Source organism: Macaca fascicularis, chromosome 13 (assembly GCF_037993035.2).
Source record: "Macaca fascicularis isolate 582-1 chromosome 13, T2T-MFA8v1.1".
Classification (NCBI taxonomy): domain Eukaryota; kingdom Metazoa; phylum Chordata; class Mammalia; order Primates; family Cercopithecidae; genus Macaca; species Macaca fascicularis.
In genome coordinates, this window is record NC_088387.1 from 20,098,398 (window position 1) to 20,216,232 (window position 117,835).

The 117,835-nt window shown below is 46.9% G+C and overlaps 2 protein-coding genes across 19 annotated transcripts; both read left to right on the plus strand.

Annotated features, from left to right (window-relative positions):
- The first annotated feature begins 29,238 nt into the window (after positions 1-29,238).
- IL1RN (interleukin 1 receptor antagonist) lies at positions 29,239-44,884 on the plus strand. 3 transcript variants are annotated; one of them, XM_005575305.4, is made up of 5 exons: positions 29,239-29,306; positions 38,821-38,872; positions 40,710-40,798; positions 41,921-42,033; positions 43,540-44,884. In XM_005575305.4, the coding sequence occupies exons 1-5, from the start codon at positions 29,297-29,299 to the stop codon at positions 43,753-43,755; spliced, it is 480 nt and encodes a 159-aa protein (XP_005575362.1). In that variant the 5' UTR covers positions 29,239-29,296; the 3' UTR covers positions 43,756-44,884. The 3 variants fall into 3 exon arrangements, with proteins under 3 accessions (XP_005575362.1, XP_005575363.1, XP_045224837.1); XM_005575306.4 differs by lacking the exon at positions 29,239-29,306 and adding an exon at positions 38,650-38,682; XM_045368902.2 differs by lacking the exon at positions 29,239-29,306 and having other exon boundaries at positions 38,730-38,872.
- A 23,778-nt stretch (positions 44,885-68,662) lies between these two features.
- Positions 68,663-114,905, plus strand: PSD4 (pleckstrin and Sec7 domain containing 4). 16 transcript variants are annotated; one of them, XM_045368903.3, is made up of 17 exons: positions 68,663-68,958; positions 94,485-95,651; positions 97,091-97,216; positions 97,512-97,587; positions 98,026-98,401; positions 104,333-104,542; positions 105,020-105,100; positions 105,230-105,342; positions 105,564-105,622; positions 105,835-105,924; positions 107,748-107,791; positions 108,161-108,321; positions 109,544-109,614; positions 109,727-109,893; positions 110,712-110,856; positions 111,054-111,197; positions 113,138-114,905. In XM_045368903.3, exons 2-17 carry the CDS (start codon positions 94,596-94,598, stop codon positions 113,393-113,395), a joined length of 3,177 nt encoding a protein of 1,058 aa, XP_045224838.2. In that variant the 5' UTR covers positions 68,663-68,958; positions 94,485-94,595; the 3' UTR covers positions 113,396-114,905. The 16 variants fall into 16 exon arrangements, 14 of the variants coding, with proteins under 14 accessions (XP_045224838.2, XP_073867378.1, XP_073867381.1 ...); XM_074011277.1 differs by having other exon boundaries at positions 104,366-104,542; XM_074011280.1 differs by having other exon boundaries at positions 104,366-104,542; positions 109,730-109,893.
- Positions 114,906-117,835: the final 2,930 nt, after the last annotated feature.

The window sequence follows — 117,835 nt, forward strand, 5'->3', positions numbered from 1 at the left end:
AATTGGCTGGACTTGGTGTCTTGTTCTTGTAATCCCAGCTACTTGGGAGGCTGAGGCGTGATAATCACCTGAACCTGGGAGGCGAAGTTTGAGCCGAGATGGTGCCACTGCACTCCAACTGGGCAATAGGATGAGACTCCATCTCAAAAAAAAAAAAAAAAAAAAAAAAAAAAAAAAAAAAAAAGAAAGAAAAAAAGAAAAAGAAAAAGAAAAAGAAAAACAGAAAAGTTGGTGATAGCAATGGATATTTATACAGGTTTTTATAATGCACAGAAAGAAAAAGTGTTAGTCTCGCGTCTGTTCTCAGTTTAATGCCTCTCAGATGAATTCTTCGAACAAGTTTATGTTGCAGAACCACTGAAGCTGTGAAGGAGTGGGGTCACCTGTATCAGATACCTTTTTGCTTGTATGTTAATTCTGAAGACTAGAAGCACTATAAGTGATATTATTTGTATGATAAGCAACAACTCAGGCCTTTGGGCTCTTAAGATTTTCTCAGCTGAAATGAAATAAGAACTAAAGGCAGTTTCATTTAATAATAGTGGGATAAAGAACATAGAGCATTTTTCTTCCCCTTTATGTAAACATGGTTAAGTAAAGTGGGTGTAGAGTAATAAGAACCACCGCTTCACAGGCTTCTGGGGGGAAGACTGAGTTGGCTCATGCACTCCAAGCTCTTAGCACGAAGCCAGACACACCGAGGTACTGACTAAGTGACTGAGGATGACTGATGATGTGAGAGCCTTGAGGAGGCTGACTGGGACACAAAGCAAATGCAGAGAGACTGGCCTTGGGTAAGAGTGGGCTCCTGCTTCTATTGAATGAGAGAGAAGAGGGAAAGCATAAAGAGAGTTTCAACAGGTTTTAATGCGGGCTGATGGGGAACTGAGAAAGTGTCCTTCTACCAGCTTCTGTTACTTTGCTATAAGTGAGGAAAAGGGAGATGGACTAGGAGATTGAAGTCAATGAAGAAGATTGGAAATATTTTCTGTGGAGATGGGTCAGCCAGCTCATTATAGAAACATGAAAGGTTTGCTAAGCAACCATGAGGCCAGTTAGTTTTGGATATCATCAATGCGCAGGGTGAGGTTCTGTTATGTTCTCCTAAAGGGCTTAGTGGCTTTGGGTTAGAGTCTGGGAGGGTGGACCTTGGACAGATCCAGAGCTTTGCCCCACAGTGCAATGGGAGGGCAACAGAGCCAAGCAGTGGAGAATATTGATGAAAGAACGGTCCAAGTGAGCAACTGAAGGAAGTGAAGACCTCCAAGGAGGAGGTGGTAGAGCAAAGTTGAGCAGGTTAAAGGACTGAAGGTTTCTGTGTGGTTGAAATACCAGAGCAATGGGAATAATGGAGAGAGAGAACAAGACCGCTATCGGTTGTGGTCAGAGGGTGGTACAGTACTTTATACAGAGAGGTCATGGTGTTAGTCATCCAAATGGACATTAAGACTCCTTGGGGATTAGGACAAAGAAGAGAGCTTGGTTCCAGTGCCAAATATTTAATAAATACGGGAGAATGACTAGGCAGTCAGTAGCTGAAAGCCACAAAGAGAGACAGGATGGTAAAAAACGTTAAAGGACTGAGGCTTTTGTTTGTTTTTGTTTTTGTTTTTGTTTTACAAAGGCTGGAGAAGTCACAATCTGAAAACATCAGTAGAGAGATGACTTCATGCTGGCCCGGTGATATCCAGATGGTAGGGGCATGAGCTTCTTCTCCTTGAGAAAGATGCAGGGGAAACATGGTACCAGAGGATAGCCAGGTCTTAGCCAAGGCATGAATTAAGAAAACAGTTAGAAAAGAGAATGGAAAAAAATAGATAGGTTTTTTCATTTAAAAAGTAACTATCAAGGACCTGCTCTGTGCATGGTACCGTTTTGGGCATTGAAATGCATCTGTGAATAAGACATAGTAAGGAATTTGCATTCCAGTGGTAGGAGACAGACAATAAACGCCTGAGCAAATACATACTCAATATAATTTTGGATAGTGATGCAGCTGTGCAGAAAAAAATATGCTATTAGATGAAGAGTGAAGGTGTGCAGAGAAGTGGAGGTTTGCTGCAAATTATGTTCTCCAAAGGAAATGGAGAGTGCCGTGGGAGTTGTGTTGACAGTAAGCCTAGATAGATTTTATTGCATTAATGCTTGCTGGAATAAATAGCTCTGCTGAATAGCAGATGGAAGAAAGCACACTGGGCTTTGCAAATCATCACTGTGATGCATGTAATTTTGCAGAACTGCCAGGGTTTCTCACAGCAACTCATTTCCATTGTGGCTCCCTAGAGAGAGCTGTGGCCACTGCAAGATTTCTCCTACCTGCATGACCTCATGGCCAGCAACAGACAATTGCAACTTCTGCCTACGGACTTCATGGGTCAGGCAACCACTGGAAAGCAAAGCAGTCACTTGCTGTGTGGGGGTTGGAGGAACTGGAGGAAGCCTCTGGGGCCCCTTGCATGCAGCTCAGAGAGTAATAGCGTTCTCAGGTCGAGCAAAGGGAAGTGGCTAGCACTTTAGACATGACACTCATTGAGGCTTGGAGGAGACGTTTTTAGGGCAAAGAAAGGGAAGTTTTACTTCACTCGTAGTTAGTAAACATAAGACATGTACATTCTTAATAGATCTCCAAATAACATTAGAGGAAGGCCAGGAACAATTTTAAGGGGATAGAGCTATAACTGACTGGGGTGAGAACTGGGGACATTTGGGAAAGAGTCCTCATTCCAGGTGGCCTCAAGGTCAGTATCTGGGCTCCTGTGATTCTCTATGATGCTCTGATTGGCCAGTGCCACTCAGGCTTAGACTGGTGTCCCCCTTGTGTGGTTTTTCTTTATCACGTATCCTATAGTCCTCTTTCCTGATTCTCCCTTAACCTGTGCCTCTTCTTGAGATCATGAGGAAGATATTATTTTCTAGTTACAGTTAAAGTCTTTCCTTTTTAAAATGACCTAATTAATTCATTAATGCCTCATTTATTCCCACCTTTTGAGCTTTCATTATATTCAAGACACTATTGTAAAAAATAGAGACTTAAAGATAAAAATAATGTTATAACTCACCAAACAGGGAGAAGAGATAATTTTTTTGAATGACGCTACAAAATAATGTAAATGTTGGGTTTCCCTTTACTCCACATTATCTCCTTCAGGCATCCACAAGCTTCAACCAGAACTGACAGATCTTTATCTTTAGTGCATTTTTCTCTTCTAGCTTCCAGGTTTGTACATCCAGTTTCCAACTGGACACTCCATTTAGCATCCCATCTGCATCTCAAACACAACACAACTCAAATGGAATTAACCATCTCCCCGACTACCCTTAGAATCCATCTGTTCCTCCACCTCTTGTATCATCTTTCTCAATGAATGATGCTATTGCTACCCGCCAGTTATCTAAGCCTTTAAATAATAATACCCTTGATCCCTACTGCCCTTCTACATTCAATAGTCACTTCCCATATTCAGTAGTTACTAGGTCCTGTTGAGTCTACCTAATAAACATTTCTAGGGCTTTCTCTCCATCCTCATGGTCAGCACTGTGGCTTAGACCCTTGTCTCCTCATCCGTAGGTCACTGAGCAACCTCCCAGCTAGTCTCCTTACCACAAAGTCTTGCCTCCTTTTTTTTTTGTTGTTTGTTTGTTTGTTGTTGTTGTTGTTTAGGAGCAGAGATTTAATAGGAAAAAGAAAGAGAAAGGAGAATAGCTCTCTCTTGCGAGAGAGAGGGGCTCCCAAATGGGAATTCCCAGTCTTGCTTTGTTCTAAAGCAGGTCCACATTGCTACATAGGGATGGCACCCTGCCTTTTCCTCAATGGCTCCCCACATGTTTGTAGCGCAGACAAGGCCCCTTGGATTCTGGGCCCTGTCAATCTCTAGGCCATTTCTCCATTGCCCTTCTGGATCCTTATACATGCAGCAGGTTTAATAACAGCCATTATGATTATGAGGTTCTTAAAGACTCTCCAGGATGCTGTCGTCTCTCACAAGTTCTGTCTTTGCACAGAACTTGTATCTCAACTTCTGTTTAGAAAATCTTTCCTCTTCTACTTCCCTAGTTAATTTTATTCATACTTCAGAGCTCAACTGTAAACTCAACCCCTCTCGGAAACTATGTGTAGCCCTGCAGCTTTTTCTCGGCAGTCACGAGACCCTGGATCACCCCCAGCATAGCATTTGCCAAATGACATGTTAATTGTGAACCCCTTCCATGAATCTGTAGATAGTTCAAGGGCAGGACTGTGCCCTGTGTGTTTGTATCTCCAGTGACTGACTTGTAGTGGATACTTAATAAACATGTGTTAAATGAATAAATGAGAAAAAGGGAGAAAGAATGAAAGGAAGAAAGGGAAGAAAGAAGAAAGGAAAAGAATAGGAAGGGAAGAAGGAAGGGAGGAAGAGGGAGAGGAAGAGGGAGAGGGTGAAAAATGTAGACTATGGGAATGAAGAGAAGCAATAATTAACTTTAAATCCTACATTAAATAGGCAATACAGTCTTCAAAGAAGAGGAGATGTTTGGGCCAAGTGTTAAGGTAAAGGGAGGAGTTATCCAGGCAGAGTAAAGGCAAGGGGATTTTTGGACACAGCCAAGAATGCACACAAGCAGAGAGGTATGCAAAAGGGTGAAATGTTGGTTAATTTGTTGGGATTCAGTGAAAGACTATAGAAAGTACCCTAGCTAGTTTAATGGGAAAATGTTTCCATATAAAGAATTTGGTTTTTACAGAATCATCTGGAGGACCACAGGAATGGGCTTTCGACTGGACATCTAGGAATAATTCCCAGAGGGACACTCTAAAACTGGCTTGCTGGAGAGCCATCATCTCTGTCACAATCAGGAAGACGCTGCTACACTGCTGGCTCCAGCAACACAGCACTGGGGCCCAGTGCAGGGATCACACAGCTGTTGACTCCAGAAAAACATGGCTTTACCTATAATCCAGAAATCAGAAAGCTGCCTCCTGAAGCATGCTGTGCTTGCTAAAATATGCAGTAAGGAAATAGATGGCTCTAGGTTGGGTGTGATGGCTCATGCCTGTAATCCCAGCACCTTGGGAGGCTGAGCTGGGCGGATCACCCGAGGTCAGGAGTTCCAGACCAACCTGGTCAACATGGTGAAACCCTGTCTCTACTAAAAACACAAAAATTAGCCGGGCGTGGTGGCAGGTGCCTATAATCCCAGTTACTCAGAGGGGCCGAGGCAGGAGAATTCCTCCGAGAAAGGAGGCAGAGGTTGCAGTGAGCCGAGATCATGCTATTGCACGCCAGCATGGGGGACAAGAGCGAGACTTCATCTCAAAAATAAAAGAAAATAGATGGCTCTATTTAAATAATGTATTCCAAATTTAAGTCTGCCATGAATGCATCTGCCTAGCAGGATTGAAGTCACATCTGGAACTCTAGCTGTAAGAGAGTCTGAGAAATGTGGGTTTTAGCTTTCCAAGCACTGCAGGAATGAGTTGGATGGATGCTAAGAGAGACATTGAGTAGCCAAGCCACCATCTGTACTACCTCTTCCACATCTTCTGAGGTATAGGAACCAGAAATGGTCTGTATATGTCAGTAGGATAAGCCAGAGCTCTTTGTGGGACGGCTTCCCCTCCTGCTCCCCAGCCATGCTGGGGGACTGTGCAATTTGTGTACCTTTATGCCCATGGTGGAAAGTTGAGCCAACACTCTCACATTATTCTCAAGTGAAACCTGTGCTCCTTTTCTAGGTTTCCACTGTGCAGCTTAGAGCCCAGCTTAGCATCAGCATGTCTGGGGACAGCGCTCATGGGGTGGCTGACTCACAGAGACAAACCTGATATTCTTCTACAAGTGAATGTAGTACAGTGCATGCGGCTGGGAGGAGAGGTCCTGTCCCACCATGAGCCCTACTCTTCAATAGCTGTGTGACCCTTGACAGACTCCTGCAATGTTTTGGATCTTGTTTGGTGCTTTGTGATATCAAAATGCTCACTCATAAAGTGAGTGGTCAGGATAGCAGCCACTGCCACAGGTAACCCAGTGCTTTCTGTGTCTTGCTTCACTTCTTCAGATTCAAAGTCTTCAGTAACAGCATCCATGTGGCCTATAAGCCAAGACTCATGTGCCCACACTCTCCTCACCATCAGGGAGGAGGAAGGGAGTACTTGGTTCTTTCTGGTTATGAAATGGAAGGCAGAGCCCTGTCTCCCACCAAAATGAGACCAGTGTGGAATTTATTCCCAAATGGAACCATGTTTAGTTAATGGGTAGAAAATTTAAAAGCCACTACACTGAGAATGCTTGTATAATTGTACATATTTTTAAATAGAGATTGCTCACTTTTGCTTCCTCCCGGGCATGGCACTGATATCCATGAAATCATAAGTTTAATGGACTGTGTATTTCTATTACATCTTAAAATAAACACATAATAATACTATTAAAACACAGAAATACATCCTGAGATCTGAAATTGATCTTATGTACCACCAGTGATATACATCACATACTTTAGGAACCCAAATGCGAAGTGTTGACAACAATTAGTGTGGCAAATTAATCCTTGTGGGTGGATCCATGTGCATCAGTCAGGTCTCTGTGGAACAAGCAGTGGAAATAGACTTCAGACCAATTTAAACAGAAATTTATTGATTTTTTTAAAAAAAGTATTCAGAAAAATCAGATTAGTTCCCAGAATTAACAGGAAGGCTGGAGAACTGGTTTAGAAAATGGACAGAGATCAAGGGAGATTTTTATAGGGGGTGGGGAAAGTGCCAATGAAAGATAGAGACAGAGGGGCTATTCTGAGAGGAAGGAGCATTCTGCTGTAACATTCTCTTCTTCCTTTTTTTTTCTAAAAATTTTTGCGAGGGCTGTGAATGAAAATCATTTTATCTTCAGCATTACTTCTTTTTGTGTGTGATTACATTTTTTTCAATAGGTTTCTGGGAAACAAGTGTGTTTGGTTACATGAATAAGTTCTTCAGTGGGGATTTTTGAGATTTTAGTGCACCCATCACCCAGTGTACACTGTACCTGCCGTGTAGTCTTTTATCCCTCACTCCTCCTCTCACCCTTTCCCCCTGAGTCCCCAAAGTCCATTGTATCATTCTTATGCCTTTGGGTCCTTACAGCTTAGCACCCACATATATATATATATATATATATATATATATATATATATATATATATATATATATATATTTGTGCTGCTATAAATATGCGTGTGCAAGTATCTTTTTCATATAATGACTTATTTTCCTCTGGATAGATAGCCAAAAGTGGGATTGCTGGATCAAAGAGTAGATCTATTTTCAGTTCTTTAAGAAATCTCCACACTGTTTTCCATAGTGGTTACACTAGTTTACATTCCCACCAACAGTGTAAAAGTGTTCCCTTTTTTCTACACCCATGCCAACATCTTTTTTTTTTTTTTTATTATGGCCATTCTTGTGGGAATAACTTGGTATTGCATTGCTGTTTTGATTTGCATTTCCTTGTTATTTAGTGATATTGAACATTTTTCCATAAGTTTGTTGGCCATTCATATACCTTCTTTTGAGAATTGTCTATTCATGTCCTTAGCCCACTTTTTGATGGGATTTTTTGTTTTTTTTTCTTGCTGATTTGTTTGAGTTCCTTATAGATTCTGGATATTAGTCCTTTGTCGGATGTATAGATTGTGAGGATTTTCTCCCACTCTATGGGTTGTCAGTTTACTCTGTTGATTATTCCTTTTGTTGTGTAGAAGCTTTTTAGTTTAATTAAGTCCCATTTATTTGTCTTTATTTTTGTTGTGTTTGCTTTTGGGTTCTTGGTAATGAAGCCTTTGCCAAAGCCAACGTCTAGAAGGGTTTCCCAATGTCTGGAAGGGTTTTCTAGAATTTTTGTGGTTTTTGGTCTTAGATTTAAGTTCTTGATCCATCTTGAGTTGATTTTTGTATAAGATGAGAGATGATGATCCAGTTTCATTTTTCTACATGTGGCTTCCCAATTATCTTAGCACCATCTGTTGAATAGGGTGTCCTTTCCTCACTTTATGTTTTTGTTTGCTTTGTCAAAGATCAGTTGACTATAAGTATTTGGCTTTATTTCTGGGTTCTCTATTCTGTTTATTCTGTTCCATTGGTCTGTATGCTGGTTTTTATACCAGTACTATGCTGTTTTGGTGACTATGGCCTTACAGTTAGTTTGAAGTGGAGTAATGCAATGCTTCTAGATTTGCCTTTTTGCTTAGTTGTGCTTTGACTATATGGGCTCTTTTTGGGACTATATGGGACTATATGGGCTCTTTTTGGGACTATATGGGTTCCTTATGAATTTTAGGATTGTTTTTTCTAGTTCTGTGAAAATGATGGTGGTATTTTGATGGGAATTGCATTGAATTTGTAGATTGCTTTTGGCAGCATGATCATTTTCACAATACTGATTCTACCCATCCATGAGCATGAAATGTGTTTCCATTTGTTTGTGTCATCTATGATTTTTTTCAGCAGTGTTTTATAGTTTTCCTTGTAGAGGTCTTTCACCTCTTTGTTAAGTACATTCCTGAGTATTTATTTTTATTTTTACTTTTTTGCAGCTGTTGTAAAAGGGATTGAGTTCTTGATTTGATTCTCAGCTTGGTTGCTGTTGGTGTATAGCAGAGCTACTGATTAGTGTACACTAATTTTGTATCCTAAAACTTTGCCGAATTCATTTACCAGTTCTAGGAACTTTCTGGATGAGTCTTTAGGGTTTTCTAAGTATACAATCATGTCATCAGCAAACAGCGACAGTTTGACTTCCTTTTTGCTGGTTTGGATGTCCTTTATTTCTTTCTCTTCTCTGATTTTTCTGGCTAGGACTTCCAGTACTATGTTACATAGAAGTGGTGAAAGTGGGCATTCTTGTCTTGTTCCAGTTCTCAGGGGGAATACTTTCAACTTTTTCCAGTTCAGTATAATGTTGGCTGTGGGTTTGTCATATATAGCTTTTATTACCTTAAGGTATGTCCCTTCTATGCCAATTTTGCTGAGGTTTTTAATCATAAAAGGATGCTGGATTTTGTCACATGCTTTTTCTGCATCTATTGAGATGATCACATGATTTTTGTTTTTAATTCTCATTATGTAAAGAATCACATTTATTGACTTGTGAATGTTAAACTATCCCTGCATTCCTGGTGTGAAACCCACTTGATCATGGTGGATTATCTTTTTGATATGCTGCTGGATTCAATTAGCTAGTGTTTTGGTGAGGGTTTTTGTATCATGTTCATCAGGGATATTTGTAGTTTTCTTTTTTTGTTATGTCCTTTCTTGGTTTGGCATTATGATTTAGTGAGGATTCTCTCTTTCTCTATTTTTTGGAATAGTGTCAATAGTATTGATACCAATTCTTCTTTGAATGTCTGATAGAAGTCAGCGTGAATCCATCTGGTCCTGGACTTTTTTTTGTTACCATTTCCGTCACAATTACTTTTAATTGCCATTTCAATCTCACTGCTTGTTATTGTTCTGTTCAGAGTTTCTGTTTCTTCCTGGTTTAATCTAGGAGGGTTGTATATTTCCAGGAAATTATCCATCTCCTCTAGGTATTCTAGTTTATGCACATAAGGGTGTTCATAGTAGCCTTGAATGAACTTTTGTATTTCTGTAGCATTGAAATGTCTCCCATTTCATTTCTAATTGAGCTTATTTGGATCTTCTCTCTTCTTTTCTTGGTTAATCTCGCTGATGGTCTATCAGTTTTGTTTCTCTTTTTCAAAGAACCAGCTTTTTGTTTCATTTTTCTTTTGTATTTCTTTTTTGTTTCAATTTCATTTAGTTCTGCTCTGATCTTGTCATATTACCAGAATAGTCTTTCTGGTTCCTTCTCATTTGGGTAGACTATGTCAGAGGGAAGATCTGGGACTCAAGGGCTACTGTTCAGTTTCTTTTGTCCCTCGGGGTGCTCCCTTGATGTGCTGCTCTCCCTTCCCGTAGGGATGGGGCTTCCTTAGAGCTGAACTGCAGTGATTGTTATTTCTCTCCTGGACCTGGTCACCCAGTGAAGCTACTGGGCTCTGGGCTAGTACTAGGGAGTATCTGCAGAATCCTGTGATATGATCCATCTTCAGGTCTGTCAGCCATGGATTCCAGCACTTGCTTTGGTGGAGGTAGCAGGGGAGTGAAGTAGGCTCTGTGAGGGTCCTTGTATTTTTGTTAACTACACTGATTTTATGTTGGTTGGCCTCCAACTAGGAGTTGGTGATTTCAAGAGTGCATCAGTACGGGTAGGATCAGGCAGTGGGTGAGACCCACTCCTGGCCTTAAAGCTCCCAAGAGATTATGTCCTTTATATTTGGCTGTCAGGGCAGGTAGAGAAAGATCATCAGGTAGGGGCAGGATTAGGTGTGTCTGAGCTCATACTCTCCTTGGGCAGGGCTTGCTGTGGCAGTTATGGGGTCTGGGGGTATGGTTCACAGGCCAATCGAGTTACGTTCCTAGGTGGATTATGGCTGCCTGTGCTGTGTCACACAGATTGCTGGGGAAGTAGGAGAAAGCTGGCAGCCACAGGCCTCACCCAGTTTCCATGCAGTCCACAGCCCAGAAGTCCGGCTTCACTCCCACCATGCCCCACCAACAGCACTGAGTTTATTTCCAGGAAGCTGGTGAGCAAGGCTGAGGACTTGCCCCAAGCTACAAGCCTCCCAGCTGAGAAAACAAGCGAACTCACAGTTCCTCGACTGTCCCATGGAACCTGCAGTGGCAATCCACCTCCTTCAAAGGGTCTGTGGACTCTCTCGGCTTTCCTGGTATGTTTCTGTGGAAGTGCTTGGGGCCAAAGTTCACGATGTGGGTCTCCATGCACTGCTCTGTTTGTCTGAGGAGCTGCAAGTTAGTCCTGCCTCCTATCCGCCATGTTTCCTCAGCATCCTCTTCCTTCTTAAAACCTGGACCACGCCTGCAATCCCAGCTCTTTGTGAGGCCGAGGTCAGGAGATGGAGACCATCCTGGCTAACATGGTGAAACCCCGTCTCTACTAAGAAAATACAAAAAAAAAATTAGCCGGGCTTGGTGGTGGGCACCTGCAGTGCCAGCTACTCCGGAGACTGAGGCAGGAGAATGGCGTGAACCCGGGAGGCGGAGCTTGCAGTGAGCGAGATCGCACCACTGCACTCCAGCCTGGGCGACAGAGCGAGACTCCGTCTCAGAAAAAAAAAAAAAAAAAGCTGGAAAGCTGGAGATTATTTTGAGGCCAGGCGCATTCATGTTCAGGCCAACAGGTACTAGCTGAGCCTTGTGCTAGTCACAAGAGAAGCAGCAAATGACGAGGTGAGGACACGAGTCTGTCAGGCCAAGCACTGGCCCCTGAGGGAGACACAGAAGGATAAGCCGTGGTCCTCACAGCTATGAAGTTGGCTTAAAGGTTTCCCTTGGAGGCACTGTGCCACTTCACTTCCTATAGGGCCCACCTCAGAGGCACTTCTATCACCCTCTCACACAGATGAAGAAACTGAGGCTCAGAGAGGTTGAGAAACTTATCCCAGTTAGTAAGTGGTGCCGACAAGAATCAAATTTAGACCGTTCTGACAGAAAGCCATGTTTGTAATCACCATATATTCATGCTCCTTCTTAGCACAGGGTGGCTAACAAGCTCAAACAAGCCAAGATTTAAATGCCACAAAGAAGATCCAAAAGACCTGTGAGGAAGAGGAGACTGCCAGTGGCTGGGCGATCAGGAAGACTTTGTAGGAGAGGAAAACTATTTTTTTCTCAGTTCTCATAAGTTCTTAGTTGGAATGGGCAGATTAATAAGAGAAAAGCAAGCAGATGTTTATTAATATGTATATTTCATATATACATGGGAGACACCCAGGGAATAAGTAGCTTTCAAAGAGGTGGCTTTGAATTCCAGTTTATACAGTGTCTTCAACAAAGAACAGTAAAGTTTTAGAGACATGACAAGAGAATTAAAAAGGACTCTGAGTCTCTAAGAGTAGTGACTTGTGGAAAGGTGAAATGTCAGATAAAGGCTAGTTTGTAAAGCTTGCTAATGTAAATTCCTCTGGTGCCATCTCCAGACTGATAAGAGTCTTAAAGTTGTCTTCGCTGGTTGACCTTTGTCCTCCCTGGTGAATGCAGTGGGGATGGGGAGTAGGATTTGGGGTAGTGAGGGAGTTTCCTTCCACCTGTGGGAAGAGGCGTTCACATTTTAAGATTGGGAGCAGGAGGCCTGATGTGATTAGAGCTGTGATGTAAAACCGGCATTCACAGATATTTTAATATATCACACCAGTAATCTTTTTAAAAACTTGGGCAAACAACTTCAAATTTTTACAAGAACATTAATAAAAATAACAAGTTGCACCCACTATAACCACTATTTCATAGAAGAAAGGCCATTTTTACATTTCCTCTCCACTCGGTGAGCATGATCTCAGAAGAAAGGACTGCCCTTCTCAAGAGGGAAGAGTTAACAATAGCATCCCAATATATTGAAATATCAAGCCCTGGGCTCTCGATTTTCTATTTCATTTGGCTCATTATTAAAACTGGCACTGGTCTAAGGACCAACATGTGGAAACCACTGCTCTGAAAGATCTGGCAATAGTATAGAAGGCAGATTGGAGCTGGAGAAGAGAGACTTTTATTCTTAAGGAGCTTGTCTTAGTCACCTCAGACTACCATAACAAAATATCACAGGCTGGGCTGCTTAACCAACAGGAATGTATTTGCTGTCAGTTCTGGAGGCTGTGATCAAGTCTCAGATCATCCACTTGCTGGCTGGCAGACAGCAACCTTCTCCCTTCCTTGGTGTCTGTGCAGGCACAGGGACAGTGAGAGCTCTCTGGTGTCTCTACCTCTTCTTAAAAGGACACCAATTCTATTGTGTCAGGACCTCACCCTTATTTAATTTCAATTACTTTCTTATAGGCTCTATCTTCAAATGTAGCCACTTTGGGAGTTAGGACTTCGGTATGTGGATTGTGGAGGGATTCACTTCACACAGAGCTATTGCAATGGTTTGGACAAGGAGCTCTAACTGGGGAAGGGGGGAAGACTGTGGACTCGGGGAGAGGTCAGGTGGGTCATGTGCGTCCGTGTGAAGAGACCAGTAAATAGGCTTCATCTGAGCAACAAGGCTGTTTATTTCACCTGGGTGCAGGTGGGCTGAGTCCGAAAAGAGAGTCAGCGAAGGGAGATGGGGTTGGGCTGTTTTATAGGATTTGGGTGGGTAGTGGAAAATTACAGTCAAAGGGGGTTTTTCTCTCATGGACAGAGGCAGGGGTCACAAGGTGCTGAGTGGGGGAAGTTCTGAGCCAGGAGAAGGAATGTCACAAGGTTAATCGCTCAGTTAGGGTGGGGCAGGAACAAATCACAATGGTGGAATGTCATCAGTTAAGGCAGGAACTGGCCATTTTCACTTCTTTCGTGATTCTTCACTTGCTTCAGGCCATCTGGATGTATACGTGCAGGTCACAGGAGATATGATGGCTTAGCTTAGGCTCAGAGGCCTGACAAGGCACAGGGGGAGCTGGGATGGAGGTGCAAAGTACTCATGCTGACCTGACATCCCATGCCCACGGCAGACATGACTACTTGATCAGACAATACTTTCTTGGAATCAAAGACACAACCTCACAGTCCTCAGCATCATAGTTCAGGCAGCCTGTATCAGTAGATCAGAGTGGGCGCATGACCTGGTGCTATCACTGCATCCTGTGAGGGGAGATGGGATCGGAATGGAGGTGGAGGAGTCACAGGTGGTCCTGATGTCACAGGCCTGGGAGTCTGGGAGAGGTGCCGTAAGTAGTAGTATGGCCCTCAAAGACATCTGTCTCTTAATGTCTAGAATCAATCCAAGTGTTAATCTAACATAGACAAGAGGATTTTGCAGATGGGATTAAACTAAGGATCTCAAGATAGAAAGACTCTCCTGGATTATTCAGGTGTGTCCAATGTAACAGCAAGGGTTCTCAAAATAGGGACACAGGAGATTGAATTGTGAAGGAGATGTGCTGATAAAAGGAGAGATTGAAGTGATGCGGCCATGAGGCAAGGAATGTGGGTGTCCTCTAGCAGCTGGCAATGATGTGGAAATGGATTGTCCCCTAGAGTCCAGAAAGATCACAGCAGTGCTGACACCTTGATTTGAGCCTAGTGTCACCTCTGTCAGACTTGTGACCTGCAGAACTGTAAGAGGATAAATTTGTGTTTTAAGGCACTAGGTTTGTGGTAATTTGTTACAGCAGCAATGGGAAACTAATACAAGAAGGGTTGTGCCATCAACAGAAATACAGCAGTCAGAAGAAAGATGGTTGGGGAGAGCAGAGGATGGGGTGGGAAGGTGATGGATTCTGTTTGGGACATTCTGGGTGTCATATGCGTATTATTGGGGAGCTGTCCATCAAAAGCTGGAACTTCAAAGAGAGAAAGGAAGGAGCAACAATATTTTAAAAGGGACAGAAGTAGGTAATGTTCAATATGTGTTGAGTACCTACAAGGTTTTTGGTTCTTTCAACAAGTTATTTTATTTAATTTTTATGGCATCCAGGGGTGTTTTTTTGTTTGTTATGTTTTTGTTTTTGTTTTTTTTTCCTGAAACCAAATTTTCTCAGTTAAGTGTGCCATGTAAGTGGCCAGGGGTTAAGAGATGTGACTAAGACTAGACAGAGCGATTTTCATCATTACATGGTACTATGGTTCTACTGAAGCACTGAGGAAGGAAGTCAAGAGGGTTCCTGAGTAATGTCTGGAGTCTTCTCAGTAACACACAGAGTGAGGCAGAGGTATTGACAGTGTTGGCGGGTCACTTTGAAAGGTTAGAGGTAAATAAAGTTCAGGGCAATGCTACTTGGAGAGGAGTGAATCTTTGGTAACCTGGAGGAGATGCCTCTCAGAGGAAAATTTCCTCACAGCATGAAGTCACCAGCTGTAAGACTAGTGGGTGTTCTGGGGGGTGTTAGTAGTGACTCACTGTCTGTTGGTCCAGTGCAGGGAGGGATGAAAGGCTGGGAAGTGGGTAGAGAATCTGACTCCTCCTGCCCCCACATGTCTATTCCTGTGCTTTCTCACAGTGGGGGCAAAAGGTATGCAAAGGGATTTCCGCAGTGTCTGAGTGCTCCCAGGAGACAGAAGAGTAACTGATGACTTGGAGTTGGAGTCTTGGTGGCTCAATCAAGTAACTGGGGCGTTTTGGGATTTCAACACCTCCCTTTAGTTTCTATATATGATGCTGAGCGAGGAGTCAAAGACTTTGGTCTTGGTTTACCCCAGTAGCCCACAAGCCTGAGTGCATGGCTAACATTTATTGGGCACTTAGCATGTGTCAAAGAGCTTTATGAGGCAGGTTCTTTTTGAGTCCCATTATACTGATAAAGAAACAGAAGGTCAGAAAGGCCCAGTAACTTGGCCAAAGTCATGTAGCAAGTAAGTTGTCCAGCTGCAATTTAAAACCAGGTTTATCCAACTCCAAATTCCACATCTGATTTATTTTGCCATGAATTAAATGTAGTTCTGATTTGGAGAAACTCCCAGTCCCAGCGGGAAAACAGATGGAATCACAAATTACCATAACACAGTGTAGCCATGTAGATATGAAAACAAAGACATGGGAACCCTGAAAGGAAGTTGTAACACTAATAGAGGAATGCACAGAGGAGATCTTTCAGAGGAAGTGGCCTTGTAGCTGGGCTCAGGAATGGATGAGTTTCTGGCTAGAAGCACGTTGTGGGTAGAGGTAGAACATCCAGAAAGGCATGAAGATGGTGGCCACGTTTGGAAGGAGTGAGTACTAGGCTGATGAACACAATGAGTCAGGAGCTTATGACGTCAGGGGCTACTGCTGGCATAGCTGATGACTGAAGATTCTGTGAAAAGAAAACCTTAACATTTCCAGCTGAGTACTAGGGCTGTGGTGATTATATATCATCTCTCATGACAACACAAATGTTTGGGCTTACTTATCATCCTGCTTAGTAATCATTCTGTCACTCATTAAAGATGTATCAGGGTAAATTTTAGGTGAGAATTGATTAGAAATGTAAACTCTATTACGTAGTTACAGGCTTCACAGTTTGCCACTCAAACAATATGGTCATCCAATCATGAGGCACAATCATCTGCTCAGACCTTTTTTAAAATTGGGAAAAATTGACATCCGAGTTCCATCTCTTCTGAGAACTGTGCGGCTCAGAAATCTCCTTCCCTTTTTTGATTCCCCAGTTGGGTGAGATGACATTAACAGTGTATTATAAGCACTTTTCATGTTTACTACCCCATATTCAAAATTAAGCATTTCAAACAGCTGTATAATTGTCTGTAAATGTAACATTATTAGTTAATTTTCCCTTTTGCACATTGAGGTTACCTCTAATGTTTTGCTATTTTTAACTATGTTGAAATAATCATGTGGTTTTTATTCTTTGAATTATTTTATATTGTCCTGTTCCCTGAAATTAGATTAATTGATCAAAAGATTAGTAATGTTTTCATGACTTTTGATACATGTCACTCAATCACCTTCTGGAAGAGTTGAAACGAGAGCCTATTGCTGGCATCCCATTTCACGGCAATCTCACCAATGTTGGAAAATGGACTTTTCCTATTTTCTGCTAATTCATTAGTTGTTAATGGCTTATTTTAACTATAAATTCCTTGTTATTGATGAAATTTAAGCATTTTCAGTATTTTTATTTTCTGTCTAAATTCTACTTTTTGCACAATTGCTTTTGCTCACTTCTTTACTGGAATTTAGTATTTTTCTTTCCAATTTGTATGACTCCAAAATCATGTGATAAAATAAGAAAAGGGTCTTTCTTAGAGGCTAAGCAAGGGAATGAATAAGGAACAAGAACAGCAAAGGGATAGTGAATAAAGATACAAAATAATAACTTGTTTTTATTTTTGAAGTTTTTCCTGGGCAGTCATTCTTGACCTTTTTGGGGATTATAAATTATTTTGAGATATGCATTCTTATCCCCAAAATGAACCTGATTTAGTACATAAAATTTAAACAAGTTGATAGATCCCCTGAAGTATATCCACAAAACGCTCTCAGGTTAAGAAACATTGTTCTATAATAACTGCTTTAACCAAAATGTTTAATTATTGCTTATTTTTACCTGTCCTGGCAAAGAGCTAATTGTTAAATTTTGTGTTAGAGAGTCAATATTATAAACAGTTTAATGTGGTCTCCCTTTCCTTTCCTTTTTTTGAGAGTTTTGAAGTTATCACTAAGTGGACTGTAGAGTACCAGGTAGGAATCTGACCTCACTGCTCAAACTTTCAACTTCAGGCGTGAAGTAGTCCCAGTGATGTGGGAACCTCAGAGGCTAAAACAAAACTAGCAGACTGAGGCCCTCAGAAACCAGACTTATCAGATTCAGAATTTAATATAACTATGTTTGAAAGATTTAAAGAAAACAGATCAAATTAAAAAGTGAGCAAGAAGCAAGAATAGCAAATGAACTGGCATGTTTGAGAAAGAAATTGAGCTTTTAGAAATAATACATACAGTTGTTGAAGTAAAAACTCAAGTCAATAGGTTTAAACAGCAAAATGAATACAGTTAAATAAAACTATTGTGCTGAAAGATTTCGAAAAGTATTACACAGAATGCAAAATGATGACATAGGGCAATTCAATATATGATAGACGTTAAGACACTATGAGGATAGTATGAGAAGACCTGATAGACATCTGATCACAGCACCTTAAGGTGAAAATAGAGAGAGAGCACCAATATTGAGGAGTTAATGTCTGAGGTTATTCCAGAACTGATAAATAAATGAATCTACAGATCTCAGAAACACAGCTTTTACAAAGGATAAATGAAGAGAAATTCACTGGAGATACATTGTAATGAATCTATAAATCACCAAAGCTAAAGATATTATTTCACAAGTAGAATGACAGCTGACTTCTCAACAACAATGAAAGCAAGGAGACAGTTGAATGACATCTTGAAAGTGGTGAGAGAAAAACTAACTGTTAATATAAAATTGTGTACCTATCAAAAATATCTTTTGGCTGGGCATGGTGGCTCATGCCTGTAATCCTAGCACTTTGAGAGGCCAAGGAATGTGGATCACTTGAGGTCAGGAGTTTGAGACCATCCTGGCCAACATGGTGAAACCCCATCTCTACTAAAAACACACACACAAAAAAAAAAAGATTAGCCGTGTGTGGTGGTACGCACCTGTAATCCCAGCTACTTGGGAGGCTGAGGCAGGAGAATTGCTTGAACTCAGGAGGTAGAGGTTGCAGTGAGCTGAGATCGTGCCACTGCACTCCAGTCTGGGAGACAGAGTGAGACTCTGCCTCAAAACCAAACCAAACCAAACCAAACTGAAACAATCTTTCAAGAAGTACACCATAAAGACATTTCTGGATAAACAATGAATGAGATTACTTCCTAAACGAATATGTAAGGATGCCTCTTTTATAAATATTAAAAAAAAATTTTGGGGAGTATTCATCACCTCAAGCATTTATTCTTTTGTTATGTTACAACCGATAAGAATATCTAAGGATGTTTCAAAAGGAAGAAAAATGATCCCCAAAGGCTGGTATATTAGTTTCCTATTAGTTGCTATAAGAAATTACCACAAACTTAGTGGCTTTAAACAACACAAAATTATCCTTCAGTTCTCTAGGTCGGAAATTTAACCTCCTGATTTCTGGTCTGAAGTCTTACTGGGCTACAATCAGGGTATCAGCAGGGCCGCTGGAGGCTCTGGAGATGATGTTTCTCTAACTTCTAGAGGCATTTGCATTCCTTAGCTAGTGGCTTCTTTTCTTTTTTGCCATGTAACCTAACATAGTGACAGGCCCAAGGGAAAAACAGGATGTGGGCATTGTGGGTGGTGGAGTAGGGACATTATTCTGCTTACCACAGGGGACCTTGGATGTCAGTAAAAATGGTGAGGAAGAAATCAGTAAACATGTAGAATAATCTAAACAAATCTTCTCTGAAAAATAAGTCTAAATGTGGGGTTAGAAACAGGGCAGAACTAAAACGTTAAGACAAATTAAAATGTTAAGCCTATAAGTTGAGAGGGAGATGATCGAAGTTAAAAATACTCATAAATCATATTTTTTCGGTAGGGGGTTTAGATATTTATTAATTTTAGACCCTGAAAAGTAAAATAGTCATGATAAAAATTTGATAGTAACCACTAAAAGAAGAGACACAGAGTATATAACTTCTAAATCAATATAGGAAGGGGGATGGAATAAGAAAACAATAGCAACCACCAACATCCCCACCCAAAATAAAGAATAAGGTGAGAGAAAAAAAGGAAGCATTGAAAAGGGGCTAAAATAAAATTCAAAATTCAGTCACACCTGTAATCCCAGCACTTTGGGAGGCTGAGGTAGGTGGATCACCTGAGGTCGGGAGTTCAAGACCAGCCTGACCAACATGGAGAAATCCCGTCTCTACTAAAAATACAAAATTAGTCGGGTGTGGTTGCGCATGCCTGTAACCCCAGCTACTCAGGAGGTCGAGGCAGGAGAATCGCTTGAAGCCTGGAGGCGTAGGTTGTAGTGAGCTGAGATTGCACCATTGCATTCCAGCCTGGGCAACAAGAGTGAAACTCCATCTCAAAAAAAAAAAAAAAAAAAAATTAAGATAGTAAAACAAATCTAAATACATTAAAGATTACAAAAAATGAAAACGAACTAAACTTCCTAGTTGAAAGGCATATTGTCAGATTGGATTTTAAAATCTGGCAATGCTCTTTCCAGGACACAGTCCTAAAATATTAAACACCGAAAAGCTGAAAGTAAAGGGTTGGAAGAACACAGTCTTAACTAGAAGAGAGCTGGGTTCACCCTTTTGTATCAGAGCTGAATTTCACTAAGAAAACGCTAACGGGAAGGGGGAAAGGCACAACATAGTGATGATACATTAATTCTCAACAAATGTATGACACTTCTAAACTTTTATGACTGCAAAAAATAAATAACCTCAGCATATATAAAATTTTGGAAGAGCCATGGCTATCAGCCGACATGCACTTACCATATTTGCATTGTCCTACTACGAACTTTACCCAAGGTGCTGTCTTCATCCTCATTTTATAGATGGGGAAATTTACCCATAGAGAAAAAGGTTTGGGCCATGCCTTGGTTTCTTCTTGACTCTGCTTCCTGCTCATTGATCCTCACACCTCACCTGGAGACCTATTTCACATTATCCATCAGGATGAGAAGTGCTGAGCCTTTACCAAAGAACCACAGTCACCTTCAAAACCAGTTTAGATAGATCTGGATGGAGGCTTCTGTGGTTGCAGATGAAAAAAGAGGCCTCATGGTATATCTGACTCCATATCAATCACTGCATGAACACTCACACACATGCACACGTACACATGCAAGCACAGTCCTGTTCTGGTCCGGCAGTAGTGCCAACACTCAAATCCCAGGTCTTACTCTGAAGCCTTTGAGGAAACAATTGTCGGCCGGGCGCGGTGGCTCAAGCCTGTAATCCCAGCACTTTGGGAGGCCGAGGCGGGCGGATCACAAGGTCAGGAAATCGAGACCACAGTGAAACCCCGTCTCTACTAAAAATACAAAAAATTAGCCGGGCGCGGTGGCGGGCGCCTGTAGTCCCAGCTACTCAGGAGGCTGAGGCAGGAGAATGGCGGGAACCCGGGAGGCGGAGCTTGCAGTGAGCCGAGATCGCGCCACTGCACTCCAGCCTGGGCAACAGCGTGAGACTCCGTCTCAAAAAAAAAAAAAAACAAAAAAACAAAAAAAAAAAAACAATTGTCATTCTGGGGTTTATGGGAATGTTTCTTCTTGGTGCCCCTTGTTCCTCACAGAAGCTTTTTTTCTGTGCTGTGGGTTTGCTAACCTAGCTTTCCAAGCTATCCTAATTTTGCAACTTTCTCTAATCAACCACATCAGGTTCTTGGACTATCCCAAAATTAAAGAGGTAGGTTGTGCTGCAAGAGACAAAGACATTCGCCCCTCACACAGTTTGAACTCCTGGGTAGAAACAGATTCCAATGCTGGCCAGCCTCTGTAGCTCCCAGTGCCCCTTCAAACTCCTGAGGCATTGGAGCAGGGTCCTCACCTTGCATGAAGATAAATAGGTGTGCTGAAGAAAGCCAGACACTGCTCTTTCTTAGCTCTGCATCCTCAACAAGTTACCACCACTCCTTCTCTTTGAACCTCCAACTTGTCCATGGTAAAGTGCCTGTGATTCTTTTGTTTTGTTTTGTTTTTGTTTGTTTTCTTTTTTCTTTTTTTGAGATGGAGTCTCGCTCTGTTGCCCAGGCTGGAGTGCAGTGGCCGAATCTCAGCTCACTGCAAGCTCCGCCTCCCGGGTTTACACCATTCTCCTGCCTCAGCCTCCCGAGTAGCTGGGACTACAGGCGCCCGCCACCTCGCCCGGCTAGTTTTTTGTATTTTTTTTAGTAGAGACGGGGTTTCACCGTATTAGCCAGGATGGTCTCGATCTCCTGACCTCGTGATCCGCCCGTCTCGGCCTCCCAAAGTGCTGGGATTACAGGCTTGAGCCACCGCGCCCGGCCTGTGATTCGTAAAGAGATAAAAACACAACCTATATAAAGCACCTGGCATGGTGCCTGGCACAGGTGGGTGTTTCACAAATGTTAACTCCTTCCTATCCCACTATGGGAGTCCATATCCTCTTGGGTAGGCTGCCTCTGGTTTCCATTGTGTCATCAGAGCCATACTAAGTCCACGTGTTGGAAATGGATCCCAAGAACTAATTTCTGGGCTGAGTTACGCCTACCAACTTCCCTGATACTTCTGTCTCTCCATTTATCAAATGGAAGTGTTTGCATTTGGCCTCTGCCTGTTGGAGTAACCAAAATGCTTAGCATCCTGATTATCGATAGAGGTTTTGGAGAGGTCCTATGCTGCCATCTGTTTGACTACATACTGCCTTTTATGTGTAATAAGCATTCTTTCTTACATTTGTCTAGGAATTTGCAGTTCACAAAGTACACTCATATATAAAGGCTTGTTTAGAATTGATCTTGGCAGCAATTCTATGAGACAAGTAAAAGGTAGGTCAAGCATTATAATCCTCATTTTAAAGCTGGGAAAACTGAATCTCAAAAAGGTTGAAAGACTTGTCTAGGGGACAGTGTGTGGGTAAATGAGAAGTTAAGATTAGCTGAACTGGCATTTCCTGACTATATATCTAGTGTTTATTTATGGAGAAGGCACTATGGTGGCCAAGTGGCTCACAGTCACACAGCTCTGTGCCTCAGTTTATTCATCTGTAAAATGAAGATAATAATAATCTATTCTGAATACTGTTGTGGAAATTCAAGGAGATAGTTCACATAATGGCATGGATACTGTAGTACACTGCCTAGTTTCCGAACCCCACCCCTATCCATGAGAATGGCCCATAGCTCAAGAGGTCATTTTCTTTCCCCAGGTGAAGCCTGTATCCAATGACTGCTCAATGTGGGTATATAAAGGCCTGGCTCTCTTGCCAGGGCCACCCTACCTCCTGGTGAATGGACTGAGGCTCTCATTATGACTGCATTGCAGCTCAACTGTTCTTTCCCTTCAGTCCTTCCTTTACATTTACACAGGTGAGGATCCAGCCATTAAATGCTTCACATGATAACCTCTATTGCATGTTAGGCTTCGTATGCATACACAAAAACCATCCTCTATCATTCAGGCCCCTTATTGCAGGGGCAAAGAGGCCAGTCTGGGTTAGATGTGCACCCTGTTTTTACAACAGAACAAGACAAACAGGCCCTCCTGAGGTGTAAGTTCATGGCCTTAGCCCTAGCCCTGAAACTCAGCCATCTGAGACAGCTTTAGGTCTGAGGCAACCCCAGACTTTGGGTTGTTGGTTCCTGGGCACAGCCTTCTTTTGCCAATGTTGCAATCCGTTGTAAGAGACCACAGGTTGATCACCCGTTCCTGTTACTGAGCACAGAGAGGTTTGTAGGCCAGTCTCTCCAGGAATTCTGACGCACTGCAAAATCCCATGGTCTGAATGCTTCTACCTTCCCTGTGAAAGCCCCTGGCCTCAGAAAAGGAAGCTAGCTTAAGTGACCAACATTTGGGGCAGAGCTTCCGAGGGCCCAGCCACCATGTTACATGCAACAATCAACAGAGATATTCTTTGACTTGAGTTGTTTTTCTGGGTATAGGACCCTATAATTAAAATCAGCTCTCCAACTCCCCTTCCTCCAAACAAGTATACAATGTAAGGAGGAAAATGCAAATTGAACAGCTGCTAGCCCTTCCCCAGCTTCCAAAAAGATTGCCACCCCAAGTCTCCCCTGCTGGAAGTTCTCAAGTCCCCAACTATACCCCAATCCTGAGGCCCTTGAGAAGGTGAAGGAATGTGAGTGTGGAGGCCAGAGCCCCCCTTGCCCTGTAGGCTGCTCCCCTTGCTTTTCCCTTTGGACATTACAGTTTAGCTCTGTGACTTATAATTGCCTGCATTCCCCACCCATGCTTTCTCTTACTTTGGGGCTTCTCATCCTCCCTCTTCCTCCATCTTCCTCCTCTAACCCCACTCCCATGCTTGAGTGGGGTGTTCCTCTTCCGTTCTCCCACAAAACCCTGTGCCTCCTTCATCGTTGCGTATATTATGTGGTGATGTAGTTTTCTGGAGGTGTGAAGACTATGAATCCTATGAAGACACATACACACCTACCTTGTTGACCGTTGTATCCTCAGAATCTAATACTGCACCTGGCACACAGTGGTTGGGAGTAAATATTCATGAGGCAAACACACATTAGGAAGGACTCTTTTGTTACGGTTGTTGGTTGTTGTTGCAAGTGACATAACCCCACCTTGATGTAGCTGACTGACGGCTCTACCACCTTGTGTTTTGCAGCATGAGAGGAAGAGGAACTGCACCTCTTCCTTCAGTTTCAGCTTGAATAATATCAGGAAGATTCGTATCGGTCTGAGTTGGGTCATGTACCCGATGTACTGTAACTGAGGATGGGGTAAGCTGGTTGGAGTTTGCAACACTGTTCACGTAGCCAAGATATGAAAAGAACCTAAATGTTAACTGATGGATGAATGGATAAGGAAATTGTGGTGTATATATATATATATATATATATATATATATATATATATATATTCCAGTATATATATATATATATACTGGAATATTATTCAGCCTTAAAAAAGAAGAAAATCCTAACATTTGTGACAACATGGATGGATCTGGAGGGAATTATGCTGAGTGAAATAAGACAGACATAAAAAGACATTTCCTGCAAGAGCTTGCTTACATGTGGAACCTCAAATAGTCAAGTTTAAAGAAGAGAGAATACTGGTGTCAGGAGCAGGAGAAAAGTGGAAATGCAGCTGTGATAGTTAAAGGGTACAAAGTTTCAGTTATACAAGATAAATAAGTTCTGGAGGTTTACTATTAATATATCACATAGTACCTGTAAGTAACAATACCGTATTGTATACTTAAAATTGTATACTTAAAATTGCATGGGCCGTGGATGCACCATGTCAATGTAGTCAAGGATTCTTCAATGTGTACCTTACTAGATTAGTTCCCTCTGTTTTCATTTGTATTGACTCCTCAGTTCCCTTATGGGTTGCTTGTTGACTCTTGCGGAATTATTTAAGTAAGACTTTGGTTGCAGGAGGTGGACACGCTTGGGCTGGTTTTGGCGGTAATGGGGAATTTGTGAGACATGACACAGTGACAGGAAATGCAGCCAGATATTGTGAGAGGCAGTAACTAGGAGTAGGAAAGTTATATGTTCTTACCAACAATAGTAATAATTAAGGGGCAGGAGGACACTTCGGAAGGTGACGGATATGTTTATGGCCTTGATGGCAGTGATGGTTTCATGGGAGTATACTTATTCCCAAGCTAATTGAGATGTAAATATTAAATATGTACAGCTTTTTATATGTCAATTGTACCTCAATCAAGTAGTTTAAAAATGGTTGGACTGAGAAAAGGAGGAGCTGCTCAGCCACATGAGACTGGGTGCTGGGCAGACAAAGCCTCACACATAAATTACTGAACCAACGGACTCATGTCTGTGAGCTTTGTGGCCGTGGATGCACCATGTCAATGTAGTCAAGGATTCTTCAATGTGTACCTTACTAGATTAGTTCCCTCTGTTTTCATTTGTATTGACTCCTCAGTTCCCTTATGGGTTGCTTGTTGACTCTTGCGGAATTATTTAAGTAAGACTTTGGTTGCAGGAGGTGGACACGCTTGAGCTGGTTTTGGCGGTAATGGGGAATTTGTGAGACATGACACAGTGACAGGAAATGCAGCCAGATATTGTGAGAGGCAGTAACTAGGAGTAGGAAAGTTATGAGAAGTTAAGGCAGTAGTAATTGTCTCTCTATTAAAAGCCATAATGTTATCATTCCTGCCTCTATCTGTTTGCTTTGTTCTTCTCTCTCAGCAGAATGGTCTTCTCTGCTTCTCTGTGCACCTGCAGAAGGTGACCACCCTAAGGCTTATGGATTCAGGAGTGCTCAGTTTGAGAGCAGTTACCCGCTGCCTGGCCCCTGTGAACTCTAGTCCCAGTTTCTTATTCCTGGTGTTGGTTTAGTTTGAGGCAGCTGCCCACCATAAGTCCAGTGAGCCATGGCCTGGGGACAAGGTCAGGTACATGTGTAATCAGTTGGCTCTGTGAGTTGTGGTGGTGGTGTTGGAGGTAGCTCCCAGAAGAGTGGATTACAGGTTAACAAGAGTCTGTATATCTTGACCATAATTGATGTGAACTTGTAAGTTTCAATGTGTGACCATTTACAAAGTTATGATCGGGGGTCTCATTTATTTATGGTGATGTATGAGTCTGTGTGTGTGTGCGTGTGTGTGTGTGTGTGTGTGAGAGAGAGAGAGACAGAGAGAGAGAGAGAGAACAAGAATATGAGTGGTGGTTTCCCATTCATTTCTCTATGGACCAAATCCTGGGCTATGAGCTGGACATATAATAGTAAACAAAATAGACATGGTGCTTGCTGTGACCTGCCCTGGGAGACAGATATTATATGGAGGATCACATAAATGCAGAGTCTGAGCTGAAGTCTTAAGGGTGACTTCAGCTTCCTCCAGATCCATAATTCCCTCCAGATCCATCCATGTTGTCACAAATGTTAGGATTTCCTTCTTTTTCAAGGTTGAATAATATTCCATCGTATGTATATAGATACCACAATTTCCGTATCCATTCATAGGTAACTAGTCCGTGGAGCAGGGGAGGGAAGGGGGTTCCATGCCTGTGTCAAGGTCCTGAGGTGAGAGAAAGAGGTGAATTTGAGAAACCAAAAGGATGGTGTGGCTGTAGTTCAGAGAACAACGGGGGTTGTTTCACAAGCTGAGTCTGGAGCCAGGCTGAGCAGATTCTTAGGAACTCTGCAAAACCTTAAGGGTTTATCTACGACTGTGTATAAACAACTATGGTCGTAGATAAGCAAGTTGGAAAACAACTCAAGGGTTTACAGTCATCAGAATTGTAAAACTGATCCCACGTATTTTCAAACCTCAGATCCCTTGCTCTGACCTCGTGTGTCTAAGCTAGCAGGAAGCAGGATGCCCCTGTCCACTGGCTGGAATGAAGGGACCCACCCAAGCTCCCAGTCTTCCCAGCATCCAGGGCCCCCCTGCTAGTGTGTGGTCTAGATTTCCATTCCCATAGTAGGACTTTCTTTGGGAGCCTTGCAGTCTCTCCTGCCAGAGGGCTTCGCCTGGGACTGTCTCAATTCAAGAGAGGGGTTCTAATAACATTAAACCTCAATATCTTGCTCCTCCATTCCTGACACCTCCCTTTTCTTCTACCCTTCCCCTACCTCCTTCTTCCCTGTGCCTCAGGCTGGCAGGTTAGTGCTGAAGCAAGTGGCCAGTCACCATCATTGGGGTTGCAGATCCTCAGGGTTCTTCAGAAGCCCCCTCACCATGATCAAGAGTCCCCAGTCACTTGGAATTCCAAGGTTCCCAAATGCCAGCTCTCTCACTCCTCCCAGTGTTCTCCATCTCTGGGATGTTGGGCTCCAGGCTTCTCAGATGCACTGAGTTCCCTAGGCTAAGCCACTGATCCCTCAGAGCTTCATAGCCTTACAGTAGAGGGAGGCAGGCCTGCAAAGAAGAGTTCTGGGGTGGACCAGGCACTGGGTTGCTACAGATGCTCATAAATCGTCCCTTTACCCTGGATGTGCCCAGTGTTGGGACCACCAGGGAACCCCCAGCCTTGCATGCTAATCGACTTGTAGTCCCCTGGCCCTGACTGGAAGCCTAGTTTTCTCTCTTATGACTGACCCTGGACCAGCCAGGCCCCTAGCTCCCCAGGGAAGAAATCCAATCTATTTCCTCTGATGGTAATGACTAGTACTTAAATAATGCTGACCACATGCCAAGCATTTTACAGTTGTTAGCCCAGTCCTCACAAGCACTTTGTGAGGTGGACAAGAGTCTTACCCTCATTTTATAGATGTGGCCCAGGATTCCACAGCTATAGTTCATGAGGCTGGGATTTGAACCTCTGGCCACCAGAGCCCACCTTACTGTGTCCTCCTCCTGTTGTCATAACAGAAAAGTACAACACCATGATGACACAACAGGCTATCCTGGTAGGTTCCCAGGCTGCCCCACTACCCAACTTTCTAGGTTTACAAAGTTGACATTTACAAAGTTTCCAGGTTTACAGATCTAGTTTCTGATTCTTTAGGCCAGCAGGAATTTCTCTACAAAAGCTGCTTCAAAAATTTCCAGCCAAGCCTTACACACCTTGGCATTACATCTTGGTGAGCCAAGGCGGAAGAGAGCAGGAAGTGAAGGCCCCATGGGAAGTCCCTGTGGTTGGGAGCACCCAGGCGGGGTGGGGGGTGGGGGGTGGGGGCTTTCCTGTGGCCGACTCCCTGTACCTCCCAGACCCATTCAGGCCCTGTGAGTTGAATGAAGAGACCTTGGGAATGAGTCCAGGTCTGCAGGGTTAGAGGAAATTGAAGGCCCTTACCAGATCCCTGTTGAGAAGTTTATGAATTATGAACCCTTCTGCAAATGAGAGTGTTCTTCCCTGTCAGAAGGGACAGGTTGAAGGTGGTGGGATTGGTGGCAGCCAGTAGGTTGGTCTGTTTCTTCCTCCCTCTTTCATCTGCATATGAAGGCATTACCTGAAGCAAGGGCCTGTGTAAATGCATGTGATTTACAGAGCATTTTATAGTTTGTGTGTCATTCATCCTTCCGGTGAGCCCGAAGTCTAAGATAGGGCAGGGAGCATCAGGTCCATTTTGCAGCTGTCAAAATGAGGTCTGAAGGGCAGAAGTGGTGTTCCCCCCCAAAACACACCACTGGTTGGCTGCAGACCTGGGGACCAGACCCAGGACTGCATCCTGCCCAGGGGTCTCTTGCCACTGCTCCCCATCAACTTGGATGGCTTTAAGCATTTGTGAGTTGTCTGCTCCCTGACGGCAGAATGCAGAGACATGAAGCTACAGCAGGTTCATTCTCAATGGCAAAAAGGAGAAGTGTTCAGAACATCAGGTGCTTCTAGAGAAGGCGGGGAGAGTATCTGGCCTTGTGGACAATGTCATGGCAGAGGCCAGGTATAGGGCATGGGGGTAACTGGAAGCGGGGATGGACCCTGTTATTCCCTAAGACATGGCTTCCACGTGGTGCTCAAACAAGGCCTTTGCCCTTGCTGTTCCCTCCACCTGGAATATTCCTCCCCTTCCTTGACATTGCTCAGGTCTCTGCTCCTATGTCACCCTCTCAGAGAAGTCTTCCCTGACCACTTTCCCTAAAATAGCCACCCCTTCCTAGGTCCCTCAAAAGCATATCCTGCTTTTGATTTTTCCCTATGGCAATATGCCCTATGAAGTTATTTTATTTGTTAACTCGTTTCTTGTCTGTTTTCCTTCATTAGGGCGTTGGGGACCTTGTCTGGCTTGTTCCCAATGCCTGGAAGAGTGCCCGGCACACAGGATGAAGCCAACACGTGTGTTTTAAATGAATGTGTGCACACATGCATGAGCTGGCGGCAGTCGGGGTTGGGGTAAGCATGAAGGCCCAGCTCAGTTCTCTGCATGTGACCTCTCATCTTACGCAGATAAGAACCAGTTTGGTTTCTGCCTGCCTGAGTCACTCTGCTGGAAACGGGGCCTGCTTGGCATCACGTCAGCCATCAGCCGGCCCATGTCCTCATGCTGGCCAGCCCTCTGCAAGTATGTGGGAGGAGAGGCTGGGCTCCTCCTTGCACTCTCTGAGGTGTTCTGGAAGGAGGAGAAGCTCCACCCTGGGAGGGGCTGTGGCCCAGGTACTGCCTGGATGCTACTTACTTTATGGGCAGCAGCTCAGTCTAGAGTTAGAGTCTGGAAGACCTCGGAAGACCTCCTGTCCTATCAGGCCTCCCCATGGCTTTAGGTAAGCTCCTTCCACTCTTATTTTTCCACCTGAGAAATGAGAGAGGAAAATATCTACGATTGGTGTTTACCAAATGCTTTCAGGCTCTGGTGAACAAGCGTCCAGGAAAATGTCAAGCGCATGGGGCTGCAGGCCTGTCTGGGGGACCTGGGCACAGGGAGGCATCCGTGGGAGACCATGCAGGCACTCTGAGGCAGGGGCTGCAAGCCTAGTGCCTGCTGGAGCAGCAGGTGAACAGAGAGGGGTAACTGCTGTGACAAAAGTCATAGAGTCCTTGGAGTGTGGGGGTCATTTTCAACTGTTGATAGAATAGGGAAATTGGTGAAATAGCTCTGTTAAATGAGAGAAAGAACAGTGTGAACTCAATGAGAAATACTAACAGAATGTGGCACTGAGCCACAAGGTCTGAGGGTTGATTGACAGGGAAGGGTGGGGACTGTGGAGAATTAAGGACTTGGCACTAGTCAGTTCCACCAGATAGTTGTCACAAGAGAATGCAGGCCCAGGTGGCCAGAACTTCTCACTTTTCCAGAAGAGTCAGATATTCTGATTTCGTTGTGTATAGTATTCTGATTAAATAAGACAATAAAGCAAGCAGATAAAATATTTAAATTATAAGCTGCCAGTTTGCAACCTCTGGTTAGGATTTGTGTGGCACAAAGGAAAAAACACTCAGGATCATTGGTCTGTAGACTCTAATTTTAAGTTTCTAATTTAAAATAGGCCCCCGAGTCTGGGCGCAGTGGCTCATGTCTGTAATCCCAGCACTTTGGGAGGCCAAAGTGGGTGGATCACTTGAGGTCAAGAGTTTGAGACCTGCCTGGTCAATGTGGTGAAACCCCCATCTCTATTAAAAACACAAAAATTAGCTGGGCGTGGTGGTGCATACCTGCAATCTCAGCTACTTGGGTGGCTGAGGCAGGAGAATTGCTGGAACTCGGGAGGCGGAGGTTGCGGTGAACGGAGATCACACCACTCCACTCCAGTCTGGGCAACAGAGAGAAACACTCTGTCTTAAAAAAATAGATAAATAAAGATAAATAAAATAAAATAAAATTGGCCTCTAATGAGCAGGCCATTCTCCTTTCTGGGTCTTACTTTCCTTACTCTCCTTTCTGGGTATTAAGAGGAGGTCTAGAGGAAGCTGAACAACTCTTAGCTTGTAATAAGCACAATGGAAGTGTCAGCTCTTAATGTGTCATGGACACATTACAAGCTAGGCGCCGTGCTGAGCTCTTTACATGGGTTATCCCACTGAATCCTCTCAATAACCCTATGAGGAAGGACTATTATTGCTCACATTTTCAGAAGAGGAAATGGATATAGAGAGATTAGGTAATTTGCCCACGGCCAGACAGCTAGTATAAGAGGAGGAGGTGGGTTGACTGCAGACAGTCTGTCTTCAAACCACTACACTATGCTATGGGGGCACAGAGACTTAACGAAATCATGGAGAGGGGAATTGCTTTGTCAACCACAAGCAGTTATTCTGGGGGCAGCAGATCCTCCCCTGTCCCCCAGTGGGTACAATGGTCCCTGATGGGTTGTGCTACAATGTTAGCCCATGGTCTTTTGTGTTTTTCAAATATGTAAAGTAGGATGCTGGAACCATTCTTAGAACCAGATAGTGATACATTGTGAAGAAATAAATCTCTGTGCTTAAAACTGGTTCATCCCAAAATACTTTGAACTGACACACAATAGGTGCTAAATAAATGTGTGTGAACTTGAATTGGATTGAATTCGGGAAACAAGTGCAATAAGCTTAGTGAAGACGCCATGTTCTCTGGGCAGAGGAACCACATTCTCCATCTAAGTAAGGCCAGGAATATGGGAGGTATCAATGTTTGCCAAGCACAGAACAGGGTGCCAAGAAGAGAAAAGTTGAGGGGATTCATACTCTGACTGGAAACTGGAAGGGTGAGCACAGAGGGTAAAGGATAGAGATGGAACCATGTGCATACACTTTGTGTTACCTTGGACTAGTCATTCATTTCTCTGGACCTCTGCTTTCTCTCTACACAATGGGGTCCCACCACTTCTCTCACAGCTGACTTGTATGAAGAAGGAGGTGGAGGAAGAGGAGAAGGTGAAGACAGTGCTGACTAAAAGGGTAAATCCTTTTTAGGATCCAAGTCTGAAAACAATTTTAGGCTACTAGCGATGAACAATATCTTGATTATGTAGTTGAAGGAAATTAAAGATGAATGTTTTAATAAATAATTAATCAGAATGAAAATGATTGATTACTAATATATCTGCTATGGTTTATTTTCCCAAGTGGCAGACTCACTAATGTTTTTGAATACTCCTATGTGATTGCTCTGTGTATGTATGTATGTATGTATGTATCTATCTATCTATCTATCTATCTATCTATCTATCTATCTGTTGTCTAATAAAATGGATCACATCTCTGCTAATAAAAACAGACTACACTGGCAGGGTACAATTGCAATCATTAATTGTGCCTGCAATTTGCAGCAGCAGCCACCAGAGGTGCCAGTGCCCTTTAAGGGTTGATAATTTAGAATAACCCAATTATCTGAGTTTTTCAGGGACTGAGGGATTTGCCAAGGTGTAGAACTTTCAGTAATAAAGTCAAGAAAGTCCTAGACAAACCAAGATAATTGTCACTCTAGTCCACTTTACCAGGTAAAGCGCTTTCCCTGTAACCTGTGTAAGGTTTTAGAATCATTTCTATTACCAAAAATCCTCCCTGAATTTTCAAGCAATTATGAACTAAATAGTTACTCTATGAGATGGGAGTTCAGCCTAAAAGAAACACCATAGGAACAAATGTAATTCTTGCTTCTGTTAACCATGCAATGAAGCAGAGAGAAAAAACTCAGCAGCCTCTTTAGCAGGACTGCAGTGTAGGAAGAAATAACAAAACTGGGTTTCAATCCTGGCCTGTCCAGGATCTGGAGCAAGTGAGTTAATCTTTCTAAGCCTTGAGTTCTTCTTCTTTTTTTTTTTTTCAAAGTGAAAGCAAGTTTATTAAGAAAGTAAAGGAATAAAAGAATGGCCACTCCATAGACAGAGTAGCCTGAACCTTGAGTTCTTCTGTAAAGTGACAATGAATTTGTACTCATTTTAAAAGTGGGTGTCAGTATGTCTGTCCACGTTGCACAGCTGTTATGTAGACAAAAGGAGATCTGTGTGAAAGCGTAACACAGAGCCTAAACTACAACAACTAAGCAACACAGTTGTCCCCTTCCCCATGGTGTCTGTTCTTCTCCATTTCCTCCTGCCTGCAGGGGGATTATAAAACTAATCATCAAAGCCAAGAAGGCAAGAGCAAACGTGTACCTCTGAAAACACAAGATAACTACATAGGTAATGACTTTCAGGGCAGATCCATAGCTAACCCATAAACTGCTGGGGCAAAAATCATCTTGGAAGGTTCTGAACCTCAGAAAGGATTCACATGAAGTTAACCATCTAGATCCAAGAGGAGAGTAGCTTCTTGTAGATAACAGTTGGCTTATATACCATGTCCTGATCCCCTTCATCATCCAGGAGAGAAGAGGTGCTCACTCTGATAGCAGCAAGCCTGGGGGCTGCAGCTTGGAGAGTAGAGGTACTCAGGCGGACAGATGTCTCCAAACCTGTCCTGCTGCCTTAGGGAGCTTCTAATAAGTTGACGGATTTGGTTAAAATTAACTTGGTTACTTGGCAGGATTGGGTCAGTGGGGACTAACAAAAAGAAGACATCAGATTATACCCTGGGGGTTTGTATTTCTTGTGCTTCTTTCTCTTCTTTGTACTAAAGTTTTTACCCATGACTCAGAAAGAGCAACTGGAGTCTTTGCAGCATTATCTTAGCAAAAATTTACAAAGTTTGGAAAACAATATTGCTTATATTGTGTGGTGTGTCCTGTGACACTCAGGATTCAAGTGGTGGCTGAAACCACTAAATGTGAGACGAAGTCATTACAAGGCAGGGTGCACATCTGTCCACCCAAAGCTGGATGTCAACATTTCACAAATAGTGCTTGGGTGACACAAATGCAGCTCCAGGAGGTCCAGATGAAAATGTTTGTACTGAAATTTGTTAAAGCTTCCCGACAAACTGGATTTGTCAGTAAGGATTGTTTTCTGCAAGGGGGGGTGAAACTTGTGGGGTGAGCCATTTGGGCTGAGGAGGAGGGAAGTTGGAGCTAAGAAATGTGGAGACAATTTCCCTTTAGAAGGGCTGAATCTTCCTGCCTCTCTGGGGTGCTGCAGCCCACAGGATCCAATTGTGTATATGTCTCACCAGCTCCCCATTCAGTGATATCACGTCAGTAGCTTGAAATTATCCGTGGTAGGCGTATTATGTCATGGAAATTGGCAAATGGAAACTTTTCTTGGAGATTCAATTGTTAAACATTTACCAGCGCACCACTGCTCTGCCTTCGGGGTCAATGACCCCATCCAAGTTTAATCCATCTGTCCACTGTCTCCAACATGATCTTAATAAAATACACCTGACAACATTACCCTCTTATTAAGTTTTTTAAAAGGTAAGTTTCCAGCTCATTGGGGTGGCATTAAAGGCCATTCCTTCTCTGGACCTCACCCAACTTTTCAAATCACTTTTCCTACCCCTACCTCTAAATGCCATTCAAACTCCAGCCGTCCTGAATAATAAGATTTTTAAAAAGTAGATTATGGGTAGGGCACAGTGGCTCATGCCCGTAATCCCAGCACTTTGGGAGGCCAAGATGGGTGGATCACCTGAGGTCGGGAGTTCGAGACCAGCATGACCAACGTGGTGAATCCCTGTCTCCACTAAAAATACAAATTAGCGGGGGGATGGTGGCACATGTCTGTAATCCCAGCTATGTGGGAGGTTGAGGCAGGAGAATTGCTTGAACCCGGAGGCGGAGGTTGCAGGGAGCTGAGATTGCTCCATTGCACTCCAGCCTGGGCAACAAGAGCGAAACTCCATCTCAAAAAAAAAACAAAACAAAACAGTAGATTACATCAGATACCTCTGGCCTAGGTTGTTTATGACCACCTCTACTGCTATGAATAACTAGAAAAGCTAGACAAAACATATTTCCAAAAGATCTCTTTGGAGGCATCAGAGAATGGCCAAGGCTGTAAGGAACTGTCTGAGCCCAGTGAGGTGGAGCCTAGCACTGGTGCCCTTTACTCTTGGGCACATGTGCTGGTTTCAAAAACTTCAGCTGAGATTTTGAACATTCACGGAACTTGGTGGGGGAGATAAAATTTGTACCTTATATCCTACCTACAAGGAGGGTCCCTGATAATCCCCACCCAATTTGGAAATCTGGGTCAGCCTTCACAGGTACTGAAGCCCTCCTCTGAATGATCTCAAGTCCTGCTAGGGTAGAGGTTACCTGCTTTTGAAAGGCTCCTGGCCTACCTGACCTGTCCAGCGGCAGCAAAAGTGAACCATCTCAGGGTACAGATAACAATCATCCAGAGCCTTGAATGACCTCTACAGTGTTTAATATATCGTATTCAGCAGTCATTAAAAAGGAATGAGGCACATGCAAGAAGACCTGTGTATCAGGGAGAAACAGGCAATAAATGGAGATCCAGCAGGGATTCAAATCATGGATTTGAATCGGGGCAGACTTTGAAAGAACTATGGAGAATATACTCAAAGATTTAAAACACAAGATTGGAATTTTTGGCAGAGAACTAACAACTACACAAAAAAGGAACCAAATGGAAATCCTAGAACTGAAAGATGCAATTAACCAATGTTGAGAAATAGCCAACACCTATTGAACACTTCCCACGTGGGTGGCTGTGCTAAATGCTTTACAAGCATCAACACAAGATGTGTCTCCTTGCAGCAGTGCAGCGTCCCTCCTAAGACATGGAAAACCTGGTTTCCCTATCTCTCTGCTTCACCAAAACCCCTTTACATGGGCCTTAGACGCTCCTGTTGTCTCTAGCGTCTGGTAGCACAGGGCTCAGCACATAGAAGGCACTAGATACAATTGTGATGACCAGGAACTCCGGTGAAAGCTGTGGGTGCTGACTGGGAAGGCATAGTCCTTTATGTGCTGTGGTCTTAAAGCTTCATCTAGGAAGCAGAACTGGGGGGGTGCTGAGGACCCAGAACCGAGAATAAGATTAGTCAGAGATTTCCTGTGGGCAGAAATCATAAGGACGCCAACTGTTTGGGTGAGATAACATGAAACCAAGAGTGGACTTGTGGCCAGAAGCGTGAGGAAGAGGGAGAGAGCTTCCCCTGTCCCCTTTCTTCCTCTCCCTAAGCCACAGTGATTGACAGCCCCCTCCTTTGGAGTCAGAGCAGGCTGGAGACTGGACTGGGAAAGGAGGATGGGTCAGGATACAGAGCAGGAAGGCTGGGAGTGCACGGCAGGACCAAGGGGCTGGGGCGTTCACTGGGCCTGATCTCTCCCACTTTACCCGGGGTAAAGAAGCGTACACAAAAGCCACGGTGTGAGTATTCCCCAAGTGCCAGGGTCAAGGCATGATTCATCACGTGCAGCATTTCATTCAATCTGTATAGTAACTGATGACGTGGCTTCTATTATTAACTCTATCAGATAATGAAACTGAGACCAAGACAGTCTCTGTACATTGTGTGGGGGTGGCCCAGCTCGGAAATGACACAGGGGGATTCAGACCTAGACTCCATAACTCCTGCCCCAGGGACCACCCCCATCCTCACCCTCTGCATATCGAGAAAGGGCAGGCTGGGCCACTTCTCAGGACACAGTGGGGAAATGACACAGAGCAGGAGCCCCGAGCATCTTTTCTCCAGGAGAATACTCTTTCAATGCAGACTGGGGTCAGAGAAACATTTACCTAGGAGCCACACTGTGGGTGGGGCTTTTACTTGAAATGCCGTCTGAGGGCAGTGGCCAGGATGGAACTCTCCACCATACCTTGGCAAGCCACTTCTCTTCCGCAATCTGTAAGGACATTTTTTGAGAGAATTACGGCTTTCCAATTCCAGAGGACTGAAGACAGACAGATAGGAGAGAACCTATCCCAGTCAGGTGCTAGCTGCCTTCTCTTTCAGAGGGTGTGATGATAAAGTGATACACTTGATGATTGACAAATGCTTCGGAAATTTTCAACCCTAATATTCAACACACTCTGGAAGTGGCAAATAAGTAGACAGGTTCATGTACATCACCTCCTTCAGCTAGTCCTCACAAAAACAATCAGATGAACAAAACAAAATGCTTCTTTGGCCCTCAAAGGAAGACACTATTTCTCGAACATATGTCAAAAAGGATGGGTGACTCACTCAAGGTCACACAGCTTGTGAGGACCGTACAGGAATACAGACATGCCATTTTGCCTAAAAAACCCATCACCCAGGGAGTTGACACAATTTTGCAGAAATGTTCTATTTTCTCTGAAGGATGCATTCTTTAAACCTTTGGGAAATTCATTCATAGCCTTCCACCTTTGCAGGATTAACTCTTTGGACACAAAGTGTTTGATTCTGATTTATTGGTTGGAAGATTTGTTGGTTGAGAGAAAGATTCTGATTTGTTGGTTGAAAATAGTCAGACTCATCGAGATCAACTGCTGTAGTAGTAAACATTTTGACATTTTGTCTGTATTCTTGTACTGTCCTCACAAGCTGCATGACCTTGAGTGAGTCACTCATAGTTTTTGTTTTTGCTCTTGTTTTGGAGATGGAGTCTTACTCTGTTACCTAGGATCATGTTGTTGGAGTGCAATGACATGATCTTGGCTCACTGCAACCTCCACCTCCTGGGTTCAAGTGATTCTCTTGCCTCAGCCTCCCGAGTAGATGGGATTGCAGGTGCACGCCACCACCCCCTGCTAATTTTTGCATTTTTAGTAGAGATGGAGTTTCACCATGTTGGCCAGGTTGGTCTTGAACTCCTGACCTCAGGTGATCCACCCACCTCGTCCTTCCAAAGTGCTGGGATTACAGGCGTGAGCCACCGTGCCCAGCCCACCCATTCTTTTTGAAACATGTTTGAGAAATAGTGTCTTCCTTTGAGGGCCAAGGAGACATTTTGTTAGTTCATTTGTTTGTTTTTGTGAGGACTAGCTGAAGGAGGTGATGTATATTAACCTGCCTACTTATTTGCCACTTCCCAAAGTGTGTTAAGTATTAGAGTTTAAAGTTTCTGAAGCATTTGTTAATAATCAAGTGCCCGGGGCTGGAGGTCAGAAGACCTGGATTTCTCTGCACGCCTTTGCCATCAGCAAGCTGTGTGACCTTGGACAGATCGCTTTTTTGTCTGAGTCTTTTCTGAGTCTTCTTGAAAATAATGCCAGGTTGGGACAGGATGATTGCCAAGCTCCCGTCCAGCTCTAAAACATTGCAACCTATACTTCTGCGCCAGCACTGTCCATCCCGTAGATCATGCAGAAATTCTCTTCAACTTTTTCCTACCCATAAAATAGGAGCATGCTTACCTTTTTCCTGTCTAGAATATTGTAAGGAAGGAAGTTAATGTGCATCAGAACCCATTATGGGCCAGAAGTTCTCCTCTTCCTCCCTACACTTGCTTCCTCTCTCCCTCCCTCCCTCTTTCCCTTCCTTCCTTCCATCCATCTGTGAAAAAGACACGACCACCCTCATTCTGAGAGTGAAGAAACAGAGGCTCAACTAATGAAATGATTTGTTCGAGGTCACACGGGTGGCACATGGCAAGTGGCAGAGGTTGAATTTAGACCCATTCCTGTCCAAATGCTGAGTTTATGTCATCGTCCCAAGACCATAACTTTAAAGACGTAAGATAGTGGGAAAATAGTTGATTTTAAAGCACCTCTCAGAAGGACTCACTTTACATCAGGGGTCAGCAGATGCAGGCCAAATCCGGTCCATCCCCTGCTTTTGCAAATACAGTTGTATTGGAACACAGCTAGGCTTGTTGATTTATGGATTGCCAATGTCCTTTTGTGAAACAGACAACTGAGCTGAGTAATCGTGGCCCACAGAACCTAAAATATTTACTCTCTCGTCCTTTACAGAATGTTTGCCAATCTATGGTCTGGAGTCCAAGGCTGTCCATCCTTCAAAGAACACAAAGTGACATGAGACTGTCCCATGTGCAGGGAGCCCTTTCATTTTATTATGAAAAAAGGGCCTTTCTGCTCAAATCTGTTTTTTAAAAAGTCAACAAACAGACTCCGGGTACCTGTCAGGCACAGTAGGGAGTTTGGTTTCCATTGTGCTCTTCTTCCCAGGAACTCAATGAAGGGGAAATAGAAATCTCAATTTTGGGGAAATTGCACAGGGGAAAAAGGGGAGGGAATCAGTTACAACACTCCATTGCGACACTTAGCGGGGTTGAAAGTGACAACAGCAAGGGTTTCTCTTTTTGGAAATGTGAGGAGGGTATTTCCGCTTCTCAGAGTGGGGCAGGGTGGCAGACGCCTAGCTTGGGTGAGTGACTATTTCTTTATAAACCGCAACTCTGGGCCCACAATGGCAGTCCACTGTCTTGCTGCAGTCACAGAATGGAAATCTGCAGGGGCCTCGGCAGTCACCTAATCTGTCTCCTCCTCTTCCTGTTCCATTCAGAGACCGTCGGCCGGCCCTCTGGGAGAAAACCCAGCAAGATGCAAGCCTTCAGGTAAGCCTACCCCAAGGAGGAAGAGGTGAGGGTGGATTAGCTGGAGACTGGAAACATATCACAGCTGCTGGGGGCTGCCAGGCCCTACAGGGCCTGAGAACTGGGTTTGGGCTGGAGAGGATGTCCATTATTCAAGAAAGAGGCTGTTACGTGCATGGGCTTCAGGACTTGTATTTCAAAATATCGCAGATGTGGATGGTACGACCGGAGGGCTGTCTTACTTTCCCAGAGACTCAGCAACCCAGTGAGTAATAGATGCATGCCAAGGAGTGCGGCTGCGATTCAGGCCCAGCTGAATGTGCTGACAGAGAAGCAGAGAGGGGCACCAGGGCACAGCCTGAAGGCCCAGACTGATACGAGCAATGCCTGTCTGTGCTGACACGTCAGAGGGTCCCACTCTCCAGGGGCCTTGGTTTCCCCACCTGTGACATCTGTGACATGAGATTCACGATAATTCCTTGTGTGCCTTACCGGGTTGTTGTGAAAGTTAAATGCACAGATAATAGCATAACAGGATTCTGTGCATTGTAAAATGCCTGAAAATCACTGTGATTTGAAAATGGAATCAGGGCTTTGTGAGACCGTCCCTATTGTAAAGATGTGATGCTGACAGAAATGACAGGACTGCTTGTACATGCCCTCTGCTGCGTGACATTCCAGCAGTGAAATCATGTTCGGGTGACTTCTCCCCCAATCTGACCTTTATGTTTGTCTGGGTTGAGGCTGCAAGTCAGGTTCTGTGGGCATATGAGTGACAAGTCTCTCCCTTCCAGATATGGGGACTGTCTGCTTCCCCAGGTTGCCTCTGCCTGCTCTGATCAGCTAGAAGCTCCAGGAGATCCCCCTGGAGGCCCCAGCAGGCAATGTCTAATCCCTCCAGATTGAGGCTAAATCTAGAAACTAGGATAATCACAAACAGGCCAATGCTGCCATATGCAAAGCACTTTGGTTTGCCCGGCCACTCCTCGTTGAGCGTGTGGGCTCTTCAGAGCCACCTGATGAGGAGGGTAGAGTTAGCCACACTTCACAGGTGAGGATATGAGGCACAGGTCCCAGGACATGCTGGCTGGGGCTCTGTTTATTACATCTCACAGCTTTGAGTCCTGCTCTCAACCAGAGAGGCTCTTTACCAAGAAGAAAGGATTGGGACCCAGAAGCAAGCCACTGGCTGAGGTAGGGAGGAAGCCTGCTTGTTCCCAAGGGCAGCTGCTCCTGCAGGACTCTGAGCAGGTCACCAGCTAATGGAGGAAAGGCTCTAGGGACAGACCTTCCTGGTCTAAGGCTCAGAGTGAGTTAGCTGCAAGGTGTTCTGTCTCTTGAAACTTCTAACTAGGTGCTGTGGTAGCCACTAGTCTCAGGTGGCTATTTAAATGTATACTTAATTGAATGAAAAGAGAAGAAAATTTAAAATCGAGACCCTTGGTTACACTATCCACATTGCAAGAGCTCAACAGCCACACGTGGTTAGCAGCCACCCTATTGGGCAGTGCAGCTATAGAACATTTTTGCATCCCAGAAAGTTTGTTTGGATGTTGCTGCTCTGCAGTGTGCTTTGCTGAAACAGAAGTGCCTGCCCTGGGAATCTAAGATGGGAAGCAAGCGAGGAGGGGAGTCAAATGTGGGCTCACAGCTCACCAGCTGTGAGGGTTGGGCCTGCCTCTTAACCAGTGTCAGCCTCAGTCTTCTCATCCATGCATGCCATGGGTATACTAATATACCATACCCCGGGAAGAGCTGGATGCAAATTTAACAAGTTCTGGGGGACACGGGAAGGTGCTAAGCACAAGGCTGGGCCCATGGCAGCTGTGAACTACAGCTGAGTCCTTTTCCTTTTCAGAATCTGGGATGTTAACCAGAAGACCTTCTACCTGAGGAACAACCAACTAGTGGCTGGATACTTGCAAGGACCAAATGTCAATTTAGAAGGTGAGCACTTGCCAGGAAAGCCAATGTGTGTGGGCGCTGGGTCACCTTGCCCCTCTGTCTGCAGCAGCATGGCCTGCCTGCACAAACACTAGGTGCAACGTCCTAATCCTCATTGGGTGTTTGTACTCAAGTTTGAACCTGGGAGGGCCTGGCTACTAAAGGGCACATATGAGGGCAGCCTGAAGAGGGCATGGAGAGGTAGAGTCTAGGTCAGGGGTCAGTGACTATAGGCACAGTGATCCCAGGGCCACAGCTGGGAAGGGCAAATACCAGAAGGCAAGGTTGACAGTTCCCTTCCTCCAGTGCCTATTAAGCCTCCATGTTCCTATGTTGTTCAAACCCTAACTCAATCCCAAATTAATCCACCATGTATAAGGCTGGGCTATGTCTCTTATTCCTGGACACTATACTCAGCCATATTCTGGTCCATGTATTAAACAAGATGGATGAACTTGAAGAAGCTTCACCCACTCTGTTCCTCAGCTTTCCCTTCAGTGGGATGATGTCAGTTGGATGACGGGAAGTGCGATTCTTTTAGTTCCAACCTTCTAGGATGTTTTCACTCCCCTGTTTGGTGTTGTAGGATGGTATTACCTCCACCTTCCCACTTTCCCTATTCCCTCGTTCTGTCTCCCCTGCCTCACTCTGAAAGTGGATGAGACCCACCTTTCCTGTCCTGGTAGTTCTCCTAATGAACACACTGAAGCACAAGGAGGCTGAGATTTTTGTTGCTACATGACAGCATGGAGGCCTTTTAGGGAAAGAGGAGGTTCAGAGACCCCCAGGCTGCTGTGGAGCCCCACTCATGGCCTTGCGCCATTTTCCCTGCCCCTCAGCAACACACCTATTGACCTGGAGCACGGGTATCCTGCGGAAAGTGAGGAAAAGATGGAAACCATGTGGAACAACATCCAGGAGACTCAGGCCTCTAGGAGTAACTGGATAGTGTGCTTGGTTTAATCTTCTGTTTAGATGCAGACCAGGAAGATGAGACCTCTCTGCCCTTCTGACCTTGGGATTTTAGTTTTGTGGGACCAGGGGAGACAGAAAAATACCCAGGGTCTCTTCATTATTGCTGCCTCCTCTTCTATTAACCTGACCCTCCCCTCTGCTCTTCCCCAGAAAAGATAGATGTGGTACCCATTGAGCCTCATGCTCTGTTCTTGGGAATCCATGGAGGGAAGATGTGCCTGTCCTGTGTCAAGTCTGGTGATGAGACCAGACTCCAGCTGGAGGTAAAAACCTGTTTTGGATATCAAATCACCCCAAAATCCAGTGGCTTGAAAAACCAAAATTTATTCTTACGATTCTATGGCTTGAACAGGATTAGCTGGGTAGTTAGTTCTGTTCTACGTGGTGGAACACACTGGGCTCACTTTGGCAGTTGCATTCAGCAGAGTGCCTGGCTTGCGCTGGGCATCTGAGATGGTCCCTCATTCTCCAGGCTCTCTTTCCCTGTGATCTCTCAGTGTTTAAGAGTCAGCTTGAGCTTCCTTACAGCATGGCGGCTGACTTCAAAAGGGATTATTCCAAAAAGACAAGTCTCAACATGCAGGTGCTTATTATAACTTCTGCTTACATCATCCTATTGGCCAAAGCCACTCACGTGGCTAAGTCTAGCCCCTTGTGAGAGGGGACTGCATAGGAATCTGCGCCAGGAGGCACAGGCACTGGAGCCCACCACTCTAATGGTCTCCCACAGGACCCGAATCTCTGTGTGCTACTCCCTTGCTCAAAGGCCACCAACCCATTCGGATCTGCCCTCTTCTAGCAAAGCCCATCCTCAGGACCTTTCTCTTCCAATCCTTATCGACTCATATTGATTAGTTGGTGCCCCACCCAGAGCCCTGTGCTCCTTGATCTCATGTAATTTTAGTGGGTTTCCCAGCCCTGGGAAAACATGGCTTTGTCTCGGGGCTTGCTGGATGCAACCTTAACCTCAATGTGAGTGGCCATACTGTGGCACTATCACATCCCTTACCAGTAGACAGGGACACTGTTCTGGAGGGTGACTGCCTGTTCTGTGAGGAGTGGGGATGGCTAGGATATTGCATGGAACACACCACCACCTCATCTCCTCAGAACTCAAACCCTGACAGAACACCAGCTCTACAGGCCTTGGCTTCTGCTGATGGTGCTGTGTATTTATGAGACTTACTGGTCCGAGGCCAGAGTGGCCAGATTTCCCAAAATCAAGGTGTGACAGTGGGACAGCCTCTTTGTGTCTTTGCTGTCCTAAGAAACCTGGACCAGGCCAGGTGCGGTGGCTCACGCCTGTAATCCCAGCACTTTGAGAGGCCGAGGTGGGCAGATCACGAGGTCAGGAGTTTGAGACCAGCCTGGCCAACATGGTGAAACCCTGTCTCTACTAAAAATACAAAACATTAGATGAGTGTGGTGGTCCATGCCTGTAATCCCAGCTACTCGGGAGGCTGAGGCAGGAGAATCGAACCTAGGAGGTGGAGGTTGCAGTGAGCTGAGATTGCACTACTGCACTCCAGCCTGGGGGACAGAGCAAGACTCCATCTGGGGAAAATAAATAAATAAATAAATAAATAAACCTGGGTCCCAGAGTCCCACAGAGTGGCAGACAAGAGCCCCTGGGGGCTTTTACCGTACAGCATTTCCCCTGTACTAACTCTGGGCTGTCCAGAGGGCCATGTCATGGTGTGGAGTGGAGAGGGAGGCAGCACAGGACTTCCTAGGCCTCAGTTCTCACCTACCCATCTTTTGATTTCCAGGCAGTTAACATCACTGACCTGAGCAAGAACAGAAAACAGGACAAGCGCTTCGCCTTCGTCCGCTCAGACAGCGGCCCCACCACCAGTTTCGAGTCTGCCGCCTGCCCGGGCTGGTTCCTCTGCACAGCAATGGAAGCAGACCAGCCCGTCAGTCTCACCAATATGCCTGACAAGGGTGTCATGGTCACCAAATTCTACTTCCAGGAGGATGAGTAGTACTGCCCAGGCCTGCCTGTTCCCATTCTGGCATGGCAAGGACTGCAGGGACTGCCAGTCCCCCTGCCCCAGGGCTCCCGACTATGGGGGCACTGAGGACAAGCCATTGAGGGGTGGATCCTCAGAAGGAGTCACAAGAACCTGGTCACAGGACTCTGCCTCCTCTTCAACTGACCAGCCTCCATGCTGCCTCCAGAATGGTCTTTCTAATGTGTGAATCAGAGCACAGCAGCCCCTGCGCAAAGCCCTTCCGCGTCTCCTCTGCATTCGGGATCAAACCCCGACCACCTGCCCACCCTGCTCTCCTCTCCCCACTGCCTCCTCCATCCTCATTCCACGTTCCCATGCCCCAGATACATCAGGCCCCTTGATGACCCCCCACCAAGTGGCTCCCACACCCTGTTTTACAAACAAATGCCAGTCCGTGAGGAAGGTTTTTAAGAGTTTGTGGAGAATGAAAATTAAGGATTTCCTGATTTCTTTTTTAGTCCACGTGAAGGAGAGCACTTCATTTGGAGATTATGTTCTTTTGGGAGAGGCTGGGGGCTTAAAATAGTCCTGCATTTGTGAAATGATGGTGAAAGTAAATGGTAGCTTTCCCATTTTTTTCTTCTTTTTTGTGATGTCCCAATTTGTAAAAATTAAAAGTTATGGTACTATGTTGGTCCTATAATTTTTTTTTTCCTTTTAAAACACTTCCATAATCTGGACTGTTCCATAAGCAGTCCAGGCACTGCTGCCCAGGCTCCGAGCTCCATCTCCACTCCAGATTTTTTACAGCTACCTGCAGTACTTTACCTCCTATCAGAAGTTTCTCAGCTCCTAAGGCTCCGAGCAAATGTGGCTCCTGGGGGTTCCTTCCTCCTCTGCTGAAGGAAAGAATTGCTCCTTGACATTGTAGAGTTTCTGGCACTTGGAGACGTGTATGAAAGATGACTGTGCCTCGGCCTGTCTCCCCCACCAGGCTGGGAGCTCTTCAGAGCAGGAAAAAAGACTCGTATATGCAGGGCCGAGCACCTAGCCTGGCTCAGCAGGTGCTCAGCGAATGAGTGCTGTATATGTTGGCTGCAAAGATCCCTACTTCCTGTCACTTCAGCTCTGTTTTACAATAAAATATTGAAAATGCCTATATTGTTGACTATGTCCTTGGTCTTGACAGGCTTTGAGTATAGAGTGCTGGGGAAATTGAAAGACCAAGGTGTCTTTTGCACCCCAGAGGCTGGGGCCTGGCTGCCTCTTCTCTGAGAGTTCCTTTCTTCCTTCAGTCTTCCTCTCCCTGGATGATATGAGAGCAAATCTGTCTGCAAAAAAGATGCGGGGCAGCACTGTCCACAATAGCCTCTACTGGAAACAACCCAAGCACCCATCACAGAATGAATTCGTACATCATCTATCTGCACACAACACAATGCTCCTTGGCAAAGAAAATGAATGAATTACAACCAGCTGCACCTCACAAGACAGATGAACCTTACAAACATATTGTGGGTACAAGAATCACAAAAGCATGCATACAGTGTGATTCCATTTATACAAAGTTCAAAATGGGCAACATGGGGCTGTTGTGTGGAGGGCTGTGGGAACTGGTGATGCAGAGAGAAGCAAGGCCATGCTCTCTCTGAAGGCCCAGTGAAATTTGGGCCCTGGGAGACACAGTGGCGGGCAGCAGCACCTGGGGGCTTTTAGGGTTCAGATAGCATTCTATTTCTTGGCATGGATGTAGTTACACAGTTTTCTGCATGTATATTTTATTTCACAATACCTAGGAAATAAAAAGACTTGCCCCCCTACAACCAGGGTCTAAGGAAAGGAGCATCTGGGAGATTATGAGATTAGTGGATGGAGTATTGAATTTGGCCCCGTAGGTGGGAGTGCAAGACCATGAGTGACCACTTATCAAACACACCTCAGTAAACAGTCAGACGAGTGAGGAGTGTGGTCCTTTCACCTGCCCAGGTTGTTTCTGTTAGATTCTGGGCTTGGTCTCTCGAGTCTAAGAAGTCATGCACTTGCTGTCTGATTTTGGCCAAGTCACCTCCCTTTTTGGGGCCTGTTCCTCATTTATTTGAGGGGAGTGTTGACTTGGATGGGGATTTTCCAAACAGAGCTCCTTGGACCCTTCTCTCTGAGGTCTCTGGAAATGGGAAGCCCTGCAGAGGGAAGGATAAATGGGCCAGGATTCATCCATTGAACCCTGTTCCCAACAGAGCCCTCTTCTTTACAACTTGGACCTCCCATGGGACTTTGTTTGAAAGGGAGACTTCATTGCTAAAAGCAAACTAAACTAAGTAGGCTAAAAGGCAACAAACTGGAGAAAACATTCAAGGTCTTCTCTAGAGCTAGGATCCTATGACGTTAATGAGGTCACCCAACATCTCTGAATTTTCTCTTCCTTGTATGTACAACGGGAGTAGCTGGCAGGGTGCGGTGGCTCACGCCTGTAATCCCAGCACTTTGGAAGGCTGAGGTGGGTGGATCACCTGAGGTCAGGAGTTTGAGAACAGACTGACCAACATGCTGAAACCCCGTCTCTACTACAAATACAAAAATTAGCCAGGCGTGGTGGCAGGTGCCTGTAGTCCCAGATACTTGAGAGGCTGAGGTGGAAGAATCATGTGAACCCAGGAGGCAGAGGTTGCAGTGAGCTGAGATCGCACCCATGCACTCCAGCCTGGGTGACAGAACTAGACTGTCTCAAAAAAAAAAAAAAAAAAGTGAGTAGCCGCACCTGTACCACATGGACAATACAGGGATGGAATGTAATGACATGCGTGAAGTGCTGTGTGAGTGATAAAAGGGCATGTGTGGTTGATATATTTTTAATCCTGGTAGAAGGAGGAGGTTCAAGGCAGAAAACTCATCAAGGCTTAATGACAACAATAGCAGCTTATATTTGTGTGGGTCCATATGCAGCCTCCCTTCATGTTACAGAAGGTAAAGCCCAAGGCTAAGACTCTTCTTGCAAACTAGGTCAAGCAGCAAGCTACAGGTTAGAAACAGGCAAGGCAGCAAAAGAGTCACATGGGTGAACTCTGGGACTCTGCAGTCACACTCTGACTCTCCTGCTTGCAATGGGTGCTCATAAGCAAGCTAGCTAACACCTCAGAGCCTTGGTTTTCCCACCACTAAATGCAAATAATAGGCAATGCTGAGTTATTGCAAAGTTACTTCATCTTTGCAGTAGCCTTCTGTGGTGAGTAGCATATTATCATTATTATTAGTCCTGGAAGAGTCAGCTCAAAGGAATCTGCTTTAAAGTCTTATTGCTCCAAGTGTGGTTCATGTATCAGCACCATTAGCATGCTTGTGGAGTTAAAATGCAGATTCTCAGATCTCAGGTTTGACTTCCTGACTTAAAGTCATCATCTTAACCAGACCTCCCATGCACATTAAATTAGAGAAGCACTGTTTTAAAATGCATTGGCTAGGTGTGGTGGCTCATGCCTGTAATCCCAGCACTTTGGGAGGCCAAGGCAGGTGGTTCACCTGAGGTCAGGAGTTCGAGACCAGCCTGACCAACATGGTGAAACCCCGTCCCTATTAAAAATACAAAATTAACCGGGCATGGTGGTGCATACCTGTAATCCCAGCTACTCGGGAGGCTGAGGTAGGAGAATCACTTGAACCTGGGAGGTGGAGGTTGCAGTGAGCTGAGATCATGCCTTTGCACTCCAGCGTGGGCAAGAAGAGCAAAACTCTATCTCAAAATAAATAAAATAAAATAAAATAAAATAAAATAGAATACATCAATCATACAGTGCATAAGTTCTGGCATATGCACTAGCATAAAGGGATTCTCCTATTATAAACCTAGCCCATCTCTTTACTCTCTATCCCACTAGCCCACTGATGACAGCAAAAACTCCCCTCTTAACACTTAACACTTCCAACACTTCCTAGCCGGGCATGGTGGCTCACGCCTGTAATCCCAGCACTTTGGGAGGCTGGGGTGGGCAAAGCGCTTGAGGCCAGGAGTTGAAGACTAGCCTGACCAACATGGCAAAACCCTGTCTCTATTGAAAATGCAAAAAAAATTAGCTGGGCATGGTGGTACACGCCTCTAATCCCAGTTACTTGGGAGGCTGAGGCACGAGAATCGCTTGAACCTGGAAGGCGATGGTTGTGGTGAGCTGAGATCATGCCACTGCACCCCAACCTGGGTGATAGTGAGACCTTGTCTCAAACAAACAAACAAACAAACAAACAAATAAAAACACTTCCTTACTTTGGTTTAAAGTGTTCCATAAAATATTCCTAAGAGAAAAAACTTTAAGCCATCATCGTACTACTAGAATGTCGGCTCCATCCATGCAGGTATTTTTGTCTGTTTTGTTCTACAGTGTATCTCAAGTGCCAAGGCCATTGCTTGCGATATACTGGGTGCTCAGTGAATATTTGGCCAGTGAATAAATGAATTGGCCACTGATATAGCAATAGAGATTAATTTATTCGACTGGCCAGCAAATTTGAGAAGACTGGGGACTCGGATCAGGAATGTTGTAAAGGAAGCCTAGAAGAGGGGAAAGGCCCAGAGTGAAGGTTTTTTCAGAGATTTGGGGGTTGATTAAGGAAAAAGACATGACCACGAGGTGGCGGTAGCACACACATGCTTTCTGGGTGATGCTTTAACAGGTTTACACTGGGGAATGTCCTTTACAGCAGGAGTTGGTCAAGGAGGCTATAGTGTGGAGATGGGTTCCTACTCAGAAGAAAAGAAGGGAAGAGGACTCATAGGAAAGAAGAGAATTGGAAAGAGGGCTTACATGGCCAGGTGAAGTCACCCAGCAGCACAGCAGGGAATATCTAGGTCAGAGAGCTCCTATGGGCTACAGTGGCTTGGGGCCTTTATGGCTTGGAGCTTTTCCTTGGCCAGCAGATATTGGGCACAGTTTCATGGAGTATACAGAGCAGGCAGGTTCTAAATGGATTAACAGAGGCTTAGTGGGGCTATGTTCAAAGCAAATGGATATGCAAACATTTGACTTTGGTTGGTGGGGTTTTGCAGGTCTGGTCTCAGCCTACAGTGAAGAAATTAATAATCAAGGGGCCAGCATACAGAGACCATCTTTGGCTCATTTATACAGCACAAAGCAGGGGCCATGGATTAGGAAAGCCAGGACTGGGGTTCATGCTTAAGTGAGGCTTTTGTTCAACTGGGAGGCGGTGCACAGGTGACCGGGAGGTGGAGGGGCTGAGATGGGAAAGAAAAGCACAGAGAGGGAAGACAAGCAAGCCTCAAGACGAGTGTGGCTTCTTCTGTCACTTCTGAGCCTGACCTATTACAACACGACAGAATCAAGGACAACTATTTGAAAATTCAAGGCTGAATTCAAGTCTTTCATTGGTGAGTCACAGTTTTCCTACAAACTCACTGGGGGGCCCTTGGTCAAGCAACCTCCCCTCCCTAGGCCTCTCTTTCATAAAAGGAGGGAATTAAACTAGATATGTGTCCTCATCAGGCTGACCTGCAGGAGCTTTTTACCAAAAGTGCTCTATCTCCTCCATCCAGAGGTTCTGATTCCCTTGATCTGGGTGTGGGACAAGGACATCAGGATGCCAGGGTTGAGGCCCTCTGGACCACATAAGTGCTGAGTCAGGGACCCTGAGATCAAGTCTTCCCAACTCTCTTGCCTGGCCCTGGCAGTGTCTGCCAATACAAAGGAGGGAGATGGGCTTTAACTTCAAAGAAAAGCTCCCTACTGCATCAGCAGTACATTCTGACTACATGTTAATGTGGGTTGAAGGTAGATTTTCTATTTTCTCACTCACAGGCTGGCTAAAACACATTTCAAGCTTCATTTTTGGGGGAACATAAATTGGGCTTCAACAGGGGGTGTCAAATTGGGGTAAAATTCTTGCACATCTTGGGGAAACCAAATAATCTTGTGTTTTCTCTTCACATAACTATGAAATCCCTAAGCCACAACAGCAAATCTCAACATGCTTGATATTAAGCCCAGTTCTCTCATAAAAGTTTCTGGAGATAATGAAACTCATCTATTGGGTTCTTAGCTTTAAACCTGAGAAAGCTTAAAAAGAGGGAAGATTGGCTTTGACGTCTTGCCTCTGGGTCTCCCTCATGTGTAGCTAAAAGAGTAGTTCAGGAAATATCCACCAGGGGTCAGCATTTTATACACACCTGACTGCTCTGGAAATATTTATTTTATTTTATTTTTTTTTTTAAATAGAGACGGGATTTCACCATTTTGCCCAGGCTGGTGTCGGACTCCTAGACTCAAGCAATCCGCCCGCCTCAACCTCCCAAAGTGCTAGGATTACCGTGTGAGCCACCACACCCGGACTGGAAGGAATCTTGACAAGGCAAATAATCAGTTTGGTTCTTGCTCTCAAATTAGTGAAGGTCTGGTTTTTCAAGACTCTCTAGGTGTTTCACTCTAAGGAAAAATTTATTTTCCTTCACCTATCAATCAAGCTGAGGTGGAGTCTGACCCCTGACGGGTATCCAATAAATGTTGCCTATTGCCAATGTCTAATCTACAAGGGGTGAGACGGGAGAAGTTCTGCGTCTTCTGTGCCTGCTTTAAAGTCCACTTCCTGTCATCATGTTGTTTGTTGCGGACCTTTTACCTGTATGATTAACTGGTGTGTGGAATTAACACTTCCCTCCTTGCCTGGGGGAACACACACCACATACTGGAACTCAGCACAGGAATCCCAACGGCGTGCCTGCAAGGGAAATGTGTACTTTTGTGTGTTGGTGGGTAGTGGACAGAACTCGTAAAACAGATAGATAAAATACCCAGGCACTCACTACAGTAGGGAATGGATCTGTTCCATTCCCTACTGTATGGAATGCAGCTATGGCTGCATTCTTTCCCTGGGACAGTTGACACAGTCAGATGACTCAGGGAACTTGACTTGCTTGGAGTCAGAGCAGAGGAAAGATCTTAGTGACCAGTGACCTCAAGCTGCCCCACCTGAGCGCTCCACCTCCACTCCAAGGGACTTCCTGCCAAGAGATCAGTATGTCTGTGTCTGGAGTCAAGACACATCTTCCTTAGGCCCCAGTGGAGTCACACTGACATCTTCGCCTTCCCTCCTTGGCAGTGTTTATTATAAGTCACAGGAGTTTAGTTTTCTTTCAACACAGGCCTGTGGTTGTAGCACAGGGAGCTAGGCTAGGGCTAGAAATTGCTAACCTAGTAGGCAATGGTAAGGATTCTAGTCTGTCCTAAGGCATAAATAGGCCTTGGACACTCTGAAGTTTGTCCTTTCACCACCCCATGCTCCACTTCTAAGTCTCTCTCTCCCCATCTGCACCCCTTAGTTCCTACAAAAATCTCCTCAAAGCGAGGCTCTTGGACAATTTGTTCCATGAAGACATCAAGGACTGTCCATACCAGCCCTCAATAACCCTCTCTTCTAAACTCCATGAGGACCTGTAGCCCAGACCCCTGATCTGCATGACGCCTTGGGGGTCTTTCCAGAGGTGTATGTTTTAACCATCCCATGAGCACCTTAAAGTAAAGATTCAGTGTTTTGCTGTTTACGCTCCCTAGAGCACCTGGGCCCTTATCTGAAACTGATGAAAACTCACTGCCAACATATTCTGAAGTATATTCGTTTATTTATTTATTTTTTATTTTTCCACAGGTTAATGGGGTACAGATGGTGCTTAGTCACATGTGGTAAGTTCTTCAGTGGCGATCTGTGAGATCCTGGTGCACCCACCACCCAAGCCATATACCCTGCACCCTATTTGTAGTCTTTTATCTCTCATCCCTCACCCACCCTTCCCCCCAAGTCCCCAAAGTCCATTGTATCATTCTTATGCCTTTGTGTCCTCACAGCTTAGCTCCCACGTATCAGTGAGAACATAAGATGCTTGATTTTCCATTCCTGAGTCACTTCACTGAGAATAAGACTCTCCAATCTCATCCAGGTCACTGCAAATGCTGTTAATTAATTCCTTTTTATGGCTGAGTAGTATTCCACCATATATCTATATCTATCTATCTATCTATCTATCTATCTATCTATCTATCTATCTATCTATCTATCTATCATCACAGTTTCTTTATCCACTCATTGATTGATGGGCATTTGGGTTGCTTCCACGATTTTGGGATTGCAAATTGTGCTGCTATAAACATGCGTGTGCAAGTATCTTTTTCGTGTAATGACTTCTTTTCCCAGTAGTGGGATTGCTGAATCAAAGGGTAGTTCTACTTTTAGTTCTTTATGAAATATATTAGTTTAATATGCACTTCCCATTTATTCTTCTCCCTTAGAATACTCTACCCCAGAGATCCACTTGGCTTATTCCTTCTTCTGCGTTGAGGCCTCTGCACCCATGGTTCCCTATCCAAGAGGTCTTTTTTGACCACCTTATCTAAAATAGCATTTGCCTCCTGAAAGCTACCTGTATCTCCTTTGCTTACTGTTTCTGTACTTTGCTTTATTTTTCTTCCTAAAAATGATTACTGGGTGGTCATGGTGGCTCACGCCTGTAATCCCAGCACTTTGGGAGGACAAGACGGCCAGATCGCCTGAGGTCGGGAGTTTGAGACCAGCCTGACCAACATGGAGAAACCCCATCTCTACTAAAAATACAAAATTAGCTGGGCATGGTGATACATGCCTGTAATCCCAGCTACTCAGGAGGCTGAGGCAGAATTGCTTGAACCAGGGAGGCAGAGGTTTTGGTGAGCCGAGATGGCCCCAGGGTACAAACTGGGTGTCTCTATGTTCACCCATGGTGTGTGAAGAAAGCCTGTAAGTCCCCACACTCCTCCTTCTCTCTGTGAGAGCCACAAAACCTCAAAGAAGCAGGTGTGGTGGAATTAACTGGGAAGAAAGAATGACTTTCGAAATAGTGATTAAAGCACCATAGCAGAGCCACTGAACATGAGATGGCACTGTCAACACGCTCCAGCGTCACCACCCGATAGGGCAGGATCCCCAGGCCTGGCTTGCTGCTTATGATTGTTCTCTATCTGCCAGTCCCCAATGCCCACTGTTCTGTTGCTGTCTTCTGTGAAGGATTTCACTTCTCCTGACCTCCTGCCACTCCAAGTGCATCCAGGGTTCACCTTTGGCTCTCCAAACACAGATCAAAGTTCTCTGCTAAACATAGAGTCCATCCACTCCAGAAGGGCAGAACTTTAAAATTATAGTTATCTTTAACATCAAACTCTTCGACAGAACTTGTACCCCTTTCAGACCAGGGGGAACCTCCTGCTGAAAGTATGCCTCCCCCACGCCCCTTCTGAGAAACTCAATTCAGAACATTGTGCTACAGAGAGCAGGGGGGAAGGGGGCCAGCTCCAGACAGAGCCGATTTTCAGATAGGCCATTTGCAAGTGGAAAGGGACAAGAGTCTGTAGTTTGAAATCATAACTCTCAGGGATGAGGTCCAGCTACATCTTTTAATAGCCAAATGATTTTTGTACCAGCTCCTGAAGCTCATTTCATTCATTTAGAAAATCATGGCTGGGCACAGTGTCTCATGCCTATAATCCCAGCACTTTGGGAGGCTCAGGTGGAAGGATCACTTTAGGCCATGAGTTCAAGACAAACCTGGCCAACAGAGCAAGAGCCCTCATCTCTACAAAAATTTTTAAAAAATTAGCCAGGTGTGGAGGCTGAAGCAGGAGGATCACTTGAGCCCCAGAGGCCTGGCTGCAGTGAGCCATGATTGTGCCACTGCACTCCAGCCTGGGCGACAGAGCAAGACCTTGTCTCTAAAATAAACAAAAAAGAAAGAAAACCAAGATCATAATACTTCTCAGAGTTATTGTCACTATTAAATAACATGCAAAAGTGCTCTAGGTAAAAGCTCACTATAAGACTGCTTGAATAAGGTTATAACCCAAGTATCACCAGATGTCTCCAGCCCGTGGGTCACCTGAATGTCCTGGTCCTGACTCAGCTCACCCTTAAGCCCCTCACTACACCCTGACATGCCCCATGTACAGATTGTAAATGCTCAGTTGCATAAATTTTGACAAATATATACATTCATGTAGCCACCACCCCAATGAAAATGTAAAACATTTCCATAACTCCTGAAAATTCATTTATGTCCCTTTCTAACCAGTTCCTCCCACTCAAGAGGTATCCACTGTTCTGACTTTCATCCCATACGTTGGTTGTGTCCTGTTTCAAACTTCATATAAATGGAATCACATAGTATATACTCTTTTACTTGGCTTCTTCCTCTCAACATAATGTTTTTGAGGTTAATCCATGTTGTTGTGAGAAATCAACAGATTCTTCCTTTCTGTTGTTGAGTAGTATTTCAACTCATGAATAACAGGCTTTCCATGGACTTTTGAGATGTTTCCAGTTTTTGTCTATGATGCATAGAGCAGCTATTCTTTTATACCATTCTTCTTGTGGACATTTGTTTTCAACTCTCTTGCTTTGAGTAAATGCCTAGCAGTGAAAGGACTAGGTCAAAAGGTAGGTCAATTTACAAGAAGTTGGCAACTTGTTTTCCAAAATTGTTGCATGGTTTTAGGCTCCTGTCAGCAAAGTATAAGAGTATCAGTGGTGGCCAGGTGCAGTGTCTCATGCCTGTAATCCCAGCACTTTGGGAGGCCAAGGTGGGTGGATGTCAGGAGTTCCAGACGTCCAGGTACTCCTGATGTCAGGAGTTGCAGACCAGCCTGGCCAACATGGTGAATCACTGTCTCAACTTAAAATACAAAAATTAGCTGGGCGTGGTGGTAGTGGTAGCTGTAGTCCCAGCTACCTGGGAGGCTAAGGCAGGAGAATTGCTGAAACCCAGGAGGAGGAGGTTGCAGTCAGCTGAGATCACTCCATTGTACTCCAGCCTGGGCAACACAGTGAGACTTGGCCTCAAAAAAAAAAAAAAAAAAAAAAAAAAAAGAAAGAAAGAAAAAGAAAAAAGAAAAGGAGTACCTGTGGCTCCAACTCCTTGTCAACTCATCAATATTTCGTATGGTCAGTGTTTTAAATTCTAGCCTTTTTTTATGAGGATGAAGTAGTATATCTTTGAGGTCTGAATTTGTACTAAAAATATTGAGCATCTTTTAATGTGTTTATTGGTCATTTGTGATTTTTTTAAAATTGTAAAATGTCTGTTTAACTCTTTTGGCCATTATTTTGAGTAGTTTGTCATTTTCTTATTTATTTATAGTTTTTAAAAATTATTTTTAATTTTTGTGAGTACATAGTAGGTGTATATATTTATGGGGTACATGAGATCTTTTGATATGGGTATGCAATGCATAATAATCACATCAGGGTAAATAGGATATCCATCCCCTCAAGCATTTATTCTTTGTGTTACAATAATCCAATTATACTCTTTTAATTATTTAAAAATGTGCAATTAAATTATTATTGACTACAGTCACCCTGTTGTGTTATCAAATACTAGGTCTTATTTATTCTTCTATTTTTTGCACCCATTAACCATCCTACTTCTTCCTCACTCCCTCACTACCTTTTGCAACCTCTGGTAACCATCATTCTACTATCTCCACAAGTTCAATTGTTTTCATTTTTAGCTCCCACAAGTAAATGAAAACATGCAAGGTTCATCTATCTATCCCTGACTTATTTCACTTAACGTAATGACCTCTGGTTCCATTCATATTATTGCAAATGCCAGGACCTCATTCCTTTTTATGGTTGAATACTACTCCACTGTGTATATGTACCTCATTTTCTTTATTCAATCATCTGCTGATTGACACTTAAGTTGGTTCCAAATCTCGGTGACTGTGAAGAGTGCTATAATAAACATGGGAGTGCAGATATCTCTTCATTATACTGATTTCCTTTCTTTTGGGTATATACTTAGCAGTGGGATTGCTGGATCATGTGGTAGCTCTATGTTTAGTTTTTTGAGGAGTCTCCAAATTGTTCTCCATAGTGGTTATACTAATTTACATCCCCACCAAGAGTGTGTGAGGATTCCCTTTTCTCCACATCATCACCAGCATTTGTTATTGCCTGTCTTTTGGATAAAAATCATTTTAACTGGGGTGAGATGATAGCTCATTGTAGTTTTGATTTGCATTTCTCTGATGATGTTGAGCACCTTTTCACATATCTGTTTTCCATTTGTATGTCTTCTTTTGAGCAAAGTCTGTTCAGATCTTTTGCCCATTTTTAATAGGATTATTAGATTTTTTTCCTGTAGAGTTGTTTGAGTTCCTTATATATTCTGGTTATTAATCCAGAACGGATAGAGTGTCAGACGGATAGAGTGCAGTAAACATTTTCTTCCATTCTGTGGATTGTCTCTTCACTTTGTTGATTGTTTCCTTTGCAGTGCAGAAGCTTTTTAACTTAATGTGATCCCATTTGTCCATTTTCCTTTGGTTGCTTATGCTTATGGGATATTACTCAAGATATCTTTGCCTGATCCAATGTCCTGAAGAGTTTCCCCAATGTTTTCTTGTAGTTTCATAGTTTAAGGTCTTAGGTTTAAGTCTTTAATCCATTTTGGTTTGATTTTTGTAAATGGCAAGAGACAGGAGTGTAGTTTCATTCTTCTGCATATGGATATCCAGTTTTCCCAGCACCATTATTGAAGAGACTGTCCTTTCCCCAGTGTATGTACTTGGCACCTTTGTCAAAAATGAGTTCACTGTAGGTGTATGGATTTTTTTCTAAGTTTTTACACTGTTCCATTGGTCTTTGCGTCTGTTTTTATGCAAGTACCATGCTGCTTTGGTTACTGTAGCACTGTAGTATAATTTGAAGTCGGGTAATGTGATTCCTCCAGTTTTATTATTTTTGCACAGGATAACTTTGTCTATTCTGGGTCTTTTGTGTTTCCATATAAATTTTAGGATTACTTTTTCTGTTTTTGTGAAGAATGTTGTTGGTATTTTGATAGGGATTGTACTGAATCTAAAGGTGGCTTGGGGTAGTATGGACATTGTAACAATACTGATTCTTTCAGTGTATGAACATTTTAACAATATTGATTCTTCCAGTCCATGAACATAGAATATCTTTACGTGTGCTTGTATAGTTTTCAAAGTTCTTCCTTTTTTTTTTTTTTTTTTTTTTTTGAGACGGAGTCTCGCTGTGTCGCCCAGGCTGGAGTGCAGTGGCGCCATCTCGGCTCACTGCAAGCTCCGCCTCCCGGGTTCACGCCATACTCCCGCCTCAGCCTCTGAGTAGCTGGGACTACAGGCGCCCGCCACCACGCCCGGCTAGTTTTTTGTATTTTTAGTAGAGACGGGGTTTCACCATGTTAGCCAGGATGGTCTCGATCTCCTGACCTCATGATCCACCCGCCTCGGCCTCCCAAAGTGCTGGGATTACAGGCTTGAGCCACCGCGCCCGGCCTCAAAGTTCTTCTTGTTATTGATTTCTAGTTTTATTCCATTGTGGTCAGAGAAAATACTTGATATTATATTAGTTTTTAAAAATGTTTTAAGACTTATTTTGTGGCCTAACATGGTCTATCCTTGAGAATGATTCATGATTCATGTGCTGAGAAGAATGTGTATTCTGCAGCTGTTGGATGAAATGCTGTGTAAATATCTATTAGGTCCATTTGGTCTACAGAGTAGATTAAGTCTGATGTTTCTTTGTTGATTTTCTGTCTGGATGATCTGTCCAATGCTGAAAGTGGGGTATTGAAGTTTCCAGCTAGTACTGTATTGGGGTCTATCTTCCTCTTTAGCTCTAATATTTGCTTTATATATCTGGGTGCTCCAGTGTTGGGGATGTACATATTTACTCTTGTCACATCCTTTTGTTAAAGTAGCCCTTTTATTCTTATATAATGACCTCTTTTGTCTCTTCTTATAGTTTTTGTCTTGAAATCTATTTTGTCTTATGTAAGCAGAGCTACACCTGCTTCCTTTTTGTTTCCTTTGGCATGGAAACAAAAAAAAAGTCATTTCTTTATTTTCGGTTTATGTTTGTCTTTTTAGGTGGAATGTGTTTCTTGTAGGGAACAGATCATTGGGTCTTATATTTTTTAATCCATTCAGCCACTCTATGTCTTTTGATTGATGAGTTTCATCTATTTACATTCAATATTATTATTGATAAGTAAGGACTTACTCCTACCATTTTGTTATTTGTTTTCTGGTTGTTCTGTGGTCTTGTCTTCCTTCTTTCCTTCCTTTCTGTCTTCATTTTAGTGAAGGTGATTTTCTCTGGTGGTATGTTTTAATTTCTTGCTTTTTTATTATTCATGTATCCTTCAAAGGTTTTTTGATTTGAGGTTACCCTGAGGTTTGCAAATAATATTGTATAACTATTTATTTATTTATTTACTGAGACAGAGTCTCGCACTATCAGCCAGGCTGGAGTGCAGTGGCACAATCTTGGCTCACTGGAATAACTCATTATTTTAAACTGATGACAATTGTTTGCATGAACAAACTGATTGCATGAACAAACAAGCAAAAAGAAAATTAATAAAAACTCTGCACTGTAACTTTATCCCTCACTTTTTAACTTTTTGGTGTTTCTGTTTATATCTTATTATACTATCTATGTCTTGAAAAGTTGTTACAGGCCAGGTGCTGTGGCTCATGTCTGTAATCCCAGCACTTTGGGAGGCCGAGGAATGCAGATCACTTGAACCCAGGAGTTTCTGACCAGCTGGGCAACATGGCGAAACCCTATCTCTACACAAAATACAAAAATTAGCCAGGCATGGTGCTGTGCACCCATGGTCTCAGTTACTCAGGAGGCTGAGGTGGGAGGATCACCTAAGCCAGGGAGGCTGAGGCTGCAGTGAGCCATGATTGTACTACTGCACTCTAGCCTGGGTGACAGAGTGAGACCTTGTGTCAAAAAGAAAAAAGTTGGCATAGTTATTATTTTTGGACAGTTCTTTTCATCTTTCTACATAAGTTATGAGTAGTTTACACACCCCAATTACAGTGTTATAATATTTATTTTTTGTGTACTTACTATTACCAGTAATTATCTGAATTTTGTACCTTCAGATGATTTCTTATTGCTCATTAATGTCCTTTTCTTTCAGATTGAAGAACACCCTTTAGCATTTCTTGTAGGACAGTTCTTGTGTTGATGATGAAGTCTCTCATATTTTGTTTGTCTGGGAAAGTCTTTATTTCTCGTTCATGTTTCAAAGATATTTTTGCTGGATATAGTATTCTATGGTAAAAAATTTTTTCCTTCAGAACTTTAAATATGTCATACCACTCTCTCTTGGCCTGTAAAGTTTCTACTGAAAAGTCTGCTGCTAGATGTATTGGAGCTTATGTTACTTGTTTTTCTTATTTACTGCTATTAGGATTCTTTCCTTGACCTTCGAGAGTTTGATTATTAAATGCCTTCAGGTAGTCGTCTTCTTTGGGTTCAGGTAGTCTTCTTTGGGTTAACTCCACTTGGTGATCTATAGTCTTCTTGTACTTGAATATTGATTTGTTTGTCTAGATTTGGGAAGTTCTTGTTATGATCCCTTTGAGTAAACTTTCTACTCCTATCTCTCTCTCTACCTCCTCTTTAAGGCCAATAACCCTTACATTTGCCCTTTTGAGGCTATTTTCTAGATCCCGTAGGCATTCCTCTTTTTTTATTCATTTGTGTCCTGTATCTGTGCATTTTTAAATAGCTTGTCTTCAAGCTAAATAATTCTTCCTTCTGTTTGATCAAATCTGCTATTAAAAGACTCTGAGGCTGAATGCAGTGACTCATGCCTGTAATCCCAGCACTTTGGGAGGCTGAGGCAGGAGGATCACATGAGGCCAGGAGTTCAACACCAGCCTGGCCAATATGGCAAAACCCGGTCTCTACCAAAAACACAAAAATTAGCTGGGTGTGATGTTGCACATCTGTAATCCCAGCTACTCCGGAGGCTGAGGCATGAGATTAACTTAAGCCTGGGAGGCAGAGGTTTGCAGTGGGCTGAGATTGCACCACTGCACTCCAGCCTTGGTAACAGAGAGAGATTCTGTCTGCAAAATAAATAAATAAATAAATAAATAAATAAATAAGAGAGAGGGAGAGAGAAAGAGAGACTCTGATGCATTCTTTAGTATGTCAATTGCATTTTTCAACTGCAGAATTCCTGCTTGATTATCTTTAATTATTTCAATCTCTGTTAAATTTATCTGATAGGATTCTGAATTTCTCCTTTTGTTGTCATGGATTTCGTTGAGTTTCCTCAAACAGCTATTTTGAATTCTCTGTCTGAAAGGTCACATATCTCTGTCTCTGAGGATTGGTCCCTGATCCCTTATTTTGTCCCTTATTTGGTAAGGTCATGTTTTCCTTTATGGTCTTGATGGCTTGTGAATGTTCATCAGTGTATAAGCATTGAAGAGTCAGGTACATATTGTAGTCTTCGCAGTCTGGGCTTGTTTGTACCCATCCTTCTTGGGAAAATTTTCCAGGTATTTGAAAGGATTTGGGTGTTGTGGTCTAACTTTTTGGTCACTGCAGTCATATCTGCTTCAGGGGGCCATGTCAAGCTTAGTAACACTGTGGCTCTTGCAGACTCATAGAGGTATCACCTTCGTGGTCTTGAATAAGATCCAGAAGAATTCTCTAGATTGCCAGGCAGAGACTCTTATTCTTTTCCCTTACTTTCTCCCAAATAAACAAAATCTTTCTCTCTGTGCTAGGTGGCCTAAAGCTGAGGGTAGTGGGACACAAGCACCTCTGCTGCCACCACAGCTGGGAATGCACTAGGTCAGACCTGAAACCAGCATGGCACTGGGTCAAGGCCCACTGTAACCACTACCTGTCTACCATCTCTGTGGACTTAAGGCCGTAGGGCTCTACAATCAACAGGTGTTGCAGCCAGCCATGCTTGCATCCTTCCTTTCAGGGCGATGAGTTGTTGTCTGGAGGAAATGGCCTGATGTTGGAAACCTTAGAAATCTACCTTGTGCTGTAGTCTACTGCAGCTGAGCTGGCACACAAGCCACAAGACAATGTCCTTCCTACTTTTCCCTCCCCTTTCCATAAGCAGAGGAGTCTCTCCTTATGACCACCATTGCCACAGGGCCTTGGGGCATACTGTCAGGCTACAGCCAAGGCCAAAGGGCTCTTCAGTCAGCTTGTCATGAATGCTGCCAGGCCTGGGACTCACTCGCCTTCAAGACAGTGGGCTCCCATCTGGCCTAGGGCAGGTCCAGAAATGCCATCCAAGTGGCAAGGCCTGAAATCAGGGACCTCAAGAGTCTGCCTGGTACAAGCCTTAATGTCTCTGGGGTCCTAAATAAACTTGAAAGCTGCAAGACAAAGTCCCCTCCTTTATTTTTCCCTCTGCTTTTCTGAAGCTGAAGGAGTCTCTTCCCATAGCTACCACAGCTGGGAATGTGCTGGGTCACACCTGAAGCCAGCATGGCTCTGAGTCTCACTCAAGACCCACAGTGTATACTACCTGCCTACAGCTGCTGATTATTCAGGGCTCAAGGGCTCATTACTCAGCAGGTAATGAATCCTGCCAGGACTAGGTCCTTCCCTTCAAGGCAGTGATTTCCCTTCTGGTCCAGGGTATATCTAGAAATGTCATCTGAGAGCTAGGACTTGGAATGTGTGCCTGAGGACTCTGCTCAGTGCCCTATCCTACTGTGGCTGAGCTGGTATCCAAGTTACAAAACAATATCCTCTTTATTATACCTTCGTTTCTCCTCAAGCAGAAGGAAGGAGTATCTTTTGGATCTGTGAGCTGCACTTCCTGGGATTGGAGGAGGGGTAGTGCAGGCCCTCCCTTGGCCTCCCTAGCTGGTGTATCACTAGGTCATGTGACCCCCAAGTCCACTGACTCTGAGCCCAGAACAGCACCACGACTTGCCTAGGAGTTGCAGTCCTTGTGGCTTAGATTGCCTTTCAAGTTTATTTAGGACCCCAGAGACCTTTAGTTCATGACATTAAGGCTTGCCAAAACTTAAGCTCCTTCCTCCGGGATGGACGATTCCTCTCTGCCTAGGGCTGGTCTAAACGCTCCCTCTGTGTGCATCAGCTGAGTTCTGCTTGGTGTTGCTTTCTACTGTGTCAGGGCATCGCTAGTTCCAATGCAAAGTCTGGCCATCACTGCACTATCCCTCCTCCATGCTCATTGATTCTCTCCCTGTGCCACATGGCTGCTGCTGGGGGATGGGGGAAGGGTGACATAGGTAACTCAAAACCTTCTTTTCTACCCTATTCAATGCCTCCTTCAGTGCTGTGAAGTTACAACCAGGTACTGTGATGCTCACCTGATTTTTTTTTTTTTTGAGACAGAGTTTCGCACTTGGTGCCCAGGCTGGAGTGCAATGGCACGATCTCGGCTCACTGCAACCTTCACCTCCCAAGTTCAAGCAATTCTCCTGCCTCAGCCTCCTGAGTAGCTGGGATTACAGGCGTGCGCCACCACGTCCAGCTAATTTTGTATTTTTAGTAAAGACGGGTGTTCTCCATGTTGGTCAGGTTGGTCTCGCACTCCCGACCTCAGGTGATCCGCCCGCCTTGGCCTCCCAAAGTGCTGGTGAGCCACTGCACCCGGCCTTGATTTTTGGTTCTTATGAAGGTATTTTTTTGGCATAGATCGTTGTTAAACTTGGTGTTCCTGTGGGGAGAGTGATTGTCGAAGTCTTCTGTACAGCCATCCTCCTCTGCCTCCCAGGCCTAGGAGTGAAATTCTGGGTCATACGGAAACTCTATGTTTCATGTTTTGAAGAATTGCCAAACTGTTTTCCAAAGTAGCTGCACCATTTTACAAGCCTACCAAAAATATATGAGATTTTCAATTTTTTGCAACCTTGCCAATACTTGTTATTATCTGTACTTTTTATTATAGCCAATCTAGTAGTATCTTACTGTGATTCTGATTTGTGTTTCCCTGATTGCTAATGATGTTGAGCATCTTTTCATGCGTTTATTGGTAATTTATCTACCTCAGAGAAATGTCTATTCAGGTCCTTTGCCTACTTTAAAATTGAATTCTTCTTTTTATGATTGGGTTATAAGTATTATTTATATATTAGATACAAGTCCCAGGGTTCATTTTTTTTTAAGCATATAGATTTCTAGTTGCTCCAGCACTGTTTGTTGAAAAGGCTTTTCTTTCTTCATGAATTACCTTGACACCTTTGTCAAAAGATATGTAGATATATATTAGGACACTTTAATTCTGTTACTTTGATCTGTTTTTCTATATTTATGCCATTCTAATTTGAAGTATTCCCTCATATTTCCTGTGATTTCTTGTTTGACCTATGAGTTATTTGGAAGTGCATTGCTTTATTTCCAAACATTTGGATATTTTCTTAGATAGAATATTATTATGGATTGCTAATTTAATTCCATGGTAGTCAGGAAACATGATCTTATGATTTCTTCCATTGAAATGTAGAGATTCTTCTATAGTTCATGAATCATAAGTCTTGGTGAATATTCCATGAGCAGTTGAAAAGAATATGTATTTTGCCATTGGTGGTGTAATATTATATGATGTCGGTTTGGTCAGGTTAAACAATTATGTTGTTCAAATCTGTGTCCTTAATAATTGTTTGTATACTTGTTTTATTAATTATTGAGAAATGGGTTTTACAATGTCCAACTATGTGGGTTTTCTACTTCCATTTTTGCTTGACATATTTGGAAATTCTGTTGTGACATTCCTATACATTTAGGATTGTTATGTTTCTTCCTCTTTCTCCTCCTCCTCCTCCTCCTCCTCCCCCTTCTCTCTTTTGAGACAGAGTCTCACTCTGTTGCCCAAGCTGGAGTGTAATATCAGGATCTCGGCTCACTGTAACTTCCGCCTCCTCGGTTCAAGAAATTCTCCTGCCTCAGCCTCCTGAGTAGCTGTGATTACAGGCATGTGCCACCGCACCCAGCTGATTTTTGTATTTTTAGTAGAGACAGGATTTCACCATGTTGGTCAGGCTGGTCTCGAACTCCTGACCCCAGGTGATCCACTCGCTTATCTTTACCTCCCAAAATGCTGGAATTACAGGCATGAGCCACCACACCCGGCCTGTTATGTCTTCTTAATAAATTGATCCTTTTGTCATTTTAATATGACCATTTTTATTTCTGGTAATTTCCCTGTATTAAAACCTACTTTGTCTAAAATTCATATTACATAGTATATTTTCCCTGTACTTTTAGTTTCAACTAGCCTGGGTTTTTATATTTAACATGTGTATCTTGTAAACACAGTATAGTTGGGTCTTGTTTTCTTAGCCTATTTGACAGGTCTATCTTTTATTTGAGGTATTTATTGTATTAATGATACATTTTCTATCTTGCTATTTGTTTTATGTGTCCTCCCTCTTCTTAATTTTTTCTTACTTCCATGGCTTCTCTTGGGTTAACTATTTTTCAGCGATAATTTTTGTATCTTCTATCAGATTTTAGTCTGAATTAATATTATAAAACGTCATACGCAACATAAAAATCTTCCAATGTACACCCATTTTTCTTCCCCTTCTATGCTTTGTGCTTTTCTTGTTATACATCTTGCTTCTACAAATGTTACAAATCTCCCAAAATCTGACTATTTTTGCTTTAGTCAATGAACTTTTAAATAACTTAATACAAATGTGAAAAAGTATTTTGTATTTATCTGTATATTTATAATTCCCACTGCTCTTCATTGCTTCACTGTAGATTGTAATTTTTATTTAATATCATTCCCTTTATCTTGAATAATTTATTTACTTTTCATATAATACTGTCAGATTTTATTTATTTGAAGATGTCTTACTTCCTGTTTAAAAATTTTTTTGGGGACAAAGCACTATAAGTTGCTAGCTTTTTTACTTTTAGCACTTTAAAGATGATGTTCCATTTTGGCTCGGCCTGGTGGTTTATGCCTGTAATCCCAGCACTTTGGGAGGCCGAGGCTGGGGAATCACTCGAGGCCAGGAGTCTAAGAGCAGCCTAACAACATGGCGAAACCCTGCCTCTATCAAAAATATGAAAATTAGCCAGGCATGGTGACATGCGCCTATAATCATAGCTACTTGGGAGACTGAGGCAGGGGAATCGCTTGAACCTGGGAGGCAGAGGTTATAGTGAGCGGTGATTGCACTACTGTACTCCAGCCTGGGAGACACAGCAAGACTCCATCTCAAACAAACAAACAAACAAACAAAACAATATTTTGTCCTCTGGCCTACATGGTTTCTATATGATGAAATTATTCATCATTCCCGCATGCAATGTACATTTTTTTATTTGGTTGCTTTTAAGAGTTTTATCTTTATCTCTGTTAAGTCAGTAACTGTGAAAGGGTCTGAGTTTTTATTCTGCTTGCAAGCTAACTAGATAGCCCATCACAATTTTATAGATTCTAATAGACGATGGTGGAAGACAATTTATTACTCACAGCAGTAGCAGAGTAATACACAGACTCCTCGAGCCCCACTTGTTTTATTTTGAGACAGAGTCTGGCTGTGTCACCCAGGCTGGAGTGCAATGGCGCAATCTCAGCTCAATACAACCTCCACCTCCCGGGTTCAAATAATTCTCCTGCCTAAGCCTCCCGAGTAGCTGAGATTACGGGTGCCTGCCACCACACCCGGCCTCCGCCTGGCCTTGAGCCCCACTTTCTACAGGGAGTTGTGATGAGCTCCATATGTTTCCCGAACACATAGTGAAGTACATCATAAAAAGAGACCCTGGCCGGGCGCGGTGGCTCACGCCTGTAATCCAGCACTTTGGGAGGCCAAGGTGGGCGGATCACGAGGTCAGGAGATCAAGACTGTCCTGGCTAATATGGTGAAACCCCGTCTCTACTAAAAATACAAAATAGCTGGGCGTGGTGGCAGGCACCTGTAGTCTCAGCTACTTGGGAGGCTGAGGCAGGAGAATGGCGTGAACCCAGGAGGCAGACCTTGCAGTGAGCCAAGATCATGCCACTGCACTCCAGCCTGGGTGACAGAGCAAGACTCCATCTAAAAAAAAAAAAAAAGGCGGGGGGGACCTTAATATTGTAATGGAGGCCTTGAACTTACATAGGGGCTGTTGGCAAACCTGGCCAGGCTTCCCCCTGGGGTGTAAAAGTTGGGATGTCTCTGCATTCTGGGGTAATAAAGATACAGATATCACCTTCATCGATGTGGATTTATTTCTATTCCATTTGGTACTTCATTTAAAAGATGGTTATATTTCTCCTGAAATGCCTGATTTCTTTACCCATTATATCTATTTTTTTGCTGGAAGTTTTTTTAAACCATATTTATCATAGCATTTGTTTTTAATTCCTTATCTTTGGATCCCAATATCTTGGTCACCTGAGGGTCTATTTATTTTTTTCTCTTGACTATGGCTCACATTTTTCTGCTTTTCTGAATGTCTGATAATTTTTTTTGTCACATGGTGAACATTGTGAATGATATATGGTAGATGCTCTGCATTCTATTTTCCTTTGAAGAGTGTCAAGTTTTGTTGTAACAGGAAGTTAAATTATTGAAAACTCACCTTGGTTTTGTGGAGATTTGATTTTGCACTTTGTTTGGATGAATTTCTTTTGGTTTTGTCCCTAATTCTAGGGTATATCCCTTAATTCTGGGATGCAGTCCTTCCTGCTAAGGGGTGGTCATTCTAGGGTTACAATGGAAAGCCTGGTAGAATCAAGTCCCTCTTAGATGGTGGAACTTTCCCAGAGATGAAAACTAACTGCGCAGATCTCTGCTCACTATTGTTCTCCTTTGGGTTGTCTAGATTCTTGCTCCATGCATTGTTCGTTCAGGAATCTGCCAACAGTTTAAAGGAGTTTGCATGTAGTTGTTGGGCTTCTGTTCTTTGTGGCTCCCTCCTTTTCAGGATTTTCCCCCTCAAAGACACCCCACTCAGCCTCCCAAGTTTAGAATTTACTAGTGTACCTCACACTACTGCTTATATTCCCTGCTAGCTACAAGCTTTTGGAGTGCTCAGTTCATTGTTTTAACCAGTAGCTGGCATATATACAGTAGGTGAATACTGAAGTGAATATTTGCAGACTGAACAAATGAACTAATAAATTATAGGATTGTTAAACCCAGCATCAGAGCCCCATCTGAAAAGACTAAGCAGTAGTGTTGCACATTGATTTAGAGCAATCCCGTCCATGGCCTATTAAGACCATGCTGGGGGTGGGGGATTGCGAGCAAAGCTTCATCTGTATTTACAGGCACTCCCCATTGCTTGCATTACCACCTGAGCTCCACCTCCTGTCAGATCAGCTGCGGCATTAGATACTAATAAGAGTGCAAAAACTATCGTGAACTGTGTGCGCGAGCGATCTAGGTTGTGCGTTCCTTGTGAGAAGCTAGTGCTTGATGACGTGTCGCTGTCTCTTATCACCCCCAGATGGGACTGTCTAGTTTCAGGAAAACAAGCTTAGTGCTCCTACTGATTCTAAATTATGGTGAGTTATAAAATCATTTCATTATATATTACAATGTAATAATAACAGAAATAAAGTGCACACGACAAATGTAATGTGCTTGAATCATCCTGAAGCACCATCCACTCCCGCCTCCCACATCTGTGGAAAAATTGCCTTCCACAGAAAGCAGTCCTTCCCTGGTGCCAAAAAGGTTGCACACTGCTGATTTAGAGCATGGTCTTTGGGTCTTGCTTGACTGTGTGCCTGTGTGTCTTTGATCAGGTTACTTAGCCTCTCTGTGCCTCAGTTTCCTCATGACGTGAAAAGCTTCCTAACTCGTAGGGTTGCCATAAGGGTTAAATGTTTTAAGACAGTTTATTGCCCAGCACTCAATAAATATTAGGTGTTGTCAGGGTTGTTGCTGCTTGCAGAGAGCCTGGTCAGCTTCATTTTAGCAGCATCAAATCAAGAAATGTACCTCTCTAGGTTGCCAATTCCTAGGGGAGCTAAAATGTTCACTAGACATTGTGAATAAATGTGAACCTTAAACAGCCAATTCTTCCAGATGGATCCTGAGTGGTTAACTGGGCCTAGATCTGTTTTATTTTATTTTTCCGTTTTTACATGTCAAATGACTGGACCATATTGGCCTAAATTTAAAATAGAGCCAAGTGGTCGTTTGCTGACTAAAGGTCACATAGGCTGAGCTGTCTGGAAACCAGCAGCTTTTGTTTCTGGGAATTTCAGAGCTCACCTGAACCAACCAATCAGAGCTCACCTGCCTTGGCCAATCAGGGTTCAACTGTATCACGCAGTCAGGCTCAGATGTATTGATCAATCAGAAGTTAGCCTTGTCAAGCAGTCAGAACTAAGCAAATTTCAAGCCTTCATTTGCACAGGAAACCTGTGTGGGACCATTTGCTATAAAACCCGAGCCTTCCCTTTGTTCTTTGGAAGCGCACCTTTGTTTTACAATAAAGGTTGTGCCTCTCCAGTTTACAACCTGCTTACTGGAAGATTCCTTTTGGAGAACTTTTATTCACGACATACAGGAAATATGGAATCATTTAACTCAAAATGTCATTGTATGGTGCCTTACATAGTTACAGAAATAGAAACCAGATCGTGCCATCAAGGGTGACATTGAAAAATAATAGCTTCTCGCCAATGACAACCTATTCTGAGCATATGTTTGCTGAAATAGATTAAGTGTAAAATCATAGCTATTTGCTTCTATGCCACCAATCCCCAAACCAGCTAGTGAATGTTCACTGTAGGTCAACAGTTACGGACAGCTGAAATTCGGAAATCAAATAATGCAACTTTTTCTTGTGCCCAGTGAATAGTAAATGAATAAGGAGTTTGTAAGAACTCCAAACAATCCCTTTCGAGGCTTGCACGTATCTAGGGCAGGCCTCAGTTTCCGGTTTAGGTACTGGAAAAAGAGCCAGAGGGCTTTGGAGTGCCTGCAGCTCTGCAGCTAGCGCACAGGTCAGGCAGTGCAGTGCGGGGCGTGCAGGAGGTACCCGGCCTGCCTGGCGGCCCAGCCCGGCGTCACCGCGGTCAGACCAGTCCGACAGCTTCGCCCCCCCACACCCCAACCCTGGCCCGGTCTCAGCCCGCCCCTCCCCGCCCTGCGCCGCCACCAGCCCGCCAGCCTGCAGTCCCGGAAACCGAGTCCCTCCTGTGAGCGCCCGGAGCTGGACTGGCCCAGCCCCCCGCGCAGCCGAGGCCCCACAGCTCTCGCTGCCCACGGCTGGCGCCTGGGCGCGGGGCCATGGGGCGCCCGGGCCGGCGGGAGGCCGGAGCAGGAGCCCGGCGGGAAATGGGTAAGGGATCGTGGGGAGGCCTGGGCCGGGCGGGGGCACCCCCCGCCGTCGCCGCCCTCAACAGTGACTGTGTGCCACGCACCGGTCTCGCCAAGCCGGTGAGCACCTGCGGAGCGGCTGTCGCTGAGGGTAAGGGTCCCTGGAGCCGGAAAGAGGGTTGAGAGCGAGCAGGGGACCCTGAGAATCCAGCCTAACCAAGTGGCGGAGACTGGGACAGCAAGGGGACACTTTCTTCACTGAAAGAATCAGCCTGCGCTCTCTCGCTGTGGGCTACTCCGGCTGCGCTGCTGGATCCTGGCTCCAAGCCCCGCTGGCGAGCAGGAGGAGCCCTTAAAGACCCAAGTGTCAGAATCAGGCCACACTGAGGGCTTTGCTCCTAATCGCTCATGGCCCTGTGCCTCAGTGGTTTCTGGTGCTCATGACCAGGCCAGGCTGGCCCCTGCTGGCCCCTGCTTGGTGGGAGCTGCCCCCCTAGGAGTGCACTGGGCTAGAGGACCAGGCAGCTCTTCCCTATCCCCTTGGGTGCTGGCCCTTCTCCTAGGTGTGCCTAGCAAGAAAGTATCGGACATTTCTGGGAAGGTAAACAGTGTCTACTCAGCTGACAAACTCATATCCCTCTAGGATTTCTTTCTGGCTCTAGAATTGTCTAGCTCATCTTTTCGGTAGGATGATGGAGGTAAGAATGTGAGTTCTTTGCTGGATTTTTCCATGCTGCAGGATGGACTTCCTGCTCTGGTCAATGTGCTGGCCAGACCTCTGTGTCCACGGTCTGCATGTCTAGGTTGGGGGACAGTATCAAAGTAAGACTGGGCAAGGTAAGCCCCACCTGCCCTTGAATCTCAGGCTTGGCCCCTCCTGAGCCCAGAGCTGATTGAATGTAATTAGCAACTAATTGGATGTCCATGAGACTCTCCACATAAAGAACACACCAGGGTCAGGTTTAGACAGTGTGTAGCACCAAATGATTCATTCTTTTCTTCCAGACGTGATATTTCCTCTATGTGAGGCATATAAAGAAGATACATTCATTCATTCATTTGTCTAGCAGGTATTTACTGAATGCCAACTAGGAATCAGGCATGTAGGCACTGCAAATACTACTGCTCTTATTTACATATGGGTTGGAGAGAGAAAATAAGCAAGTAAGCAGTTGAATGACATCATTTCAGAGAGCAATAAATGCTGAAAAAACAACACTGAAAAATTTCCAATAAGAAGGATATGGGGCACAACAGTGAAACGTATAAGAGAATTTGGGCCTTAGCTAGAAAGTGTAGCAAACAGACTTTCCAAATTAGATGGGAAAATTGTCCCATGTTCAGGTCCTCAAAATGTAGGGACACAGGATGAGGTGCCCTCTGTTCCTATGAGCAGGGAGTTATAAGCTGCCTATAAGAGATCAGTGAGAAAGGGACTAGTGGTGAGTAGCCCCTCTCTAAGAGTATGTTTCTTATCGGGAAGCTTAAATCTAAGACAGAGATTGAGATTCTAATGGACTAGTGGTGAGTAGCTCCTCTCTAAGAGTACTTGTCTTATTGGGAAGCTTAAATCTAAGACAGAGATTAAGATTCCAGGCCGGGCGCGGTGGCTCAAGCCTGTAATCCCAGCACTTTGGGAGGCCGAGACGGGTGGATCACGAGGTCAGGAGATCGAGACCATCCTGGCTAACACGGTGAAACCCTGTCTCTACTAAAAATACAAAAAAAAACTAGCCGGGCGAGGTGGCGGGCGCCTGTAGTCCTAGCTACTCGGGAGGCTGAGGCAGGAGAATGGCGTGAACCCGGGAGGCGGAGCTTGCAGTGAGCTGAGATCCGGCCACTGCACTTCAGCCTGGGCGACAGAGCGAGACTCTGTCTCAAAAAAAAAAAAAAAAAAAAAAAAAGATTCCAATGGACTAGTGATGAGTAGCCCCTCTCTAAGAGTACGTTTCTTATTGGGAAGCTTAAATCTAAGACAGAGATTAAGATTCCCAGAAAACATGGTCTATTGACTCACTCACTCATTTGTATAGTTATTCAACAAATATTTATTGAGGGCCTGTATGTTCCAGGCACTATTCCAGGTTTTAAGGATACATCAGTGAACAAGACAATCCTTCATCTCATAGAGCTTATTTCTTGTGAGAAAAACAGACAATAAACAACACAGCAATTTTAATGTGGTGTCAGATGAAGGAAGTGAAGAAAAGCAAAGCAGCTTAAGGGGTTAAAGTTGATAGGGGCTGCTGTGTCCCACAGAGTAGTCAGGACAGGCTGTGCTGAGATGAAATTCGAGCAGAGACCTGAATGAATGTGGGACATAGCCGTGTGACTACCTGGGGGAAGAACATTCCAGGCAGAGGGAACAGCAAGTGCAAAGGCCCTGAAGCCAGAGCGAGGCGTGAAAATGCTGGGCATGCTGGATGAACAGGGAGGAGGTCAGTGTGCCTCTGGGGTGGGGAGCAGGCATCTCAGAGACTCGTCTTAAAGGAGACCGGGGTAGGGCTCAGCCTTGACCAAAGGCACCCAGGAAAGCAGGTGGTGCCCCGCATTGCTGTGGCAGGAAGATTTACAATCGCCAACTTGTGGACAGGACTGGTGGTTTATGCCAAGTAGGGCAAGAGGTGATCGACAGAGATGGAGAGCATGTCTTTTGGTGGGAGAGGTATCATTTGCTTTTCTTACTCACACCCTGTGTCCTTCGAAACATTACGGGCAGCCTGACTAACATGGTGAAATCCCATCTCTGCTAAAAATACAAATATTAGCCAGGAGTGGTGGTGCTTTCCTGTAATCCCAGCTACTCGGGAGACTGAGGCATGAGAATCGCTTGAACCCAGGAGGCAGAAGTTGCAGTGAGCAGAGATTATGCCACTGCACTCCTGCCTGGACAACAGAGTGAGACCCTGCCTCAAAAATAAAATAAAATAAAATAATAAAAATAACATTATGGGGCCACACAGCGAGAATTATAGTGGGCAGGAGACCCTGAGGTTTTCAGATTTGGTATTAGGTTGGTGCAAAAGCAACTGTGACGTTTGCCATTACTTTTAATGGCAAAAACCACAATAGCTTTTGCACCAACCTAATAAATGCCCAGGGAATGGAAGATGAGAAAAAACCTGCCTTCTGGGAAAATTCCAATAACCTATTTTTTTCCATCCTTAAAACTATTATATGATCTCATTAGCAGGTTTTTCTTAAAAAACAAACCAGCCCAAGAGCATATAAATCATTAGCATTTATTGAACACATACTATATGCCAGACCCTCCTTTGGGTAACTTGTGTGCAGTAACACAAATAATTCTCCCAGAAAGTCTATGCAGTTTATACTGTTTTGATCCCACTTCACAGATGAGAAAACTGAGGCCCAGAGAGAGTAAGAAAGTTGGCCAAGGGTACATGGGTAGTAAGTGAAGAATCAGAATTTGCCATCAGGCAGTGCCATTTTTGAGCCAAGCGCTCTCACACTATGCTGTAACAATGTCAGAGAGCCAACCTTGGGCCCAAATTTTGGAGAGATTCTGTCCACCAAATGGACTTCTGCCTGCCCTAACTTTTGGAGAAGCTCCTAGTTGGCAAATGAAATTGGTCCCTTTATAAAATAGTCGTGGTCGGCCGGGCGCAGTAGCTCCCGCCTGTAATCCCAGCACTTTGGGAGGCCAAGGTTGGCAGATGACTCAAGATTAGGAGTTCAAGACCAACCTGGCCAACATGGTGAAACCCCATCTCTACTTTAAAAAAAAAAAAGAAAAAGAAAAAGAAAAAGAAAAGAAAGAAAGAAAAATACAAAACTTAGCCAGGCGTGATGGCTTGCGCCTGTATTCCCAGCTACTTGGGAGGCTGAGGCATGAGAATCACTTGAACCCCGAAGGTGGAGGTTGCAGTGAGCCGAGATTGTGCCACTGTTTCCCAGCCTGGGCGACAGAGCGAGACTCTGTCTCAAAAAGAAACAATAAATAAAATAAAAATAAAATAAAATAGTTGTGGCCATGAGATATATTCCACAAATACTGGTCTCAGGTCATGGTGAGGATGCAGGTGCAGGGTGAGGACTACATAGGGTGCGGTAGGTCAGTGGGTCAGATCCAGTTAGCTGGGGCTCAGCCTTGTGCCCAGGATGCTAAAGCAGGAGGATGGCATAAGACCAGCAGGGCAGGTTTTGTCCACAGTGCGTGACAACAGATGGTTAGAGAGAAGACAGCTGCTGGGTTTGAGCACATTCTACTTCTCTCCTTCTTCTAAAAAGATGTTTTTAAGATAGTACTGGCCGCGTGCAGTGGCTCACACCTGTAATCCCAGCACTTTGGGAGGCCAAGGCAGGCGGATCACCTGAGGTCGAGAGTTCAAGACCAGCTTGACCAACATGGAGAAACCCTGTCTCTACCACAAATACAAAATTAGCTGGGTGTGGTGACACATGCCTGTAATCCCAGCTACTCGGGAGGCTGAGGCAGGAGAATTGCTTGAACCCGGGAGGCGGAGGTTGCAGTGAGCCAAGATTGCGCCTTTGCACTCCAGCCTAAGCAACAAGAGTGAAAGTCCGTCTCAAAAAAAAAAAAAAGATAGAACTTACACAGGTTAAATACTCTTTAAAAATATTTTTAAAGGCAATATTTGCATGTATTCAAAAATCTTTTAAAAATATTAATGCAAACAGCCGTTAAGGTACACAGTGAAAAATCTCTTTCCCTCTCCCGTCCTGTCATCCCCAATTCTCCTCGGAGGCGATTTCTTGAGGATACTTTCAGAGTGACGTATTTTATTTGTAAACAAGCATGTATGTATATATACCTTTCCTGTCTTCTTCTTTTTTAAAAACATAAATAGTAGGAAATAATACTTAGGTATGCACTTCTTTTACTTCATATACTTAACAATCATTCTGCTTCAAAACATATAGACAGGTTTCATTTTTCTTTTTTTTTTTTGAGATGGAGTCTCGCTCTGTCGCCAGGCTGGAGTGCAGTGGCATGATCTCGGCTCACTGCAACCTCTGCCTCCCGGGTCAAGTGATTCTTCCGCCTCAGCCTCCTGAGTAGCTGAGACTACAGGCGTGCACTACCACAACCAGCTAATTTTTGTAGTTTTAGTAGAGATGGGGTTTCACCATGTTGGCCATGATGGTCTCGATCTCTTGACTTCGTGATCCACCCGCCTCGGCCTTCCAAAGTGCTGGGATTACAGGCATGAGCCACCACGCCTGGCTTTTTCTTTTTTTGAAACAAGATCTCACTCTGTCACCCAGGCCAGAGTGCAGTGGTGTAGTCATGGCTCACTGCAGCCCAACCTCCTGGGCTCAAGCAATCCTCCAGCCTCAGTGCCCTGCCCTGCCCAACCCCTGCCCAGTAGCTGGGACCACAGGCAGGCGCCACCATGCCAGGCTAAATTTTGTAATTTTTGTAGAGATGGGAGTGTCACCATGTTGCCCAGGCTGGTCTCAAACTGCTAGCCTCAAGCAATCCTCCCACCTTGGCCAGCCTCCCAAAGTGCTGGGATTACAGTCGTGAGCCACCACACCCCGCCTTCATCCTTTTTAAGTACATGTATGATACTGTATCTCATTGAATGGGCTACCGTATTTATCTAGCCAGTGCACTGTGGGTTTACAAGCTGTTTCCCCCATTTCTGTTTGCCGTGATGGACAATAACACATTAAGCATACCTGTACCTATATAATCTCAGTTCTGTGACTGTTTCAGTAGGAGGAATTCATAAATGTGGTTTAAAAGTTTTCAGCAGGAGGAATTCATAAATGTGGTTTAAAAGTTACTGGCAGCCTGCCTTCCGAAGGCATGCATGTCTTTGTACTTAGGAGTGTGCTGCTCTCCCCTCGGCTCCACCAACTTGATGTATCTTCAACTTTTTGCTCTTGCCAATTTGACAGATGAAAAAAAAGCCATCATGCTATAGTTTTAATAGGTCGTTCTTTCTAGTGAGTGATGTTACAGGACTTACAAGCTATTTGTATTTCGGTGGACTGTTCACATACTTGGCCTATGTTTTCAATTGAATTTTCATTGTTGTTATTGAATTATCATTTCCTCTTCATCCCTCATTCCTAGTCCCAGTGGTTTCCCCTCACACTTACCCTCTAACCCTACCCTCATGAGCAGCAGCTACTCTGACGTATTTATGATAGGTTTATCCTTAGATCTGGATGTATTTTAGAAAGGTATATGATGTTGATTTATATACGCATCTATTTTTAACCCTACATAAATTGCACTATGGGGCTGGGCACAGTGGCTTATGCCTGTAATCCCAGCCTTTTGGGATGCTAAGGTGGGAGGATTGCCTGAAGCCAGGAGTTCAAGACCAACCTGGGCAACATAGCAAGACTCTTCTCTACAAAAAGAAAAAGGTAATAATAAACAAAAATTAGCCAGGTGTGGTGGTGCACTCCTATAGTCCTAGCTACTTGGGAGGCTGAGGCTGGAGGATCACTTGAGCCCAGAAGTTTGAGGCTGCAGTGAGTTACAATAGCATCACTGTACTAGAGCCTCAGGAACAGAATGAGACCCCATCTTTATGGGGTCACAATTGCTTCACTCTATAAATAATTATATTTTTCTTTCTTTTTAAAACCAGCACTTTTTTTTTTTTCTTTGAGACAGAGTCTCACTCTGTCAACAGTCTTGGCTCATTTCATCCCCTGCCTTGTGGGTTCAAGTGAACACGCTTGGCTAATCTTTGTACTTTTAGTGGAGATGGGGTTTCACCATGCTGGCCAGGCTGGTCTCAAACTCCTGACCTCAAGTGATCCACCTGCCTCAGCCCCTCAAAGTGCAGAGATTACAGGTGTGAGCCACCACCCCTGGCTAACCAGCACTATGTTTTTCTTTTTTTTTTTTTTTTTTTTTTTTTTGAGATGGAGTCTCGCTCTGTCGCCCAGGCTGGAGTGCAGTGGCCGGATCTCTGCTCACTGCAAGCTCCGCCTCCCGGGTTCACGCCATTCTCCTGCCTCAGCCTCCGGAGTAGCTGGGACTACAGGCGCCCGCCACCTCGCCCGGCTAGTTTTTTGTATTTTTTTTTTTTAGTAGAGACGGGGTTTCACCGTGTTAGCCAGGATGGTCTCGATCTCCTGACCTCGTGATCCGCCCGTCTCGGCCTCCCAAGGTACTGGGATTACAGGCTTGAGCCACCGCGCCCGGCCTTTTTTTTTTTTTTTTTTTGAGAGGGAGTCTTACTCTGTCTCCCAGGCTGGAGTGCAGTGGTGTGATCTCGGCTCACTGCAACCTCTGCCCCCCAGGTTCAAGCGATTCTCCTGCCTCAGTCACCCCAGTAGCTGTGATTACAGGTGCCTGCCACCGTGCCTGGCTAATTGTTGTATTTTTAGTAGAGATGGGGTTTCACCATCTTGGTCAAGCTGGTCTTGAACGCCTGACCTCATGATCCACCCTCCTTGGCCTCACGAAGTGTTGGGATTATAGGCATAAGCTACCGCACCCAGCCACCAGCACTATTTTTTAAAAGATCTGTTTGACTGCAGTGTGTACTCTTGGTTTGTTGCTTCTGATTGCTGCATTGTACTCTGTAGCTGGAGTTACGGAATTATTGTAATAGTCAATTCCTATTGGATTGGTCTAGAAAGATTGTAAGGAGAATTGGCATTATGGGGTGAGCCTCAAAGGATGAAGAGGACTGGGGAAGGAATTGACAGCTGTCCGAGAGGATGTGTGAACATGCCAAGAACATTGAGGGAAGAACTCATTGCCTGCTGGGGCCATAGGTCAGGGTGTGCCGGTGTGTGGTCCTAGGAGAGGCTGGAGAGGTCTCAGACAACAGGGTTGGTCATTCCTTAAAGCAATGGAAGAAAGAGGCAGTTAGGGGCTTTGTTGGGGAATGGGGGAGGAGGGTACCAGGTAAAGATTGTCTAGGGCAGGAGTGATCTCCCAGTGGAGAATTAGGCAGGCAGTTGCTGCAGTTCTCCAGGAAAGCAAGGAGGCGCTCTGTGAGGGGGTGGAGCCCAGGGACCCGCAGGGGAGGAGGATCCAGCAGGACTGGGGACCAAAGCCATGAGGGGAGAGGGGCCTGGGCTGGTGCCAAGGTTGCTAACTTGGGAAGCTGGTGGATGTGATGCCTGTCTATCCAGGTCCTGGGAGGCGCAGGCATGGGCATGGGATGGGAAGGATGCTTACGGGCATGTGAGCAGGCTGTGAAGTCTGATGCTCTGCTGTACATCCAGCTAGAAGATTCCTGCTGGTAATTAAGATGCTAGGCTAGAGAGGGAATTGAGAACCTTTAGTGAGTAGGTGGGAGGTTAACATGTGGGACTGGGTGAGGTCCTTGCAGAAGAATGTGAGGGCGAGAGATGCCCAACCAGAACAGAGCATGGGGCAGGTTTACAGGGAGGAGCTGATGGATAGCGTGGGCCAGGCAATAATACATGGTGACCTTTTGAACTCTGCCCTTTCCTGGCTTGACAACCTCTGGAAATGATCCTCTTGGCATGGACTCCGTGCTGCTGTGGAGCCTGGGCAGGGGAGGGATGGGAGGTGGGTACATACAACAAGGCCCAACGAGTGGACTCTGCCTTTTTGGAGCTCTCAGTTCTGCCTTGGAGGATGCATAGATGTATCAAGTCAGAGAGGAGGGAAATGGCCCCAGGAAGCTTAGGTGTGCAGGCTGTCCTCTGGGGGTATGAGCTCCGAGGCCCCAGTGCTCTTCCTGCTAGGAGCTGCCAAACCAGCCATCTCTTTCGTCTTCTGAAGATGACGGTGGACAGAGCGTGCGTCAGCCCTTGCTGCTGCAGAGGGCACTGCGAAGCTCACGGCTTTGTTGCTATGGGCGGGGTTAAGCGTGAGCCTCCCCAGGGGAATACGTGACCCTTTACAAGGCCCAGGAAATGTCCTGCTCTGAGTTTGTCTTCCTCCTTCACTGTGTGAGAGCACACCTGTTCTCTGTTTAATGCTAGAGCTTTGCTTTTCTGCAACTCATACCCACTTGAATTCCTATTCAGTGATTGGTGGCCAATCAGGGCTAATGAGCATTACAAGGAAGACTTTCAGCTCTTTCTCCAAAGGAGAACATGCTGCAAAGGTCAGATCCAGCTGCACAAAGAGTCTGCTCATTTACATATCCCTACTATAATTTTTGAGATGAGAGTTTTGATATTGAATTATATTATTAAATAATACTTAATATTTTTCTTTGAATACATATACTTAACAAGATAAAGTAGATGTTTTCTACTTTAGCGTTTTCCTAAATCACAGGTTTGCTACACTATATCCTAGTCTACTGCATATTCGAATAAATGATTAGCTATTAATGTTCAGTATGTGTACCACATATCCACGTAGGCAAACACAGCCTCAGATTTGTGGGTTCATGGAGAAGGTAATCTTGGGGTAGGTGCTTTACCCTAATCCTAGGTAGGGGAGGAAATAACGCTTTTCCTCTTCCTTCTTAGGTTTAGGGACTGAGACCTGCAAATTAAACTGACAAAAGCCAGATTAACAGAAGAAAAAGGTTTTATTCATATGTACATGGAAGCCAACAAAAGTAGTAGCTGGCTTGTTAGATAGTTAAAGTTCAAGGCCATGTACCTAACTCAGTAGGGGAAAGGGAGGGGGCAGAAACAGTAACTTTATTATTTTTGCTGATGACAGACATAAAGTATATTTATTTTTAAAAATTGAATACATATGAAACAAGCATGAAGAAATTGAAATCATGTATACTGTTGTCAGGCACAGATAGCTACTGTCAATCAATGCTTTGATGTTTTATTGCCTAAATACACAAACACAAACAAGTTTTTTTAAAAATTGGGACCATAGGCCAGGCGCAGTGGCTCACGCCTGTAATTCTAGCACTTTGGGAGGCCGAGGCAGGTGGATCGCCTGAGGTCAGGAGTTCGAGACCAGCCTGACCAATATGGTGAAACCCTGTCTCTACTAAAAATGAAAAAAAATAGCCGAGCGTGGTGGCGTGCACCTGTAGTCCCAGCTACTTGGGAGGCTGAGGCAGGAGAATTGCTTGAACCTGGGAGGCAGAAGTTGTAGTGAGCCGAGATAGCACCACTGTACTCTAGGCTGGGCGACAGATCAACACTCCATCTCAAACAAAGAAACAAAACAAACAAAAAACTTGGGACTATAGTGGAATTATAAATAGTTTTCTTATTTAACAAAATTCTGTGAGCATCTTTCCATTTCATTAGATACTCTTTAAAAACAAGATGGCTAAAGGTTGCCTAGGTTCACCATATGGCTATATGGCTACCCAGTAATCTATTCATTTATCTCGTTCCCTACTGTGGATATTGAGGCTGTGAGCATTTTTGCCATTATAAGTAACTGCATGCACATGTGTTTCAGCAGATGTTTTGTGGGTGCCTTCTGGTGCCGAGGGGGCTAGGGAGAGAGGGTGAATAACCACAGTGCGCAACTCACTGCTCACGTGGAAAGGACAGGCCCACAACATGGGCTTATCTAAAAAACAGAGAGCTGGGAAAGAGCCCAGGAGAAGGACCTTGAGAGTGTCTGAGGCAAGCTTTTGTGTTGGGGCAGAGGAGAGCCAGGGAGCTGTGACCTGGGTGGCCCCGTCCCTGGCCATCTGTCCACAGACACTGGGTGTGCTTCATTTGGCCACGGGCGGGTAAGGATAGCCTCCCAAGGTCACTGCATCGGTACGGGATTGGGCAAGCAAGTGCGGAGACGGAGGCTTGTCATTCACTTTTGTAATCACTTCCTGCCCTTCTCCAGAGCACCCAGGGCAGCACCAGCGCACACATGCGCTCAGAGGTCGGTGATGTCAGCACTGGGCTGGGCTGTTCTCCCTTTCCTCTTTTCCCTGCCTCTAGGAGACTTCTCCCTCCCACTCTAAGGTCACAGGCGGCAAGGAGAGGCACCTTTGGCGCCTGCCACGTGCCCAGTCATTGGAAGCCCCGGCCCAGCCCTACCTCCCTGCTCTGATCCTGGGAGCCCACAGCCGAGCTGGCCAGGGGGACTGTAAACATCTTACCGGGCAGAGGAATGGATGGGGAGACAGGTGTTTTGTCTGCCCTTCTCCAGGGCCGAGGCTTGTGGAGGTCAGAGAGCTGGGAGGGAACAGGGCCTTTTCTGGAGAAAGGAGCATGTGGCCACCTCACTCTCAGCCTTCTCTAAAGTATAGGACTTTTATGGAGACTAATTTGGAGCCCATTTGGATGCTTCAGTCCTGCTCTCTCACCCTGCCCCAGGACAGTATTTCAGCTCCATTAGCACAAAGGTTTTCGTGAACTTCCAGTTGGGAGGCGTGAGTCAGGCTTACCCTGTCTAGCTCTGCTCGTTTGGGAAGTAGACCTGCTCCCCACCTGGGTTTTCATTTCTGCAGGATGCAGTGGTAACGGGGTACAGCAGAAAGTGCATTTGGAGGGTTCCACAGGCCTAAGTCCAATCCCAGCCTCACCATTTCCTGCCTGTGCAAGCCCAAGTGACGGCTGACCCTCTGTCTCCTCATCTGTTCTGTAGCCTGGAGATAATAAAGCCCCTCACCCTGACCCCAGCCCCCCAGGAACTAGAGATGACGCGTGGAGAGGGCCTGGTAAGTGTCAACACACTGGGGGCCTCAGGAAAGGGTCCTGGGCTTTATGTCAGGGGCCATTTCCTTCATTGGTGGCCTCTCTCCTCTTTCCCCTCTGCCTCCCAGGAGTGGCTGACTATGTGCTGAGATCCCCAGGGCCCCTCTCCTGGAAGGAGGGCTCCACTCGCTGGTCTGTGGAGCCAGACCCTGGTCTTCTCAGTGTGGAGAAGCCACCTGTGCTGAGCAGCTGCTTCTGCAGGCAAACAGGAAGCAGCTTACCTTGAGGGAGGCAGCAGAGTTGCCTGGCTGTGCTGTGTGTCTGCTGTGTTGTATGTCCTCTGTGCCGTGGGGAGGAGGACAGGCTGGGGAGGGAACTCCCAACACACACACACACACACACACACACACACACACACACACACACAAAATGCAAGACCCACTGCGTGGAAGGAACGGGGAGAGGCAGGTCCCATTCCCCTTAGTACGGTCTTGAAGAGAGGCTGAGCAACCTTTATTCGTTCATCAAATGGCTGTGGAGCAAGTGTGAGCCAGGCACTCTGCTGCAAAGCACATGGGCCAGTCCTTGCCCTGAAGAAGTCAAGGGGAGGATGGGAACCCATAACTAAGCCGAGGGGCAGGGCCTGGACTTGGGGAAGGGGGAAGATCATTGGTGCCTCCCTTTCAGCTTCAGGAAGCCATGGATTACCAGGAAGTCTGGACTGGAGGGGGCAGAGCCCTGATTTGAGGAGGTGACACTTCACCTCTTGGCCTCCTGGCTTCTGCTTTCCGCATCTGCTGCCAACCCCACTTGTCCATAACCTCTAGCCATGTACAATATAGATCACTTTCGCTTCTAATCTTCCTGCACTTTTCAGCAGCAGTCAACCAAGCCAACCACTTCCTCCTTCTGAAGTAACCACCTCTTGTCTTCTGTGAGAACATGGCTCTCCCCTTGCTTCTCTCACCTTCGCAACAGTCCCTTTTCAGTCTCCTTTGCAGACTTGTACCCTCCCATCCGGGTAGGCACCACCTTCCCTCTCCCAGCTCAGATGGGCTCCAGGTGCGTTTTTCAGTTGCCTACTTGAAATATCTCACAGGTAGTTCAAATCCAATATTTAAAACTTAAACTCTGGGCCGGGCGCAGTGGCTCAGGCCTGTAATCCCAGCACTTTGGGAGCCCGAGGTGGGCAGATCACCTGAGGTCGGGAGTTCAAGACCAGCCTGACCAACATGGAGAAACCCCATCTCTACTAAAAATACAAAATGCGTGGTGGCGCATGCCTGTAATCCCAGCTACTCAGGAGGCTGAGGCGGGAGAATCGCTTGAACCCGGGAGGCGGAGGTTGTGGTGAGCTGAGATAGCACCATTGCATTTCAACCTGGGCAACAAGAGCGAAACGCCATCTCAAAATAAATAAATAAATAAATAAATAAATAAATAAATAAATAAAAGTTAAACTCTGGATTTTCTCCCCTGAGCCTCATCTCCTAGTTCTTTCCTATTTCAGCAAATGCCATTATTACCACCCATCTGGTTGCTTAAGTCAGTAATCTGGAAGTTGCCCATGACTTCCCCTCCCATCTTGACCCCTCAAATATAATGAAGCAACAGGTTCTATAATCATATGTATTCCCAGCCCTATGCCTCCCTTCTCTCCTATGACTGTCCCAGCCAAGCAACTGTCCCCTGTCACCTGGACTCTCCCAGAGCCTCCTAACTGGTCTCCTTGAACTTACATAGCCTCTACCATCTCCTCCCCATGCAGCAGACAGATCCATCTGTTCTCCATATAGCAGATGGACGATCTTAAAAGTAAATACACAAATACTCTTTGACCTGTCATTTCTCTGCTTTAAAAATGCACCCTGGGGTTGGGCGTGGTGGCTCACGCCTGTAATCTCAGCACTTCGGGAGGCCAAGGTGGGCGGATTACCTGAGGGCAGGAGTTCCAGACCCAGCCTGGCCAACATGGCGAAACCCCAACTCTACTAAAAATGCAAAAATGAGCTGGGTATGGTGGCACACATTAGTAATCCCAGTTACTCGGGAGGCTGAGGCAGTAGAATCGCTTGAAGTCAAGAGGTGGAGGTTGCAGTGAACTGAGATCTCCCCACTGCACTTCAGCCTGGGAGACAGAGCAAGACTCCGTCTCAAAAACAAACAAACAAGGCTGGGCACGGTGGCTCACGCCTGTAATCCCAGCACTTTGGGAGGCCGAGGTGGGCGGATCATGAGGTCAGGAAATCGAGACCATCCTGGCTAACACGGTGGAACCCTGTCTCTACTAAAAATACAAAAAATTAGCCGGGCATGGTGGCGGGCACCTGTAGTCCCAGCTACTCCGGAGGCTGAAGCAGGAGAATTGCTTGAACTCGGGAGGTGGAGATTGCAGTAAGCCAAGATAGCGCCACTGCACTCCAGCCTGGACTACAGAGCGAGATTCCGTCTCAAAAAACAAACAAACAAACAAACAAACAAAAATGTACTCTGGGCCGGACATGGTGGCTCATGCTTGTAATTCCAGCACTTTGGGAGGCTGAGGCGGGTGGATCACTTGAGGTCAGGCATTTGAGACCAACCTGGCCTACATGATGAAAACCTGTCTCTACTAAAAATACAAAAATTAGCCAGATGTGGTGGCAGATGCCTGTAATCCCAGCTCCTTGCGAGGCAGAGGCAAGAGAATTGCTTGAATCCGGGAGGCAGAGGTTGCAGTGAGCTGAGATCATGCCACTGCACCCCAGCCTGGGTGACAGAGTGAGACTGTCTCAAAAAAAAAAAAAATGCACCCTGTCTTGCCACTGGGGTGTCTGTAGGATCTGGCCCTGCCCCTCCTGGACCTCTGGGACTGCGCTGCACCACACTGGCTTGCTTTCTATTCCCTGGAAATGTGGAGACCTTTCCCACCTCAGGGAAGGAATTAGAAGCCGAAAATGCCCTTCCATGCTGGACTCTTCTCACCAGGACATGGTGCAGCTTCCGAATTCCCATGGCAGTGCGCTCACCCTCGCTGCTCTCTTATTTCTCTCTGCTTCTTCCCAGGCATTCCTCACAATTTATGATAAAGTTTGATTCATGAGTCCGATTGTTTATTTTCTTTCTCTGTCAGTAGACTGGAAGCTCCCTAAGAACAGGAGTTGTTCTACAGTAGACAGGCCTAAGCAAACCTACCCCAAAGTCTGAGGAAGCTGACAAGTTGAAAGAAAGAGGCTGAGAAAGCTAGGGGACTTTCCAACAGAAGCCGTGTAGGTGTCTCATGTGGCGATGAGATGAGATGATGGATCCCCGCGTTAGCACCCACAGCCGGGGCTCATATGCCATAGGGTAGGGGTGGTTCAGATGGAATTTGTAAGACAATGGAAGTGTAATATCATCAAGGTTGTTTGACCTACAGGTAGCATTTATGGACTTACAGTAAGTTCTTGCTCTTACACAGGGAACAATAGATAAACTGGAAATCATAGAGGCCCTGCCTTGGAACTGGGGTCACTCAGTTCAGTCAATGTGGCAGGTTAGCTTTCAAGATGGACTTGCCTCAGCTTCCACAAGGGTCATGTGTTTTATTCCTGATAGGTCAGCGGCTTGTAGCATAGAGCCTACACGGATCAGGTGCTGGCTTTGAGCCATGGCCATGTGCTGGAGGCACCCCTAGAGGCTGGGGGCTGGAGTGGAGGGTTTGCATTTAGGTTTTTGTGACTTCAGGTTTCTGACTTACCCAGCTTGATGGAGAGAGAGTTGTAAAAGCTGAAATATATGAGGAAGAACAGCTTGGAGAAGAGAAGGAACCAGGTTTGCCTTATAAACATTGAGTTTGAGGTGCTGGTGAGATAAGCGTGCCCCCAACATTTGCCAGCCACAGGAAGTGGAGAATGGAGGACCCCATCTGATATGTCTGAATATATGAAAGTTAAGACTAAAGCTCACAAACTGTCATATAAAATGTATCCTGCCAGGTGCGGTGGCTCTCACCTGTAATCTAGCACCATAGGAGGCCAAGGCAGGTGGATCACCTGAGGTCGGGAGTTGGAGACCAGCCTGGCCAACATGGAGAAACCCCATCTCTACTAAAAATACAAAATTAGCCGGGTGTGGTGGCACATGCCTGTAATCCCAGCTACTCGGGAGACTGAGGCAGGAGAATCACTTGAACCTGGGAGGCGGAGGTTGTCGTGAGCCGAGATGGCACCATTGCACTCCAGCCTGGGCAACAACAAGAGCAAAACTGTTTCAAAAAAAAAAAATAGTGTATATTCTCCTACCTAATTCTCCTACCTCCCACCTTCATCATGGCCTGGAGCTCCAGGTTGGAGGGAGGATTCTTAGCCGCCTCTGAGTGTTGCTGCCACAGCACAGCCCACCCCAGCCTTTGGCCCATGTCACAGCTCCACCTCCCTTTCTCTTCCTCACCCCGCTCTGTATCATACATGCGTGTGGGTGGGTGACCTGCCCACAGGTTCAAGCTCTCTCTACCTGCTCCCATCTCTGCTATCAGGACTCTTGCCAGCGCTCCACCCAATCTCGGGCAGTGCAGTGTGCCCACATGGGGAGGAGGCCATTTGGGCCCCAGAAGTGGAGAATCTCAGGATCTGGGGCACCCAGAGTGTGGTGGAGAAGCAGGGTGCACGGGCTCCATGTTGGTATGTTCCTGTGGACTCTGTACCCTGTGGGGAGGGGTGAGGCTGTGGGTTAGCCAGAGCCCGACCCTCTCAACTCTGGGTTGGGGCGTGCATGTGAGTGCACAAGTGAGGGAGTCTCCTGGTCAGCTGGAATCGTGAAAACGAGAGTTCAGGGAGGGTGGGAGTGGTGGAGCCTCGGCAGAGAAGTTGATGGTCACTGATGCTGAGGAAGTAGATCGGGTGGAGGGAGGAGAATGGCATGTTGAGTGCGCTCCCCACCAGCCTCACTCACACTCGTGGACACTGCGGCCTGTGTCTCGAGGACATGTGTTGAGAATTCAGTCGTGGGGAATGGAGGTTCATTGGTTCACATAGTCAGAGGCTCTGTATTCTAACCCCAGCTTTGGGATTTTCCAACTGTGCAACCCTGGGCAGTGGCTTAGCGTCTCTGAGCTTGTCTCCAGATCCAGATCTGTATGATGGGTTTATTAATGCGTCATAAAGTAGGTGTGAGGAGGGGTTGAGGTGCTATTGGGAGACACTTTGTAACTAAAAGGCAACTGTATCACTTGCGTTATTACCAGTGACATGAGACAAAAACTGAAATGTCGTTTGTTAAAAACCAGAAATTGCCTGACTTAGGGCCCTCCGGTCTCTCACTGGGTGCCCTGCAGGGGACTGAGAGCCAGGGCAAGACTGAGAACCTGGGGCGGAACTGCAGGGAGGAAGGAGGTGGGGCCTGCTTAGCGACCAGGCCTCGGCGGCCCCTTCCCCTTTCAATCCCAGGCCCCTGCATGGCAGGGAGAGGACAGTTCCACCATGGCAGGTTCTTTCTAGGCTAGTGTGCAGGGTAGGGGTCTCCAAGGAGCAGAGGCATGGGGAAGGGAGTTGGAGGCGCTGGGCCCAGGAGGAGAGACTCTTGTCTTGTGGGCAGGAAGTGTGAGGTGTTGAGCAGCTAGGGAACCCTGGGGAGGCGGCAGGGAGCAAGAGGGGTGTGTGTTGTGGTGAGGAGGAGCGGAAGTCGGAAGCTCCAGCCGTCACAGCCACATTCACTGGGCAAGCCGACTGTGCAGCCAGGAAGTGCTCTTGGGGACCCCAGGCCAAGCCATCCCTTCTTGGGTCCTTTGGAGGTGAGTTAAGTGGGTCTGCCTAGGGTGGGGCTGGAGGAACCTGCGGGAGCAGGGAATGTGGAGAGTCATATGTGGGTCCTTGTGGCAGGGGCTGGGGCAGGTGGGCAGGGGAGAGGCGAGGGCTCTGGCAGTGCCGTGTGCACCTGCCATGAGCCCGGGCTAGGCTAGGCCCCTTCTTCCCCCCTCCTGCTCTCTGTCTCATCCCCCTCCTCCCTCAGCCTGCCCCTCCTCATCTGACTCTTCTCCGATTCCCTGCCCTGGCCCCACTGACCCCTGTTGTTTCCCTTCCCTGGCTCCCCGCAGAGCCCCTGGAGGTCTGCAATAGTGAAGGGTGAAGGAAGTTCCTTGCTAAATCTCTTGTGAGTGTCACGACCCAGTGACTGCTCTGGCTGAGTACCCAGTGGGAGCTTTTGTGGCCAAAGGCCCCAAGTGATCCTCGACCCTAGACTCCGGAAGGAGGGAGTCTGGAAGGCCTGGGTTTGGGGTGGGGGCAGCTCTGGGTGTGGTTGCTGTAGGAGCTCAGAGTCAACTTGGCCATGAGGGGACTCCCAGCTTCATCTTGCCTTCCAGGACCATCCTGGAGAAGCTCGAGGAGAGGTAAGGGGACCCTCCTTACTGGTTTAGCTCTGGCTTAGGCCTGTTGTCCTGATGGGCAATAGGAACCACTGAACTCTCAAAGTGCGCCTGTGTGGGACACTCTAAGGCCCACTGCAATCGTTATTGTCATAGTAAAGGGAGTTGCATGGAAGGAAAGTCCCCTGACACCGCCATTCTCCCTTTATTCCAGGGCCTAAAATCCCACAGTTGAAGTCACTCCTCTGCTAGAATGCAGGGAAGGGTGGCCTGTCATCAGATGATGATAAATACTCCTCTGTTCATCGGACCTTGGCCCAGCTTTAAAAAGTGGGCCCCAAGCAGGCCTGTCTCCCAGCTTCCTAGGACTCTAGAGCATCACATGGCCCCTCCTCCTACAGACAAGGAACCGCCTAGCATGGGGATCGGAACCCGGGCTGCTGAGCTCTTTGTTGGAGAGACCCATAGAAGGGGTGAGGGATGTGGGGTGAGAGGACCCAGGGAGGAGAGGCCCAGCCTGGCGCCAGCCCCTTAGGGGTCTTTGTCCTCCCCACACAGCAGCTGTCCTGGGTCCCCTTTGGCACTTTACCCCTACCCCCATGATCTCTCCCCTGGATCCTCTCTGCCTACCTCAGACCGCCATCCTCTGCTCCCTTCCTGAGCCTCAGCTGGCCTCACCACAGGCCTTCAGTAGCACTGGTTCTCTCTCTCTCTCTCTCTCTCTCTCTGTCTCTCTCTCTCTCTCTGTGTGTGTGTGTGTGTGTGTGTGTGTGTGCAAATTTGCATAATAGCTCTTTCTGTGTGGGCAGGATGTGGGGCCTTCTCTAGTCATTTCTCTCACGGTGCTTCAGGTCCCAGGTTCAGACAGAGGCCTCCGTCCTGTAGCTCCAGGCCAGGGAGCTCCACTCATGGTTCCTGCCTGCAGCAACATCTGTAATTCGGCAGCTTCCTGGGCTGCAGAGGGACAGGACAGGTCACCGCCTAAGTCCTTGGACCCGCCAGAAGCCTTCATACTTTTTCCATAGGAGGGAAAACATGTCCAGGGTAAAAGGAGGGAGTGTTTGCTTGCTGAGTCTGGAAGCTCAAAAAGGGAAACAGAGACAGGCACCCTCTGGATGAAGGCTCAGGGCTGACTCCTTGAGGAGGCCGAGAGCTGAGCCTGACCAGGAGGGCTATTTGTTTGTTTTTGTTAATTTTGGCTTCTCTAAATGGACAGCAGAACAACAAAGTTAAACTGAGCAGGACACGGTATTTTCTGAGCACCCACTAAGGGCCAGGCCCAGCACTCAGACCCGTTCCAACTTTACAACAAACCTGTGAAGTGTAGCTTTACTGGGTCTTAGTTCCTTATTTTACAGATAAGGAACCAGGTGGAGTTTTTCACCCAGAGTCACATGGCTTGTCAGCTGTAGAGTTAGGATGGGATTCTGCTCTGCATTCTTCACTGTGACCCTGAAATGGGCAAAGGAGGGTGGTGAGTGCTGTGCACCCAAGGCCATCACCTTCCTACTCAGGGCAGGCTCATACCCCAGCCTCTGTGCCCGATCTCCCGGTTCTTCAGCCAGAGCACTGAGGTGCAATGGTTCCGAGGGGAGGGTGCAATGGTTCAGAGGGTGCAATTGCAAGGCTGCAATGCCAGGCTGAGGGTGAAAAACAAACTCACTGTTAGAAAGCACAACCCGGGTGCCAGGTGTCAGCTGGGTTCCTTCCTGCCCCCTAGGGTCAAAAAGAAATTGCCATGAAGCCAGGGGGTGGGGCTGGTGGGAGGGACTCTGTCTTCTAGTCCCTCAGCCACTACTTTCTGTGTCTTTCAACTCCCACAAGAGGGACATAAGGCTTAGCCCCTGCAGTATTCTCCATGAGAAACATACACCGCCTCCCCACCGTGGTGAAGATTCCTTGGAAATGCAGTCAGCTGTGCTCAAGAAGAGTGGCTAGTGGGCGGCAGAGTGGAGCCGTGCTCTCTCTTTCCCACCTGGGCTCCCTCCCTGCTCCCTCCCCTCTGAACCCTCCTTAAACTTTCAGAGCCACCTCAGTGCTCAGAAAAGATGAAGGACCACTTTAATGTAGAGGTAACAGAACTCAACTGGTGGGGCAGATGGCAATTCTTTTGCTGCAGATTCCTTTCCTCCTGCTTTCGTTCTGGTTAGGATAACAGACAGGAGATTTTAAAGGAGATTTTACTAAACCCCAGGGGTGGAAAAACACAAGTAAACCAAGAAGATTTTAGACGCGTAAGACCTGGGCTCTGCTGCCTAGTTCCAGGCCTGCCTCTGCCTAGGGGGTGCCATCCTACCTCGGGGATCAAAGGCTAGTTCCATCCTCCACCCTTCTGAGGTCAGACCGCTCTCACCTGGGTGACCAGTAGGACTGCCTTTATGGCCTTAGGAAGTGACTTCACCTTTTAGGTCATCCTACCTTTCCATTCAGGCAAGAGCAACTAAAAAAAAAAAAAAAAAAAAAGGAAGACATCTTTTAAACATACAGTTGCACAGTGCCCTCTCCACAAGTGGAGAACACAAATGAGACGATTGAATGGGTCTTCCTTTGTGTTCAGGCTGCTGCCTGGGAGCCAAGACCCGTAGGACATTTTGGCTGCTGACCTGGTAGGGACCTACCACTTGGGGACCGCTACCCTTGGAGCACTGGGCTTCCTGGAGAGGGGAGGAAGAGGTGATTGGTCATGGGCAGACTGGCCCCCACGAGGAAGTCTTCATGTTATAGTGATGCTAATTCTCTTCAAGCCTCCGTCTCGCTAGTCCTCTGGCCTGGTTGTTGTGGAGGGAGAGTTCTGAGGATCCATCCCATCAGTGTGTCTCTCCATTTGTCTGTCCATTCATCTAGCCAACCTCTCTCTTATTTTCACAAATGTTCTACAGTGCCGACTTTCAGCCAAGGAGGTGCTGCACAGGAGTTTGAGTGACTCTAGTGAATTCAGGAATGTCCAAGAGAATGGATCAGAGGGCAGGAGGAGAGAGTGATGCTTAAGAGAGCTGTAACCTGGGTTCATGCCCCAGCTCAAGTCACAGGCGGGCCTGAATCTCTCACGTCAACGCTAACCTTTAAGTTTCTAATCCACTTGAACTAAACCTCTCAAGTCAATGCAGATCTTTAAATTTCGAATCCAGTTGAACTAAAGTACGCCCCCAGAGCTTTGTGGGTGGGAGTGGTTTAACAAATCGGTCACATAAAGTGACTAAGCCATTCAACATTTTTGTACTGAGACACAGTGGTGAACAGGAAACACAAAGAACCTGCCATCTTGGCACTTACCTTCTAGGCAAACTAGAACCATGCGGGTAAACACACTGGGAACTACACACTGGGATAAATGCTCAGAAAGTAAAAGTGAGGGGTGGAGTGTAGTCACATTGAGTTTAATTCGTTTAAAAAGTCATAGCCAGCCACGTGCTGTGGCTCACACCTGTAATTCCAGCACTTTGGGAAGCCAAGGCAGGTGACCTCAGGTGGATCACCTGAGGTCAGGAGTTTGAGACCAGCCTGGTCAATATGGTGAAACCTCGTCTCTACTAAAAATACAAAACTTAGCCAGGCATGTTGGCAGGTGCCTGTAGTCCCAGCTACTTGGGAGACTGAGACAGGAGAATCGCTTGAACCCAGGAGTCAGAGGTTGCAGTGAGCCAAGATCATGCCACTGCACTCTAGCCTGGGTGACAGAGCAAGATACCGTCTAAAAAAAAAAAGTCATAGCCAGTCAAACTACATGCCTTGTCCCCATCGAATACCTGATCTGTCTCCACCCTTCTTGTCACCATTGCCTTGGGCTCCCCTCCACGGACCAGTTCCTCACCTCCCACCCCTCCCAGGCTCCTCAGGTGCTGCAGGTCCCAGAGATCTGCTTTCTTCTCTTTGCTCGGAAAGCTGCTGCAGCCTCTGGTATTTATTGTTTTCCTTTGAAAAAAACCCAGCAAGGAACACTGGGTTTTTTCTGGGAAGGCAAGTCCAATCCTCATTTACATCTAGCATCAGCATTAACGTGTACCTAGAGGGCTGCTTTATGTACATATACATATCTATTTGCAAGTGCATATGTGCAAAGAGAGACAATTTTTCATCTTATGAAAAATTCAGGATGCCCTTTCCAGCAGGCCCAGTCCCGCATTCCCACTCCCATTCCCATATTGGCATGGGAACGTTTCTTGCCAAGTGAGTTGACTAATGATGAGAGAAAGTGAGTTGGTTTTATCTGGGCAAAATGCTCTGATGCCCACAGGGCCATGAGGCTGGCACTCATTCAGGTACAATGTGTGGAGTTGGGTAAATGAGAACAGGAGAAGGGATCAGGGGTGGTGCATGGCAGGAGAGCTATTTGGGTCCAAAGACCAGGCCTTTGCAGAGACCCGGAGGCTGGTTTTGGGGTATGGGAAGGGAGGCAGTTGGGTAGAGCTAGGGATGTCCCATGTTCTGGTACCTGTAAACCAGGTGCTTCTCCGCAGCTTTTCCCACTATCCCTAAATCAACATGTCTTCCTAGTCATTTCTTGTACCCCATGGGCTGGTTTCTTGAGGCTGCGGTGGGATGTGGTGGGGTGAGTCACCTCCATGCTCACACTCGGTTGCTCTCCACCAGGCAGGTCTGGGGAGGGAGATTTGAGTTCCAGGGTGTTTTCCTTAGTACAGACAATAGATCCGGAGGTTCCTCATCCCTTCTGCCTTGGAAATAGAACTGCCTCAGGCCTCTTGCCCAGAGAGCACTGAGGGTGGACAAGGGCAGCTGCATGGGGAGCAGATAGTGGTATCGACTTAAGGAGTAAACCGTGCAAATCCTCTGCCTGTTACCTGGAGGTGGTGATGTGAGGTGGAGAGGCAGAACCTAGAATGATGAGTGAAGGCTGGATCCATAGGAGAATGAAAGGCAAGACTGTTAGTGGAAAGGGGTCCCAATCCAGACCCCAAGGGAGGGTTCTTGGATCTTGTGCAAGAAAGAATTCAAGGTGAATCCATAAAATGAGGGCAAGTTTATTAGGAAAGTAAAGGAATGAAAGAATGGTTACTCCATAGGCAGAGCAGGGGCTTGGGCTGCTGAATCAAGGATACCCGTATCTTGAGCCGACCTCTTATCTCATCCTGTGACTTAGAATGCCTAGCCTACTGGGAATGCAGCCCAGTAGGTCTCAGCCTTATTTTACCCAGCCCCTATTCAAGATGGAGCTGCTCTGGTTCAAACACCTGTGACAAGATCAAATCCAGTCCATTTGATTCAGAGCATCATGTACAAGATTAAACATAAGAAAGGGCCCCTCCTCTTGGGAAGTCAGCCTGTTGGGGAGGCTGCCATAACTAATGGGTGGAAGGGCCCTGAAGGCCAGTCAGGTGCCATTCCGGGTGGGCTGAAACATCAGAATCCTGAGGCCTTCATCCAGCAAGTCTAGATTCTTGTTATTCTAAAACAGGAATGCAGGGGTTGGGTCAGAGGGAGGGGTAAAAACCCAGAAAGAGATTCCTTTTGGAGACACTCTAAGAAAAAGGATACTTTCAAGGTGAATAAGACACTGAAATGCATACTGGTCCTCCTTCCTTCTCTCAGGTGCCCTCCAGAAAGAAGGCATGGGGCAAAGCGATGTTTTCTAGGTGACCTTGAATAACAGCTGGACCCCTTGACCTTGTGAGAGAGCGCTGAGGGTTACCGTTTACTGAGTGTCTAACGGTGGGCCAAGCCTGGGCTGAAGGCCGGGCGAACCACCTCCATTAACCCTAGCTCCCCTCTGCAGTGGGGCTCCTAGATGCTAAGGAACTTTCCAGGCTCATCCACTCAACTGTAGGTGGCAGGACGGGGGTTTGAGCTGCGGTCCATGTGGCTATTGATTCAGCTCATGTTCTCTAGTGCTGGGCAGGGAGGGGCCGACCCCCATGGGATTTGTTATGTGCGCTGGTTGGGGCCCTGCATGCCAGTCAAGCTCCTGTCCTACAGCCTGCCTGTGGCAGGACCTCGGTGTGAGGTCTGGAGCCCTGGACGAGGACACCTGGGTTCACTCTGTTCATACTGGAGCAGGGACAGGGCAAAGAGAGCTGCAGACCGGAAGGTGGATGGTCTGGGGTCGGAGTCCGGCCCCTGTCACCAACTGTGGGTCATTAAGCCAGACTCAGGCTAAGGCTTCCTCATCTGTTAAACAGGGACATGCAGGGGACTGCTCCTCTTTCAGGTGCGAGGTTGGGGGAGTGGTGGGTGGGGACAGGCTTGGTTAACTGTGTGTGGAAGGGGCTGTTGTTCTTGGGGATCTGGAAGTCACACATGGTTCTAAATTGGGAGCATGCATGTGTTTGCTAATAGTCTTGTTCCCTCAAAATATTCCAATACAGCTCACAAGCACACACACAAGGCTTCAAGATAGAAATCTGTGAGTGAAGAAAGTGAGGCAAAGGGAAAATAAGAAAAGACAGCTGTTGGGTGCAGTGGCTCACACCTACCACTTTGGGAGGCCAAGGTGGGCAGATCACTTGAGGTCAGGAGTTCGAGACCAGCCCGGCTAGCATGGTGAAACCCCATCTCTACTAGAAATACAAAAAAAAAAAAAAAAAAATTAGCAGGGCATGGTGGTGGACACCTGTAATTCTGGCTACTCGGGAGGCTGAGGCAGGAAAATCGCTTGAACCTAGGAGGCAGAGGTTGCAGTGAGCCGAGATCGTGCTGCTATATACTCTAGCCTGGGTGACAGAGCGAGACTCTGTCTCAAAAAAAAAAAAAAAAAAAAAAAAAGACAGCTGAGTCAGGGTTCTTACGACGTGCCATAAGGACCTGTGTACTTGACCCTGCACTTCCACTGTGTGGAGAGCCAGCACGACGAGACAAACAAGTTACAAGCTTACAGTGTGCTTTGGATCAAAACAAGCCAGCTATTCTGAGGAAGCAGGGTTGCTCTGAGAGCCATGCAAGCGGTGGGCTGCATGCAGGGAATGGAGATGCAATGCATGTTTCTAGAAAACACACTCCGAGGTTCCTGGGCTCATCTGATAAGGGCCCATCCAGAGAGTTAGTGCAGCCCGTGCAGACAGCAGCTCTGGGCAGATGTGAGGCAACTCCAGGCTGACACGGCTGCCACATCCCAGCCTCTTCCTCCCTAGAAGGCAGGGATCTGCTCTCCATGCAGCAGGTGGTCTGCTGGGTAGTGGGCAGCAGGACCGAAGCATCCTCCCTTCGTGAGGGCTTGGGCTGAGTTGAGCAGAGAGCCCCTTGCTCCGTCCACCTGGGCCAAATTCCAAGCTGTCAATAGCTTACAAGGACCAAGAAGCAGCCTGTGAACCAGCCTCGTGAACAGGGTAGGCCCCAAGGATAGGAGCCTTGGAAAGTGGAAGTAAGGCAGGCTGTGGCCTTCCTTTCGTGAGTGCCTGCTTCTTCCGTGAGTCTGCTGCATTCTCTACCTCCAGTCTGTGTCTGTTTGGCTCCCACATGCTTTGGTTTACAGCTTTGGTTTACAGCGTGTAAACCAAAGCATGTGGGTTGCAGCTGCTTCCTTGATACCTAAAAGCATTTCTGCCTTCTGTTCCTGCTGCCAACCACCTCGGTCTCCATGCTCTCCAATCTAAATGCCCAAGAGAAGGATCTGATTTGGCCAGTTTGTTCTTTTCAGCTAAGCCACATGGGCTACCTTCAGCCAACAGATGGGTGTCTTTGGGGCAGGTGCTGCCCTGGTGCAAGTTTAGAGATTGTGGGGTCAGATAGAATACGTGGTACACTCCTTCCTCCCGGCAGGGCTGTGGCGGGCAGTGTCCCTTAGCAGAGGGCATAGAAGGGGAAGACACTCCAAACACATCTAACACACTACATATGTGCCTCCAGAGGCTGACAGCCCTTCCCTAACCTGCACTTGCTTTGGGCATTTCCAGGGTAGATATGGATTCCCAGTTACCCCAGCGGCCGGTGCTCCCCCTAGTCCACACAGTGAGACTGTGAAAGCAGATACTCCGGGGGACTCCTGCACAGCTTTTGCTCTATGGATGATGGGTGACCACAGACTCTCTGGTCAACCCCAGCCCGTGGAAATTCTCAACCCGTTCTTGGGAGACAGCCTGGAGCCCCACCCAGGAGAGCGCCCAAGGGAAACGTGCAGCCATGAGGATCCACCGGAGGCTTGCGAGGGGCAAACCTGGGCCACTGATGCTCCTGAACCTACCAGACAAAATGCTCCTCCCTGGGGCTCCAGTGTGGAGCTCACACACCTGGGGAGCTGGGTCCATCAGGACCGGCCGGAGCCTTGCGAGGAGCAAACCTGGGCCACTGACCCTCCTGAATCTACCAGACAAGATGCTCCTCCCTGGGGCTCTGGTGTGGAGCTCACACACCTGGGGAGCTGCTCTGCCCAGGGGGAGCACAGGCAGAGCACAGCATCACCAGGGTCACCTGCGAACAGCCATCTACTGGGGACCCCACAGCAGGACCGGAGCACGTCCACGCAGGTAGTGTTCTGGGCAGGCATCCTGCAGGCCCAGATGTGTGTCCTAGACCTGGAGGAGGAGCTGGAGAAGACGGAAGGGCTCAAGGCTGGGCTGAAATGCTGTCTCCCCACGCCCCCTGTGGACCTCCCTGGGGTCACGGGCCTGCACTCCAGCCCACCTGAGGATGAAGACTCAGGGGAAGACAGCAGCGAGCCTGAGGGGGAGGGCCAGGCTTGTCTGAGAGAGGGAACCCCAGACTCTTCCCCACAGTGGGTAGCCGAGGAGGAGAGCATGTTCTTCAGCAACCCGCTCTTCCTGGGGAGTCCTTTCTCAGAGAACAGTGCTTCTGGAGAGTGCTTTTCCTGGGGGGCTTCAGACTCCCATGCAAGTGTGAGGACTGGACCTGAGAGCCCAGCAACTCTGGAGACTCACCTCCCAGAAGACACGGTGCTGTGGGAACTGGAAAGTGAGCCAGATGTGGGGGACAGTGCTGCTACCAGTGGGCATCGTACCCCTCCATTCCCTGTGCCCGTCTATAAACCACACTCCATCTGCTGGGCCTCAGTGGCAGCCGCTGAGGGGGCTCCTGCAGCACCTCCTGGTCAGGGGGAGAGTGAGGTAAGCCCAGTCTTGGGAGCCAACTGGGGCTGTGCTGGGAACACAGAAGGGAGGGTCTTTTTCGGGGGTCACCAGGCCCAGGACATTCTTTTCTGATGTGAAGAGATTTTGGGATAACCTGCATCAGTATATAGCAGGGTAATAGAGCAGAAAATCAGGACCAGTGTTTTCGTCAGAATGATAAGACATTTTATCAATGCCATGATGTCAGCTGATGTCAGCTGATAATTAAATCCACAAATGTCTCCATCTCACCAGCTCCAAGGGGCTATGCTTAGATACGTTTGGAGAACAAACAGCTCCTCTAATTGCAGCATGTTCCAGGCCATTCTGATTCTTCCCCTCCCACCTCCAAGACATTCCCAACTGTTAACAGGGCAGCGCTCAGCCTGCAAGGGTGACCTCTGCCCCTAGCAGAGAGATGCCTATTTCAAAAGTCCTGTCCTCTCTCTTCTTGACAGATTTCAGCATGTTGTTACTTTTAGCTCACCGTCTGTCATTCTTCCCACGTCCAGTGTCAATAGATCAGGCCCATATGACAATGGCAGAGATTCTTAATATCAACTAAGGATGGGGACATGCTCTGTGGGACAATAGGGAGCACAGTTTTCCCAGGGAAGCCTCTCTTTAAGAGATAAGGAGACTCAGTATGGTAGAGTGTGGCTGTAATTTTCTAATCTCTCAATTCCCTGAGAACAATGAAGAGCTATTACCCAGAGCAACTCTATTAGCCAGGGCAACTCTGTCACTGGAGCCCCAAGATCAGAGGAGCTCCTGGGTACTGATGGGTGTCCCCTCCACATGGGCCAAGGCCCCCAATGTAGGGCAGTTAGAGCTGTGCCTGTGGAGGTCCATTTTCTCAGGACTTTCTTTTTTCTTTTTTTTTGAGACAGAGTCTTGCTATGTTGCTCAGGCTGGAGTGCATTGGTGCCATCTCGGCTGACCCTCCACCTCCCAGGTTCAAGCGATTCTCCTGCCTCAGGCTCCCAAGTAGCTAGGATTATAGGTGTGTGCCACCACATTCAGCTAATTTTTGTATTTTTAGTAGAGATAGGGTTTCACCATGTTCACCAGGCTGGTCTCGAACTCCTGACCTCAGGTGATCCACCGGCCTGGGCCTCCCAGAGTGCTGGGATTACAGTCCTGAGCCACTGCGCCTGCCATGGACTTTCTTGCTCTGAGCACTAACTTCTCAGAGGGAAGCCTGGGAGCGCTATAAGTTGGAGATTGGCTTATGTCTGGGAAGGCAGAGCCCACCCAGCCCACTGCCTGGGGCTCTCACCCTCCGTAAAACACAGCCCCTTCTTGGGCTGGCAGTACCTGAGGCAGGGCCATCTGGGCAGACTGTGAAGGGAGGCCTCATGGGATTTGAGGAAGGCCCTGGGAGCAATTTTCCTCTAGTCACCTCTTCTGTCCTTCTCTCCTCTGTTTCTCTCTAGACTTCTCAGGGAGATAGGCTTGGTCCTGCTCCATCTGCAGCACCGTGTGTGGACGAAGCATTGACCTGGGAATCAGGATGTATCGGATCTGATCTTGGCCCTGCTGCACATCCTGTGCAATCTTGGGCAAGTCACTTCCCCTTTCTGGGCCTCACTTTCTCCATCTTTGGAGGAGGAATATGAGCCCATTCAGTTCCAGGGCCTAGCACCGACAATCCTAGCATGTGGGGCTTCTCACATCCAGGACTCGCCTTCTGAACTGAGGCTCCAGCCTGGGTGGGAGGATTACGGTGGGGCTTCTGCCTACTCATGACATCCTTCCCCTCCCCTCTTTTCCCCATCATCTCCCTACCTGGCCTCTCCCCCATCCACCTCTCTGTGCCTCCAGGGCTCATGGGAATGCCTCTGCCTCTCTCAACAGGCCTCTCCCAGTCCTGAGGGCTGGCAGGGAGGAGGTCCTTTTTGGCCCCAGGTGACTCTTAACTCCCAGGACAGAGGTGAGCCCTAATAAGGGGGTTTGGGAAATTGGGTCCTGGGAGGCTTTGGAATTTGCAGTGGGGACAAAGATCATTCTTGGATCCATGGTTGCCATTAATGGGTCCCATTGTATTGTGTTTAAGCCAGACAGACTTGGGGTTAAATCCTGCCTCTTTAGAAAGTAAATGAAGGAAATGTACAAAAGGCCCAGCATTTCTTACCTCTGGGTCCTAGTGGTTTAGCAAAGGTCCTGAGCCCTTAGTTGCCTGGAGGCTGGAGTCCTGGGAGCCCACTGTCTGCTGCCTCTGCAAGTGGGAGAGGTCACTGCCTGAGGGAGGGACAGGGCATGCTGCCAGGCTCCAGGGGAGGAGCCCCAGGGAGGGAGCCTCTGGAGGTGGTGACCAGGCTGTTCTCCTGCCTCCTGCCCTGTGCCCGCCTCACTTCACATTCTTCCTCAGATGAGACGGAGGCTGGGCACCTCCGGGAATCTGCTCCCACCTTGGCCCCCAGCCCCTGGAGGAGCCCAGCTTCTTCTCCAGAGCCTAGCAGCCCAGAATCTGAGAGCAGAGGCCCTGGTCCCAGGCCCAGCCCTGCATCGTCCCAGGAGGGCAGCCCACAGCTTCAACACCACAGCTCAGGCATTTTGCCCAAGTGGACACTAGACGCTTCACATTCTTCACTCTTGGAGACGGATGGGGAAGAGCCAAGGTCCTTGAAGACAGAGGAGGCAGGGGAGGCCCCAAACCCAGGCGAGGACGTAAAGAGTGAAGGAATAGCCAGGCCTGCAGAGACTGGAGACATCCAACCTGACATTCACCTAACTTCGGCAGAACAGTAAGTCTCAGACTAACTGGCTGTCATGCTCCTAATGATGGATACATTTAAGAATATCCTAGTCTGGACAGAGCGTGAGAAACGCACATTGGAATTAAGCATACTCACATTTATTAAGCAAGGATTATATGAGTGGGCACCAGGAAAGAGCTTTGAGGAAGACCGTAAGGTTCAGAAGCATCAGAAACAAAACAGCAGATAGTTAACACACATGGAGGCGAGATCTGAGTGTGCTGGGGCAGGGCTTTCAAAGAAGCATCCACAGTTGGAGACCAGGAGAGGAGGAAGGGGAGGAAGTGTCCAGGGAATCTGAGCAAGGGCGTGTGCCTGCCCAGAAAAATGGGAGTCATGCTGGCAGGCCAGGGAAGTACAAGGTCAGAGCTTGTGATGTGGGGATTATGGACAGCTGTGAATTTGAGGCGGTATCTGGGAGGCATTCACCAAAGAACCTAGGCCTGGGGCACTGGCTCAGATCTCATCAAGTGGAGGTTTGATGGGGACCAAGGGAATGGATCCTGGGGCCCAACATAGGATTGTGTAACCCCAGAACTGTGACCAGAGGTAGGAATAGGCCAACTGGGAAACCATCCTAGATGTCTACTTGTCCCAGAATGCTGCCTCAAGACTGTCAACCCCTGGGATCTCCACACTGAAAAAGGGGTTTTGTTCTCTAATTGGCTGAATGTGAGTCATATTAATGGGACTAGCAGGAGCCAGCAGTGGTTCATGTCATGGACATAATGGTGCAGTCCATGCAGGTTAGTTGTTGCAAGGGTGCCCTGAGCTCAAGGCCTTCAATGGTGGGGCCTCAAGGAGCTGGACCCAGTGCCTCAGGGAAGAGACACAGCCATAGCCAGACTGAATTAGCCTGGCCTGGGACCAGGAGAACCCCAAGAGGAAGGTATTCATGCAAGGTCTCCAGGTCTGGGGCCCTGTGCTTCCTCAGGTAAAGCACAGCCATGTTCCGAGTTTCTCTTACCTCAGGCGGCAGGTGTGTCCCTGTGAGGACCCCAGTGTTGTTTTCTCCAATGCAAGGCACTTGGGATTGTCTCCCTCACCTGTCCCGCGGTCCTCCTATACCTCCTTGTCTCTTCCCCACCTCCCAGCTCTGGCTCTAGCCTCCACTCCTAGATCTGGAGCCAAGAAAGCTGACAGGATGGGCTGAGAACAGGAAGCCAGGTGGGCTCTAGTAATGGCAGCAGCTGGGGTAGTTCAGGAGGTGGTCCTCAGCCTCTCCCTTCCCCCACCTAGCAGCCTGGATGACTAGGAGACTGGGTGGTGACCTATGATCCAGTGTGAACAGGCCCAGGTGACCCCCAGCAGACTCAGAACCTCCGAGTCTGGCACTAAGACTCTCAGATGTCACTCAGTCCAATCTTTACCTGAGTCTTCCGCTTCCCCCACAACGTCACAATCAGGTGTGGGGTATTCTAGTTATGTAAACATTCATTATCCAAGTGACACAGTGAGGAAGTTGAACTGGTAAGCAGGAATTATCATAATATGAAAATATTCCCTGATAAACAGACGCATAACATTAGGCTTCACTTAAGCACCCTCTCCACCTAACACAGACGGGTCAGGGGCTTCGTTGGTGACTTCTCACTGCCTCTTGAGGCTCATAAACACTCCACAATGCAGGAGAAGCACAGCAGAAGCTAACAGAAAAGTGTAATTACAAATCTTGTCAAAAAACATATGATTTCCTGAGGTCTATGAAAGTGATGCTGAAAGACCTCACAAATCACAGGGAAAGCCACTGACAAATGAGGAGCCAAAACAGACTGTCCAGTGAACAACGGAAGAGGCGGAAATAAAAATGAAGAACCAATTGTCACATCTAAAGAGAATTACTTGAATAATCAACTGACAAAGCCCTAAAATATGCTTTTAAAAATGACCTAGTCAATTAGCATTCTTACTAAAATAATACTTAGATGAGGGAGCACTTTGAAAAAAAAGTATGCAAATATAAATTATCATAAAATTATACACTTTATTTATTTATTTATTTATTTATTTATTTATTTATTTATTTATTTCTGGGACAGAGTTTTGCTCTTGCTGCCCAGGCTGAAGTTCAATGGTGCAATGTTGGCTCGCTGCAACCTCTGCAGCGACTGAACCTCTGTTCAAGCGACTCTCCTGCCTCAGCTTCCTGAGTAGCTGGGATTACAGGCGTGTGCCACCATGCCTGGCTAATTTTTGTACTTTTAGTAGAGAGGGGGTTTCACCATGTTGGCCAGGCTGGTCTTGAACTCTCAAATCCACCTGCCTCAGCCTCTGAAAGTGCTGGGATTACAGGCTTGAGCTGCCGTGCCCGACCCCACTTTATTATTTTATTTTATTTTTTTAACTTGAATTTTCTTTTCTTTCTTTTTTATAACTTTTATTTCCCTAGGTTATTGGGGAACAGTTAGTGTTTGGTTACATGAGTAAGTTCTTTAATGGTGATTTGTAAAGTTTGGATGCACCCATCACGAGAGCAGTGTACACTGCACCCTATTTGTAGTCTTTTATCCCTCACCCGCTTCCGGCTGTTTCCCCCAGTCTCCAAAGTCCATTGTGTCATTCTTACGCTTTTGCATCCTCATAGGTTAGCTCCCACTTATAAGTGAGAACACATGATGTTTGGGTTTCCATTCCTGAGTTACTTCACTTAGAATAATAGTCTCTAATCTCATCCAGGTTTCTGTGAATGCCATTCATTCATTCCTTTTTATGACTGAGTAGTATTCAATAATATATATATATGTATATATTCAATCTATATATGTATATTCAATCATATATGATTCAATTATATATAATTGTAGATATGTAATTGTGGGTGTGTATACACACACACACACACACACACACACACACACACACACCACAGTTTCTTTATCCACTCGTTGATTGATGGGCATTTTGGTTGGTTGCACGATTTTGCTATTGTGAATTGTGCTGCTATAAACATGTGTGTGCAAGTATCTTTTTCTTATAATGACTTATTTTCCTCTGGGTAGATACCCAGTAGTGGGATTGCTGGATCAAATGGTAATTCTACTTTTGGTTCTTGAAGGAATCTCCACACTGTTTTCCATAGTGGTTGTATGAGTTTATATTCCCACCATCAGTGTAGAAGTGTTTCCTATTGACCTCATCCATGCCAACATCTATTTTTTGATTTTTTGATTATGGACATTCTAGCAGGAGTAAGGTGGTATTGCATTGTAGTTTTGATTTGCATTTCCCTGATCATTAGTGATGCTGAGCATTTTTTCATATATTTATTGGCCATTTGTATATCTTTTTGAGAATTGTCTATTCATGTCCTTAGCCCATTTCTTGATGGGACTGTTTGTTTTTTTCTTGTTGATTTGTTTGAGTTCATTGTAGATTCTGGATATTAGTCCTTTGTCAGATATATAGATTGTGAAGATTTTTTCCCACTTTGTGGGTTTTCTGTTTACTCTACTGACTGTTCCTTTTATCGTGCAAAAACTCTTCAGTTTAATTAGGTCCTGGCAATTTATCTTTGTTTTTATTGCATTTGCTTTTGGTTCTTGATCATGAAATCCTTACCTAAGCCAATGTCTAGAAGGGTTTTTCCAACGTTATCTTCTAGAATTTTTATAGTTCCAGGTCTTAGATGTAAGTCATTAATACATCTTGAGTTGATTTTTGTATAAGGTGAGAGATGAGGATCCAGTGTCATTCTCCTTCTTGTGGCTAGTTAATTACCCAACACCATTTGTTGAAAAAGTGTGTCCTTCTTGTGACTAGCCAATTATCCCAATACCATTTTTTGAAAAGTGTGTCCTTTCCCCACTTTATGTTTTTGTTTACTTTGTTGAAGGTCAGTTGGCTGTAAATTGTACACTTTAAATGGGTGAATTGGATGGTATGTGAATTATATTTCAAAATAGCTGTTTTTATCATTATTATTTTTTGAGACAGGATCTCACTCTGTTGCCCAGCCTGGAGTGTGAGGTACAATCATGAATCACTGAATCCTCAGCCTCCCAGGCTCAAGTGATCTTTCCATTTTAGCCTCCCAAGTAAGTGGGACCACAGGTGTGTACCACTACACCCAGCTAATTTTTACTTATTTTTATTTTTGGTGGAGATGTGGCCTCGCCCTGCTGCCCAGGTAGACCACAAGGCTGGTCTCCAACTCTTGAGCTCAAGCAATCCTCCCACCTCAGCCTCCCAGAGTCCTGGGATTATAGGGATGAGCCACTGCACCCAGCCTGTTACTGTTTTTAACGGGCTTTATGATCTTACTGTGGAAATCAAGCATGAATACAAGATGTCTTATCCAGCCAGAAAACTTGTGCTGGGAAAATTAAATTTTAGGCATTGTGTTTAATATAAGATTTAAATAAACTTATTTGTACAATGTCTAGTATCATTTACCAAGATAAAGCTCCAATTAAACCTTTTCATTATTTGTTATGAAAGTATGTTCTCATTTTAGTTAGATTTACTTACTTCTATTTTGGGTTGGGTGAACTTTAATTTTTGGCATGAAGAACCTTCCCTTTTCAGAGGCTGGAACATCTCTGGCTACCAAGCCTATGAACCTCTGCACAGGGCAGCCTAGTTTCCAGACGCATATAAATGATGATTCTTTGGTTTCTGGCAGTGATTGACATTCTGTCACCATCACCCAAGGACCCTGTAATGGGAGTGGGGTTAACCCTCCCATTAACCCTGACCCAGCCGTGTTAGGTAGCGAGGGTGCTTAAGTGAATTCTAATGTTATACGTCTGTTTATCAGGGATTGTTTTCTTTTTCTTTTTTTTCCTTTGAGATGGCATCTTGCTCTGTCGCCCAGGCTGGAGTGCAGTGGTGCAATACCGGCTCACTGGAATTTCTGTCTCCTGGGTTCAAGGGATTCTCCTGCCTCAGCCTCCCGAGTAGCCGGGACTACAGGCATGCACCACCGTGCCTAATTTTTGTAGTTTTAGTAGAGACGGGGTTTTGACATGATGGCCAGGCTGGCTTCGAACTCCTGGCCTCAAGTGATCCACCTACCTTGACTTCCCGAAGTTGTAAGATTACAGGCGTGAGTACTGTGCCCAGCCCCATGGAATGTTTTCATATTATGATGTATTCTGCTTACTGGTTCAACTTCTTAACTGTATCACTGGATAGTGAATGTTTACATAACTAGAATACCCCACACCTGATTGTGACGTTGTGGGGGAAGCGGAAGACTCAGGTAAAGATTGGACTGAGTGACATCTGAGAGTCTTAGTGCCAGACTTGGAGGTTCTGAGTCTGCTGGGGGTCACCTGGGCCTGTTCACACTGGATCATAGGTCACCACCCAGTCTCCTAGTCATCCAGGCTGCTAGGTGGGGGAAGGGAGAGGCTGAGGACCACCTCCTGAACTACCCCAGCTGCTGCCATTACTAGAGCCCACCTAGCTTCCTGTTCTCAGCCCATCCTGTCAGCTTTCTTGGCTCCAGATCTAGGAGTGGAGGCTAGAGCCAGAGTTGGGAGGTGAGGAAGGGACAAGGAGGTATAGGAGGACCGCAGGACAGGTGAGGGAGACAATCCCACTTGCCTTGCGTTGGAGAAAACAACGCTGGGGTCCTCACAGGGACACACCTGCCGCCTGAGGTGAGATAAGGTCGGAACATGGCTGTGCTTTACCTGAGGAAGCACAGGGTAGACCTGGAGACCTTGCATGAATACCTTCCTCTTGGGGTTCTCCTGGTCCAGACCTGGAGACCTTGCATGAATACCTTCCTCTTGGGGTTCTCCTGGTCCCAGGCCAGGCTAAGTCAGTCTGGCTGCAACTCTATCTCTTCCCTGAGTGAGGGCCTGGGTCCAGCTCCTCCAGGCCCCACCATTCAAGACACTGAGCTCGGGGAACTCTTGCCACAAGTGTCCTGCAAGAACACTTGACCCAGAGCTCCTGCATGTCTATCTCAAGTGAGAATCTGAGGACACCGATGAACTCTTCTAGGCTTCCTGGAAGCCCTATGCCCCAAGCACGGTCCCCAGAGGAAGGCCAGAGACCACCAGCTGGAGACAAGCTAGCTAATGGCATCAGGAACAACAAGGTAGCCTGGAACTTGGCCTCACGCCTCTATCGCCTGGAGGGCTTCCGGAAGTCGGAAGTGGCTGCCTACCTGCAGAAGAAGTAAGGGGCTTTGAGCCTGGGGGAGGCTGGAGGCTGAGGCAGCCAGGGAAGAGCTGCTGAAGGGCTCCCTCCACTGGCCACCCTCCCCTTCCCATCCCTGCCCTGTTCCCTCCCCATCTCCCCTCCTAACTTTTCCCCCGTACCTTCACTGTGTCTGCTGCTTCCTCTCAGTCATGGTCACACTGTGTCACCTCTTCTCCACACCCTTGGTCCTTAGGCCTCGCTGCCTTGCCAACCAGAGTCCATAGGTCCCTCCCGGTGTCGCCCAGTGTACACTGAATAGGGTAGCAGGGCATACCAGACCCTGGCTGCCCCCTTGTCCTGTCAGGACCCAAAGCCCAGTGTGCCTGCGCCCTTCCCTTGCTCACCCCCACCGCATCAGGCCCCATAATGTGTGCGGGTCCTGAGGGACCCAGTGCACCTGCGGCCCCAGCCCAGGCCCCTGGCGCAGACTCCATGCCCCATTTCCCTCTGCAGCAATGACTTTAGCAGGGCTGTGGCTGAGGAGTACTTGTCCTTCTTCCAGTTTGGAGGCCAGAGCCTGGACCGAGCCCTCCGGTAATGTCTTTGGGTCCTCTCTGGGGAGGCTGTGGAGGATGGCATGGGGCAGTGGCACCAGCCTGAGGCTGGGATCTGATTGGCCCTAAGCTCCTGGGCTCTCTCCTTGACCCTGGCCCTTCTTTACAGGAGCTTCCTCCAGGCCTTGGTGCTCAGTGGGGAGACTCAGGAACGGGAGCGAATCCTCTACCAGTTCTCCAGACGCTTCCACCACTGCAATCTGGGGGTCTTCCCCTCAGTAGGTAGGGAGCGGCTGACCCTGACAGCAGAGCAGGGACACTTTGGGGTGCCCTTGTCTGCCTGGGAGTTTAGTAGGTGACAGTGAACTGGGGGGAGGGTGTTGGGGGCTGTGGAGAATGGAAGCATTCCAGGGGTTCTGAGGTTACCCCACCCAGTGTGGGCAAAGGAAACAGGAACCCTGGTTCCAGTGAGCTTTCTCTCCACTCACCTATCTCTGGGGCAGATTCTGTACACACCTTGACATGTGCAATCATGCTTCTTAACACGGACCTGCATGGACAGGTAAGATGGTGGAGAGAGTCCCTGTGGGAACTGAGGCTGGGGCTGTGGCAAGGGGTTCGGGGAGGAGAAGACCAGAGGCCTGAGACCAGGCAGGGAACACCCCTGACGGATGTGGGTCTGGGGAGCTGGAAAGGGTTCCATGGTGGCTGGCTGGGGGGTTATTCTATTGGGATGGAGTGTGCTCAAGTCGTCCCACTTCTCCATGGATACAGAACATTGGGAAGAGCATGAGCTGCCAGGAATTCATAACCAACCTGAACGGGCTGAGGGATGGCGGGAACTTCCCCAAGGAGCTGCTGAAGGTATGTGCCATGGATCTTCTTACGGGCTCAGGACCCGGGGATCCCTACCTAGGACCTGCAGCCTTGGTTCTTTGTTCCAAGGGAGATGCTGAGCTTGAGACTGGCTTTGCCAAAATATCCTTGAGAGAACAGGGCTTATTTATTGCTGGCTAGTAAAAGTGTGGTCCCTGGCTGGCAGCCTCAGAAGCATCTTGGAATTTGTTAGCCATGCAAATCTGCTGGCTCCCTGTGCTGGACTTACTGAATCAGACACTCTGAGACTGGGACCCCTAAAATATTTTCTTAAGTTTTCAAGTCATTCTCACCCCTTCAAAGTCTGAGAAGGGCAAAGCTACACACGGTGAAAGTCTGGAACTCAGACTTGGGAGCCTGGTGTTCCTGGGTTTGAATTCTAGTCTTGGGCAATTTGCTCCCTCTTGGCCAACTCAAGTTCCTCCTGAGGGTATTAACCACTTTACAATGCCATTATCAAGATGAAATAAAATCTGTCAAGTGCTCAGCACGGTGCTTGGCACACAGCATGTGTGTCATAAGCAATTAAAATCATTTGCTGTTTCATCACAGTCACGCATCACTTACTGATGAAGGTATGTTCTGAGAAATGCATCGTTGGGCAATTTCACTATTGTGTGAACATTACAGAGTGAACTTACACAAACCTAGATGTACAGCCCACTGCACACCAGGGCTATATGGGATAGCCTATTGCTCCTGGGCTACAAACCTGTATGGCATGCTGCTGTACTTAATATTGCAGGCAATTCTAACACAGTGCTGTACTTGTGTATCTAAACATAGAAAAGGTACAATAAAAACATGATAGAAAAGATTAAAAATGATACACCTGTATAGGACAGCTCCATCATAATCTTACGGGACTACTATCATGTATGCAGTTCATCCTTGACCGAACCATCATGATGCTGTTATATGGTACATAGCTGTACTTCATGAACATTTACTGAACACCTACTATGTGCCAGACATCTTGCTAGGCACTGCAAGGGCTATAAAAGCAAGTGAGATAACATCTACGTTAATACATCAAACTTTTAGCGCATCATTCATTCATTTACTGCACGTTTATTGTGGGGATTGGTCAGCCGGTTTCTTCTCCATCAGATCCCTCCCAGCAGTATGCCAGGAAGGCAATTCATTTCTCCTCCATGAGAACTAGTTAAGGCCTCACTCAGCATGGGCAGGACAGGGACTTGTCTGCCTTGGTCATCATCTTTTTTTTTTTTTGAGATGGAATCTCGTCCTGTCGCCCAGGCTGGAGTGCAGTGGTGTGATCTTGGCTCACTGCAACCTCCGCCTCCCAGGTTCAAGCAATTCTCTTGCTGAGGCTGAGGCTGCCTGAGTGGCTGGGATTACAGGTGCACGCCACCACTCCCAGCTAACTTTTTGTATTTTTAGTAGAGATAGGGTTTCATCATGTTGGCCAGGCTGGTCTCAAACTTCTGACTTCAGGTGATCCACCTGCCTCGGCCTCCCAAAGTGCAGGGATTACAGGCGTGAGCCACCGCCCCCGGCAGGTCATCTTTATGTCTCTAGCACCCAGCACAGTGCTTGTCACTGGGAAATGCTCCAGAAATACTTTGTTGCATGGATGGTTGAATGGATGGATGGATGGATGGATGGATGGATGGATGGATGGATGGATAGATGGATGGATGCTTGCCTACTCAAGGAGGAAGGGCAGCTATGTTGTGGGTGGAGGAGGCAGGCTGTACACATGCCCCTATCCTACCTCTGCCAGACAAAGAGGCTTTAGGCTCCACAGTCCTGAGTTTTCCCTGCCCACCTCTGTGCTTCTGTTCCAGGCCCTCTACTGGTCTATCCGCAGCGAGAAGCTCGAGTGGGCCGTGTGAGTGAGACCCCCTTTCCCCTGTCCTCCTCACTCCCCTCCCCTGTCTTTGGGCTGCCCTCCCTCTGTCACCCACCCGAGATTTAGAGAAACTCAGATAGTCCTCCCCTCTGAGTGGGACAAAGCCAGAGGCAGGGCTTGGGAGAGAGCATAGAGGAGCCCAAGTAATGCTGGAAGGCCAGTCGTAGTGGAACGTGGGGTACGGCAGAGTTTTCAGGAATTGATGGGTCTGCTCTGAAGGAGGAGTCCTTTTGGGGGGGTCCTGGGTGTGGCTCCCCAGGAAAAGAGAGGTTGCTGAGGCTCTGGGAGGCAATGGATACCTGCCTCTTTGCGTAGTCAGCACTTCCAGCCCGATTCTCTGTTGTTCAGGGATGAAGAAGACGCAGCCAAACCTGAGAAGGCCCGGCCGTCCCTGCCAGCTGGCAAGATGAGCAACCCCCTCCTTCAGCTGGCTCAGGATCCCACGGTGCCCACCTACAAGCAGGGCATCCTGGCTCGGAAGATGCATCAAGATGCAGATGGCAAGAAGAGTGAGTGTCTGCTGCCCACAAACAGGGTGGTGTGCTGGGAGCGGCCCTGCTCAGGTACCTGTGCGGATGCATGCACAGATGTGCAGAGAGATGGCCCGTGTTGAGGACAGGCAGCCAGCCCATGTTCCTTCCTCAGTGTGTACTGAACAGTGACCACAGGCTGGAAGCTGTGTGAGGCGCTAGAGGGTAGGTAGGAGAACCCAGACAAAACAGGCCTAGTTATTCCTGGACCCCAGAGTCCCTGTAGTAAGATAGAGATTAGACAAGTGTGTCAATGTCTGGGACAAAAAGGTAGCAAGAGCTGAGTGTCTAGGGGCTGAATCAAGTGAGGAGAAAAAGGTTTTTGGTTTTGCTTTGGAAGCGGGATGTGGGGACAGGGAGAAGTAAGGCTTCTGGTAAGTGATGGTATCTGCACTGAACTTTGGAGAGGAAGAGGGTCTGGAATTTGGAAGCTGGGCAGAGGGCATCCCACACAGAGAAAACAGCAAGCCAAGTTTGCTCAGAACATGGGGTGTGTGCAAGGGAGGTACACTTGTGGCAAAATTGCCAGGGCCTGCGTTTGGGCCTCATTCCGCAGGCAGCTGAAGGCTTTTGATTAGGGTACCAACATGACCAGAGTGATGATCTCAGCAGACTAATGTGCAAGCACAGATTGAACAGGGTGGGGCGACAAGGATGCGAATTAGCATTTGCTGTGAAGCCGCCGGGGCCCTAGGGCTCACCACACAAGACCAGGGTGGAGAGGTAGGGGGAAAAGAGGGCAGGTGGTGCTCAGAGTGGGGTACACAGGGAAGGACACCCCAAAGCTGGGCCCTGAGCCCTTGAGCCCCTCTGGATGGGTATGCAAGGTCAGGATCATCCTGCAGGGACTAGAAAGCTGTCTGGGTGGAGTTGTGTTTGTGTCTGGGTGTTTGCCACTACTTGGGGTAGTGGGTGTGTGTTCGGAGTTGGAGAGAGGATGATCTGTATGAATATCCATGTTTGGGTGTGAGTGGTTCTATGGTTTCGTTTACAGGAGGGATTGCCTGTGTGTGGAGAGACTGTATATGTTTGTTTATGATTGTATATGTTTTCTCGTGTTGGCATGTTCTGCATTTGTGTGCATCCTGGTGAGAGACTGGAGGTGGTGTGAGGGGCTGGGGGCATATGCACACTTGTGTGTGTCTGAGTGTGTCTGGATGCTGGTGCCCCCACCGACATTTGTGTTCTGTTCCTGGAACAGCGCCATGGGGCAAGCGTGGCTGGAAGATGTTCCACACCTTACTGAGAGGGATGGTTCTCTACTTCCTGAAGGTAGGAAAGGAGCCAACAGCCCTGTCAGAATGGGAGACTGAGAGAGGCCCAGAACCGTCTGGAGGGTGGGCAGGTGATGATAACCTCTTGTCTGAGCCCCTGTGACTGGTAGCAGGGAGAAGACCACTGCCTGGAGGGGGAGAGCTTGGTGGGGCAGATGGTGGACGAGCCCATTGGGGTGCACCACTCGCTGGCCACCCCCGCCACTCATTACACCAAGAAGCCGCATGTCTTCCAGCTGCGCACGGCCGACTGGCGCCTCTACCTCTTCCAGGCACCGTAAGTCCCTGGCGTGGGAGACTGTGGCAAGGCCTTGCCTTGCCCTAGTTCTCTCTCCACTGACCCTGCTGACGCCTGAGGCCTGTGGAGCCCGGGGCCCCTGGTGGGAATGGCCATACTGATCAGAAATTCTTAGAATGTGGCAGCACGAAGAGGAGCTGAGGACCAGGGAAGACGCCCAGGCATTGCCTGCTTCCTCACCATCCTTGGCCAACTTTGCCAGTACAATATACCGTTTCCTCGTCGGTGGGATCAAGCCTGCCAGTTCAGAACACAGGATTCTGGGAAGCTGCTAACGATTGACCAAGTTTGACATTTGTTATAAAATCTGTCGCCTTCTCAGACTGTCCTCTTTATTTTTTATTTTTGAGACAGAGTCTCGCTCTGTCGCCCAGGCTGGAGTGCAGTGACTCGATCTCGGCTCACTGCAACCTCTGCCTCCTGGGTTCAAGCGATTCTCATGCCTCAGCCTCCCGAGTAGCTGGGATTACAGGCGCGTGCCACCGTGCCTGGTTAATTTGTGTATTTTTAGTAGAGACGGGGTTTCACCATGTTGGCCAGGCTGGTCTCGAACTCCTGACCTCAGGTGATCCGCCTGCCAAGGCGTAGCCACAGCGCCCGGCCTCCAGATTTTCCTCTTTATTGATAAGAAATGCCATGGTCAGAGGTCGAGTGCCCTGCTAGTGGCAGGGCTCTAACTATGGGAGGCTGAGTCCTGAGCAGCTGGCCAGCTGTGCAACCAACCACAGGAGGGTGCGGGCGGAGGGTGACAGGACCAACTGTGTGTCCCTGGGGACCAACGACCTTCTTTGCCCCAGCACTGCCAAGGAGATGAGCTCCTGGATCGCGCGCATCAACTTGGCTGCGGCCACACACTCCGCGCCGCCCTTCCCCGCCGCCGTGGGCTCCCAGCGCAGATTCGTGCGGCCCATCTTGCCGGTGGGCCCCGCCCAGAGCTCCCTGGTATGGCCTCCGGGAAGGGGTGGGGTACGTTGAATTGGGAATGTGCACCTGGAGCCCCAGGACTAGCTCGGGGAGGCTGGAGGCCGGCTGCGCACCCGGCCTGGGAACTGAGGTGACCAGGAGGGCAGCACACCCGGGCCCGGAAAGCGGTGGAGGGGACGCCCGGGACAGCGTCCCTCACCGCCTGCCGCTCGCAGGAGGAGCAGCATCGATCCCATGAGAACTGCCTGGACGCTGCCTCGGACGACCTGCTGGATCTTCAGAGGAACTTACCGGAGCGGCGGGGCCGCAGCCGCGAGCTGGAGGAGTACCGCCTGCGGAAGGAGTACCTGGAGTACGAGGTGAGGGGCCGAGCCCACCTCCCCGCCGCTGCGCAGGACCCTCTCCGCCCTCTCGTGGCTGCCTCGGTCCCTGCAGCCGTCACTGCCCTGACCGCGCCGGGGCGGGGAGAGGCGCTTGCATGAAGGCGGCGCCCGTGTGTGATCTGTGCAAAGGGGCAGGGACTCTCACAGGGACACCCGCATGCACGGGCGTGCGCAAAGAGTGTGTGTCCCCATGCACTTAGGCCTTTCACCTCTTGTCCTGGGGGCACATAGCAGCTGCTTGTCTGGAAACACCCATAGCAGACGTTATTTTATAGTTTTCTTTCTCCTAAGAGTATATTTGACTTTTCCCAAGTTGAAGGAATGAACTGTACTTCAGCTGAATTGTTCCATCTAATACCTGCCAAATATTAATAGGTAGTATTTATGGAGCTTGTCTTCCTTGCATGGATTATCTCATTCAATTATCTAACAACTCTGGGTAGGCACTGGTATCCTCATTTTACAGATGAGGAAACTGAGGCACAGAGAAATTAAACTACTTGTCCAAACCTGGTAAATTTACATGCTGCTTCAAATGCCCCATTTATGGTCTTAACTAAGAAATGACCATGTTTTTTTGTTTATGTTTTGTTTTGTTTTGAGATAAAGTCTCACTCTGTCACCCAAGCTGGAGTGCAGTGGCTCAATCTCAGCTCCCTGTAACCTCCGCCTCCCAGGTTCAAGTGATTCTCTTGCCTCAGCCTCCCAAGTAGCTGAGATTACAGGTGTGAGCCACCACCCCTGGCCAATTTTTGTATTTTAAGTAGAGACAGGGTTTCACCATGTTGGCAAAGCTGGACTTGAACTCCTGGCCTTGAGTGGTCTGCCTGCCTCAGTCTCCCAAAGTGCTGGGATTACAGGTGTGATCCACTGCCCCTGGCCAGTAATGACTTTTGTTGGCTCTACAGCCCATGTTGAAATGTTTTATCCCCTAGTCTCCCCCAACCCTCACCCATCCACCCACATTCCCCAATTCTGTTTTGGTGTCACATCACTTCATCCGGGATCCTAACACTGGGTGCCTGCTTCAGGGGTCCTGAGTGCCTGCTTAGGGTGAGGGCCCACTGGGGAGGAAGCATAGGTTAATGCAATGTGAAAATAGAGGGAATCAGAGGCCACCCAGAGGCAGAGACCCAGGAAGTGGGAATCAACATTGCCTCCTGCCTGTCCCCACGGCACCCTCATGCAGCCTTCTGCCTCTTTCAAGGCCCCAGCCTATCCCTTAGCTTGGTGGTTGTATCCATGGCTGTGAACTCCCCACTTTTCAGAGGCTTCAGGGTGTGGCTGTGAGGACCCAACCTCTTCCTCCCACTGACCAGCTAGGACATTTAGCAAGCCACCAGCCCTCCCTTCCACAATGATTTGTGCCCCTCCCAGGGCTGGCATGAGGATCCAATGGGATGGAGGGTGAGGAAGCACTTTGTAAACTGGAAACCATATCCTAAGGATGCTAGCTGCAGGGGCCTTAGTAGTACAGTGTTAAGCAGATGAGGGTGGTGAGCATCATGCTCCACAGATGCCAATTGTTAAAATGCTATTCAGACCCAATTAGGGCTGTACAGATGTGAGCTGTTTGTGTGTAGGGCTGCAAAGCTCTCAGGCATAGTGGGTGACACATCTTTTAGTGCCTCAAAGATGGAACGTGGCATAGAGATGTTAGTTACAGCACTCCAAGGGGTTGGTTATTATTAGAACAGGGCTGGGCTGATATGTGTCATTATAATACTATCCAGAGGTGTGCTCTGCAGTCTGCTTGCCCAAGCATTATACTGACACTCACTGTTGGTCCAGCCCTCTTTCTGCAGAGGTCTGTATCACCTTAGCTTCAAGTACCTGAGAGCTGTCCCTCACGATTCCAGCCTCCTCCCGGCCTGGAGCCAGGATGGTGCTAAGGTGGTGGGGACTGTGTGTTGCAGAAAACCCGCTACGAGACCTACGTGGAGCTGCTGGTGGCCCGCCTGCACTGCCCCTCCAATGCTCTGGACCTGTGGGAGGAGCAGCTGGGGAGGGAAGCTGGAGGCACTCAGGAGCCCAAGCTCAGCCTGAAGAAGTCCCACTCAAGCCCGTCCCTGCACCAGGATGAGGCTCCCACCACAGCCAAGGTGAAGCGCAACATCTCAGAGCGCAGAACCTACCGGAAGATCATCCCCAAGCGGAACCGCAATCAGCTGTGAAGCCAGCACCACCTCGGAGACACTGGCCCCTGCTCCACGGTACACTTGAGATGGACCTCCCTGGAGGAGACTGATTTCAATGAGTCCACCATGATGGATGAGGCACCTCCTTTCCCTGCTGAAGGACAAACCTCATTTCCCTGTGGCCCTTATTCTCATGCTCACTGAAGCTTTCCTAATACTGCTGTGCTGCCCCCCACCCCCATGGCAGTCCCTCCAGAGCCCCAGTCCCTGGCCATGCCCAAGGGAAGAGGGAGGTTGAGGACTTGACTTTCCTCCCGGAGCTCATCCCATGTCACCCTGCAGGCCCCAGAATCCAGACTGGCCTCATTTCCTAGACCTGCTGGGAACTCAGCACTTGTTTGAGAACCAGTGCATACGTGGTGTGGCCTTGGCTTCTGGGGGAGAGCTTGGGGCAGCAGAGGCCCCTGGGCAACCCAGCCAGGGGAGCCACAGTCCTGAGGATGGTCTTGCTCTGGGAATTAGCTGACGTTCCTGGGGAGGCCCCAGGAGAGTGAATCAGGGACTCTTGAGAGATTCCCAACCAGCCTCCTGTGACCCAGGGAGCAGAGTCGCTAAGGTCCTGCCCACTGAAGGGACAGCCTTCTGGGCAGAGACCTTGGGGGGCTTCAAGGGCTCCGCATGGCTGTGGGGCCCCGTGCCTTTGTCTCCTTTCCCCCTACAGTCGTCCTTTCCCCTGAAGCAGATGAAACAGTCTCACATACCCAACTGCCCATCAACAGAGCAGGGCTGGTGGCATGAGTGAGGGCTGGGCGGGGTGGGGCCTCCAGAGCTTTGCAGCGAACCCTGGAACCCTGGGAACAAGAAGCCTTTGTTCCAACAGAGCAGGGAAGGAGGTTCTCTAGGTTCAGACCACTGGACAGGATAGAGCAGTAAAAGGTGGTGACAGTTTCCCTTAGGGGTCTGCCTGGCAGGAGCCACGGCTCAGGAGAGTTGTGGGGGATGGGATGGAGGCTGGAGACCAGGTGAGGCCCAGGCCAGGCTTGGGAGACTCTTCTGTGCTCCTTCCTACACATGCCTTAAAGCTTCCTTCCTGTGGGGTGCCTGGACCCCTTCCCCATCTCTGGCAGCTCAGAGGGTCTCTGCTGCTCTCCCCTGGGAAATCTCCTCGTCCTGCCCTCTGGCTGCCTCCCAGCTGGACTTGTTCTCTGAGGGAGGTTCCGGAGACTCATGGACTTGGGGCTCTGCCTGTAGGAAGGAGGCTGGGCCGGAGGGAGCAGCCACCATTGTCTCTGTTCAGCCAAGTGTGCAAGTAGGCTGCCCGCCAAGAGGGGCACTGCTACCCACTGCTGCCTGCCGGCTGACGCACTGCCTCCCCGGCCTTCCTGCTGGGCCACCCTCCTCCCTTCCCATGCTTGTTGTAATCAGCTCTGGGGCCTGGACCTCCACAAAGGAAGGCTGGCCCTTGGAGGCCATGTTTGGGTCTCCGGCCAGGTCCTGGGGCTAGGCCATGCACCCAATGGGTGCACAATAAATACAGGTCAACAAAGACGGAGGTGTGTCAGTGTGTGAAGAAGGGAGGTCAGGCAGCTAGGACCACCTGCAGTGTGGCAGGCTTCATCCCTCTTTGCTTCAAGTGTGTATGTGTGTCTGTGCGTGTGTGTATTGTCTGTGTCTGTGTGTTCATGCACATGCAGGAGTCACACGGTCGTAGGCTGTCAAAGCTGGAGGAGACCTCAGAATCATCCATCCACCTACTTGCTCATTTGTTCGTTCATTCATTTTGCAAATAATATGGGACGCTTTCTATGTGCCAGTACTAGGGGATTCACAAATGAATTAAACATGTCCCTGACTTCATGAGTTGACAGTCTTGCCCCCTGGTTTCCTGCTCTCAGTTTACAGATGCACTTTTATCCTGCTGGGGAAGCGTGCTGAAAAGACACATTCCCAGCCCACACCCAGGGATGCTGATGCAGTCAGCCTGGGTCAGGGGGATAGATAAATATGTTGGGTAACTCTGATGTGTAAGTAGCAGTTAGCTGCAGCACAGTCCAATTGCCTCATTTGATTGAGGTGGAATCCCAGCATCAGGTGGACATGACTTTTGGCCCAAGACTAATGCTTACAAACTAAATGGAGTAGGTTATTAGAACTCACTGAACATGCATCCTTTTTTCTTTTCTTTTTTTTTTTTTGAGACGGAGTTTCACTCTTGTCACCTAGGCTGGAGTGCAATGGTGTGATCTTGGCTGACTGCAGCCTCCACCGAATCAAGCATTTCTCCTGCCTCAGACTCCCAAGTAGCTAGGATCATAGGCGAGTGCCACCATGCCCGGCTATTTTTTGTATTTTTAGTAGAGATGAGGTTTCGCCATGTTGGCCAGGCTGGTCTCGAACTCCTGACCTCAGGTAGTCCGCCTGCCTTGGCCCCGCAAAGTGCTGGGATTACAGGCGTGAGCCACCACACCCGGCCTATGCATCCTTATTTCTAAAACCATGAGAAAAGGTGGAAGTTTGAATGCATGGGTGTGTGACACTTTGATGCTCCTTTGCTCATGTAGAACCGGCACTTCTCTTTCACCTGAGCACGTGGAATCTTCAGAGCCAGATGATGGTGGCTGCCTGGCCTCCCATAGTCAATGCTGCCCGGGCACCTCTGCCTGGAGGGTCTGGGTTGTGGGCTGCAGTTATGACATGTGACCACTTGGAGGCGGGCTTGCATCTTTCTAGCTTCTGGCTGCTCAGGTGTCCTGCTGTGGAGCTGTGCTGTGCTCCCCGAAGGGCAGAAAGTTACTCTGTGTGCCCCTATGCCATCACAGAACCAGGACCTTCAACTTCGTCACACCCACAGTGGCCCAGGCCAGGACTCCCACCATCTAGGGAAGCCTCTCCCAGGGAAAAGATTGGGGCTCCAACATCTTCCTGCAGATGTAAAGAAAGACATCTCAGAAGTCTACGGGGACAGCCCACAGCTCCCCACAGGATTGCTCCAGGTAGCCCTGGAAGGTGAATGCTGAGCAGGCCCCAGTCCCCATCCTAGGTATGGAACAGATCAAACCACCATAGGCCTATGTCTGACCTTCTTGTCCCCACCCCATGCTCCTCTGGCACCTGTGTCCTTCTCTTTGCAGGAGAAGGGACAGACAGAGGTTCTCAGTGATGAGCTCAGGCTCTGGAAGGGCAGTTGAAGTTTGGCTTTAGTTCTTCCTTTCCCATATAGGGTAGCTCAGCTGCCGGGGGCCTGGGCCTGCTGTGACCCAGGTTGACACCCCTGATATAACTGCTTCCTGGGCTCTCATGATCTCAGCTGAGCCTGGCTTTCTGCTGATGACATTTGTTTGTTGCTTGCCAGGCACCAGGGTAGATAAAAAGATCACTAAGATCTGGACCTTTTTCCTTAGGAGGCTCTGAGTCTTCTGGAGATGGAGACATATGGAATGTGTCGGGGTTGGAAGGAGCAGACTGGAGGGTGGGGGTGAGGGGGGCAGAAGGAAACAGGGCTGTCAGGGTGGCCTGAGGCCAGATCATACAGGGCCTCCAATGCAGCCAAGGCTTTTTGTGAATGTACAGTGCAATTTTTATTTTTTATTTTTTGAGACAGAGTCTCACTCTGTCATCCAGGCTGGAGTACAAAGATGCAATCTCAGCTCACTGCAAACTCCACCTCCTGGGTTCAAGAGATTCTCCTTCCCCAGCCTCCCGAGTAGCTGGTATTACAGGCATGCGCCACCATGCCCGGCTAATTTTGTATTTTTTAGTAGAGATAGAGTTTCGCCATGTTGGTCAGGCTGGTCTCAAACTCCTGACCTCAAGTGATCCAGCCACCTCGACCTCCCAAAGCATTGGGATTACAGGTGTGAGCCACCGTGCCTGGCCAGTGCAGTGCAAGTTTTAAAGAGAAGAGTGCCAAGCTCAGGGCTTGGGGGACAGCCTAGGGATTTCATTTTAAGAAGATGAGCTTTTATCTGGCCGGGCGCCGTGGCTCACGCCTATAATCCCAGTGCTTTGGGAGGCTGAAGCGGGCGGATCACCTGCAGTCAGGAGTTTGAGACCAGCCTGGCCAACATGGTGGAATCCAGTCTCTACTAAAAATACAAAAAATAGCCAAGGATGGTGGCACATGCCTATAATCCCAGCTACTCGGGAGGCTGAATCAGGAGAATGGCTTGAACCCAGGAGGCGGAGGTTGCAGTGAGCTGAGGTTGCGCCACTGCACTCCAGCCTGGGCGACAGAGCGAGACTCTGTCTCAAAAAAAAAAAAAAAAAAAAAAAAGATGAAATGCCTTGAGTAAGTAAAGCCAATGGGTAGGGTCAGAATATAGACTGCAAATGCTCTGTACTATTTGTGTAACTTATATGTAAATCTGAAATTATTTCACAATAAACACGAAAAGAGAAAAAGGCAATATCCCAGAACCTTGTGAAAACCTGGCCATAGCAGGTCCTTTTTCCTCCTGCTGAGCTGAGCAGGCATGC

Excerpts from the sequence above, each read along its gene's own strand:
- PSD4 (XM_005575307.5), top strand. Across the intron at positions 105,623-105,834 it reads ACACGGACCTGCATGGACAG|AACATTGGGAAGAGCATGAG; the intron begins GTAAGATGGTGG and ends CCATGGATACAG. Across the intron at positions 110,857-111,053 it reads GCCCCGCCCAGAGCTCCCTG|GAGGAGCAGCATCGATCCCA; the intron begins GTATGGCCTCCG and ends TGCCGCTCGCAG.
- IL1RN (XM_045368902.2), top strand. The coding sequence starts at position 38,757 with ATGGAAATCTGCAGGGGCCTCGGCAGTCACCTAATCTGTCTCCTCCTC. Across the intron at positions 38,873-40,709 it reads AGCAAGATGCAAGCCTTCAG|AATCTGGGATGTTAACCAGA; the intron begins GTAAGCCTACCC and ends TTTCCTTTTCAG. Across the intron at positions 42,034-43,539 it reads AGACCAGACTCCAGCTGGAG|GCAGTTAACATCACTGACCT; the intron begins GTAAAAACCTGT and ends TTTGATTTCCAG.